Consider the following 144,179-nt stretch of genomic DNA (forward strand, 5'->3'; position numbering starts at 1 on the left):
TCACTTAGATGCACAACGCTCAGGATTTTCTCCGTATATGATCTAATAAAATTGACCACGAGCAAATAAGCACAAAAATAGAAATCCTATTGAAAGGTTCTAATCATCTATTCATCCATGTTTCTAAAGTGAAAAGGTAAATTTCTAACAATCCGAAATACAACAAATAAAAAAAATAAAAAATATATTCTAAAAACCTAAATGTGTAAAAGGCATCAAATATGAATTTCGCTTTTTGAAAGATTTGGGTTTTATGTATTTCATATCTTTTTCATGCATCTAATTGATTATTCATTTATTTACTAAATTTGGAATTGTTACAATTAAATACCCTCTCCAGTAACAATCCTAATGGATAAGTTGCACTTTTAAAAGAAGTTTCCTAATATTTGTCTTATTTGAGCATGTAAGTTTACAGACACAAGATATAAAAATAAATCTGATTGACAAGTCTATCAAGGCTACTGGAAACTAAACTGCACAAATTAAAGCCATTAATGTTCATTAAACTTCAATGAAAATACACACAACAAAAATATTCATAAGAACCAAGACATATATTTAGAAAATTGAGCCCAAAAGAGCCACCATAATTAGATACGTCTGGCAATATGAGGGGTTAAATGACTGCACAATAATTTAAGTTCAGTGGGTACGGAAAGTATTCAGACCCCTTTAAATTTTTCACTCTGTTTCATTGCAGCTATTTGGTAAATTCAAAAAAGTTCATTTTTTTCTCATTAATGTACACTCTGCACCCGATTTTGACTTAAAAAAAAACTTGATTGTTGAAAATGTATTAAAAAAGAAAAACTGAAATATCACATGGTCATAAGTATTCAGGCCCTTTGCTCAGACACTCATATTTAAGTCACATGCTGCCCATTTCCTTGTGATCTTCCTTGAGATGGTTCTAGTCCTTCATTGGAGTCCAGCTGTGTTTAATTAAACTGATATGACTTGATTTGGAAAGGTGCACACCTGTCTATATAAGATCTCACAGCTCACAGTGCATGGCAGACCAAAGGAGAAATAGAGGTCAAAGGAACTGGCCAAGGACTAAAAGAAGGAATTGTGGCAAGGCACAGATCTGGCCAAGGTTACATCAGAATATCTGCAGTACTCAAGGTTCCTAAGAGCACAGTGGCCTCCATAATCCTTAAATGAAAGAAGTTTGGACCACCAGAAGTCTTCCTAGACCTGGCCGTCCAGCCAAACCTAGCAATCATGGGAGAAGATCCTTGGTGAGAGAGGTAAAGAAGAACCCCAAGATCCCTGTGGATGAGCTCCAGAGATGCAGTAGGGAGATAGGAGAAAGTTCCACAAAGTCAGCTATCACTGCAGCCCTCCACCAGTCGGGCCTTTATGGCAGAGTGGCCTGACGGAAGCCTCTCCTCAGTGCGAGACATGTGATAGCCCGCATAGAGTTTGCTAAAAAACACATGAAGGACTCCCAGACTATGACAAATAAGATTGTCTGGCCTGATAAGATGAAGATAGACTTTTATGGCGACAATTCTAAGCAGTATGTGTGGAAAAAAACAGGCATTGCTCATTACCTGCCCAATACAGCCATCGACATACATCCATCTACGCACACACATTATAACAAGACAATACTAGCGCATGGCCGTGCGGTCATGCGCAGTTTATATAATTGCAGCACAGGAAGCAGCTACAGAACTTTTGCCCTTTCAGGACCTGCCAAGAGGACCAATGGGATCTGCTGCAGTGCCTGAGCATGTGACCCTCGATTTCCAACGGGAGATCTTGCCCTGGGCATGCTCAGTGTGTGCAAATAAGGACTTAGTCCCAGAGAAGCCCGCTCGCCGCAGATCAGTGCAGGGTACAACAGGAGAGCCAGAAAAGGCAGCAGTAACCCCCTGCACAGAATCAGTCCCAGCAAGACGCTGGGAGCGACGCCTCCGCTGAGCAGGCTCCACTGCGGCCGAAGCAGAATGGGAGACCACAGCAGACACAGATCGAGATTCCCCCTGTGCAGCAGTGGAAACTCGACTCCTAACACCCCATCTTTTAAGATATCCATAAGAATACGATCCTCATACAAGATGGGTAATCTTTTTTTTGATAATATTCCTAATTTGTCCAAACTGGGAACTATACTGAAGACACACATGAGGCTTATTATTATAATTATGTCTCGCAGAAAGGTTGTTTCTATTTGATGTCGGTAAATCATCTCTACATTTTTTATTCACTATTTCTGTGGCTCTATTTAGCGACCAATGTGGATATTTACGGGCACTAAACTTTTTCTTCAATTCCCTAAATTCCCTTAATCTATCTTCCTCCTTGCTGCAATTGCGTTTGAATCTAATAAATTCGCCAACCGGTATGGCTTTTATTGTGTGGGCTGGATGACTGCTAGCAGCATGTAAGATGGTGTTCCCACTTACCGGTTTAATATGCGTTTTACTTGCAATAAATTCATCCATTTTGTCGGGTTCCATTTCTCAGCCATATAGTGTTATGTAGTCTGTGTGTGCACAGTATAACGATTCAGAGTCCTGTACTGTTGATACTTTTGCTGAAGCAGAACCATCATTTTAACAGCCCTTGTCATGGCTAATCTTGTGCTTTGCCCTTTGTATCACATACATTCTCCATTAAGTATAGAGGCAGAGAGAGTCACAGGAGCAGGAAGAGTAACATAGTTATTAACCCCTTCATGACCTTGGGATTTTCCGTTTTTCCGTGTTCGTTTTTTGCTCCCCTTCTTCCCAAAGCCACAACTTTTTTATTTTTTCATCAATACGGCCATTTGAGGGCTTATTTTTTGAGAAACAAGTTGTACTTTTGTACATTGTACATTGGATTTAGCATGTCGTGTACTAGAAAACGGGAAAAAAATTCCAAGTGCGGTGAAATTGCAAAAAAAAGTGCAATCCCACACTGGTTTTTTGATTGGCTTTTTTACTAGGCTCACTAAATGCTACAACTGACCTGCAATTATGATTCTACAGGTCATTACGAGTTCATAGACACCAAACAAGGCTAGGTTCTCTTTTATCTAAGTGGTGAAAAAAAATTCCAAACTTTGCTAAAAAAAAAAAAATTGTGCCATATTCCGATACCCGTAGCGTCTCCATTTTTCATGATCTGGGGTTAGGTGAGGGCTTATTTTTTGTGTGCCGAGCTGGCGCTTTTAATGATAGCACTTTGGTGCAGATATATTCTTTTGATTGCCCGTTATTGCATTTTAATGCAATGTCGTGGCAACCAAAAAAACGTAATTCTGGCGTTTCGAATTTTTTTCTCGCTACGCCGTTTAGCGATCAGGATAATCCTTTTTTGTAATTGATAGATCGGGCAATTCTGAACACAGCGATACCAAATATGTGTAGGTTTGATTTTCTTTTATTGATTTATTTTGAATGGGGCGAAAGGGGGGTGATTTAAACTATTATATATCTATTATTTTTTTCATATTTCATATTTATTTTTTTTTTACTTTTTTTTTTACTTTTGCCATGCTTCAATAGCCTCCATAGGAGGCTAGAAGCTGGCACAACTCGATCGGCTCTGCTACATAGCAGTGATCATTTTTTTTCTCACAGGTAAGTATGAAATCATGTGAAATAAAAACCCTCAATTTTCAATCAATTGCTACATCACCCAAATATTTCAGGGAGAATTCAGCCCTTCCATGAATTTCCACATACATGTACATACTACAAATTCCAGACTATAAAGGTAGATGTAGGTGACTCGAGTTCTTGAACAGAGATGATTGTTCTGTCAACCTGATAGGGAAAGGTGAGCCGAGTTTCTTTTCTAAACTGATATAAGAGTTAAACTGAGTTCTTGAAGCGTGGAGTGTAAGCGAGATTAAAGCCGTAACAACCACATTAGCTATTCATAATATCACTATGACCGTGCATTGCACAAAAATAGCAACGGAATTGTTCCAAGATGTGTAACTTCTCTTTGTTTAGTAGATTTAGTGATAATCGAGCACAGATCGGGAGCAAATCATTGCTTGTTGTATCAAAAGAAAACATTTCTTGTAGGTCACTTAGATGCACAACGCTCAGGCTTTTCTCCATATGTGATCTAATAAAATAGACCAAGAGCAAATAAGCACAAAAATAGAAATCCTATTGAAAGGTTCTAATCATCTATTCATCCATGTTTCTAAAGTGAAAAGGTAAATTTCTAACAATCCGAAATACAACAAATAAAAAAATAAAAAAGATATTCTAAAAACCTAAATATGTAAAAGGCATCAAATGTGAATTTCACTTTTTGAAAGATTTGCGTTTTATGTATTTTATATCTTTTTCATGCATCTAATTTTTTTATTCATTTATTTACTAAATTTGGAATTGTTACAATTAAATACCCTCTCCATTAACAATCCTAATGGATAAGTTGCACTTTTAAAAGAAGTTTCCTAATATTTGTCTTATTTGAGCATGTAAAGGCCCCTTCACATTAAGCGACGCTGCAGCGATACCGACAACGATCCGGATCGCTGCAGCGTCGCTGTTTGGTCGCTGGAGAGCTGTCACACAGACAGCTCTCCAGCGACCAACGATGCCGGTAACCAGGGTAAACATCGGGTAACTAAGCGCAGGGCCGTGCTTAGTAACCCGATGTTTACCCTGGTTACCTTCCTAAAAGTAAAAAAAACAAACAGTACATACTTACCTAACGCTGTCTGTCCTCCAGCGCTGTGCTCTGCACTCCTCCTGTACTGTCTGTGTGAGCACAGCGGCCGGAAAGCAGAGCGGTGATGTCACCGCTCTGCTTTCTGGCTGACCGACGCTCACAGCCAGTACAGGAGGAGTGCAGAGCACAGCGCCGGGGACAGACAGCGTTAGGTAAGTATGTACTGTTTGTTTTTTTTACTTTTAGGAAGGTAACCAGGGTAAACATCGGGTTACTAAGCGCGGCCCTGCGCTTAGTTATCCGATGTTTACCCTGGTTACCAGTGAAGACATCGCTGGATCGGTGTCACACACGCCGATCCAGCGATGTCCACGGGAGATCCAGCGACGAAATAAAGTTCTGGACTTTGTTCAGCGACCAACGATGGCACAGCAGGGGCCTGATCGTTGGTCGCTGTCACACATAACGATTTTATTAACGATATCGTTGCTACGTCACAAAAAGCAACGATAATCCTTAAATGAAAGAAGTTTGGACCACCAGAAGTCTTCCTAGACCTGGCCGTCCAGCCAAACCTAGCAATCATGGGAGAAGATCCTTGGTGAGAGAGGTAAAGAAGAACCCCAATATCACTGTGGATGAGCTCCAGAGATGTAGTAGGGAGATGGGAGAAAGTTCCACAAAGTCAAATATCACTGCAGCCCTCCACCAGTCGGGCCTTTAATGCAGAGTGGCCTGACAGAAGCCTCTCCTCAGTGCAAGACATATGAAAGCCCGCATAGAGTTTGCAAATAATCACATGAAGGACTCCCAGACTATGATAAATAAGATTCTCTGGCCTGATAAGATGAAGATAGACTTTTTTGGTAACAATTCTAAGCGGAATGTGTGGAAAAAAACAGGCATTGCTCATCACCTGCCCAATACAATCCCTACAGTGAAACATGGTGATGACAGCATCATGCAATGGGGACGTTTTTCAGCTGCAGGGACAGGACGACTGGTTGCCATTGAAGGAAACATGAATATGACCAAGTAAAGAGATATCCTGGTGTAAATCTCTTCCAGAGTGCTTTATACCTCAGACTGTGCCAAAGGTTTACATTCCAACAAGTCAATGACCCTAAACACACAGCTAAAATAACAAAGGAGTGGCGTCAGAAAAACTCTGTGACCATTCTTGACTGGCCTAGCCGGTGCCCTGACCTCAACCCAACTGATCATCTCTGGAGAGACCTGAAAATGGCTGTCCACCAACGTTCACCATCCAACTTGATAGAACGGGAGAGGATCTGCAAGGAAGAATGGCAAAGGATAACCAAATCAAGGTGTGAAAAAAAAGGTGCGTCTACTCAATACTGAGTAGGGTTGAGCGACTTTTACTTTTTTAGGGTCGAGTCGGGTTTCGCGAAACCCGACTGTTAGGGCTAGCGGAACGCACCAAATAATAGGACAGATAGAGTATGGTGCGTTCGCAGCCCGGGGTCCACCGTGCAGAGATGGAACCTGCTGCCAAGTAATGACGGACTATATGGCGGTACTCATAAGTATACACACGTGGGTTAAACTTCACCCAGCGTGAAGGAAGTGATCCTGTTGCGTCACAGGATCGCGGTACCGCACATAGAGCGTGAGCAAGTAGTCAGCGAACTCAACCCCAACTAGGATTGAAGTCCGATTAGACCCTTGCTGGCGCAACACCGCAACTGGGTGTGTAAGGAAGCTGAATAACAATATTAGGGCACAAGAGTGCATGCGGTGCCGCACTGACGAACGCCACTAACCACCCAAACTTGGGTAAGGAAAGCACAGAGGAAGTGCACGGCGCCGTACTGGCGGTCACAGCAACTGGACGCTGTACTGTGTGATACGTGCTGTAGGATAAGTTTGGCGCTAGATAGCAACCATACACCTTCCGCGAACAGACATTCAATAGGGAAGGGGTATCCAAGGACAACTTGCACTCACAACAAACACACGTAAGCAAATGTACACTAGCGCATGGCCGTGCGGTCATGCGCAGTTTATATAGTTGCAGCACAGGAAGTGGCCACAGAAACTTTGCCCTTCCAAGACCTGCCAAGAGGACCAATGGAATGTGCTGCAGAGCCTGAGCACATGACCCTCGATCTCCAACGGGAGATCTTGCCCTGGGCATGCTCAGTGTGTGCAGACAAGGACTTAGTCCCAGAGAATTTCGCTCGCTGCTGACCAGCACTGGCTCTAATGGCAGAAGCTGAAGAAGCAGCAGTAACTCTCTGTACAGAGTGAGACTGAGCAAGACGCTGGGACCGACGTCCCTGCTGAGCAGACTCCACTGCGGCTGGATAAGGATGGGAGACCGCAGCGGAGATGGCTCGAGATTCCCCCTGTGCAGAAGCGGGAACTCGAGACCTAACACCCGACTATCTCAAAAGTCGAGTCGAGTGAAATCGGCTGATTATGGCAAAAAGTCGGGGATCGACCGAAACACGAAACCCAATGCAAAGTCAATGGGAAATCTATTTTTTTTTCTCTCTCTCTCTCTCTTTCTCTCTCTCTCTCTCTCCTCCGTCCCTGAACAGAAAAGCTGGTGTTACACATTGCAAATCGCTACAGCGCACAAGAGACAAGATGGCGATAGGCGTCCACTCCCCTAAGACCTATGCCATCACTCTCCCCACGCTCCTTCATTGGCTGAAAAAATGGCGCCAAACGCATCATACAAAACGTGACTTTGGCGCGAAGATCGCCGACCGGATGGCCGATCCCACACTAGGATCGGGTCGGGTTTCATGAAACCCAACTTTGCCAAAAGTCGGCGACTTTTGAATTTGTCCGATCCGTTTCGCTCAAGCCTAATACTGAGCAAAGGGTCTAAAGACTTATGACCATGTGATATTTCTCTTTTTCTTTTTTAATACATTTGCAAAAATTACTACATTTCTCTTTTTGTTTCAGTCAAGATGGGGTTCAGAGTGCACATTAATGAGAAAAAAAAATGAACTTTTTGGAATTTACCAAATGGCTGCAATGAAACAAAGAGTGAAAAAATTAAAGGGGTCTGAATAATTTTCATACCCACTGTATAATAAAGATCAGGATTATAAAGATAAATCACAACCAAAAAATCCTTCCGACTCGCATTAGCCCTATAGATGTATGTTCTGCTTGGCCACAAAGGTTGACACCCTATAATGACGACCATTTTCATGCTCAACTCAGCGACCAGGCAGGACATAACAGCTCTGGCAACAATTAAGAGACCACCACATCAAATCCCTGTCATGGGCAGCCCAATCTCCAGACCTGAACCCCATTTAAAACCTCTGGAATGTAATCAGGAGGACATCTTTTAGCATATTCAGGCTCTAGCCCTTGTTATTTAATATAAGGTATTGCAAACTTGCTGACTATTGTTTTCTAAGCTTGCTTTATATTCACAATCAACAGAATTGTGATTGCAGCTCTGTAGTATAAAACAAGCATTCTCTCAGGTTAAAAGCAAAAGTTCAATTCATCTTTTACTGGTGGTAGAGGAAGATATCCTGAAGTTGCACCAAGTAAGAAAAGGAGATTCCAAACAGCAGGGTCACTGATAGCGGTAATTTACGATCAGTGCAATATAACTAATGCAATGTCTGTTTAAATGCAACTTACTTGTGGATAGGGTTGAGCGAAACGGGTCGAAAATATTCAAAAGTCGCCGACTTTTGGCAAAGTCGGGTTTCATGAAACCCGACCCGACCCCTGTGTGGGGTCGGCCATGAAGTCGGCGATCTTTTGAATCTAGAATCGGAATTCCGATACCGATTCCCGATATGTTTAAGATATCGGGAATTGGTATCGGAATTCAGATTTAAGTGTAAAATAAAGAATTAAAATAAAAAATATCGCAATACTTACCCTCTGACGCGCCCTGGTACTAACCGGGAACCTTCCTTCCTTAGAATCAGCCGTCCAGGACCTTGCGGTGACGTCGCGGTGACGTCGCGGCTTGTGATTGGCCGCGCGGCCGTCCATGTGACCACTTGCGCGACCAATCACAAGCCGCGACGTCACGGCGACGTCACCGAAGGTCCTGGAAGGCTGATTCTAAGGAAGGAAGGTTCCCGGTTAATACCAGGGCGCGTCAGAGGGTAAGTATTGCGATATTTTTTATTTTAATTCTTTATTTTACACTAAAATATGGATTGCAGGGCCTGAAGGAGAGTTTCCACTCCTTCAGACCCTGGGAACCATGGAAACCCAATGCACTGCATTGGGTTTCGAGTTTCGGCCGACCCCGACCCCGACTTTTTTATAGGATCGGCCGATTTCACTCGACCCGACTTTTGAAAAAGTCGGGTTTCGTGAAACCCGATCCTATAAAAGTAAAGGTCGCTCAACCCTACTTGTGGACAATATCTCTATGTAAACTCCACATATAGAAAAAAACTCTCTAGAACTATAACTTTCAAAGCAATATGTCTGAATATCACGGATTTCACCATTATATTACGGCTCGTCTACAAGAAATTAATTAACAATGGGGAGATATGCAATGTTATTACTGGAGGAATTATTGAAAGGAAAAGTTTTGCAATATCTATAGATCTTCTTGAGTTACAATGCACCAGGTGACGTCAGTTCATGTTTTAAATATTTTCTCAGTATTTGCTGCTATATATAAGGCTCCGTGATAATATATTACAGACGGACTGAAGAGACAACAGGCATCCAGCTGTATTCTCTGAATTGCCTGGTAAGCAATTTAGTCTTTCAACTGGTTTCTATAACATTTAAAAATGACTTTAAATTGCTTTAAAAAATAAATATAAATTAATATAATATAAAAGTATAATTTCTTTAAAAAATTCACAAAGTAACTATGACAGAGTATCTAATGTAATCTAAAGTATGTAATATTCTCTGTTTATGTTATTCTTGCATTTAGCTACATTGTAAATGCATTTTCCTATTTATGGGAGAATATAAGCAGAGATGACTGATCATGTTCTTCATTAAAGCATCCCTGAAAATGTCGCATTTGATTCTGAATGGGAAGTTACAGATGTTGTCTGATTATCCCATATCTAGGAGCGCACTGCTCCTCTGCCTCCTGCTTGCTGCAGGGAAGGTCCGCTTCTCATGATTGACAGTTTAGACCAGAAGCATGGTGGCACCATTGGTCCAAACTGGGCACTTTCACAAGTTAGCTTTGCTTCTGCAACATCAGAGGAGAGCAGGGAAACAAAAATGGCCGAGTACAGCGATCCAGTTAGCTAAAGAACTACATGTGCAAGCTCCATAGCAAGGGTTTGTAAGTTTGTGCTCCTTAGCTAGTATACTGGCTGAGACCACACAGCAGCCATCTGGCTACTGGGATAGGGGTGGATTATTCTTAATTATACCAAAGGTATTATTCCTCTGTTTGTTAGGTCCAGGGACATGCACAATTCTTTCATACGAGCTTGTACATTGACTCTTGTTGCTTGTTAATTTGTGGAATGCCTGCTGATTACATACTGCAGAAGCTACCTGCACTTTACTAGTCCACACACCTTTGAGGACAAAAATGCAGGTTAAATGAACAATCGAACAGGAAGGGTTTACATCTCCCCACCTTTCCCAATCCTGTGGGAAAAAGACCCGAAAGGACGTTGTGGAATAGAAAAGGAATCTGCCTTTGTTTTCAGAGAGACTCTACAGGACATTACCCCAAGTGACCACTGCCCATCACTGAACCCACAAAGAAGTCTGGAGAACCCAGGTTAGGGCAATCAGGTCACCTTGCCACAACTCTCACTGTACTCGGTCAGCTTCCTAAGCTTGTCGCTACCTCCTCTCTGTGGGTGCCAGCCAAAATTGGGATGCTACTGGTTGGGGTAGTTGGCCCAGGATATGCAGAAGTCACTGAGGTTCTAAACCCCAGAAAGTCAGTGGTTCTAAGTGAAAGTCCTCAATGTTAGAAATATATATATATACATTTTTATGATGTTGGTTCTGCAGATTTACCACAAATGTCAGTTGAGTTCTTCCAATATACTGTATATGCCGAGACTAATGGAAATATAAATTAATAAGAGAACCCTAAAGTGTAATTATAGTTTTAATTTTTACTGAGGTTTTCACTGAGGTTCTAAACCCCAGAAAGCCAGTGGTTCTAAGTGAAAGTCCTCAATGTTAGAAAAAATTAGAGAAAATTACAAAAGAACAACCCAAATAAAATAAAGGCTATATATAAATCAGTATCACAATCATAAATATTGTGATATTAGCTCACCCGGGTGTCTTTTGAGTAAAAAGAAAGTGGAAACCACTTAAACCAAGAACCAAAACCAATCACCAAACCAATGGATGCACCAGGAAGACCAGACTGGATCGAAATATATTCCTTTATTAATTTATTATCAAGCAGCGATACAATATATAAAAAACTACAGTGCTGATAGAGACAAAGTGCTAAGTGCTGAACTATAACAGATTTCAGGGAAAAATAGTGGATATTAGTGGATATTACCTTAGGGCACCACGCCTTCCTGAGTACATGCACACACCCGACGCGCGTTTCGGAACTAAATTCCTTCGGCAGGGGGTTTGGTGATTGGTTTTGGTTTATGTTAGAAAAATATATATATATATATACGGTACATTATTATGATATTGGTTCTGCAGATTTACCACACATGTCAGGAAAGTTCTTCAATAAACTGTACATGCCGAGACTAATGGAAATAGAAATTGATAAGAGAACCCTAAAGTGTAATTATTGTTTTAATTTTTATTTAAATAATGAACAAACAAACAGTCCTGGTCGAGAAGAAAGCAGATTTTTTTATAAAATATATTTCACAGTTTCTTATCTTTCATGTGTATTATTGATTTATAAATAATAATTGAAATGACAGATACTCTTTATGGACAGCTTCGGAATAACTTTTTTTTAGCAACACTTACAGTAATTGTCCAATGTAAACAAGGCTTCATTCACAATGTTATCATTTCACACTTTAATAACTAGGAGGTAACTTATGTTCTTGATGTAAGTAAGTTGCATACATTGTACATCTTACATCTTACTTGTGGATTCAAGAGTCAGTTCTTCTAGGAGACAGTATCACACTCATAACAGTTGGCATTGGAAAACGTTTGGTCTGCCAAAATATCAATCATGAGTAGTTGTTTATCGAATGGGTTTAAATTACAGTAAAAATTAAATTATTACATTTTCTAAAAAAAAACGTGAGCATGGAATAATTAGAAAGTAATTATAGTATGCAACATTATGTTGATCTGCTCATGTTAAAGGGGTACTCTGGGGATATAAAAAAAATTGTACAGTAACTGCACTCATTGACTAATAAGATGAGACGTCCAGTGTATTATCTTTGTAACTCTTGTAATTCATTGTGACAACAGCTGCTCTTCATTGCTCACCCTTTTTTGGGACATTTCAGCAGGGTGCAGTTCCCTGCTGTTGCTATCAGTCAGTCTTCTGATAATAGCTGTTTCTCTGCAGAAAACAGGCGGTGTGGCCAGGCCACCATCTTTCCAGGCTGGCTATTCCTCACAGCAGGGAGCTGCACACTGGAGAGTGAGGTATTGCCCCTTACAGTGGGGGAGGTCAGTGAGGAGCAGCTCCTGTCACACTGAATTACAAGTGTTATAAAGATAATTTAACGGCTCTGGGTATCTCATAATTATAGTTTATAAGGCAGGGGCAGTAAAAATAATGTTTTATCTCCCCGGAGTTCCCCTTTAAGACACCAATTGTGTAAAGTGTGGATGAATGAAAGATTTAATTTGGTCTGCCAAAATGTTAAACATGAGTAGTTGCTTTTCAAATGGGTTCCATTTACTGAAAAACGTGAAATGATTACTAATCTTTCTAAAACATGTTGTAAGCATGGAATAGCTAGAAAGTAATTACAGTATGTAAAGTTAGGTTGACCTGCTCATGTTAAGTGACCAACTCTGTAGAATATGGTGGAATGAAAGATTTCTGAATCTCAATCCTACCAAATCCTGTGCTCATCAGTGGTTAGGAAGATGCATGTCATTAGCTATAAACATTACACTGCAATGAAGGACTCTTATTTCTCCACCACAGGTTCTTCTGAGGACATGTTGCCCCTCAATCCAGTCACAGTTCTCTTGTCCATTGTAACATGCATTTTCTTGGCAACTGTTATGTATAAACAGAAGGAACGTGTTCACCCAAATTATCCTCCTGGTCCAAAGCCATGGCCAATAATCGGAAATATTCTCAACTTGGATGTTCAGAAACCTTACTTATCATTTCAAGAGGTAAGATCTAGAGATCATTGACTTTTCATCATCTGTATATGCCTTCAAAGGCTGAGAATATCTTAAAACGGATGATAATACATACATTATAAAGCAATTGGTTGTCAATTGGTTGACATGGCTTAAGACAAATCACTTGATTGGCCATCTTGAAAGAACATAATGCTGGTCTGTCATCTTATACATATCTCCAGTGCCTCTTAGGACATCTTAAAGTTTAGTGGTGAATTATAAGGTAGACCTGTAAACAGAAACAGACCTATTTCTCATACTCATGTAGGGTTAAAATACCTACTTACTAGCATTACTCTATCACAGTGATACTACCCAAGGTAAGTAATTAGAGAAAGTAGCATTTGAGATCAGATACAGGCCAGATCACAAACTTACACCTATCTTCCACATACACAGACAGCAGAGTCATAAATAATCAAACAGGTATGTGACACACCCAGTAACAGAGTCTTAGCTTGAGAAGTGTTGGTTCCTCTGGAGCCCACCACTGAGCTCCTGCAGACGAATAGTAGACAGAGTGAAAGAACTGCATATCTATAGGTACTTGGAGATGCTTCAAGTAGGATTTATTGACAGTATTTAATATTCATTAGTTACACCGTGGTAAGTACAGTATTAAGTAACATTTTGGGTGAAAACCCTTCATGAGACATGTAGGCTATGTTCACTGCATATAGGTCAATGGAATTCAGGATGTGGCGTGGGATTTCCCCAAACAGGGACAACCAGGATCCAGCTGAATTAAGTCCCTCTCCCTTGATCCCCTTGACCTATATGCAGTGAACATAGCCTATACATCTGATTAAAGGTCTTCACTCGAAACAATATGTAATACTGTACTTACCGCAGTGTTTCACCAAAAAATGTGAATTGCTGGTCAATAAATATCTGAAGCATCACCAAGTACTTTTAGGTATGCAGTCCCTTTACTGTGTCTCTACTATCAGTCATAACTGGAACACGTTACTTAGGGTCCCTGCTGAAGGTTTTGCCAAGACTTTCAGTTATGCCTCTGATTATTAAAAATATTTTACACTGTTATTAATTAAGTCCAGCCCTTTTTCAAGTTAAAAATATAGTGATGGGATTGAGATTCTTGCGTATTAGAAGAAGCAGACTAATTCTTCAGTGTTGTAGTTTACAACTTAGCAACATATTTCAGGTGACAACTACTTGAGTATTTGCATACTTACAAACATTTTGAATTCCAAATCATTGAGTAACTGTAACCTTGCCTTCATTATGCCCTGAAAAATTAGAAAAGTAAAAAAAAAATGTTAGAAATACTCATTTTGAGTAAACTCCAACCTTCTGTGGTCCAGTTAAAACAGAACTGTTCGTTGTATGCACTTGCAGCTTGCAAAGACGTATGGTCCAGTCTACAGTATAAAGATTGGAGTTCAGGAGATGGTTGTATTGTCCGGATATGACGTTGTGAAAGAAGCTCTTGTGAACCAAGCAGAGATCTTCACCGACAGACCCAACATACCTGTTTTCATGGATTCTTCGAAAGGCAACGGTAACATTTATATGTTCTGCTATTATTCCTTTTTTATGCATCTGGTTGCAAAAATAAATATGTACAGATGGACAATCCATGGTTTTCAGCAATTTTTGCTTATTAAACGACTGCATTTTGGGTTGAATTCTGGCTCCTTATTTTGTGGGTGAGAAGCTATAACAAGCAAAAAATTTTCTTTCTGACAGTGTAGAAATGCATAGCAATGATTCATATGTACATGGTCGGCAATTTATATAGATACACCTGGGTGGGCCATGTATATGGATACACCTAAATAAAATGGGAATAGAGACTTCCGGTTCCGGCGCCGCCATGTGCAGACGTGTGTGAAGGAGCTCCTGTTACCTCCGCAGCAATCTTGCAATTACACAGAGCCCTGACACAAACCAGACATCGGGGGAGTCTCAGGACGGATCGTAAAGCTGTCACAACATGGACCGCTTTGTTATCAGAGGCACGGGGAAAGAGCAGGAGGATGAAGAGAACGGAGGAGACCTACAGAGCGGGAAAGAGACAATGGCGGCGGAGTCACAGACAGGTCAGATGCTGGGAGAGATAGAACAGGGGAAGGAGTCCCCAGCGATAGAAGAGAGCTATAGCCAACAAAATACTGCAGAGCTGGGAGACACATTAGAAAAGCAGCTACAGGCCCATAGCCCACTAAACTTTAAGCAGTTGGCAAAAGAAATGGCACTTTATCTGGCTGAGGACTTTAAACAGGCTGTAGCTGACATGATACAAGCTACCACTAAGGATCTGCAGAATAAGGTGATTCACCAGGAAAAGCAATTACAAGAGGCAGAGCAAAGGATATCTGAGGCTGAAGACAAAGTTAATCAGCTAGAGAAACAAGTTAATGATTTAAAGAAACAGTCCTCATACACTATGGATAAACTAGAGGATTTGGAAAACAGGTCCCGCAGAAATAACCTGAAATTAATAGGTCTCCCAGAGTCAATAAATACGCAGCAGCTAAATGACATCTTTGAGGTGGAATTGCCAAAGGAGTTGGGATTACCACATAAATGCAGAGTAGAGCGTGCTCACAGGATAGGCCCCCCAGAGAGTCTCCAGAACCTGGTGGAGGCAGAAATAAGCAAAACAACAAGGAAACACAGAGACCACGTCAGTCAGTGGCAAAGTACCTGAATTTCAAAGATAAGGAGGAAATACTCAGGGCTTATAAAGGAAGACGAGGACCACTGACAATCCAGGGACATAAAATTCTGTTGTTTGGAGACTTTTCGGCTGAGGTGACACGAAAAAGGAGGGCATTCAGCGAAATATGTACTCTGCTGTTCAGACGCAATATCAGATTCCAACTAAGTTACCCAGCAACTTTGCGATTTAAAACAAGAGAGGGCATGATGTGTTCATATACAGACCCCAAGGAGGCCATGGGATATATATCCCAGCAACGATCAGCATCTGGTCAACCCTCATCAGGCAATGGAAGTCCCCCGAGAGAGGTAGTGGGAGATGAAGCTGAAGAAGTGAGGGAGATGACCGGCCCTTATAGACTGCGATCGGAGATACTGACAGAGAGAGATAGTGGGAAAAATACAACGGCTAAAGAACAGAGAACCCCTGTGACAAGATCATTTAAAAAGAACCAGGCAAGACAAGTCGTCAAAGGAATAATCAACAATTGAGAGGCGGCTTTTATGATCAGCAAAAGTGTTCAGCTAAAGCTGGAATCTCTCACACGGCAATATGAATATGAAGATGGTGGTGGAGAGTGTCTCCGAAAACCTCCCCCTATTATTATATATTTTTTTTTTTTTTCTCTTCTCTCTCTCTCTCACTTTTTACAGGTACAACAAGACCGAATAGAGAATCTGGGGTGATGATCTCATCACGTGGCAGCTGGTAGAAAATCTGCGACTTCCGGTTTTACTGGTACTGAGTGATTTTCGCAAAAGAGAGACTTATGTGAAATTTGGACATTGATGAACAGTTTTGATTCACACATCGGGTGGATACATAATGTTCAAATTGAATATATTACTATGTTTCATACTAAAACCCCTTTTAGGGGAGATTTACCTCGTAAATGTTAATCTTGAATGAGGAGATTTTTGAGGGGGGGGGGGGGCGAGCCTCATATCCCTCTAGTTTCAACGTGGGAGAGGTGGAAGGAAACTGTTACTGCTATAGATATTGAAAACGCCAAAATGTCTATGAGAATTTAGGAAAAATATAAGGCGCTTTATGTTTTTGAAGTTTCAGGGTTGCAAGAAGTTCAGGGCTCAGGTATTAAATGTATATAACATTAGATGTTATTATTAAATTTAAAAAAAAAAAAAAAAAAGTAGGCGGACGGGAGACTGATCAGTTTGGTTTGGTTTAGTTAATGGCGGAAAAAAGAGAAGTCAATGAAGAGGTTAATGTGTGGGGAGGGGGAGGGGGGGGGAGGGAGAGAAAGAAGGGGAGGGAGGGAAGTAAATGTTCATGAGTCCACTTCTAATATACTAATAAGCTTACTACCAGCTGTGATGACATTGTTTGACAGATCATATCCGAACGGGAAGAACTCCACTAGATCTCGCAGAAGAAAATGCTTTGTAGTCAAAAATGGTTAGGTTAATAACTTGGAATATAAAAGGGCTGCGTTCACCGAACAAAAGGCTGATGATACTCCGTCACCTGAAAAGATTAAAAGTAGATATAGCCTTGCTTCAAGAGACACATCTGGATAAAGAAGATTTTTTTAGGATGAAGAAGTTATGGGTGGGTGAAGTCTATGGCTCTAGTTCATTAGATAGGAAAGCGGGGGTCTTAATACTTATACATAAAGCGCTGGCGCATAAAGTAACATCTGCAGAAATGGACCAGGAGGGCAGGTTGATTCATTTGAAACTCCAGATACACAATGACAGTATTAGTTTATATAACATATATGCTCCTAACGCAAACCAAAAGAAATTCTTTATGTCTCTACAGAATAAAGTGCTGACTGACAATAGTGACAACATAATTATAGGAGGAGACTGTAACGAAGTGCTTAGGGAGGAGGAAGACAGACAGGGGAGTTTAATGAGACTGAGTTTAGGTGGTGGAAGTAGACTTACAGGGAAAAAAGGCTATTTAGAAGACATGATAACGAATTGGCAGCTGAAAGACGCGTGGAGAACAACACATCCTATGGATCGGGAGTACACACATTACTCTCACGCACACAAGACATGGTCAAGATTAGACATGTTCTTTATTTCAGCCGCGCAACCTGCCCTACCCTCTCCTAGTGTATCCTCACCCACCCCCTGCAGACTGTGAGCCCTCGCGGGCAGGGTCCTCCCTCCTTATGTACTCGTGTGCCTTGTTATCTGCTCATGTTTAATGTATTTGTCTATATTTGCCCTGTATTCACATGTAAAGCGCCATGGAATAAATGGCGCTATAAAAATGTATAATAATAATAATAATAAATGTATAATAATAATATTTCAGACAAGGTATTACATAAAATGCTAGATACTAATATTGAGGACATGGTGATCTCGGATCATAGCCCTGTTACTCTAGATTTGGCTGACACACATCGGAAAGGGACAGACTATTTATGGCGTTTCCCAGAGACCATGACAAAAGATCATGATTTTGTGAAACGGATGAGGGAATGGTGGACGGAATTTGCATCTCATAACGGAGAACATAAATCAAATTCTAGATTATATTGGGAAACTGCAAAGGCGGTACTAAGGGGAAACATTATAGCTCACACACAGAGATTAAAGAAGCGCATAAAAGACCAGTTCTTAATGGCAAGCAGTGAAGTTAGGACCACGTATATAACGTATAAAAACTCACTGTTAGATGAGGATAAAAATAATTGGATACGAGCCAAAAAAAATTTTGAAGAGTGGGCGGAAAAAAGGGAACAATTATATAAAAGTAACTTGGAAATAGAGTTGAATAGATATGGGGATAAAGCAGGGAAAATATTGGCTAATCTAGCTAGGGGAAGATATGCTTATGCATCTATAATGGCAATTAGAGACTCAAGAGGGCAACGCCTGATGGACCCCAAAGATATAAATAAGGAATTGGGCAAATTTTACACTAAGTTGTACAAAGAGGAGGGACGACAGGACGTAGCAGGGGATGTATGGCTTGACAAAATTAAAATTCCCGGATTGACAGATGAGGAACTACAAGAATTGAATGGATGCATTACGGAAGAAGAAATTAGTATGGCAATAAAGCGGATGGGAGCCAATAAGGCACCTGGACCCGATGGATTTAATGGTTCTTTCTATAAAGCAATGAGTGAGCAAATAACTCCCACACTTAAAGATTTATATAATCGTATTTTACAAGGAGAAACTATGTCAGAAGTCATGAATACGGCTTACATAAAACTTCTCCCAAAGGGAGGGAAAGACTTAGAGGACCCCTCGGGTTATAGACCGATATCACTGATAAATCAAGATGTCAAACTCCTCTCAAAAATTATGGCAGATAGGTTGGCTAAAATACTGCCAAGATAAATATCGAAACATCAAACAGGCTTTGTAAAGGGAAGGTCAGCCGTTGCTAATATAAGAAAAGCCATGTTGTTGTTAGACATGGTTAGGAACAAACAATTGGAAAAGGGGGAGGATCCAGCAATGGTCACATTAGATGCAGAAAAAGCATTCGATAATGTGAGGTGGCCATGGCTGGGTCAAGTACTAGACAAAATAAACCTAGTAGGCCCATTTAGGCAATTTCTGGAGGTATTGTACCATAACCCCAAGGCAAAGGTATATACAACGGGGTTTCTTTCCGATGCCTTTGAGCTGAAGAAGGGAACAATGCAGGGATGCCCTTTATCTCCTTTGTTGTTTAATCTAGCAATCAAACCCTTGTCAAGGTACCTAACTGATCATAGCTCTTACAAGGGGATAAAGGTGGGAAAGGAGGTGGTCAAAACTGCTTTGTTTGCAGATGACATAATTTTGTTCATGAGAAATCCAGAAGAAGATCTCCCTAGGTTACTATTAGAGATTGAAAAATTTGGGGAATTCTCGGGCTTTCGATTAAACAAGACTAAATGTGAAATTCTGTTCATGAGAAATAATGTGAAACGTGGTCAGGGAAATAATATAATGGGCATCCCGAAAGCGACAGCATCTGTAAAATATTTGGGAATACATTTGGGAAGTTCGCCGAAACAAATATATGACCTAAATTATAAGCCTATTATTGACAAAATAGAGAAAGAATTGGAAAGATTGGGAAATCTACCCCTCTCACTACTAGGCCGCTGTCATCTAATTAAGATGACAAGCTTTGCGAGATTATTATATCCAATGCAGACTATTCCAATGCTAATCCGACACGTCGATGTTCTCAAATTGAAAAGGGCTTTCTCTAAATTTATTTGGAGGGGGAGAAAAGCGAGACTTGTTATGAGAACACTAATGCGTCCAAAAGAGGGAGGAGGAGTAGGGTTGCCGAATATTAGAGGGTATAATCTCTCGTGCTTAATGAGGAATGTAGTTGATTGGATTAAAAAGACAGGACACTATACAGATTATACACTAGAAACGGAATTTTGTGGCTCATGGGATTTGACAGCATTGCTTCACACGCCACTGTCATACTTACCACCAAATATTAAACACTCGGTTATTTGTAAAGACACTATTGCTACATGGAAAGCAGTAAGGAAAAAACTGAAAATGTCATGGAGAGTGTCAAAGCACCTGAATCCTTGGTCATTTCCAGCCTTTAAATTGGGAAGGGAAAATAAATTATTCATAGAATGGTCTAGAAAAGGAGTACAGACACTAGAAGATTTACTACATTTACAGGAAGGTCGGTGGCTGACGGGATCTGAGGTATTAGACAAATATGAGCTACCGGGATTCCATTTGATGCTATATAGTCAACTGAAGCATTATGTACTAGATCTCTTACAAGATGTAAGGAAGGAGGTTGACTCAGATGTGTGGGGAGACTTAGTCACTAAAGACATTAAGGAAATATCGATCTCCTCGATATATGGGTCGTTGAGAGATGTATTACGACCATCAGGGTCAGACAAAGTGTTTTGCAAATGGGAAAAATTCATGCAAGATGAAGAACTTGAGCATAAAATACTACATGGATGGAAATTGGTAAGGGAACATATCATAAATGAGCAATGGAGGGATAGCCAATTTAGAATAATGCATAAAATAATATGTGGCTTTAATATACCGCCAACTCCACAGAACCCTGATAGGCAGATGAGTTGCCCCAAATGTAGCGCATCAAGAACAGATATGGAGCATGGCATGTGGTCGTGTCCCAAGACACAAGAGCTTTGGACCATGGTTCAAGATATGTATCTACAGATGTGTGGGATTTGGGTAGACTCTAGCCCGATGTGCTGGTTGTTTCATTATACGACAGGCAAAACAAGAGGGGGACAGTTACATGATCTGTTCCATACTATTGCTTTGGTGACAAAACGTTTAATTTTGCAATATTGGTTGGCTAGTTTACTCCCAGGGATAAAAGAGATTAAAGCAGGACTAATGGCTGTCCTATATTTAGAAAAAAGAGAAGCAGAAAGGGATAAAGATAAGATGACGAAAAGATTTTTCAAAAAATGGAGAGTGTTCATAGAATCCCTATTGTCGACAGGGGAAATTCAAGAGATAATGAGGCCCTTTGTTAATTCAGATTGGTATTTGTTAGAAGATTTAAGTGGTAGTTTGGATAAATTAAAATTTGTCACATGATAAAGGCATCAGTTGGTGTATGTTCTAGATTTGATTGTCGGACTCCAATCATTGAAGTGGGTTAGATGTGGACATTAGGGGACATGTTAATATTATTTGTGTTATAAAGATTAACGAGTGTTTTATTTCTGTGTAATAATTTAAAGTAACACTTGCAATATGTATTGTACTTATTTGTTTAAAAAAAAAAAAAAAACAACCAATAAAAATGATGTTTAAAAAAAAAAAAATGGGAATAGTTGGTGATATCAACTTCTTGTTTGTGGCACATTAGTTTATGGGAGGGGGAAATCTTTTCAAGATGGGTGGTGACTATGGCGGCCGTTTTGAAGTTGGCCATTTTGGATCAACAGTTTATAAATGGCCCACCCAGGTGTATGCATATAAATGGCCCACCCTGTATTACATGGTAGGCTAAAGTTTACCAGAATTGGAGATCCTGAGTGAGGTTTTCACCCTGATGGAGTCCATATTTCCTAATAAGCATTTGGACTATGTATATTGTAATGGCACAAAACCAAGGAGAGCTGTCAAAAAGGGAAATCACAATGTAATGCCTTGCCCCAACTGGCCCCTATCTGGGCATATGTACTATAGTCATACATTTTTTCCCAGAGTTTTAATTTAAAAGAATCAAGGCTAAAATAAGCAAAAAACACAAAAGAAACAAAAAATGCAAATGTGAATGAGGGCTAAAATGCTTTGATATTTTGGGGGTTTTGATCAGTGATTACTGAATTTCACTGGCTGAGCCGATCGACTTTCCACATTGAATTCAATCTGTAGAGATTGGCTCAAGGTATGAACCGTAGACGTTTTTACGAGACCGAACGCAGGAGCCACGCAGGCTCAGCAGTCCACTGAGTTCTGCCCAGTTGTTCCAGCAGCCCTGGGACCCCCAAAATCAAGACCTCTACCAATCAATAACATGCAATAACTTATATGTCAAAAGTTTTTTTTAATATACATTTATAATAATTTTAATAATAATAATTTTATTTATATAGCGCCAACATATTCCGCAGCGCTTTACAAATTATAGAGGGGACTTGTACAGACAATAGACATTACAGCATAACAGAAATCACTGTTCAAAATAGATACCAAGATGAATGAGGGCCCTGCTCGCAAGCTTACAGACTATGAGGAAAAGGGGAGACACGAGAGGTGGATGGTAACAATTGCTTTAGTTATTCGGACCGGCCATAGTGTAAGGCTCGGGTGTTCATGTAAAGCTGCATGAACCAGTTACCTGCCTAAGTATGTAGCAGTACAGACACAGAGGGCTATTAACTGCATAAAGTGTATGAGAACATGATACGAGGAACCTGATTATGTTTTTTTTTGTTATGATAGGCCACACAGGGATAGTTTGGTTAATGTGTTTAGGCGGTAGGCCAATCTGAACAAATGAGTTTTTAGGGCATACTTAAAACTGTGGGGATTGGGGAATAATCGTATTAACCTAGGTAGTGTATTCCAAAGAATCGGCGCAGCACGTGTAAAGTCTTGGAGACGGGAGTGGGAGGTTCTGATTATTGAGGATGCTAACCTGAGGTCATTAGCGGAAAGGAGGGCACGGGTAGGGTGGTAGACAGAGACCAGGGAGGAGATGTAGGGTGGTGCTGAGCCATGGAGTGCTTTGTGGATGAGGGTAGTAGTTTTGTATTGGATTCTGGAGTGGATGGGTAGCCAGTGTAATGACTGGGACAAGGTAGAGGCACCGGTGTAACAGTTGGTGAGGAATATGATCCTGGCTGCAGCATTTGAGACATAGTAGGATGTTTAAACTATCAGGTTTAATTGGTCAATATTAGTTTAATAGAAGCCATTGGATTGCCCAAATTTAGTCAGTGGACTAAAGAGCAAAATTGAAAATCACTTACATTGTGAGGAAATGTTGTCTTACCCCTGTAAAAATGCCCTGGATTCTAAATATCTCCATCCTCTTTGTCCAATTTGTTGTGTACTTGCAGAGTAAATTTTCCTGTGACTGAACGTCTCTATCTATTTCACTGAGACCCATTTAATGCGATATTATTTTATACAAGGAAAGGATTTTGAGAAGATGTAAAATGGTTTATTATGTCTATTTCACAGGTATTGTCTTCTCTAATGGACATAACTGGAAAGCCATGCGACGGTTTACTCTTTCAACATTACGTGATTTTGGTATGGGGACAAGAGCCATAGAAGAGAAGATTAATGAGGAAACCAATTATCTAATGAAAATATTTAAATCCTATGAAGGTCAGAAAGAGTATCATTATACTGAAATGTATGTGTGTATGGCAGTGAGTGTTAAACGATTAATAATTCATGTCATGGCCATATCTGCTACACTGTACAAGAAAATACTAAACTAAAAATACAATAAAAAGCTCTATGAGCAAGAAAACAATAACTTTAATTCTTCTCCATACAAAAATATAACTTCTATAAAACTGCCCCTATGTACAAGAATATAACTGCTATAATACTGCCCCTATATACAAGAATATAACTACTGTAATACTGCCCCTATGTACAAGAATATAACTACTGTTATACTGCCCTTATGTACAAGAATATAACTGCTATAATACTGCCCCTATGTACAAAAATATAACTACTGTAATACTGCCCCCTATGTACAAGAATATAACTACTATAATACTGCCTTTACGTACAAGAATATAACTACTGTAATACTGCCCACTATGTACAAGAATATAGCTGCTATAATACTGCTCCTATGTACAAGAATATAACTGCTATAATATTGCCCCCTATGTACAAGAATATAACTACTATAACACTGCCCTTAAATACAAGACTATAACTACTATAATACTGCCCCATGTACAAGAATATAACTACTAAAATACTGCCCCCTATGTATAAGAATATAACTACTGTAATATTGACCCTAGGTACAAGAATATAACTACTATAATACTGCCTCTACGTACAAGAATATAACTACTATAATACTGCCCCTATGTACAAGAATATAACTACTATAATACTGCCCCTATGTACAAAAATATAACTACTGTAATACTGCCCCCTATGTACAAGAATATAACTACTATAATACTGCCCCATGTACAAGAATATAACTACTATAATACTGCCCCTATGTACAAGAATATAACTACTGTAATACTGCCCCCTATGTACAAGAATATAGCTGCTAAAATACTGCCCCTATGTACAAGAATATAACTACTATAATACTGCCCCCTATGTACAAGAATATAACTACTATAATACTGCCCCTATGTACAAGACTATAACTACTGTAATACTGCCCCCTATGTACAAGAATATAACTACCATAATACTGCCCCTATATACAAGACTATAACTACTATAATGCTGCCCCTATATACAAGACTATAACTACTATAATGCTGCCCCTATGTACAAGAATATAAGTACTATAATACTGCTCCTTTGTACAAGAATATAACTACTATTATACTGCTCCTATGTATAAGAATATAACTACTATAATACTGCTCCTATGTACAAAAATATAACTACTATAACACTGCCCCTGTGTACAAGAATATAACTACTATAATACTGCCCCTATGTACAAAAATATAACTACTGTTATATAGGGTTGAGCGAAACGGATCGGACAATTTCAAAAGTCGCTGACTCTTGGCAAAGTCGGGTTTCATGAAACCCGACCCGATCCTAGTGTGGGATCGGCCATGCGGTCGGCGATCTTTGCACCAAAGTCGGGTTTCGTATGACGCGTTCAGCGCCATTTTTATATATATATATATATATATATATATATATATATATATATGTCATTGAGACACATATATATATATTTATATTTACTTCAGCGCGATATAGCAGAAAAGCCGGCTATTCAATTGCGGGCTTTTCATTTCTCCTTCCTAAACCCGACATGATATGAGACATGGTTTACTGTTATGATCTTGTGGCCAGTTGTACTGTTATTATCTGGTGGCCTTGGAGCCGCATGGAACTTTCTCTGGAGTTGGTGGAAACTGTACTGACCGCAAATCCTGAACTTAACACCGCGACTAGAAGTAGCCGTGGGGTGTGCCTAAAAAATCCTAGACACCTCGACACAGCCGGAGGACTAAATACCCCTATAGATGGAAGTAGGAATTCTACCTTGCCTCAGAGCAGAACCCCAAAGGATAGGCAACCCCCCACAAATATTGACTGTGAGTAGTAGAGGAAAGACACACGCAGGCAGGAAACAGGATTTAGCAAAAGAGGCCACTTCTAGCTAAATAGGAAAGGATAGGACAGAATACTAAGCGGTCAGTATTAAAACCCTTCCAAAAAATATCCATAGCAGATGATACAAAAAATTCCACCATCTAACTAAAGATGTGGAGCGTATATCTGCAACTCCTGAGAATCCAACAAGACTGAGAAAACACTGACAGAATCTAAGCTGGACAAGAGAAAACAAATGAATAGCACAAAATTATTAAGCACACAGCATGTGTGCCACAGAAAAAACAAACAAACACTTATCTTTGCTGAATTGGCAGCAAGGCAGGAGGAACCAGACAAAGATCCAAAACCTCCCTGAACCATGGACAACTGGCAAGGACTAATGAATCCTGCACACCTAAATACCCCAGTCAGAACTGCAATCAGCAGATACACCTGACCATGACTGCAACTCAGGGACAACTGCATTACCACCTACAACCACTGGAGGGAACCCAAAAGCAGAATTCACAACAGTTTACATACAGTAAACCATGTCATATTCCCATTTTTTTGCATATTACACACTACTAATGTTAGTAGTGTGCATGTGCAAAATTTGGGCGCTGTAGCTATTAAATTTAAGGGTTAAATTGGGGGAAAAATTGGTGTGGGCTCCCGTGCAATTTTCTCCGCCAGAGTGGTAAAGCCAGTGACTGAGGGCAGATATTAATAGCCTGGAGAGGGTCCACGGTTATTGGCCCCCCTGGCTAAAAACATCTGCCCCCAGCCACCCCAGAAAAGGCACATCTGGAAGATGCGTCTATTCTGGCACTTGGCCAATCTCTTCCCACTCCCGTGTAGCGGTGGGTTATGGGGTAATGAAGGATTAATGTTACATTGCTATTGTAAGGTGACATTAAGCCAGATTAATAATGGAGAGGCGTCAATTATGACACCTATCCATTATTAATCCAATAGTATGCAATGGTTAAAAAAACACACACACAATATTGCAAAGTATTTTAATGAAATAAACACACAGGTTGTTGTTATATTTTATTCCACTCTCAATCCACCTGAAGACCCTCGACCTGTAACAAATTAAAAATAATAAACCAACAATATCCCATACCTTCTGATGATCTGTCACGTCCCACGATGTAAATCCATCTGAAGGGGTTAAATTATTTTACAGGCAGAAACTCTGCTAATGCAGCTGTGCTCATGCCAGTAAAACCCCAGCGAATGAATTGAAAGTAGGTCAATGACCTGTAGTTACCTTCATTCGCGGTGATGCGCCCTCTGCTGGATGTCCTCATATGACCTCGAGCGTGGGAACTTTTCTGACTGTTTTCCCAGCCTCGAGGTCATATGAGGACATAACACTGCTCCTATGTATAAGAATATAACTACTATAATACTGCTCCTGTGTACTAGAATATAACTACTATTATACTGCTCCTATGTACAAGAATATTACTACTATTATACTGCTCCTTATGAACAGGAATATAACTACTATAATTCTGCCCCTATGTACAAGAATATAACTACTATAATTCTGCCCCTATATACAAGAAAATAACTATTATAACACTGCTCCTATGTACAAGAGTATAACTACTATATTACTGCCCCTATGTACAGGAATATAACTACTATAATACTGCTCCTATATACAGGAATATAACTACTATATTACTGCTCCTATATACAAGAATATAAATACTATAATACTGCTCCTGTATACCAAATAATAATATTGCCACATAAACAGGAGAAAATCTAGCTCAACGAACTTGTGAGCAAACTTTCTTTTTTATTCATCAAAAGTGCTCAGAAGTTAGTACAGGATAAAACAGAATCAGTGATGCAAATTACATGATATGCACCATTGACGCGTTTCAGGTTACTACTCACCCTTAGTCATGAATATAACTATTATTATATTGCTTCCTTTGTACAGAAATATAACTATTAAAGTGAATATGTCACCTTCCAAAAATGTTATTTTCAAGTCTACAAATATACTGGTAATTTGCAGGTAAAGAGAGAAAAGTTACCCATTGATCCTCCCTGCAGCCACTCACTTCCAGACATTGGGGTGGTGCTGGCAGCTATAATAGTCACTACTCATTGCACGGTCTGCAGGTTGTTATCACTTTTGCGGCGCTTTGACTGACAGCCGACTCTGCTCACATACAATACACTGAAGCCACAGAGCCGACTGTCAGTCAATGCACAGGAAGAAGTGGTAACAGAGTGCTGACCGTGTAGTGATTGGTGACTTTTACAGCTCCCTGCACCGCCTCAGCAACTGGAAGTGAGCGTGTGAAGAGAGGATCAATGGGCAACATTTCTCATTGTGGAGAGTGACATACCGTCTCTGGCAGGCCAAGGTAAGGAGTCTTGTCCGCCGAGCAATGCTCCTCTGGGAAATTTAATATGCAAATTGCCTCTTCAGAGAGGAAGAGGACTTGAACTCTATAGCGCCACCTGTTGTAAGCAATAATACTACTAGTTGACCCTTCAGTCATATTACAAGTCTCGCTAACGGGTCAATAGTCACGTGTAGGATCTCTGCTTCCAATCGGTGATGCCATAGAGTTCCAGTCATCTTCCTCTCTGAAGAGGCAATTTGCAGGGAGGATGAAATTCCTTATTCTTCTTATAGCTGTGTTTCCTCTACGCCAGCCTACCATGATTTACAAGGTTACCAGTATATCTGCAGGTAAAGAGCATTTTTGTTAGTGACAGGTTCCCTTTATACTCTATTCTTTATTGCTTTTATACATTTTCTGTATTTAGTCTCGACAATAAATTCAGCCTAAACATTTTCTTACCGTATGTTTTTCTGTTCCTTTAGGTGAACCCTTCAACAACACCATGATAATGAACACTGCCGTCTGTAACATCATTGTATCGATATTATTCGGCCATCGCTTTGACTATGATGATCAAAAACTTCACAGACTTTTGAAATTAGTAATGGAAAATGCCAAGATTGTTGGTAGCCCCATGGCCTTGGTAGGTTTATTTTTCTCATAATGTTTTATGATAATGTAATACATTGTGCCGAGGTTGGCATGGATGCGGTGGGTGGTGAGGGGTCGGTGTCTTTGCAATATAGCACATAATAGGCTGCTATTGCGACATCATCACCCATTTTTATGATTCAAGTAAATTTTACTCTTCCTCACCATCAGCACTGAGCCCGTTACTTGGTGCAGTGGTCACATACTCTGTAGTCTTGATGAGACCACTGCAGCCTTGCAACTAAGACTGGTGGCAACGGCTCAGAGCCAGCAAAGGACCAGAGGTCGGTAGATACCGTAAATCTTTCTTTAATACTTTTGACAAGGGATAAGCCAGTGATTGCGAATGATAAAATGATTAATCCTGGAGAACGACTATTAAAATGGAACGCCATGACACCTGGATCTGTCCATTCCATTGCACCATAGTTGGTGGGGCCAAGTGCACAAGACATTACATACATGTTGGACTCTTCAGGCCTAGGGATTGACATTTTGAGAAAGACATTGACGTTACGGTCATAAGAACTCACAGACACAGGCAGAAATGTGTTGTGAATTCTGTGGCAGAGCTCCCTCCTGTGGTCACAAGTGGTACTTCGGCTGATTCTCTCTGTGAGCTTCCGTTGGTGGAGGAAAGTGGTACTGCGGCTTCTGAGTTTCCTTCCTCAGGTGATGTGGTGAAGTCGTTAGGTGCTGCTCTATTTAACTCCACCTAGTGCTTTGATCCTGGCCTCCAGTCAATGTTCTAGTATTGGACCTGTTTCCTCCTGGATCGTTCCTGTGGCCTGCTGCTCTGCATAGCTAAGTTCTGCTTTGCTATTTTGTTTGCTGTTTTTTTCTGTTCAGCTTGTCTATTTGTTTTTTCCTGCTTGCTGGAAGCTCTGGGACGCAGAGGGTGCACCTCCGTGCCGTTAGTTCGGTTCGGAGGATCTTTTTGCCCCCTTTGCGTGGTTTTTGTAGGGTTTTGTGTTGACCGCAAAGTTACCTTTCCTATCCTCGCTGTGTTCAGAAAGTCGGGCCTCACTTTGCTAAATCTATTTCATCTCTACGTTTGTCTTTTCATCTTAACTCACAGTCATTATATGTGCGGGCTGCCTTTTCCTTTGGGGTATTTCTCTGAGGCAAGGTAGGCTTATTTTCTATCTTCAGGCTAGCTAGTTTCTCAGGCTGTGCCGAGTTGCATAGGGAGCGTTAGGCGCAATCCACGGCTGCCTCTAGTGTGGTTGGAGAGGATTAGGGATTGCGGTCAGCAGAGTTCCCACGTCTCAGAGCTCGTTCTATGTTTTTGGGTTATTGTCAGGTCACTGTATGTGCTCTGACCTCTATGTCCATTGTGGTACTGAATTACCTTATCATAACAGTACTGGAGGCCCAAAGTACTAATGATTCTCAATAGAGGGAAAAAAGAAGTTCTGAGACCATTTTTTTTTCTCTGCACTGTGTTTTGCCTTTTTTTTCCCCTAGACATTTGGGTGGTTCAGGACACAGGTGTAGCGATGGACATTAAAGGTCTGTCTTTATGTGTGGATCAGCTCACGGCAAGAGTACAAAATATTCAAAACTTTGTGGTTCAGAATTCTATGTTAGAACCGAGAATTCCTATCCTGATTTGTTTTTTGGAGATAGAACTAAATTTCTGAGTTTCAAAAATAATTGTAAACTATTTCTGGCTTTGAAACCTCGCTCCTCTGGTGACCCAGTTCAACAAGTTAGGATCATTATTTCTTTTTTGCGTGGCGACCCTCAAGACTGGGCATTTTCTCTTGCGTCAGGAGATCCTGCATTAAGTAATATCGATGCGTTTTTCCTGGCGCTCGGATTGCTGTACGATGAACCTAATTCAGTGGATCAGGCAGAGAAAAACTTGCTGGCTCTGTGTCAGGGTCAGGATGAGATAGAGGTATATTGTCAGAAATTTAGAAAGTGGTCCGTACTCACTCAATGGAATGAAGGTGCGCTCGCAGCTATTTTCAGAAAAGGTCTCTCTGAAGCCCTTAAGGATGTCATGGTGGGATTTCCTATGCCTGCTGGTCTGAATGAGTCTATGTCTTTGGCCATTCAGATCGGTCGACGCTTGCGTGAGCGTAAATCTGTGCACCATTTGGCGGTATTACCTGAGCTTAAACCTGAGCCTGTGCAGTGCGATAGGACTTTGACCAGATTTGAACGGCAAGAACACAGACGTCTGAATGGGCTGTGTTTCTACTGTGGTGATTCCACTCATGCTATCTCTGATTGTCCTAAGCGCACTAAGCGGTTCGCTAGGTCTGCCACCATTGGTACAGTACAGTCAAAATTTCTTCTGTCCGTTACCTTGATCTGCTCTTTGTCATCATATTCTGTCATGGCATTTGTGGATTCAGGCGCTGCCCTGAATTTGATGGACTTGGAGTATGCTAGGCGTTGTGGGTTTTTCTTGGAGCCCTTGCAGTGTCCTATTCCATTGAGAGGAATTGATGCTACGCCTTTGGCCAAGAATAAGCCTCAGTACTGGACCCAGCTGACCATGTGCATGGCTCCTGCACATGAAGAGGTTATTCGCTTTCTGGTGTTGCATAATCTGCATGATGTGGTCATGTTGGGGTTGCCATGGCTACAAGTCCATAATCCAGTATTAGATTGGAAATCCATGTCTGTGTCCAGCTGGGGTTGTCAGGGGGTACATGGTGATGTCCCATTTCTGACTATTTCGTCATCCACCCCTTCGGAGGTTCCAGAGTTCTTGTCTGATTGCCGGGATGTATTTAATGAGCCCAAGTCCGATACCCTACCTCCGCATAGGGATTGTGATTGTGCTATCGATTTGATTCCTGGTAGTAAATTCCCAAAAGGTCGACTGTTTAATTTATCTGTGCCTGAGCACGCCGCTATGCGGAGTTATGTGAAGGAGTCCTTGGAAAAGGGGCATATTCGCCCGTCATCGTCGCCATTAGGAGCAGGGTTCTTTTTTGTAGCCAAGAAGGATGGTTCACTGAGACCTTGTATAGATTACCGCCTTCTAAATAAGATCACGGTTAAATTTCAGTACCCCTTGCCATTGTTATCTGATTTGTTTGCTCGGATTAAGGGGGCTAGTTGGTTCACCAAGATAGATCTTCGTGGTGCGTATAATCTTGTGCGTTTTAAGCGAGGCGATGAATGGAAAACTGCATTTAATACGCCTGAGGGCCATTTTGAGTATCTAGTAATGCCATTCGGACTTGCCAAATGCTCCATCAGTGTTTCAGTCCTTTATGCATGACATCTTCCGAGAGTACCTGGATAAATTCCTGATTGTGTACTTGGATGACATTTTGATCTTCTCGGATGATTGGGAGTCTCATGTGAAGCAGGTCAGAACGGTGTTTCAGGTCCTGCGTGCTAATTCTTTGTTTGTGAAGGGATCAAAGTGTCTCTTTGGTGTTCAGAAGGTTTCATTTTTGGGGTTCATCTTTTCCCCTTCTACTATCGAGATGGACCCTGTTAAGGTCCAAGCCATCCATGATTGGACTCAGCCGACATCTCTGAAAAGTCTGCAAAAGTTCCTGGGCTTTGCTAATTTTTATCGTCGCTTCATCTGCAATTTTTCTAGTATTGCTAAACCATTGACCGATTTGACCAAGAAGGGTGCTGATGTGGTCAATTGGTCTTCTGCTGCTGTGGAAGCTTTTCAAGAGTTGAAGCGTTGTTTTTCTTCTGCCCCTGTGTTGTGTCAACCAGATGTTTCGCTTCCGTTCCAGGTCGAGGTTGATGCTTCTGAGATTGGAGCAGGGGCTGTTTTGTCGCAGAGAGGTTCTGATTGCTCGGTGATGAAACCATGCGCCTTCTTTTCCAGGAGGTTTTCGCCTGCTGAGCGAAATTATGATGTGGGCAATCGAGAGTTGCTGGCCATGAAGTGGGCATTCGAGGAGTGGCATCATTGGCTTTAAGGAGCTAAGCATCGCATGGTGGTCTTGACTGATCATAAGAACTTGACTTATCTCGAGTCTGCCAAGCGGTTGAATCCTAGACAGGCTCGTTGGTCGCTGTTTTTTGCCCGTTTTGACTTTGCGATTTCGTACCTTCCGGGCTCTAAAAATGTGAAGGCGGATGCTCTGTCTAGGAGTTTTGTGCCCGACTCTCCGGGTTTATCTGAGCCGGCGGGTATCCTCAAAGAGGGAGTAATTGTGCCTGCCATCTCCCCTGATTTGCGGCGGGTGCTGCAAAAATTTCAGGCTAATAAACCTGATCGTTGCCCAGCGGAGAAACTGTTTGTCCCTGATAGGTGGACGAATAAAGTTATCTCTGAGGTTCATTGTTCGGTGTTGGCCGGTCATCCTGGAATCTTTGGTACCAGAGAGTTAGTGGCTAGATCTAGAGTTGAGCGACCTTGACCTTTTTAGAGTCGAGCCGGGTTTCGCGAAACCCGACTATCTCAAAAGTCGGGTCGAGTGAAATCGGCCGATTATGACGTAAAGTCGGGATCGACCGAAACACGAAACCCAATGCAAGTCAATGGGGCAGCATAGTCGGCAGTGAGTGGGGGCCAGGAAAACACCTAGAGTGCCCATTTTAATGTCAAAACCATCCATTCTTCTTAATGAAGCTTGTCAAGCGTAATTTACCTTATAATAATTGGAAGGCATTTGAAATTGGGGGTCATTTGGCTAAAGTTGTGGTGGGTAGGGCTGGTTCAAGTAATTAGTGGGCCCAGGAAATCTGGACCACGTCACGGCAGTGGAGCAGGGAGAGGTAAGTATTTCAACTTTGCAAGTGCTGTGAACCTGAGCAAGCAGGGGGGGCCCACTCGTTGGCATTGGCACTGGCACAGGGCCCCTCAAAGTACAGCGGTGTGTTTGCACGGCGGGGGCGCCTCCCACCGGCAGCAACACTTTTGCGTACTATGAGAGGCCCTGTGCCAGTGACGTCGCCAACTAGTATTCCTCCCCCCACCTGATGAAGGAACCTGCACTTTCATCTGCACCTTCCTCTTTGTCCCCGTGTAAGGTGGTATGGTATGCGGGAAGAGCAACCTGACTTTCAGCAGGGTCACAATGTTGTTGTGTAGCGTGCACGGGGAATGTTGCGTTATGGGTCAATGTACCAGCAGACTCATCTATCACTGGCTGGGCAATGGGCAGGATGAGGAGGAAACACAGATATAGGCCCAAAGAATAAAGTTGGCTAAATGCAGTTCAAAATTGCTAACACAGGAATAACCAGGGGGCATTGCAGTGGAGGACAACTGGAATGAGAGGCTGACACAGAGAGTAGGCCCAAATCAGTAAGTAGTCGAAATGCAGTTCAAAATTGGCAACCGTAGTAAACAGGCGGCACAGCTTTGTTCAGTGGAGGAGAACAGCAAGGAGTGGCAGACACCGATAGTAGGCCCCAACCCAACTAGTAGGCCAAATGCAGTCTAACATTAACAACTACTTAACGAGCGCCTGAAAACGGAATTTCAGGACAGGAAACCAGGAGAACAGCAAGGAGCGGCAGACACTGTTAGTAGGCCCCAAACCAACTAGTACGCCAAATGCAGTTGTTCCATTTAACCACAATTTAACGAGAGCCTGAAGATAGAAGCTCAGGAAAGGCAACCTGGAGAACACCTTGGAGTGGAACACACCATCTCTCTCCACCCCATACCCATTTTGTAGGCCTAATGCAGTGTAGTTTTCTACAACTACTAAACGAGAGTCGGAAGACCGAAGCAATGGCAAGGAAACCTGGGGAACACCTTGGAGTGTAACACACCATCTCTCTCCACCCGATACCCATTTTGTTGGCCTAATGCAGTGTAGTTTTCTACAACTACTAAACGAGAGTCTGAAGATCGAAGCAATGGCGAGGAAACCTGGAGAACACCTTGGAGTGTAACACACCATCTCTCTCCACCCCATAGCCAATTTGGAGGCCTAATGCACTGTAGTTTCCAACAACTACTAAACGAGAGCATTAAGATCGAAGCTCTGGAAAGGCAACCTGGAGAACACCTTGGAGTGGAACACACCATCTCTCTCCACCCTATACCCATGTTGTAGGCCTAATGCAGTGTAGTTTTCTACAACTACTAAACGAGAGTCGGAAGACCGAAGCAATGGCAAGGAAACCTGGGGAACACCTTGGAGTGTAACACACCATCTCTCTCCACCACGGAAGGGCTGATTCTTAGGAAGGAAGGCTGTCGGAAAGAAGCAGGGCGCGTCCGAGGGTGATTATATTCTTATTAGATATATACTCACCCTCGGACGCGCCCTGCTTCTTTATTTGTAATGAATGTTTATTTGCAATGTGGTTTTGACTTACTCTATTTTTTTGGTAAATAATGATTTTATTATTTTCATTGTTTTGCATCTTCTTGGCAATAATATAAAGAAGACGCGACAGGACAACACTCGGTGGATGCCATATCTGTGTGTTAAATTGAAAAAAACTTTCAGTTAACTACTTGCAGGAGAAAGTTATTGTAGCTGGTGGCCATTTTTAGTACTGTACCAGATTTTTGTTGTATGTGTTTGTTTTTAATGTTAAAATGTCTGCATTTGATATCTCTCCAGTATTTTCTTTTTTATAAGCAAAATACTTATTTTTATATTTTCTGATGTTGGTTCCAGGGGAACACGGGCAGCAGTAGACAGGTCAGTGGAGGCCTAGTGGAAGGAGGGACCGCAGACAGGCTTCGAAGCCCTAACATAATAAATTGGGCTGGCTGTAGGCAATTTAAAATTGGTTCCAGGGGAACACGGGCAGCAGTAGACAGGTCAGTGGAGGCCTAGTGGAAGGAGGGACCGCAGACAGGCTTCGAAGCCCTAACATAATAAATTGGGCTGGCTGTAGGCAATTTAAAATTGGTTCCAGGGGAACACGGGCAGCAGTAGACAGGTCAGTGGAAGCCTAGTGGAAGGAGGGACCGCAGACAGGCTTCGAAGCCCTAACATAATAAATTGGGCTGGCTGTAGGCAATTTAAAATTGGTTCCAGGGGAACACGGGCGGCAGTAGACAGGTCAGTGGAGGCCTAGTGGAAGGAGGGACCGCAGACAGGCTTCGAAGCCCTAACATAATAAATTGGGCTGGCTGTAGGCAATTTAAAATTGGTTCCAGGGGAACACGTGCAGCAGTAGACAGGTCAGTGGAGGCCTAGTGGAAGGAGGGACCGCAGACAGGCTTCGAAGCCCTAACATAATAAATTGGGCTGGCTGTAGGCAATTTAAAATTGGTTCCAGGGGAACACGGGCAGCAGTAGACAGATCAGTGGAGGCCTAGTGGAAGGAGGGACCGCAGACAGGCTTCGAAGCCCTAACATAATAAATTGGGCTGGCTGTAGGCAATTTAAAATTGGTTCCAGGGGAACACGGGCAGCAGTAGACAGGTCAGTGGAGGCCTAGTGGAAGGAGGGACCGCAGACAGGCTTCGAAGCCCTAACATAATAAATTGGGCTGGCTGTAGGCAATTTAAAATTGGTTCCAGGGGAACACGGGTGGCAGTAGACAGGTCAGTGGAGGCCTAGTGGAAGGAGGGACCGCAGACAGGCTTCGAAGCCCTAACATAATAAATTGGGCTGGCTGTAGGCAATTTAAAATTGGTTCCAGGGGAACACGGGCAGCAGTAGACAGGTCAGTGGAGGCCTAGTGGAAGGAGTGACCGCAGACAGGCTTCGAAGGCCTAACATAAGAAAAATGTCAATACAATGGTATTGACAGTGCCAGGCATTGAAGGATGTCAGCGCATAGACTAAACATTGGTGGAGCTGTGAGAGAAAATTTTGCAAGTGGTAGAGCACTGTTTGACCTGGGGGGGGGACTGTCTTGTGGCCGGCGGTACAGGCCCAGGGCCCCTCATATTACAACGGTGTGTCTGACGTTGGGTGCGCACCACCACCGCCAGACACTTTATTGTACTATGAGGGACCTAGTGGCAGTGCCGTCGACCAAAAGCGGGCACACCCACCTCTTCAGACAAACAGTACTCTCACGGGTGCTGGCGCCAAGTGGCGATACCACGGCCCCGTGTGGGGACTTTGGCCATTTAGGGAGGTGTTAACATGTCGGATGCTGGACAATCAGGTGCTGCAAATTACGAGATTGGAAAAGTCATTCAGAATAGTCCACAGGCAAGACCTTTACATAGGAAAGCTAGGTGTCAGCCGGGCAAGGTGGGGCAAAAGATTTCGAAATCCAGTTGTGGTTCATTTTAATGAAGGTTAGATCATCTACATTTTGGGTAGCCAGACGAGTCCTTTTTTCTGTTAGTATTGAACCTGCAGCACTGAATACTCTTTCTGATAGGACACTAGCTGCCGGGCAAGCAAGCTCCTGCAATGCATATTCTGCCAATTCTGGCCAGGTGTCTAATTTTGATGCCCAGTAATCAAATGGGAATGACGGTTGAGGGAGAACGTCGATAAGGGATGAAAAATAGTTAGTAACCATACTGGACAAATGTTGTCTCCTGTCACTTTGAATTGATGCTGCAGTACCTGTCCTGTCTGCGGTCATAGCAAAATCACTCCACAACCTGGTCAGAAAACCCCTCTGGCCAACGCCACTTCTGATTTCTGCCCCTCTAACACCTCTGGTCTGCTGGCCCCTGCAGCTCGTGTTAGAACGATCACGGGCGCTGTGTGCAGGGAATGCCAGAAGCAAACGGTCAATAAGAGTTGATTGTTTGGTTGCTAATATTAGTTCCAAGTTCTCATGTGGCATTATATTTTGCAATTTGCCTTTATAGCGAGGATCAAGGAGGCAGGCCAACCAGTAATCGTCATCGTTAGGGTTGAGCGAAACGGGTCGAACATTTTCAAAAGTCGCCGACTTTTGGCTAAGTCGGGGTTTCATGAAACCCGATCCGACCCCTGTGCGGGGTCGGCCATGCGGTACGCGACTTTCGCGCCAAAGTCGCGTTTCAATGACGCGAAAAGCGCCATTTCTCAGCCAATGAAGGTAAACGCAGAGTGTGGGCAGCGTGATGACATAGGTCCTGGTCCCCACCATCTTAGAGAAGGGCATTGCAGTGATTGGCTTGCTGTCTGCGACGTCACAGGGGCTATAAAGAGGCGTTCCCGCCGACCGCCATCTTACTGCTGCTGATCTGAGCTTAGGGAGAGGTTGCTGCCGCTTTGTCAGAAGCAGGGATAGCGTTAGGCAGGGTCCATTAACCACAAAACCGCTTGTGCTGCAGCGATTTGCACTGTCCAACACCACCCTCGGTGTGCAGGGACAGTGGAAGTTTTTTTTTTTTTTTTTTTCCCCTCAGCGCTGTAGCTCATTGGGCTGCCCTAGAAGGCTCCCTGATAGCTGCATTGCTGTGTGTACGCCGCTGTGCAAACCAACTGCTTTTTTCAAAGCACAAATCCTCTTGTTCCTTCCTTTCTGCACAGCTATCTTTTTTGTTTGTCCACACTTTTTATTTCATTTGTGCATCAGTCCACTCCTTATTGCTGCCTGCCATACCTGGCTGAGATTACTGCAGGCAGGGAGATAGTAGCTGCCTGCCATACCTGGCTGAGATTACTGCAGGCAGGGAGATAGTAATTGTAGGACATTCCCTGTTTTTTTTTTTTTTGGTGGGAGATTAAGATTGGCAATTTGGCATTTCTGCTAGAGTGCCATCCCTGTGTGTGCCATCTCTCTCACATAGTGGGCCATAGAAAGCCTTTTCATTTTTCTGTATTTTTTTTTGTGGGGTGTATAAATTCTCCCTGATAAAAATACAGTGGGAGATTAATATTGGCCTTTGGGCTTGTGTGCCAGTCCTGAGTGTGCCATCTCTCTCACAAATAGTGGGCCATAGAAAGCCTATTTATTTTTTTTTTTGGTTTTATAAATTCTCCCTGAAAAAAAGGGAGATTAATATTGGCCTCTGGGCTTGTGTGCCAGTCCTGAGCGTGCCATCTGTGCCAGCCCTGAGCGTGCCATCTCTCTCACAAATAGTGGGCCATAGAAAGCCTATTTAATTTTTTTTTTTGTTTTATAAATTTTCCCTGAAAAAAGGGAGATTAATATTGGCCTCTGGGCTTGTGTGCCAGTTGTGAGCGTGCCATCTGTGCCAGTCCTGAGCGTGCCATCTCTCTCACAAATAGTGGGCCATAGAAAGCCTATTTAAATATTTTTTTGGTTTTATAAATTCTCCCAGAAAAAAAGGGAGATTAATATTGGCCTCTGGGCTTGTGTGCCAGTCCTGAGCGTGCCATCTGTGCCAGCCAGCCCTGAGCGTGCCATCTCTCTCACAAATAGTGGGCCATAGAAAGCCTATTTAATTTTTTTTTTTGTTTTATCAATTTTCCCTGAAAAAAGGGAGATTAATATTGGCCTCTGGGCTTGTGTGCCAGTTGTGAGCGTGCCATCTGTGCCAGTCCTGAGCGTGCCATCTCTCTCACAAATAGTGGGCCATAGAAAGCCTATTTAAATATTTTTTTGGTTTTATAAATTCTCCCAGAAAAAAAGGGAGATTAATATTGGCCTCTGGGCTTGTGTGCCAGTCCTGAGCGTGCCATCTGTGCCAGCCAGCCCTGAGCGTGCCATCTCTCTCACAAATAGTGGGCCATAGAAAGCCTATTTAATTTTTTTTTTTGTTTTATCAATTTTCCCTGAAAAAAGGGAGATTAATATTGGCCTCTGGGCTTGTGTGCCAGTTGTGAGCGTGCCATCTGTGCCAGTCCTGAGCGTGCCATCTCTCTCACAAATAGTGGGCCATAGAAAGCCTATTTAAATATTTTTTTGGTTTTATAAATTCTCCCAGAAAAAAAGGGAGATTAATATTGGCCTCTGGGCTTCTGTGCCAGTCCTGAGCGTGCCATCTGTGCCAGTCCTGAGCGTCCCATCTCTCTCACAAATAGTGGGCCATAGAAAGCCTATTTTATTTTTTTTTTGGGTTTCAGAAATTCTCCCTGGAAAAAAAAAGGGAGATTAATATTGCCCTTTGGGCTTGTGTGCCAGTACTAAGCGTTCCATCTCTCTCTCTCTCTCAGTCAGTGGGCCATAGAACGCATATTTTTGGTTTTATTTGTTTTCTAAATTCTCCCTGAAAAAATCATTTTATTTTATTTGGTTTCTAAATTCTTCCTGATAAAATCATATTTTTTTTATTATTTTTATTTCTAAAGTCTCCCTGAAAAAAAAAAAAAAAAAACAACCAAAAAAACAGTGGGAGATTAATATTGGCCTTTCTGCTTGTGTGCCAGTCTTGACTCCTGGGTGTGCCATCTCTCTCTCTCTCTCTCTCTCTCTCTCTCTCTCTCCAATTGTGGTCCATAGAAAGCCTATATTTTTTTTCCTTGATTTGGGTTCTAAAATCTACCAGAGAAAATAACTACATCAATCATTGGTAGAAAAATATTGGCCTCTGGGTTTGTGTGCCACTCCTGACTCCTGTGTGCGTCATCTCTCAGTCAGTGGGCCATAGAACGCCTATTTTTGGTTTTATTTGTTTTCTAAATTCTCCCTGAAAAAATCATTTTATTTTATTTGGTTTCTAAATTCTTCCTGATAAAATCATATTTTTTTTATTATTTTTTTTTCTAAAGTCTCCCTGAAAAAAAAAAAAAAAAACAGTGGGAGATTAATATTGGCCTTTCTGCTTGTGTGCCAGTCTTGACTCCTGGGTGCGTCATCTCTCAGTCAGTGGGCCATAGAACGCCTATTTTTGGTTTTATTTGTTTTATAAATTCTCCCTGAAAAAATCATTTTATTTTATTTGGTTTCTAAATTCTTCCTGATAAAATCATATTTTTTTTATTATTTTTTTTTCTAAAGTCTCCCTGAAAAAAAAAAAAAAAAAACAACCAAAAAAAACAGTGGGAGATTAATATTGGCCTTTCTGCTTGTGTGCCAGTCTTGACTCCTGGGTGCGTCATCTCTCAGTCAGTGGGCCATAGAACGCCTATTTTTGGTTTTATTTGTTTTATAAATTCTCCCTGAAAAAATCATTTTATTTTATTTGGTTTCTAAATTCTTCCTGATAAAATCATATTTTTTTTATTATTTTTTTTTCTAAAGTCTCCCTGAAAAAAAAAAAAAAAAAACCAACCAAAAAAAACAGTGGGAGATTAATATTGGCCTTTCTGCTTGTGTGCCAGTCTTGACTCCTGGGTGTGCCATCTCTCTCTCTCTCTCTCTCTCTCTCTCTCTCTCTCTCTCTCTCTCTCTCTCTCCAATTGTGGTCCATAGAAAGCCTATATTTTTTTTCCTTGATTTGGGTTCTAAAATCTACCAGAGAAAATAACTACATCAATCATTGGTAGAAAAATATTGGCCTCTGGGTTTGTGTGCCACTCCTGACTCCTGTGTGCGTCATCTCTCAGTCAGTGGGCCATAGAACGCCTATTTTTGTTTTTATTTGTTTTATAAATTCTCCCTGAAAAAATCATTTTATTTTATTTGGTTTCTAAATTCTTCCTGATAAAATCATATTTTTTTTATTATTTTTTTTTCTAAAGTCTCCCTGAAAAAAAAAAAAAAAAAAAAAAAAAAAAAACAGTGGGAGATTAATATTGGCCTTTCTGCTTGTGTGCCAGTCTTGACTCCTGGGTGTGCCATCTCTCTCTCTCTCTCTCTCCAATTGTGGTCCATAGAAAGCCTACATTTTTTTTCCTTGATTTGGGTTCCAAAATCTACCAGAGAAAATAACTCCATCAATCATTGGTAGAAAAATATTGGCCTCTGGGCTTGTGTGCCACTCCTGATTCCTGTGTGCGTCATCTCTCACTCAGTGGCCCATAGAAAGCATATAGTTTGTTACATTTGTTTTCTAAATTCTCCCTGCAAAAATCTATTTTTTTTTTTTTGGGGGGTTTCTAAAGTGTTCCTGAAAAAAATAAAAATAAAAAAAAAATAATAGTGTGACATTAATATTAACATTTGTGCTTCAGTGACAGTCCTGCGTGTGGGGCATCTCTCTAATTTGCAGCCACCAAAAAAAGAGTGTGTAACATTGGGCCTGATTTTCGCTGTGGTCTCACCAACCTGTAAAGGGGTAGCTAAATCATACTGAAGTTATAGCTCACCGTGTAAGTTGTGTGACTGCAACAAATAACGTTAGTTTGGTTACGTTTTTAAAACAATGAGGAAGTCTAGTGGAAGAGGTCGTGGCCGGGGGCGTTCATTGTCAGCTGGTAATGAGGGTAGTGGTAGTGGTGGAGCATCAGGTGGTCGTGGGGGAAAAAATATTGCACCTAAGTCTGGAGCTGTGGAGCCAGGTTCGTCGTCCGGCTACACAAGGCCTCGAACGCTCCCTTTTCTGGGATTAGGAAAACCGCTTTTAAAGCCGGAGCAGCAAGAGCAAGTTTTGGCTTATCTTGCTGACTCAGCCTCTAGCTCTTTTGCCTCATCTCGTGAAACTGGTAAAAGTAAAAGCAGCGCGTCGTTAGTGGATGTTCACGGTCAGGGACAAGTCACTTCCTTGTCCTCTTCAGCAAAAACAACAACAGAGAAGAATGCAGCAGGCGACACAACGGGTTACTCCATGGAGCTCTTTACACATACCGTCCCTGGCTTAGAAAGTGAAGCAGTTAACAGTCCATGCCCATTACAAATTGAATCTGACATGGAGTGCACTGACGCACAGCCACAGCCAGACTACTATGCTGGTCCTTTGACTCAGACCACAACATTGCCCTCGCAGGGTGCTGATCAAGAATCAGACCCTGATGAGACTATGTTGCCCCATCACGAACGCTATACCACCGAACGACACGGTGACACAGACGAAGTTGCGCAGGAGGTACAAGAAGAGTTATTAGATGACCCAGTTCTTGACCCCGATTGGCAGCCATTGGGGGAACAGGGTGCAGGCGGCAGCAGTTCTGAAGCAGAGGAGGAGGAGGGGCCGCAGCAGGCATCAACATCGCCACAGGTTCCATCTGCCGGGCCCGTATCTTGCCCAAAACGCGTGGCAAAGCCAAAACCTGGTGGAGGACAGCGTGGCCATCCGGTTAAAGCTCAGTCTGCAATGCCTGAAAAGGTATCCGATGCTAGAAAGAGTGCAGTCTGGCATTTTTTTAAACAACATCCAATTGATCAGCGCAAAGTCATCTGTCAAAAATGTTCTACTTCCTTAAGCAGAGGTCAGAATCTGAAAAGTCTCAATACTAGTTGCATGCATAGACATTTAACCACCATGCATTTGAAAGCTTGGACTAACTACCAAACGTCCCTTAAGGTTGTTGCACCCTCGGCCAATGAAGCTAGTCATCAACGCAACATCCCTTCCGGCAGTGTAGGACCACCATTTAGCGCACCACCTGCTGTATCTGTGCAGGTATCTTTGCCAGGCCAAAGCAGTCAGGGTCAGGGAATCACCAGTTTCGTAGTAGGAAACACTGCATCTAGGGCACCGGCGGCAACAATACCATCTCCCACCGTCTCTCAGTCTGCCATGTCCACCGGCACCCCCGCTAGTTCCACGATCTCCAGCTCTCCAGTCCAGCTCACCCTACATGAGACTATGGTTAGAAAAAGGAAATACTTAGCCTCGCATCCGCGTACACAGGGTTTGAACGCCCACATAGCTAGACTAATCTCGTTAGAGATGATGCCCTACCGGTTAGTTGAAAGCGAAGCTTTCAAAGACCTGATGGACTACGCTGTACCACGCTACGAGCTACCCAGTCGACACTTTTTTTCCAGAAAAGCCATCCCAGCCCTCCACCAGCATGTTAAAGAGCGCATCGTCCATGCACTCAGGCAATCTGTGAGCACAAAGGTGCACCTGACAACAGATGCATGGACCAGTAGGCATGGCCAGGGACGTTACGTGTCCATCACGGCACACTGGGTAAATGTGGTGGATTCAGGGTCCACAGGGGACAGCAAGTTTGGGACAGTTCTGCCTAGCCCACGGTCTAGTAAACAGTTGTCTGTAGCCGTTCGCACCCCCTCCTCCTCCTCCTCCTCGTCCTCCTGCAGAAGCAAGAGCTCGTCCACAGACCGCAGTCGCACAAACACTCCATCCGCACCTGCCACTGTTGCACACCAGGTCTCCCATTATGGGGCAGCTACTGGCATACGTCAGCAGGCTGTATTGGCTATGAAGTGTTTGGGCGACAATAGACACACCGCGGAAGTTCTGTCCGAGTTCTTGCAGCAAGAAACGCAGTCGTGGCTGGGCACTGTAGATCTTGAGGCAGGCAAGGTAGTGAGTGATAACGGAAGGAATTTCATGGCTGCCATCTCCCTTTCCCAACTGAAACACATTCCTTGCCTGGCTCACACCTTAAACCTGGTGGTGCAGTGCTTCCTGAAAAGTTATCCGGGGTTATCCGACCTGCTCCTCAAAGTGCGTGGACTTTGCGCACATATCCGCCGTTCGCCTGTACACTCCAGCCGTATGCAGACCTATCAGCGTTCTTTGAACCTTCCCCAGCATCGCCTAATCATAGACGTTGCAACAAGGTGGAACTCAACACTGCACATGCTTCAGAGACTGTGCGAACAGAGGCGGGCTGTTATGTTTTTGTGGGAGGATACACATACACGGGCAGGCAGTAGGATGGCAGACATGGAGTTGTCAGGTGTGCAGTGGTCGAAGATTCAAGACATGTGTCAAGTCCTTCAGTGTTTTGAGGAATGCACACGGCTGGTTAGTGCAGACAACGCCATAATAAGCATGAGCATCCCCCTAATGCGTCTGCTGATGCAAAGTTTGACGCACATAAAGGATCAGGCGTCTGCACCAGAGGAAGAGGAAAGCCTTGATGACAGTCAGCGATTGTCTGGTCAGGGCAGTGTACATGACGAGGTACCGGGCGAAGAGGAGGTGGAGGATGAGGAGGATGATGGGGATGAGTATATTTTTAATGAGGAAGCTTTCCCGGGGGCACGGGAAATTGGTGGCGTGGCAAGGCCGGGTTCTGGTTTTTTGAGGGACACAAGTGACGTAGATTTGCCTGCAACTGCCCCTCAACCAAGCACAACCGCAGATTTGACAACGGGAACTTTGGCCCACATGGCGGATTATGCCTTGCGTATCCTCAAAAGGGACACACGCATTACAAAAATGATGAACGATGACGATTACTGGTTGGCCTGCCTCCTTGATCCTCGCTATAAAGGCAAATTGCAAAATATTATGCCACATGAGAACTTGGAACTAATATTAGCAACAAAACAATCAACTCTTGTTGACCGTTTGCTTCTGGCATTCCCTGCACACAGCGCCCGTGATCGTTCTCACACGAGCTCCAGGGGCCAGCAGACCAGAGGTGTTAGAGGGGCAGAAATCAGAAGTGGCGTTGGACAGAGGGGTTTTCTGACCAGGTTGTGGAGTGATTTTTCTATGACCGCAGACAGGACAGGTACTGCAGCATCAATTCAAAGTGACAGGAGACAACATTTGTCCAGTATGGTTACAAACTATTTTTCATCCCTTATCGACGTTCTCCCTCAACCGTCATTCCCATTTGATTACTGGGCATCCAAATTAGACACCTGGCCAGAATTGGCAGAATATGCATTGCAGGAGCTTGCTTGCCCGGCAGCTAGTGTCCTATCAGAAAGAGTATTCAGTGCTGCAGGTTCAATACTAACAGAAAAAAGGACTCGTCTGGCTACCCAAAATGTAGATGATCTAACCTTCATTAAAATGAACCACAACTGGATTTCAAAATCTTTTGCCCCACCCTGCCCGGCTGACACCTAGCTTTCCTATGAAAAGGTCTTGCCTGTGGACTATTCTGAATGACTTTTCCAATCTCTTAATTTTCTTCACCTGATTGTCCAGCATACGACATGTTTCCACCTCACGAAATGGCCAAACTCCCCACACGGGGCCGTGCTATCGCCACTTTGCGCTTGGACCCTTGAGAGTGCTGTTTGTCTGAAGAGGTGGGTGTGGCCGCTTTTGGTCGACGGCACTGCCACTGGGTCCCTCATAGTACAATAAAGTGTCTCTGGCGGTGGTGGTGCGCACCCAACGTCAGACACACCGTTGTAATATGAGGGGCCCTGTGCCTGTACCGCCGGCCACAAGACAGTTCCCCCCCCCAGCTCAAACAGTGCTCTACCACTAGCAAAATTATCTCTCACAGCTTCACCAATGTGTAGTCTAGCCGCTGACATCCTTCAATGCCTGGCACTGACAATACCATTGTTTTGACATTTTTGTTATGTTAGGCCTTCGAAGCCTGTCTGCGGTCCCTTCTTTCTACAACTACTACACTGACCAGGCCACTGCTGGCCGTGTTACCCTGGAACCAATTTAAAAGTGCCTACAGTCAGCCCAATTTTGTTATGTTAGGCCTTCGAAGACTGTCTGCCGTCACTCCTTCCACTAGACTTCCATTGACCATACACTGCTGCCCATGTACCCCTGGAACCAATTTAAAGTGCCTACAGCCAGCCCAATTTTGTTATGTTAGGCCTTGGAAGCCTGTCTGCGGTCACTCCTTCCACTAGACTTCCACTGACCAGACCACTGCTGCCCGTGTACCCCTGGAACCAATTTAAAAGTGCCTACAGCCAGCCCAAGTTTGTTATGTTAGGCCTTGGAAGCCTGTCTGCGGTCACTCCTTCCACTAGACTTCCACTGACCAGACCACTGCTGCCCGTGTACCCCTGGAACCAATTTAAAAGTGCCTACAGCCAGCCCAAGTTTGTTATGTTAGGCCTTGGAAGCCTGTCTGCGGTCACTCCTTCCACTAGACTTCCACTGACCAGACCACTGCTGCCCGTGTACCCCTGGAACCAATTTAAAAGTGCCTACAGCCAGCCCAAGTTTGTTATGTTAGGCCTTGGAAGCCTGTCTGCGGTCACTCCTTCCACTAGACTTCCACTGACCAGACCACTGCTGCCCGTGTACCCCTGGAACCAATTTAAAAGTGCCTACAGCCAGCCCAAGTTTGTTATGTTAGGCCTTCTAAGCCTGTCTGCGGTCCATTCTTTCAACTACTACTACACTGACCAGGTCACTGCTGCCCGTGTACCCCTGGAACCAATTTAAAATTGCCTACAGCCAGCCCAATTTTTTTATTTTAGGCCTTCGATGCCTGTCTGCGGTCCATTCTTTCAACTACTACTACACTGACCAGGTCACTGCTGTCCGTGTACCCCTGGAACCAATTTAAAATTGCCTACAGCCATGTGTTATTATTTTAGGCCTTCGATGCCTGTCTGCGGTCACTCCTTCCACTAGGCCTCCACTGACCACACCACTGCTGTCCGTGTACCCCTGGAACCAATTTAAAATTGCCTACAGCCAGCCCAATTTTTTTATTTTAGGCCTTCGATGCCTGTCTGCGGTCCATTCTTTCAACTACTACTACACTGACCAGGTCACTGCTGTCCGTGTACCCCTGGAACCAATTTAAAATTGCCTACAGCCATGTGTTATTATTTTAGGCCTTCGATGCCTGTCTGCGGTCACTCCTTCCACTAGGCCTCCACTGACCACACCACTGCTGTCCGTGTACCCCTGGAACCAATTTAAAATTGCCTACAGCCATGTGTTATTATTTTAGGCCTTCGATGCCTGTCTGCGGTCACTCCTTCCACTAGGCCTCCACTGACCACACCACTGCTGCCCGTGTACCCCTGGAACCAATTTAAAATTGCCTACAGCCAGCCCAATTTTTTTATTTTAGGCCTTCGATGCCTGTCTGCGGTCCATTCTTTCAACTACTACTACACTGACCAGGTCACTGCTGTCCGTGTACCCCTGGAACCAATTTAAAATTGCCTACAGCCATGTGTTATTATTTTAGGCCTTCGATGCCTGTCTGCGGTCACTCCTTCCACTAGGCCTCCACTGACCACACCACTGCTGTCCGTGTACCCCTGGAACCAATTTAAAATTGCCTACAGCCATGTGTTATTATTTTAGGCCTTCGATGCCTGTCTGCGGTCACTCCTTCCACTAGGCCTCCACTGACCACACCACTGCTGTCCGTGTACCCCTGGAACCAATTTAAAATTGCCTACAGCCAGCCCAATTTTTTTATTTTAGGCCTTCGATGCCTGTCTGCGGTCCATTCTTTCAACTACTACTACACTGACCAGGTCACTGCTGTCCGTGTACCCCTGTAACCAATTTAAAATTGCCTACAGCCATGTGTTATTATTTTAGGCATTCGATGCCTGTCTGCGGTCCATTTTTTCAACTACTACTACACTGACCAGGTCACTGCTGCCCGTGTACCCCTGGAACCAATTTAAAATTGCCTACAGCCATGTGTTATTATTTTAGGCCTTCGATGCCTGTCTGCGATCACTCCTTCCACTAGGCCTCCACTGACCACACCACTGCTGCCCGTGTACCCCTGGAACCAATTTAAAATTGCCTACAGCCAGCCCAATTTTTTTATTTTAGGCCTTCGATGCCTGTCTGCGGTCCATTCTTTCAACTACTACTACACTGACCAGGTCACTGCTGCCCGTGTACCCCTGGAACCAATTTAAAATTGCCTACAGCCATGTGTTATTATTTTAGGCCTTCGATGCCTGTCTGCGGTCACTCCTTCCACTAGGCCTCCACTGACCACACCACTGCTGTCCGTGTACCCCTGTAACCAATTTAAAATTGCCTACAGCCATGTGTTATTATTTTAGGCCTTCGATGCCTGTCTGCGGTCCATTCTTTCAACTACTACTACACTGACCAGGGCACTGCTGGCCGTGTACCCCTGGAACCAACATCAGAAAATATAAAAATAAGTATTTTGCTTATAAAAAAGAAAATACTGGTGAGATATCAAATGCAGACATTTTAACATTAAAAACAAACACACAACTCTAATCTGGTACAGTACTAAAAATGGCCACCAGCTACAATTACTTTCTCCTGCAAGTAGTTAACTGAAAGTTTTTTTAAATTGAAAACACACATATGGCATCCACCGAGTGTTGTCCTGTCGCGTCTTCTTTATATTATTGCCGAGAAGATGCAAAATAATGAAAATAATAAAATCATTAATTACCAAAATAATAGAGAAAGTCAACACCACATTGCAAATAAACATTCATTCCAAATAAAGAAGCAGGGCGCGTCCGAGGGTGAGTATATACCTAATAAGAATATAATCACCCTCGGACGCGCAATGCTTATTTCCAACAGCCTTCCTTCCTAAGAATCAGCCCTTCCGTCGTGTAGAGAGACGTTGTGTTACACTCCAAGGTGTTCCCCAGGTTGCCTTTCCTGAGCTTCGATCTTCCGGCTCTCGTTTAGTAGTTCTTGGAAACTACTCTGCATTAGGCCTTCAAATTGGGTATGGGGTGTAGAGAGATGGTGTGTTCCACTCCAAGGTGTTCCCCAGGTTGCCTTTCCTGAGCTTCGATCTTCCGGCTCTCGTTTAGTAGTTGTTGGAAACTACGCTGCATTAGGCCTTCAAATTGGGTATGGGGTGTAGCGAGAGGGTGTGTTACACTCCAAGGTGTTCCCCAGGTTGCCTTTCCTGAGCTTCGATCTTCCGGCTCTCGTTTAGTAGTTCTTGGAAACTACACTGCATTAGGCCTTCAAATTGGGTATGGGGTGTAGAGAGAGGGTGTGTTACACTCCAAGGTGTTCCCCAGGTTGCCTTTCCTGAGCTTCGATATTCCGGCTCTCGTTTAGTAGTTGTCGGAAACTACGCTGCATTAGGCCTACAAATTGGGTATGGGGCGTAGAGAGAGGGTGTGTTACACTCCAAGGTGTTCCCCAGGTTGCCTTTCCTGAGCTTCGATATTCCGGCTCTCGTTTAGTAGTTGTCGGAAACTACGCTGCATTAGGCCTACAAATTGGGTATGGGGTGTAGAGAGAGGGTGTGTTACACTCCAAGGTGTTCCCCAGGTTGCCTTTCCTGAGCTTCGATCTTCATGCTCTCGTTTAGTAGTTGTCGGAAACTACGCTGCATTAGGCCTACAAATTGGGTATGGGGTGTAGAGAGAGGGTTTGTTACACTCCAAGGTGTTCCCCAGGTTGCCTTTCCTGAGCTTCGATCTTCCGGCTCTCGTTTAGTAGTTGTTGGAAACTACGCTGCATTAGGCCTTCAAATTGGGTATGGGGTGTAGCGAGAGGGTGTGTTACACTCCAAGGTGTTCCCCAGGTTGCCTTTCCTGAGCTTCGATCTTCCGGCTCTCGTTTAGTAGTTCTTGGAAACTACACTGCATTAGGCCTTCAAATTGGGTATGGGGTGTAGAGAGAGGGTGTGTTACACTCTAAGGTGTTCCCCAGGTTTCCTTGCCATTGCTTCGGTCTTCCGACTCTCGTTTAGTAGTTGTAGAAAAGTACACTGCATTAGGCCATACAAAATGGGTATGGGGTGGAGAGAGATGGTGTGTTACACTCCAAGGTGTTCCCCAGGTTGCCTTTCCTGAGCTTCTATCTTCAGGCTCTCATTAAATTGTGGTTAAATGGAACAACTGCATTTGGCGTACTAGTTGGTTTGGGGCCTACTATCGGTGTCTGCCACTCCTTGCTGTTCTCCTCCACTGAACAAAGCTGTGCCGCCTGTTTACTACGGTTGCCAATTTTGAACTGCATTTCGACTACTTACTGATTTGGCCCTACTCTCTGTGTCAGCCTCTCATTCCAGTTGTCCTCCACTGCAATGCCCCCTGGTTATTCCTGTGTTACCAATTTTGAACTGCATTTAGCCCACTTTCTTCTTTGGGCCTATATCTGTGTTTCCACTTCATCGTGCCCATTGCCCAGCCAGTGATAGATGAGTCTGCTGGTACATTGACCCATAACGCAACATTCCCCGTGCACGCTACACAACAACATTGTGACCCTGCTGAAAGTCAGGTTGCTCTTCCCGCATACCATACCACCTTACACGGGGACAAAGAGGAAGGTGCAGATGAAAGTGCAGGTTCCTTCATCAGGTGGGGGGAGGAATACTAGTTGGCGACGTCACTGGCACAGGGCCTCTCATAGTACGCAAAAGTGTTGCTGCCGGTGGGAGGCGCCCCCGCCGTGCAAACACACCGCTGTACTTTGAGGGGCCCTGTGCCAGTGCCAATGCCAACGAGTGGGCCCCCCCTGCTTGCTCAGGTTCACAGCACTTGCAAAGTTGAAATACTTACCTCTCCCTGCTCCACTGCCGTGACGTGGTCCAGATTTCCTGGGCCCACTAATTACTTGAACCAGCCCTACCCCCCACAACTTTAGCCAAATGACCCCCAATTTCAAATGCCTTCCAATTATTATAAGGTAAATTACGCTTGACAAGCTTCATTAAGAAGAATGGATGGTTTTGACATTAAAATGGCCACTCTAGGTGTTTTCCTGGCCCCCACTCACTGCCGACTATGCTGCCCCATTGACTTGCATTGGGTTTCGTGTTTCGGTCGATCCCGACTTTACGTCATAATCGGCCGATTTCACTCGACCCGACTTTGGACATAGTCGGGTTTCGCAAAACCCGGCTCGACTCTAAAAAGGTCAAGGTCGCTCAACTCTAGTCATCGTTCATCATTTTTGTTATGCGTGTGTCCCTTTTGAGGATACGTAAGGCATAATCCGCCATGTGGCCCAAAGTTCCAGTTCTCAAATCTGTGGTTGTGCTTGGTTGAGGGGCAGTTTCAGGCAAATCCACGTCACTTGTGTCCCTCCAAAAACCAGAACCCGGCCTTGCCGCGCCAACAATTTCACAATTTCAACAGCCCGCCTCTGTTCACACAGTCTCTGAAGCATGTGCAGTGTTGAGTTCCACCTTGTTGCAACGTCTATGATTAGGCGATGCTTGGGAAGGTTCAAAGAACGCTGATAGGTCTGCATACGGCTGGAGTGTACGGGCGAACGGCGGATATGTGAGCAAAGTCCACGCACTTTGAGGAGCAGGTCGGATAACCCCGGATAACTTTTCAGGAAGCACTGCACCACCAGGTTTAAGGTGTGAGCCAGGCAAGGAATGTGTTTCAGTTGGGAAAGGGAGATGGCAGCCATGAAATTCCTTCCGTTATCACTCACTACCTTGCCTGCCTCAAGAGCTACAGTGCCCAGCCACGACTGCGTTTCTTTCTGCAAGAACTCGGACAGAACTTCATCGGTGTGTCTGTTGTCGCCCAAACACTTCATAGCCAATACAGCCTGCTGACGTTTGCCAGTAGCTGCCCCATAATGGGAGACCTGGTGTGCAACAGTGGCAGCTGCGGATGGAGTGGTTGTGCGACTGCGGTCTGTGGACGAGGTCTCGCTTCTGCAGGAGGACGAGGAGGAGGAGGAGGGGGTGCGAAAGGCTACAGCCAACTGTTTCCTAGACCGTGGGCTAGGCAGAACTGTCCCAAACTTGCTGTCCCCTGTGGACCCTGCATCCACCACATTTACCCAGTGTGCCGTGATGGACACGTAACGTCCCTGGCCATGCCTACTGGTCCATGCATCTGTTGTCAGGTGCACCTTTGTGCTCACAGATTGCCTGAGTGCATGGACGATGCGCTCTTTAACATGCTGGTGGAGGGCTGGGATGGCTTTTCTGGAAAAAAAGTGTCGACTGGGTAGCTCGTAGCGTGGTACAGCGTAGTCCATCAGGGCTTTGAAAGCTTCGCGTTCAACTAACCGGTAGGGCATCATCTCTAACGAGATTAGTCTAGCTATGTGGGCGTTCAAACCCTGTGTACGCGGATGCGAGGCTAAGTACTTCCTTTTTCTAACCATAGTCTCATGTAGGGTGAGCTGGACTGGAGAGCTGGAGATCGTGGAACTAGCGGGGGTGCCGGTGGACATGGCAGACTGAGAGACGGTGGGAGATGGTATTGTTGCCGCCGGTGCCCTAGATGCAGTGTTTCCTACTACGAAACTGGTGATTCCCTGACCCTGACTGCTTTGGCCTGGCAAAGAAACCTGCACAGATACTGCAGGTGGTGCAGAAAATGGTGGCCCTACACTGCCGGAAGGGATGTTGCGTTGATGACTAGCTTCATTGGCCGAGGGTGCTACAACCATAAGGGACGTTTGGGAGTTAGTCCAAGCTTGCAAATGCATGGTGGTTAAATGTCTATGCATGCAACTTGTATTGAGACTTTTCAGATTCTGCCCTCTGCTTAAGGTAGTTGAACATTTTTGACAGATGACTTTGCGCTGATCAATTGGATGTTGTTTAAAAAAATGCCAGACTGCACTCTTTCTAGCATCGGATACCTTTTCAGGCATTGCAGACTGAGCTTTAACCGGATGGCCACGCTGTCCTCCAACAGGTTTTGACTTTGCCACGCGTTTTGGGCAAGATACGGGCCCGGCAGATGGAACCTGTTTCGATGTTGATGCCTGCTGCGGCCCCTCCTCCTCCGCTTCAGAACTGCTGCCGCCTGCACCCTGTTCCCCCAATGGCTGCCAATCGGGGTCAAGAACTGGGTCATCTATTACCTCTTCTTGTAGCTCGTGTGCAACTTCGTCTGTGTCACCGTGTCGGTCGGTGGCATAGCGTTCGTGATGGGGCAACATAGTCTCATCAGGGTCTGATTCTTGATCAGCACCCTGCGAGGGCAATGTTGTGGTCTGAGTCAAAGGACCAGCATAGTAGTCTGGCTGTGGCTGTGCATCAGTGCACTCCATGTCAGATTCAACTTGTAATGGGCATGGACTGTTAACTGCTTCACTTTCTAAGCCAGGGACGGTATGTGTAAAGAGCTCCATGGAGTAACCCGTTGTGTCGCCTGCTGCATTCTTCTCTGTTGTTGTTTTTGCTGAAGAGGACAAGGAAGCGACTTGTCCCTGACCGTGAACATCCACTAACGACGCGCTGCTTTTACTTTTACCAGTTTCACGAGAGGAGGCAAAAGAGCTAGAGGCTGAGTCAGCAAGATAAGCCAAAACTTGCTCTTGCTGCTCCGGCTTTAAAAGCGGTTTTCCTACTCCCAGAAAAGGGAGCGTTCGAGGCCTTGTGTAGCCAGACGACGAACCTGGCTCCACAGCTCCAGACTTAGGTGCAATATTTTTTTCCCACGACCACCTGATGCTCCACCACTACCACTACCCTCATTACCAGCTGACAATGAACGCCCCCGGCCACGACCTCTTCCACCAGACTTCCTCATTGTTTTAAAAACGTTACCAAACTATTTGTTGCTGTCACACAACTTACACGGTGAGCTATAACTTCAGTGTGATTTAGCTACCCCTTTACAGGTGGGTGAGACCACAATGAAAATCAGGCACAATGTTACACACTCTGTTGTTGGTGGCAACAAATGAGAGAGATGCCACACACGCAGGACTGTCACTGAAGCGCAAATGTAAATATTAATCTCCCACTGATTTGTTTTTTTTTTTTTAAAAGGGAGACTTTAGAAAAAAAAAATAATAAAAAAAAATGATTTTTTAAGGAAGAATTTATAAACCAAATAAAATGAAATGATTGTTTCAGGGAGAATTTAGAAAACAAATAAAAAAAATAGGCTTTCTATGGCCCACTGAGTGAGAGAGGACGCACACAGGAGTCAGGAGTGGCACACAAGCCCAGAGGCCAATATTTTTCTCCCACTGATTGATTTAGTGATTTTTTCAGGTAGATTTTGGAACCCAAATCAAGCAAAAAAATTAATAGGCTTTCTATGGCCCACAATTGGAGAGAGAGAGATGGCACACCCAGGAGTCAAGACTGGCACACAAGCAGAAAGGGCAATATTAATCTCCCACTGATTTGATTTTTTTTTTTTTTTCAGGGAGACTTTAGAAAAAAAAAATACAAAAAAATGAATTTTTCAGGAAGAATTTAGAAACCAAATAAAATAAAATGATTGTTTCAGGGAGAATTTAGAAAACAAATTAAAAAAAAATAGGCTTTGTAGGGCCCACTGAGTGAGAGAGGACGCACACAGGAGTCAGGAGTGGCACACAAGCCCAGAGGCCAATATTTTTCTCCCACTGATTGATTTAGTGATTTTTTCAGGTAGATTTTGGAACCCAAATCAAGCAAAAAAATTTAGAGGCTTTCTATGGCCCACAATTGGAGAGAGAGAGATGGCACACCCAGGAGTCAAGACTGGCACACAAGCAGAAAGGGCAATATTAATCTCCCACTGATTTGATTTTTTTTTTTTTTTCAGGGAGACTTTAGAAAAAAAAAATACAAAAAAATGAATTTTTCAGGAAGAATTTAGAAACCAAATAAAATGAAATGATTGTTTCAGGGAGAATTTAGAAAACAAATAAAAAAAATAGGCTTTCTATGGCCCACTGAGTGAGAGAGGACGCACACAGGAGTCAGGAGTGGCACACAAGCCCAGAGGCCAATATTTTTCTCCCACTGATTGATTTAGTGATTTTTTCAGGTAGATTTTGGAACCCAAATCAAGCAAAAAAATTAATAGGCTTTCTATGGCCCACAATTGGAGAGAGAGAGATGGCACACCCAGGAGTCAAGACTGGCACACAAGCAGAAAGGGCAATATTAATCTCCCACTGATTTGATTTTTTTTTTTTTTTCAGGGAGACTTTAGAAAAAAAAAATACAAAAAAATGAATTTTTCAGGAAGAATTTAGAAACCAAATAAAATAAAATGATTGTTTCAGGGAGAATTTAGAAAACAAATTAAAAAAAATAGGCTTTGTAGGGCCCACTGAGTGAGAGAGGACGCACACAGGAGTCAGGAGTGGCACACAAGCCCAGAGGCCAATATTTTTCTCCCACTGATTGATTTAGTGATTTTTTCAGGTAGATTTTGGAACCCAAATCAAGCAAAAACATTTAGAGGCTTTCTATGGCCCACAATTGGAGAGAGAGAGATGGCACACCCAGGAGTCAAGACTGGCACACAAGCAGAAAGGGCAATATTAATCTCCCACTGATTTGATTTTTTTTTTTTTTTCAGGGAGACTTTAGAAAAAAAAAATACAAAAAAATGAATTTTTCAGGAAGAATTTAGAAACCAAATAAAATAAAATGATTGTTTCAGGGAGAATTTAGAAAACAAATAAAAAAAAAATAGGGTTTGTAGGGCCCACTGAGTGAGAGAGGACGCACACAGGAGTCAGGAGTGGCACACAAGCCCAGAGGCCAATATTTTTCTCCCACTGATTGATTTAGTGATTTTTTCAGGTAGATTTTGGAACCCAAATCAAGCAAAAAAATTAATAGGCTTTCTATGGCCCACAATTGGAGCGAGAGAGATGGCACACCCAGGAGTCAAGACTGGCACACAAGCAGAAAGGGCAATATTAATCTCCCACTGATTTGATTTTTTTTTTTTTTCAGGGAGACTTTAGAAAAAAAAAAATAAAAAAAAAATGATTTTTTCAGGAATAATTTAGAAACCAAATAAAATAAAATGATTTTTTCAGGGAGAATTTAGAAAACAAATAAAACAAAAAAAAGGCTTTCTAGGGCCCACTGAGTGAGAGAGGACGCACACAGGAGTCAGGAGTGGCACACAAGCCCAGAGGCCAATATTTATCTCCCACTGATTGATTTATTGATTTTTTCAGGTAGAATTTAGAACCCAAATCAACCAAAAAAATAAATAGGCTTTCTATGGCCTACTATTTGTGAGAGAGATGGCACGCTCAGGACTGGCACACAAGCCCAGAGGCCAATATTAATCTCCCACTTTTATTTTTTTTTTCCAGGGAAAATTTATAAACCCAATAAAAAAAAATAATAAATAGGCTTTCTATGGCCCACTATCTGAGAGAGAGAGATGGCACGCTTAGGACTGGCACACAAGCCCAAAGGCCAATATTAATCTCCCACTGATTGATTTATTGATTTTTTCAGGTAGAATTTAGAACCCAAATCAACCAAAAAAATAAATAGGCTTTCTATGGCCCACTATTTGTGAGAGAGATGGCACGCTCAGGACTGGCACACAAGCCCAGAGGCCAATATTAATCTCCCACTTTTTTTTTTTTTTTCCAGGGAAAATTTATAAACCCAATAAAAAAAATAATAAATAGGCTTTCTATGGCCCACTATCTGAGAGAGAGAGATGGCACGCTTAGGACTGGCACACAAGCCCAAAGGCCAATATTAATCTCCCACTGATTGATTTATTGATTTTTTCAGGTAGAATTTAGAACCCAAATCAAGCAAAAAAATTAATAGGCTTTCTATGGCCCACTGAGTGAGAGATGGCACACACAGGAGTCAGGAGTGGCACACAAGCCCTGAGGCCAATATTTTTCTCCCACTGATTGATGTTGTGATTTTTTCAGGTAGATTTTGGAACCCAAATCAAGCAAAAAAATAAATAGGCTTTCTATGGCCCACTGAGTGAGAGATGGCACACACAGGAGTAAGGAGTGGCACACAAGCCCTGAGGCCAATATTTTTCTCCCACTGATTGATGTAGTGATTTTTTCAGGTAGATTTTAGAACCCAAATCAAGCAAAAAAATAAATAGGCTTTCTATGGCCCACTGAGTGAGAGATGGCACACACAGGAGTAAGGAGTGGCACACAAGCCCTGAGGCCAATATTTTTCTCCCACTGATTGATGTAGTGATTTTTTCAGGTAGATTTTAGAACCCAAATCAAGCAAAAAAATAAATAGGCTTTCTATGGCCCACTGAGTGAGAGATGACACAGACAGGGATGGCACTCTAGCAGAAATGCCAATCTTAATCTCCCACAAAAAAAAAAAAAAAAAAAAGGAACTGTCCTTCAATTACTATCTCCCTGCAGTAATCTCAGCCAGGTATGGCAGGCAGCAATAAGGAGTGGACTGATGCACAAATTAAATAAAAAGTGTGGACAAACAAACAAGATAGCTGTGCAGAAAGGAAGGAACAAGAGGATTTGTGCTTTGAAAAAAGCAGTTGGTTTGCACAGCGGCGTACACACAGCAATGCAGCTATCAGGGAGCCTTCTAGGGCAGCCCAATGAGCTACAGCGCTGAGAAAAAAAAAAAATGTAGCTTCCACTATCCCTGCACACCGAAGGTGGTGTTGGACAGTGCAAATCGCTACAGCACAAGCGGTTTGGTGGTTAATGGACCCTGCCTAACGCTATCCCTGCTTCTGACGAAGCGGCAGCAACCTCTCCCTAAGCTCAGATCAGCAGCAGTAACATGGCGGTCGGCGGGAACGCCCCTTTATAGCCCCTGTGACGCCGCGGACAGCAAGCCAATCACTGCAATGCCCTTCTCTAAGATGGTGGGGACCAGGACCTATGTCATCACGCTGCCCACACTCTGCGTTTACCTTCATTGGCTGAGAAATGGCGCTTTTCGCGTCATTGAAACGCGACTTTGGCGCGAAAGTCGCGTACCGCATGGCCGACCCCGCACAGGGGTCGGATCGGGTTTCATGAAACCCGACTTTGTCAAAAGTCGGCGACTTTTGAAAATGTTCGACCCGTTTCGCTCACCCCTAGCTAGAGCCTTTTGGTGGCCATCTCTGTCGCGGGATGTGCGTTCTTTTGTGCAGTCCTGTGGGATTTGTGCTCGGGCTAAGCCCTGCTGTTCTCGTGCCAGTGGGTTGCTTTTGCCCTTGCCGGTACCGAAGAGGCCTTGGACACATATCTCTATGGATTTTATTTCAGATCTTCCCGTCTCTCAAAAGATGTCAGTCATTTGGGTGGTCTGTGATCGCTTCTCTAACATGGTCCATTTGGTACCCTTGTCTAAATTACCTTCCTCCTCTGATTTGGTGCCATTGTTCTTCCAGCATGTGGTTCGTTTACATGGCATTCCAGAGAATATCGTTTCTGACAGAGGTTCCCAGTTTGTTTTGAGGTTTTGGCGAGCCTTTTGTGGTAGGATGGGCATTGACTTGTCTTTTTCCTCGGCTTTCCATCCTCAGACTAATGGCCAGACCGAACGAACCAACCAGACCTTGGAAACATATCTGAGATGCTTTGTTTCTGCTGATCAGGATGACTGGGTGTCCTTTTTGCCTTTGGCTGAGTTCGCCCTTAATAATCGGGCCAGCTCGGCTACCTTGGTTTCGCCATTTTTCTGCAACTCTGGGTTCCGTCCTCGTTTCTCTTCAGGGCAGGTTGAGTCTTCGGACTGTCCTGGTGTGGATACTGTGGTGGACAGGTTGCAGCAGATTTGGACTCATGTAGTGGACAATTTGACCTTGTCCCAGGAGAAGGCTCAACGTTTCGCTAATCGCAGACGCTGTGTGGGTCCCCGACTTCGTGTTGGGGATTTGGTTTGGTTATCTTCTCGTCATATTCCTATGAAGGTTTCCTCTCCTAAGTTTAAACCTCGTTTCATTGATCCGTATAGGATTTCTGAGGTTCTTAATCCTGTGTCTTTTCGTCTGACCCTTCCAGATTCTTTTTCAATACATAACGTATTCCATAGGTCATTGTTGCAGAGATACGTGGCACCTATGGTTCCATCTGTTGATCCTCCTGCCCCGGTTTTGGTGGAGGGGGAGTTGGAGTATATTGTGGAGAAGATTTTGGATTCTGGTGTTTCAAGACGGAAACTCCAGTATCTGGTTAAGTGGAAGGGTTATGCTCAGGAAGATAATTCCTGGGTCTTTGCCTCTGATGTCCATGCTCCCGATCTTGTTCGTGCCTTTCATATGGCTCATCCTGGTCGTCCTGGGGGCTCTGGTGAGGGTTCGGTGACCCCTCCTCAAGGGGGGGGTACTGTTGTGAATTCTGTGGCAGAGCTCCCTCCTGTGGTCACAAGTGGTACTTCGGCTGATTCTCTCTGTGAGCTTCCGTTGGTGGAGGAAAGTGGTACTGCGGCTTCTGAGTTTCCTTCCTCAGGTGATGTGGTGAAGTCGTCAGGTGCTGCTCTATTTAACTCCACCTAGTGCTTTGATCCTGGCCTCCAGTCAATGTTCTAGTATTGGACCTGTTTCCTCCTGGATCGTTCCTGTGGCCTGCTGCTCTGCATAGCTAAGTTCTGCTTTGCTATTTTGTTTGCTGTTTTTTTCTGTCCAGCTTGTCTATTTGTTTTTTCCTGCTTGCTGGAAGCTCTGGGACGCAGAGGGTGCACCTCCGTGCCGTTAGTTCGGTACGGAGAGTCTTTTTGCCCCCTTTGCGTGGTTTTTGTAGGGTTTTGTGTTGACCGCAAAGTTACCTTTCCTATCCTCGCTCTGTTCAGAAAGTCGTGCCTCACTTTGCTAAATCTATTTCATCTCTACGTTTGTCTTTTCATCTTAACTCACAGTCATTATATGTGGGGGCTGCCTTTTCCTTTGGGGTATTTCTCTGAGGCAAGGTAGGCTTATTTTCTATCTTCAGGTTAGCTAGTTTCTCAGGCTGTGCTGAGTTGCATAGGGAGCGTTAGGCGCAATCCACGGCTGCCTCTAGTGTGGTTGGAGAGGATTAGGGATTGCGGTCAGCAGAGTTCCCACATCTCAGAGCTCGTTCTATGTTTTTGGGTTATTGTCAGGTCACTGTATGTGCTCTGACCTCTATGTCCATTGTGGTACTGAATTACCTTATCATAACAGAAATGTCACCACTTAGTGACTGGTACAAACCCATGCATAAAGCATAGATGGAATAGGTTGTGTTGGAAGATAACTTCCCAGACAGCCATAATCCTTGACTACTCTATCACTTTGATGAAGGCTACTAGGTGAGAACTACTGCAGAGATAAAGGCTTAACCCCTTCATTGCCTTGGAATATTCCATTTTTGCATTTTTGTTTTTTGTTCCCCTTCTTCGCTGAGCAATAACTTTTTTTATTTTTCCATCGATATGGCCATGTGAGGGCTTGTTTTTGTGGAACAAGTTGTACTTTTGAATGACATCATTGATTTTACCATTTACTGCACTAAAAAAACAGGAAAAACACATTCCAAGTGCAGTAAAATTGGAAAAAAAGTGAATTTCCACAATTGTTTTTTTAGTTTTTTTTTTACCATTGTGACAAAGTCACTTTTAATGTAACAGAGGGGAGATACAGTACAGAGCAAAAGTTTGGACACACCTTCTCATTTAAAGATTTTTCTGTATTTTCATGACTATGAAAATTGTAAATTCACACTGAAGGCATCAAAACTATGAATTAACACATATGGAATTATATACTTAACAAAAAAGTGTGAAACAACTGAAAATATGTCTTATATTCTAGGTTCTTCAAAGTAGCCACGCTCTGCTTTGATGACTGCTTTGCACACTCTTGGCATTCTCTTGATGAGCTTCACCGGAAATGGTTTTCACTTCACAGGTGTGCCCTGTCAGGTTTAATACGTTGGATTTCTTGCCTTATAAATGGGGTTGGGACCATCAGTTGTGTTGTGCAGAAGTCTGGTGGATGCACAGAAGATAGTCCTATTGAATAGAATTAGAATTTGTATTATTGCAAGAAAAAAGCAGCTAAGTAAAGAAAAACGAGTGGCCATCATTACTTTAAGAAATGAAGGTAAGTCAGTCCGAAAAATTGGCAAAACTTTGAAAGTGTCCCCAAGTGCAGTTGCAGAAACCATCATCCGCTACAAAGAAACTGGCTCACATGAGGACCGCCCCAGGAAAGGAAGACTAAGAATCACCTCTGCTTCTGGGGATAACTTTATCCGAGTCACCATCCTCAGAAATCGCAGGTTAACAGCAGCTCAGATTAGAGACCAGGTCAATGCCACACAGAGTTCTAGCAGCAGACACATCTCTACAACAACTGTTAAGAGGAGACTTTGTGCAGCAGGCCTTCATGGTAAAATAGCTGCTAGGAAACCACTGCTAAGGACAGGTAACAAGCAGAAGAGACTTGTTTGGGCTAAAGAACAAAAGGAATGGACATTAGACCAGTGGAAATCTGTGCTTTGGTCTGATAAGTCCAAATCTGAGATCTTTGGTTCCAACCACCGTGTCTTTGTGCGACACAGAAAAGGTGAACGGATGGACTCTACATGCCTGGTTCCCACCGTCAAGCATGGAGGAGGAGGTGTGATGTGTGGGGGTGCTTTGCTGGTGACACTGTTGGGGATTTATTCAAAATTAAAGGCATACTGAACCAGCATGGCTACCACAGCATCTTGCAGCGGCATGCTATTCCATCCGGTTTGCGTTTAGTTGGACCATCATTTATTTTTCAACAGGACAATGACCCGAAACACACCTCCAGGCTGTGTGAGGGCTATTTGACCAAGAAGGAGATTGTTGGGGTGCTATGCCAGATGACCTGGCCTCCACAGTCACCAGACCTGAACCCAATCGAGATGGTTTGGGGTGAGCTAAACTGCAAGAGTGAAGGCAAAAGGGCCAATAAGTGCTAAGCATCTCTGGGAATTCCTTCAAGATTGTTGGAAGACCATTTCCGGTGACTACCTCTTGAAGCTCATCAAAATAATGCCAAGAGTGTGCAAAGCAGTCATCAAAGCAAAAGGTGGCTGCTTTGAAGAACCTAGAATATAAGATATTTTTTCAGTTGTTTCACACTTTTTTGTTAAGTATAAAGCTCCACATGTGTTAATTCATAGTTTTGATGACTTCAGTGTGAATGTATAATTTTCATAGTCATGAAAATACAGAAAAATATTTAAATGAGAAGGTGTGTCCAAACTTTTGCTCTGTACTGTATGTTTCACTACGCTTAATGGCATCATTGTTATAAAATCCAGAGTTTTACTTCCTCCAACGCAGTAAGTGTTGCGAGGGTTAAGTTAACGTATGTTATGGGCTTGGTTTTAGGAGGACATTCATAAAGTGGGTGGGAGAGTGTCCTTCCATATCTCAACCTACCTGGCCGGCACCACTGTGTGCTGAAAGGACCTGGGTGGTGTCACAATCATGTGATCAATCATGTGGTTGAGGAGTCACATGGTCTGGGCTTAAATGGTAGAAAGAAAGACCTTTCAGTATTCAGTGTCTGGCCTGGAGAAAGAGCAGTCCAGGAAAGTGTTGCATGGACTTGTAAAGCTGAACAGTGTGTGTTCTGTCAGCCATGAGTGCAAAGAACTGTGCTTGTTGTACCACCATTTTGTTTTGTTTCCTTGTTTTGCCCAGAGGGCTGTATTTTCTTTACCGCACCTTGATTTATGCTGCCTGCATCAATCCAAAGGAAGTTCTTAAAGCTGCAGTGTACCCATGTCTACCTCCATCTGCAGCCGAGTGAACCGATCTACCACACCATGTTCACTAAATGCTAAAACTGACCTGCCATTAGGATTCTCCAGGTCATTATGAGTTTTCAGATGCCAAACATGTATTGGTTCTTTTTTTTATTTAAGTGGTGAGAAAAAAAATAAATTTTGTAAAAACAATTGCGACATTTTGAGAGACCCGTAGCTTTTCAATTTTTTGGGATCTAGTACTGATTGAGGACTTATTGTTTTCATGCCAAACTTATGTTTTTATTGATGCCACTTTTTGGTAGATAGAGTGTTTTGATCACGTGTTGTTGCAATGTTGTGGAGACCAAAACACCGTATTTCTGGCATTTTGATTTTTTTCTCATTGCGCTGTTTACTGATCGGATTAATTGTTTGCATATATTGATAGATCGGACATTTCTGAACACGGTGATTCCAAATATGTGTATTTTTTGTTGTTTTACTTTGAATTGGGCAAAAAGAGGGTTTGACCTTGTTTATTTTTCTTTTTTAATACTTTTAAAAACATTTTTTTCTTCTTTTTACTTCTTTCAATAATCTCCTAAGGAGATTTGAAGTTGCGATCATGTGATTGCTTGTGCTACACATAAAGGGGTTTCATCCCTGCTATGCATAGCCAAAATGTCATGGGGCGATTCTCATAGTAGATCGGCAATGACAACAACAGGGGTCTAATTCAGACCCTAGGTTGTCATGCCAATCCATTGGAGCTCCAGGATCATGTGACAGGGGCGCTGATGAGCAGAGCCAATGATATGCTTCTGGCGCGGCCATGTTAAAAGCGGCTGTCGTAGTTTGATAGCGGCATTTAACATGTTACCAGCCACAGGTGGATTGCGCTGTCATGTGCCCGAAAATAAGCAGGCTAAACACCAGAGTCAACATTAAAGAGTTGCAGACGACCCATGATGTACCTATACGTGATAGGTTGTAAAGGGGTTAGGAACCTCTTGCAAGGACGTTCCCCATGTATGTCAGCCTGAGTGCATTTCACCACTGACAGCTGGAAAAGCAGACATGGTCAGGGGCGTACTGTATTAAAATGAAGTTTGTGCCCCCTGATTGTAGCTGGGAAAAAAGATAGCTGTTGCATGAAGTATTAGGGCTCCTAGCAAAGAAGGCTTACATCACACTCTTAACCACCATGTCCTCGTTGAAACTTAAATTCAAAGCTGTAAATGCTGGCCCAGACTCTGATACCTCATTCATGGCTTATGGCTGACTTCTTCTGTGCCATTATAAAAGGTTCTACTGTGGGTCAATTGATCAGTCAACTACCTGTTTTACGTTCCTTACATTTTTTTAACATTAGTTCTTTCCTTACATTTTTTTAACAATAGTTCTGTAAGAAACTGATGTTTAGGCCATCTGAGTATGGGTGGAAAAAAATTGGAACTGTTGCATGAGGTATCAGCGCTCCCAGCAAATATAGGTTATACTGCTCCCTTAACCACCAGGCCTTCATTGAAACTACAATTCAAAGCTGTAAATGCTGGCCCAGACCCTGATACCTCATGCATTGGCTCAACTCTACTCAACACCATTTGCAGTGAGGGCTTTGAAGTGGATGCACTGTATGTAATACTGATGATTTTGTACAGACAAATATACTCCTATATACAATGACTTCATCTGTATTTCCTTCCAGTTGTACAATGCGTTTCCATCACTGATGCGCTGGATTCCTGGGACTCACAAATCTGTCGAACAGAACAATCAAGAATTACATTCCTTTATTAAAGAAATCTTCACAAAACAGAGGAAAAAACTGGATGTCAATGACCAGAGTTGTTTTATAAAGTCTTTTCTGGTCAAGCAAAAAGAGGTAAAGAAAAAAAAAAAGATATGAATTAATACTGGTCTTTTCAGATGTATGGAGAAAGGGTAGATAAAAGGCCCCGATTCATTAAGGCTGGTAGGTTGTACGTCAATGAAGGGCTTGCCGGAATAACATGAACTGAATTTATTAAAAGATGCTGAACACTTAATTTGGTGCATTTTATCATTGATGTGTGCCTCCATGCGCCATGCCAGATATGCTACGTTAGTCAGAGAGTAAAACACTGCACCACTTTTGGAGAATTGCCAGGAACATGTGGCTGGGACCTTCCTGCCCTGGCTCTTCCACAGCTCTCCTTATTTTGGTTGAGCAGCCTGAAAATGGCATGCAAATATCAAAATTGTTCTGCATTTTCACATTGAGCAAAAACGTTGTGATTTTTTGTGTGTTTTTCACTAGTTTTCTGGCATAAAAACTTTGATGAATTGGTGCCTAAGAGTGCTTTAAGCCCAGAGAAACCAACATTCAATTTATAGTACAATTAAATCAGTTTTTAAAATGCCTTTAAGGTCGAATTTACATTTTTGAGAAACATGGCATATATTCACTATGCAACACAAGGACAACTAGCAGGTTGCCTTTCCTGAGCATACTGACTTATGTATTTCAATGCGGCAGTTAGCCCAGGTCAGGAGATCCCGGCTCTGAGGTTGGCCATTGTGGTCCAAGCACCATCCATGTTTTAGAGATGTGTGAATTTAGTCTATGGAGCATTATTGTTAGGCACCAGTTCAGGTTCCTGTGTAATTTTCTCACTTTCTGATCCTCACCTTGCTGTCATAGATGAGCCCTAGTAACTGTTTTTTTAGAGCTGTGTTTCTGTACATCTTGATGCTATAGGTGGGTTCTATGATGCCACAAAGACTTGTTCGTACCCCCTTAGACATCATTTTTGTCATGATCAGCTGTATGATTCAGGCACAGGAGCAAAGCATGCTTCATACCATGCAGATGCTAGCTGAGTTACACAGTTGGCGTCAGCCTTTAACTGCATCATTTTGAGCTTTCTCCAGTCTATTCAATTTAAAAAATGTTAAACCTTCCACGTTACTGAACAGTGGCTGCAAAGTTGAGTAAAATTTATTTTTTACTTTTTCTCATCGCTCTTGGGGAGATGTTAATTTGTAATATTTAGGTTGTAATTTATGATAAGTCCAATGGGGTATTAGTAATGAATCTTCTCTGAGGGCTTGTACTTTTTTCTTAGCTTGCCATGCACCAATCATAAGCAGGAGGTGGAGGAACAAAGAACAGATCCCCAGAAATTCAGAAGTCAGAAGAACATGCTTTCTCCTGCAAGATTTGTGATAATAGACAACTCTGCTCTCAGCCCAGATTTCTGCATCCACTGTGTATCATAGAGCAGAGTTAAAACTCATTACAAATACTTCTATATTTCATCTCACGGCAGTCAGTGTGCGTGAAAGGTTATAAAGCTGAACTGACATCATTGTGAGAGGAGAGTTGCAGAGGTGTTTGGAATCACACAACACAGCACTACTTTTCTCCACATACAGAGAGATGAAAGCTGAATGAGTAATCATACTGACCTCTGATCTGGTAGATGCAGAGATTACAAAGGACAGCATGGCTGCCTGTCCTTACAGGAGAAAAGCATGTTATTCTGACCTTCTGACGCCTCCTGATTGGTTAATATCATGCAGGGGAAAAAGTCCACACACGGAGAGAAGAATATGTGGTAATGCCCTGTTGATCTTATGATAAATTATAATGGAAAATAAAAAATTCATTTTATTCAGCTATGCAGTGTTAGGGCTAGGGGAACGCACCGAGAAAATAGAGATGTTTTATTATAAATGATGCGGAGGAACCTGCTGCTAGCGAATGGCGGCACTGTTAGGCGGTATACGCTAGCTCTGTTACTCCACAGAGTAGACGTGAAAAGGAAGCACTGCGCCCTGTTAGCCACACAGGAGCACAAGCTTACTGCCAATCTGATAGTAGTCAGTGGTTAGGCAACATGCAATCTCCTCACCGGAGAAGCCGGTATTCTAGGGGCTTATTTCAGCCGGGTCCCTGAACACTCTCAAACAATCTCCTCACCGGAGGTGCCGGTATTCTAGGGGCTTATTTTAGCCGGGTCCCTGAACACACTCATACATAACCACACTGGCGCAAAGCACATATATGAATTGATACTAAAAAAATTCATTTTATTCAGCTATGCAGTGTTAGGGCTAGGGGAACGCACCGAGAAAATAGAGATGTTTTATTATAAATGATGCGGAGGAACCTGCTGCTAGCGAATGGCGGCACTGTTAGGCGGTATACGCTAGCTCTGTTACTCCACAGAGTAGCCGTGAAAAGGAAGCACTGCGCCCTGTTAGCCACACAGGAGCACAAGCTTACTGCCAATCTGATAGTAGTCAGTGGTTAGGCAACATGCAATCTCCTCACCGGAGAAGCCGGTATTCTAGGGGCTTATTTCAGCCGGGTCCCTGAACACTCTCAAACAATCTCCTCACCGGAGGTGCCGGTATTCTAGGGGCTTATTTTAGCCGGGTCCCTGAACACACTCATACATAACCACACTGGCGCAAAGCACATATATGAATTGATACTAGCGCATGGCCGTGCGGCCATGCGAGCCTTAAATAGTTGCAGCACGTTTAGGACCTTACAAAGAAGGACCAATGGAGTGCTGCAGCACCTGAGCATGTGACTCCAGACCTCCACTGAGAGATCTTGCCCTGGGCATGCTCAGAGTGCAAAGCAAGATTTAGTCCTAGCACCTACAAGGACCTTAGCTGCAGTATCTGATCATGTGACCCTCGATCTCCACTGAGAGATCTTACTCTGGGCATGCTCAAAATGTGAAAAGCAGGACTTAGCCCCAGAAGCGTCCGCTCGCCGCTGCCCAGCACTGACTTCAATGGCAGAAGCAGGAAATGCAGCAGTAACTCTTAGCACAGAGTCAGACTGAGCGAGACGCTGGGATCGACGTCTCCGCTGAGCAGGCTCCACTGCGGCTGAAGAAGAATGGGAGACCGCAGCGGAGATGGCACGAGATTCCCTCTGTGCAGAGGCAGGAACTCGACCCCTAACATTACCCCCCCCTCCTAGGGCCCCCTTCCTTGGGCCTCGCTATGTTTCGAAGACAGCAATGAGCTGCGGAGCCTGAATGTGCTCAGCAGGCTCCCAGGACCTGTCCTCAGGACCATAACCCTTCCAGTCCAGCAAAATAAATTTTTTTGCCACGTACCACCTTGCACCCCAAAATAGTGTTTACCTCGTAATCTTCCGTAGATGAACCCCATGTCCCAGCAGATGACTCGGAAAACCGGGACATATATACGGGTTTCAAGAGGGACACATGAAAGGTGTCGGTGATACCCAGGCGTGGCGGAAGGGCCAAACTATAGACCACAGGATTAACCTGTTCGAGGACCTTGAAGGGGCCCAAGTAGCGAGGAGCAAACTTAGTGGACTCAACTCGCAGCCTGATGTTACGGGCGGAGGGCCACACCAAGTCGCCAGGAGCAAAGGTCAGAGCGGGGCGCCGATGTGCATTGGCAGAGGACCTCATTCTCTCCTTAGAGGCCCGAATGGCATCCTGAGTGCGGTCCCAAATATCCCATGCCTCCACAGCCCAGTCTGCCACCCTGAAGTCGGCGGAAGACATGGGCATAGGCACAGGTACCCACGGATGCTGACCATAATTGAAGAGGCATGGAGTTTGTCCAGTGGAGTCGGCTACGGCGTTGTTCAGTGCAAACTCTGCCCATGATAGCAAGGATGCCCAGTCATCCTGCCTGGCTGAAACAAAATGTCGCAGGTATGTGATCAAGGTCTGGTTGGCCCTCTCTACCAACCCATTCGTCTCGGGATGATATGCAGAAGAGAGATTTAACTCAATGGTGAGAAAACGACAAAGCTCTCTCCAGAACCGAGATGCAAACTGGGGACCCCGGTCACTGACAATTTTGTCTGGCATACCATGTAGGTGGAAGATGTGTTTTATGAACAATGCTGCCAAGGCCCGTGCAGAAGGTAACCGTGGTAGCGGCACCAAATGCACCATTTTTGAGAAATGATTGGTGATGACCCAAATGATGGTACAGCCGCGAGACTTGGGTAAACCCACAACAAAGTCCATCCCGACCATCTCCCAGGGCCTGTATGCCACCGGCAAGGGATATAGTAACCCAGCTGGCCTTTGACGAGGAGATTTATTTTTTTGGCGCAGGAGACACACGCCTGAATATAATCTCTGACATCCTGGACCATATGTGGCCACCAGTACGTCCTCGCCAGTAGCTCAGATGTCCTCTTTGTCCCAAAGTGTCCACCCACCCTGGACAAATGAGCCCAAGAGAGAACCTCCGGTCGCAAATTAATGGGCACAAAAGTCTTGCCCGGAGGCACAGACTTTAGCGAAACCGGCACTACGGTTCTCAGGCTCTCTGAAGGGACAATAAGCTGAGGCTCCCCCTCCTCCTCCTCAGATGACACAACAGAGCGAGAGAGAGCATCAGCACGAATGTTCTTCTCCCCAGAGAGATGATGAAGGGTGAAGTGGAACCGGGAGAAGAATAAGGACCATCTGGCCTGGTGAGAATTTAGCCTCTGGGCTGTTTGCAGATATAACAAATTTTTGTGGTCCGTGAAGACTTGAAAGGGAAAACGAGCCCCCTCCAAGAGATGTCTCCATTCCGAGAAAGCCAGCTTCATCGCTAGCAACTCCCTGTCCCCAATGGAATAATTCCTCTCCGCAGGTGTGAAGGTCTTAGAGAAGAAGAAGCACGGATGCTTCCGACCTTGAGCATTTTTTGGAAGATGACTGCTCCTGCACCAACGGAAGAGGCATCCACCTCCATTATGAACGGCTTATCAACAACGGGACGATGTAGGATGGGAGCTCTAGCAAAATGGGACTTAATAGAATAAAAGGCCCTGGAGACCTCTTCAGACCACAATTTGGGATTTGCTCCCTTCTTGGTGAGGGCTACCAAGGGAGCTACCAAAGTTGAGAAGTGGGGAATGAACTGGCGGTGATAATTAATGAACCCCATAAAGCGCTGCACCGCTTTAAGAGAATGGGATTCTTGCCAGTCCATCACAGCCTGTAGTTTGGCAGGATCCATAGCCAATCCCTGGGCGGAGATGATATAGCCCAGGAAAGGTAAAGACTCCTGCTCAAACATACACTTCTCCAACTTTGCATAGAGAGAATTTGCCCGTAAGAGGTCGAAGACTCTGCCAACATCTCTCCGGTGGGAGTCAATATCTGGAGAAAAGATGAGAACATCATCCAGATAGACTATGACCGAGGTGGAAAGCATATCCCGGAAGATGTCGTTGACAAAGTCTTGGAAAACGGCTGGGGCATTACAGAGCCCGAAGGGCATCACCAGATACTCATAGTGCCCATCTCTGGTGTTAAACGCCGTCTTCCATTCGCCCCCTCCATGGATGCGAATCAGGTTATAAGCACCCCGCAAATCTAATTTAGTAAATACCTTAGCTCCCCTTAGCCTATCAAAAAGCTCAGAAATCAGGGGCAGTGGGTACTTAGTCTTAACGGTGATGGCGTTAAGACCCCTGTAATCTATGCAAAGACGTAATTCTCCGTTCTTCTTCTGCATGAAGAAGAACCCTGCCCCTGCTGGTGACACTGACTTCCTAATGAACCCTCTTGCCAAATTCTCCTGGATGTATTGGGACATGGCCTCCGTTTCCGGAAGAGAGAGGGGATAGACACGTCCCCGAGGAGGTTCTGCTCCAGGCAAGAGATCTATAGGACAGTCATAGGGGCGGTGAGGTGGAAGGGTCTCCACAGCCTTTTTGGAGAAGACGTCTGCATAGGACCAATAGTATTTGGAAGATAAGAGAGATCTGCGCGTATCTCAGTGGTGGAAACCTGAACACACTCTTTCACACATCTGCCCTTACAGGATTCACTCCAACCCAATATCCTCCCAGAGGACCACTCAATATGTGGGGAGTGGAAACGGAGCCAGGGTATTCCTAGCAGAATCTCATCCATTCCTTCGGGAAGGACAAGAAGGGAAATTATCTCCTGGTGGGATGGGGACATAGCTAACGTGAAAGGGACAGTCTGGTGTGTGATCTGAGATGGAAGTGTTGACCCGTTCACTACTCTAAGAGTCACCGGTTTGGCGAGCATCACCAGAGGTATTGCATGGCGTAGAGCAACAGCCGAGGACATGAAATTCCCCTCTGCTCCGGAGTCCACACAAAGCTCGACTGTTAGAGAATAAGAGCCTAATATGATTGTCCCCTTGAAGGATAGCTTGGAGGAAAATGTCGCTGTGTCTAGAGAACCTCCTCCAACGGTTACTAGACGCGATCGTTTACCCAACCGCCGTGGACATTTATTGGCATAATGTCCCTCTTGTTGACAATTTCTGCCAACCACGGGTACTCGAGCGGTCCGAGACTTAGGTCCCGCACGAGAAACCTCCATGGCCTCATGGGAGTCGGACGCCTGAACGGAAGATTCAAGAGGTCTGGCAAAGGTGGGAGCCAGCCGAAACCTCTGCCTACACTGGGCCCGCTCCAACCTCCGCTCGTTAAAATGGACGTCGATGCGGGTAGATAAAGAAATAAGCTCCTCCAGTGTGGCGGGAATCTCCCTGGTGGCCAAGGCGTCCTTCACATGGTCTGCCAGTCCTCTCCAGAACACCGGAATATGGACTTTATCCGGCCACTCCAGCTCTGAGACAAGAGTCCGGAATTGGACGTCGAACTGGCTGACCATGGACGAACCCTGGGCTGTTGCCAACAATTGGAGCATGGTATCGTGGGTGACACGAGGTCCCAAAAAGACCTGTTTCAGAGCGTCCAGGAAGAGAGGAGCACTCTGCACCACACGATCATTGCGCTCCCATAGCGGCGTTGCCCACTCCAACGCCCTGCCCGACAATAGGGATAAAATAAATCCCACTTTCGCCCGTTCCGTAGGAAAACGTGCAGCCAGAAGCTCAAGATGTACGGAGCACTGACTCACGAATCCCCGACATTGCTTACAGTCACCAGCAAACTTGTCTGGAAGCGGGAGACAAGATAAAGTCGGAGCAGGGGTGGCAGAGGACCAACTGGCTGCAGCTACACTTGCAGCCTGAACAGCGACTGCGGTAACATCCACAGCTGAGGTTGTGCGCTCGAGAGCCGCCAACCTACCCTCCAGCTGCTGGATGTACCGCTGTAAACGCTGATCGTTCGCCATTTACTAGCCAGACCCTGGCGCTAGTATACTGTTAGGGCTAGCGGAACGCACCGAGAAAATAGAGATGTTTTATTATAAATGGTGCGTTCGCTGCCCGAGGTCCACCGTGCAGGAGGAACCTGCTGCTAACGAATGGCGGCACTGTTAGGCGGTATAGGCTAGCTCTGTTACTCCACAGAGTAGCCGTGAAAGGGAAGCACTGCGCGCTGTTAGCCTCACAGGAGCACAAGCTTACTGCCAAGCTGATAGCAGTCAGTGGTTATGCAACATGCAATCTCCTCACCGGAGAAGCCGGTATTCTAGGGGCTTATTTCAGCCGGGTCCCTGAACACTCTCAAACAATCTCCTCACCAGAGGTGCCGGTATTCTAGGGGCTTATTTCAGCTGTGTCCCTGAACACACTCATACATAACCACACTGGCGCAAAGCACATATATGAATTGATAATAGCGCATGGCCTTGTGGCCATGCGAGCCTTAAATAGTTGCAGCACGTTTAGGACCTTACAAAGAAGGACCAATGGAGAGCTGCAGCACCTGAGCATGTGACCCCAGACCTCCACTGAGAGATCTTGCCCTGGGCATGCTCAGAGTGCAAAGCAAGATTTAGTCCTAGCACCTACAAGGACCTTAGCTGCAGTATCTGATCATGTGACCCTCGATCTCCACTGAGAGATCTTACTCTGGGCATGCTCAGAATGTGAAAAGCAGGACTTAGCCCCAGACGCGTCCGCTCGCCGCTGGCCAGCACTGACTTCAATGGCAGAAGCAGGAAATGCAGCAGTAACTCTTAGCATAGAGTCAGACTGAGCGAGACGCTGGGATCGACGTCTCCGCTGAGCAGGCTCCACTGCGGCTGGAGAAGAATTGGAGACCGCAGCGGACAAGGCCCGAGATTCCCCCTGTGCAGAGGCAGGAACTCGACCCCTAACATGCAGTCATTACATTAAGTAACTGGTTTAACATGCTCAAATTGGTGGAAGAGCCCCTATGTAAATTACACAATTATCAAAGATGAAGATTTATTTTGATCCAATATGCTTGTTGTTTTTCTATTTTTCTCTACTGCTCCCTAAAACATAAATGTAATGTTTTCTGTATTTCAGGAGAAACCAAACCCTGAGTTATATTTTCATGATGAAAACTTAACATCTCTTGTAGCTGACTTGTTCGGTGCTTGAATGTAGACTACTTCTACAACCCTGAAATGGGTTTTTCTACTTATGATGAAATATCCTGAAATTTAAAGTAAGGAGATATTACTATAATTTATTGCAATTACAATAGAAATATTCATGCAGTTGTGTCTAACCTTATATTTCCTTGCATTTACATAACATATACCTTTAATCGCAAATGACTGTTTTGCATGGTACAGACCCTTAGATGTGCTGTAGTACAGTGGGGTCCAAGTTTACAAACCCTCACAGATTGCTGAAAAGCCTGTTCAGCTCAGGATGCAGAAGCTGCTGCATGATTTGGGTACAGGAGTGCACAGATTTGTACAGCCGAGGCTAAAACTATTATAACTAACACAAATTTAGATTTCAGTTTGATTGTTCACTGTTCTTAGATCTTGTAGTGAGATGTTTCTATTGTTAATGAAGCACAACTATTAGTATTTCATATCCTTTTAAATTTCCATTGACAAATATATCAAGTTCTTGCAAAGACTCAATATTTACCTTGTTGACCCATATTTTACTAAACTGGGCCAAATCTTGACTCTTGGCTACTAGAGATGAGAGAATCTTTTGAAATTTGAATTCGCTGGGTTCACATGAATTTGAACATTTTAAGGTTTCTTAGCTTGCCATGCACCAATCATAAGCAGGAGGTGGAGGAACAAAGAACAGATCCCCAGAAATTCAGAAGTCAGAAGAACATGCTTTCTCCTGCAAGATTTGTGATAATAGACAACTCTGCTCTCAGCCCAGATTTCTGCATCCACTGTGTATCATAGAGCAGAGTTAAAACTCATTACAAATACTTCTATATTTCATCTCACGGCAGTCAGTGTGCGTGAAAGGTTATAAAGCTGAACTGACATCATTGTGAGAGGAGAGTTGCAGAGGTGTTTGGAATCACACAACACAGCACTACTTTTCTCCACATACAGAGAGATGAAAGCTGAATGAGTAATCATACTGACCTCTGATCTGGTAGATGCAGAGATTACAAAGGACAGCATGGCTGCCTGTCCTTACAGGAGAAAGCATGTTATTCTGACCTTCTGACGCCTCCTGATTGGTTAATATCATGCAGGGGAAAAAGTCCACACACGGAGAGAAGAATTAGTGGTAATGCCCTGTTGATCTTATGATAAATTATAATGGAAAATAAAAAATTCATTTTATTCAGCTATGCAGTGTTAGGGCTAGGGGAACGCACCGAGAAAATAGAGATGTTTTATTATAAATGATGCGGAGGAACCTGCTGCTAGCAAATGGCGGCACTGTTAGGCGGTATACGCTAGCTCTGTTACTCCACAGAGTAGCCGTGAAAAGGAAGCACTGCGCCCTGTTAGCCACACAGGAGCACAAGCTTACTGCCAATCTGATAGTAGTCAGTGGTTAGGCAACATGCAATCTCCTCACCGGAGAAGCCGGTATTCTAGGGGCTTATTTCAGCCGGGTCCCTGAACACTCTCAAACAATCTCCTCACCGGAGGTGCCGGTATTCTAGGGGCTTATTTTAGCCGGGTCCCTGAACACACTCATACATAACCACACTGGCGCAAAGCACATATATGAATTGATACTAGCGCATGGCCGTGCGGCCATGCGAGCCTTAAATAGTTGCAGCACGTTTAGGACCTTACAAAGAAGGACCAATGGAGTGCTGCAGCACCTGAGCATGTGACTCCAGACCTCCACTGAGAGATCTTGCCCTGGGCATGCTCAGAGTGCAAAGCAAGATTTAGTCCTAGCACCTACAAGGACCTTAGCTGCAGTATCTGATCATGTGACCCTCGATCTCCACTGAGAGATCTTACTCTGGGCATGCTCAAAATGTGAAAAGCAGGACTTAGCCCCAGAAGCGTCCGCTCGCCGCTGCCCAGCACTGACTTCAATGGCAGAAGCAGGAAATGCAGCAGTAACTCTTAGCACAGAGTCAGACTGAGCGAGACGCTGGGATCGACGTCTCCGCTGAGCAGGCTCCACTGCGGCTGAAGAAGAATGGGAGACCGCAGCGGAGATGGCACGAGATTCCCTCTGTGCGGAGGCAGGAACTCGACCCCTAACATTACCCCCCCCCCTCCTAGGGCCCCCTTCCTTGGGCCTCGCTATGTTTCGAAGACAGCAATGAGCTGCGGAGCCTGAATGTGCTCAGCAGGCTCCCAGGACCTGTCCTCAGGACCATAACCCTTCCAGTCCAGCAAAATAAAATTTTTTGCCACGTACCACCTTGCACCCCAAAATAGTGTTTACCTCGTAATCTTCCGTAGATGAACCCCATGTCCCAGCAGATGACTCGGAAAACCGGGACATATATACGGGTTTCAAGAGGGACACATGAAAGGTGTCGGTGATACCCAGGCGTGGCGGAAGGGCCAAACTATAGACCACAGGATTAACCTGTTCGAGGACCTTGAAGGGGCCCAAGTAGCGAGGAGCAAACTTAGTGGACTCAACTCGCAGCCTGATGTTACGGGCGGAGGGCACACCAAGTCGCCAGGAGCAAAGGTCAGAGCGGGGCGCCGATGTGCATTGGCAGAGGACCTCATTCTCTTCTTAGAGGCCCGAATGGCATCCTGAGTGCGGTCCCAAATATCCCATGCGTCCACAGCCCAGTCTGCCACCCTGAAGTCGGCGGAAGACATGGGCATAGGCACAGGTACCCACGGATGCTGACCATAATTGAAGAGGAATGGAGTTTGTCCAGTGGAGTCGGCTACGGCGTTGTTCAGTGCAAACTCTGCCCATGATAGCAAGGATGCCCAGTCATCCTGCCTGGCTGAAACAAAATGTCGCAGGTATGTGATCAAGGTCTGGTTGGCCCTCTCTACCAACCCATTCGTCTCGGGATGATATGCGGAAGAGAGATTTAACTCAATGGTGAGAAAACGACAAAGCTCTCTCCAGAACCGAGATGCAAACTGGGGACCCCGGTCACTGACAATTTTGTCTGGCATACCATGTAGGTGGAAGATGTGTTTTATGAACAATGCTGCCAAGGCCCGTGCAGAAGGTAACCGTGGTAGCGGCACCAAATGCACCATTTTTGAGAAATGATTGGTGATGACCCAAATGATGGTACAGCCGCGAGACTTGGGTAAACCCACAACAAAGTCCATCCCGACCATCTCCCAGGGCCTGTATGCCACCGGCAAGTGATATAGTAACCCAGCTGGCCTTTGACGAGGAGATTTATTTTTGGCGCAGGAGACACACGCCTGAATATAATCTCTGACATCCTGGACCATATGTGGCCACCAGTACGTCCTCGCCAGTAGCTCAGATGTCCTCTTTGTCCCAAAGTGTCCACCCACCCTGGACAAATGAGCCCAAGAGAGAACCTCCGGTCGCAAATTAATGGGCACAAAAGTCTTGCCCGGAGGCACAGACTCTAGCGAAACCGGCACTACGGTTCTCAGGCTCTCTGAAGGGACAATAAGCTGAGGCTCCCCCTCCTCCTCCTCAGATGACACAACAGAGCGAGAGAGAGCGTCAGCACGAATGTTCTTTTCCCCAGAGAGATGATGAAGGGTGAAGTGGAACCGGGAGAAGAATAAGGACCATCTGGCCTGGTGAGAATTTAGCCTCTGGGCTGTTTGCAGATATAACAAATTTTTGTGGTCCGTGAAGACTTGAAAGGGAAAACGAGCCCCCTCCAAGAGATGTCTCCATTCCGAGAAAGCCAGCTTCATCGCTAGCAACTCCCTGTCCCCAATGGAATAATTCCTCTCCGCAGGTGTGAAGGTCTTAGAGAAGAAGAAGCACGGATGCTTCCGACCTTGAGCATTTTTTGGAAGATGACTGCTCCTGCACCAACGGAAGAGGCATCCACCTCCATTATGAACGGCTTATCAACAACGGGACGATGTAGGATGGGAGCTCTAGCAAAATGGGACTTAATAGAATAAAAGGCCCTGGAGACCTCTTCAGACCACAATTTGGGATTTGCTCCCTTCTTGGTGAGGGCTACCAAGGGAGCTACCAAAGTTGAGAAGTGGGGAATGAACTGGCGGTGATAATTAATGAACCCCATAAAGCGCTGCACCGCTTTAAGAGAATGGGATTCTTGCCAGTCCATCACAGCCTGTAGTTTGGCAGGATCCATAGCCAATCCCTGGGCGGAGATGATATAGCCCAGGAAAGGTAAAGACTCCTGCTCAAACATACACTTCTCCAACTTTGCATAGAGAGAATTTGCCCGTAAGAGGTCGAAGACTCTGCCAACATCTCTCCGGTGGGAGTCAATATCTGGAGAAAAGATGAGAACATCATCAAGATAGACTATGACCGAGGTGGAAAGCATATCCCGGAAGATGTCGTTGACAAAGTCTTGGAAAACGGCTGGGGCATTACAGAGCCCGAAGGGCATCACCAGATACTCATAGTGCCCATCTCTGGTGTTAAACGCCGTCTTCCATTCGCCCCCTCCACGGATGCGAATCAGGTTATAAGCACCCCGCAAATCTAATTTAGTAAATACCTTAGCTCCCCTTAGCCTATCAAAAAGCTCAGAAATCAGGGGCAGTGGGTACTTAGTCTTAACGGTGATGGCGTTAAGACCCCTGTAATCTATGCAAAGACGTAATTCTCCGTTCTTCTTCTGCATGAAGAAGAACCCTGCCCCTGCTGGTGACACTGACTTCCTAATGAACCCTCTTGCCAAATTCTCCTGGATGTATTGGGACATGGCCTCCGTTTCCGGAAGAGAGAGGGGATAGACACGTCCCCGAGGAGGTTCTGCTCCAGGCAAGAGATCTATAGGACAGTCATAGGGGCGGTGAGGTGGAAGGGTCTCCACAGCCTTTTTGGAGAAGACGTCTGCATAGGACCAATAGTATTTGGAAGATAAGAGAGATCTGCGCGTATCTCAGTGGTGGAAACCTGAACACACTCTTTCACACATCTGCCCTTACAGGATTCACTCCAACCCAATATCCTCCCAGAGGACCACTCAATATGTGGGGAGTGTAAACGGAGCCAGGGTATTCCTAGCAGAATCTCATCCATTCCTTCGGGAAGGACAAGAAGGGAAATTATCTCCTGGTGGGATGGGGACATAGCTAACGTGAAAGGGACAGTCTGGTGTGTGATCTGAGATGGAAGTGTTGACCCGTTCACTACTCTAAGAGTCACCGGTTTGGCGAGCATCACCAGAGGTATTGCATGGCGTAGAGCAACAGCCGAGGACATGAAATTCCCCTCTGCTCCGGAGTCCACACAAAGCTCGACTGTTAGAGAATAAGAGCCTAATATGATTGTCCCCTTGAAGGATAGCTTGGAGGAAAATGTCGCTGTGTCTAGAGAACCTCCTCCAACGGTTACTAGACGCGATCGTTTACCCAACCGCCGTGGACATTTATTGGCATAATGTCCCTCTTGTTGACAATTTCTGCCAACCACGGGTACTCGAGCGGTCCGAGACTTAGGTCCCGCACGAGAAACCTCCATGGCCTCATGGGAGTCGGACGCCTGAACGGAAGATTCAAGAGGTCTGGCAAAGGTGGGAGCCAGCCGAAACCTCTGCCTACACTGGGCCCGCTCCAACCTCCGCTCGTTAAAATGGACGTCGATGCGGGTAGATAAAGAAATAAGCTCCTCCAGTGTGGCGGGAATCTCCCTGGTGGCCAAGGCGTCCTTCACATGGTCTGCCAGTCCTCTCCAGAACACCGGAATATGGACTTTATCCGGCCACTCCAGCTCTGAGACAAGAGTCCGGAATTGGACGTCGAACTGGCTGACCATGGACGAACCCTGGGCTGTTGCCAACAATTGGAGCATGGTATCGTGGGTGACACGAGGTCCCAAAAAGACCTGTTTCAGAGCGTCCAGGAAGAGAGGAGCACTCTGCACCACACGATCATTGCGCTCCCATAGCGGCGTTGCCCACTCCAACGCCCTGCCCGACAATAGGGATAAAATAAATCCCACTTTCGCCCGTTCCGTAGGAAAACGTGCAGCCAGAAGCTCAAGATGTACGGAGCACTGACTCACGAATCCCCGACATTGCTTACAGTCACCAGCAAACTTGTCTGGAAGCGGGAGACAAGATAAAGTCGGAGCAGGGGTGGCAGAGGACCAACTGGCTGCAGCTACACTTGCAGCCTGAACAGCGACTGCGGTAACATCCACAGCTGAGGTTGTGCGCTCGAGAGCCGCCAACCTACCCTCCAGCTGCTGGATGTACCGCTGTAAACGCTGATCGTTCGCCATTTACTAGCCAGACCCTGGCGCTAGTATACTGTTAGGGCTAGCGGAACGCACCGAGAAAATAGAGATGTTTTATTATAAATGGTGCGTTCGCTGCCCGAGGTCCACCGTGCAGGAGGAACCTGCTGCTAACGAATGGCGGCACTGTTAGGCGGTATAGGCTAGCTCTGTTACTCCACAGAGTAGCCGTGAAAGGGAAGCACTGCGCGCTGTTAGCCTCACAGGAGCACAAGCTTACTGCCAAGCTGATAGCAGTCAGTGGTTATGCAACATGCAATCTCCTCACCGGAGAAGCCGGTATTCTAGGGGCTTATTTCAGTCGGGTCCCTGAACACTCTCAAACAATCTCCTCACCAGAGGTGCCGGTATTCTAGGGGCTTATTTCAGCTGTGTCCCTGAACACACTCATACATAACCACACTGGCGCAAAGCACATATATGAATTGATAATAGCGCATGGCCTTGTGGCCATGCGAGCCTTAAATAGTTGCAGCACGTTTAGGACCTTACAAAGAAGGACCAATGGAGAGCTGCAGCACCTGAGCATGTGACCCCAGACCTCCACTGAGAGATCTTGCCCTGGGCATGCTCAGAGTGCAAAGCAAGATTTAGTCCTAGCACCTACAAGGACCTTAGCTGCAGTATCTGATCATGTGACCCTCGATCTCCACTGAGAGATCTTACTCTGGGCATGCTCAGAATGTGAAAAGCAGGACTTAGCCCCAGACGCGTCCGCTCGCCGCTGGCCAGCACTGACTTCAATGGCAGAAGCAGGAAATGCAGCAGTAACTCTTAGCATAGAGTCAGACTGAGCGAGACGCTGGGATCGACGTCTCCGCTGAGCAGGCTCCACTGCGGCTGGAGAAGAATTGGAGACCGCAGCGGACAAGGCCCGAGATTCCCCCTGTGCAGAGGCAGGAACTCGACCCCTAACATGCAGTCATTACATTAAGTAACTGGTTTAACATGCTCAAATTGATGGAAGAGCCCCTATGTAAATTACACAATTATCAAAGATGAAGATTTATTTTGATCCAATATGCTTGTTGTTTTTCTATTTTTCTCTACTGCTCCCTAAAACATAAATGTAATGTTTTCTGTATTTCAGGAGAAACCAAACCCTGAGTTATATTTTCATGATGAAAACTTAACATCTCTTGTAGCTGACTTGTTCGGTGCTTGAATGTAGACTACTTCTACAACCCTGAAATGGGTTTTTCTACTTATGATGAAATATCCTGAAATTCAAAGTAAGGAGATATTACTATAATTTATTGCAATTACAATAGAAATATTCATGCAGTTGTGTCTAACCTTATATTTCCTTATATTTCCTTGCATTTACATAACATATACCTTTAATCGCAAATGACTGTTTTGCATGGTACAGACCCTTAGATGTGCTGTAGTACAGTGGGGTCCAAGTTTACAAACCCTCACAGATTGCTGAAAAGCCTGTTCAGCTCAGGATGCAGAAGCTGCTGCATGATTTGGGTACAGGAGTGCACAGATTTGTACAGCCGAGGCTAAAACTATTATAACTAACACAAATTTAGATTTCAGTTTGATTGTTCACTGTTCTTAGATCTTGTAGTGAGATGTTTCTATTGTTAATGAAGCACAACTATTAGTATTTCATATCCTTTTAAATTTCCATTGACAAATATATCAAGTTCTTGCAAAGACTCAATATTTACCTTGTTGACCCATATTTTACTAAACTGGGCCAAATCTTGACTCTTGGCTATTAGAGATGAGCGAATCTTTTGAAATTTGAATTCACTGGGTTCACGTGAATTTGAACATTTTAAGGTTCGATTAGCGGTTTCCAAAAAAAAACCTTGGCCAACACAATTTCCCACACTGCTTAAATGTCACAGAGCAGGCTAACATCATTTTGACTTGCTATGGGGCCTCCCCATAATATTCTGCTGCTTTGACATCCAGCGGATTATCATACATTGTACAGTGGTGGTCAGTACTGGGGTCATAACAAATCAGAGGTTAACAGTGGATCACAGATTGTAGAGTCATTTTCCATTTCCAGAGTTGCTGGGTAACTCGTTCTCTTCTGTAGAATGTAAGCTCTTATAATCAGTGGGGTCTTCTGTCTCTTTCTTTCCTATAGAGTGTAAGGTCTTATGGTCAGTGGGATCCTCTCTCTCCTGTAGAGTGTAAGCTCTTATTGTCAGTGGAATCCTCTCTCTCCTGTAGAGTGTAAGCTCTTATGGTCAGTGGGATCCTCTCTCTCCTGTAGAATGTAAGCTCTTATGGTCACGGGGGTCCTCTCTCTCTCCTGTAGAGTGCATGCTCTTATGATCAGCAGGGACCTCTCTCTCCTGTAGAATGTAAGCTCTTATTGTCAGTGGGATCCTCTCTCTCCTGTAGAGTGTAAGCTCTTATGGTCAGTGGGATCCTCTCTCTCCTGTAGAGTGTAAGCTCTTATGGTCAGTGTAGTCCTCTCTCTCCTGTAGAGTGTAAACTCTTATGGTCAGCAGGGTCCTCTCTCTCCTGTAGAGTGTAAACTCTTATGATCAGTGGGATCCTCTCTCTCCTGTAGAGTGTAAGCTCTTATGGTCAGTGTGGGCCTCTCTCTCCTGTAGAATGTAAGCTCTTATGGTCATGGGGGTCCTCTCTCTCTCCTGTAGAGTGTAAACTCTTATGGTCAGCAGGGTCCTCTCTCTCCTGTAGAGTGTAAACTCTTATGATCAGTGGGATCCTCTCTCTCCTGTAGAGTGTAAGCTCTTATGGTCAGTGTGGGCCTCTCTCTCCTGTAGAATGTAAGCTCTTATGGTCATGGGGGTCCTCTCTCTCTCCTGTAGAGTGTAAGTTCTTATAGTCAGTGGGGTCCTCTCTCTCCTGTAGAGTGTGTTAGGTGTCGAGTTCCCACTTCTGCACAAGGGGAATCTCAAGCCATCTCCGCTGCGGTCTCCCATTCTTATCCAGACGCAGTGGAGTCTGCTCAGCAGAGACGTCGGTCCCAGCGTCTTGCTCAGTCTCACTCTGTACAAAGAGTTACTGCTGCTTTTCCTGCTACTGCCATTGAAGTCAGTGTTGGGCAGCGGCGAGCAGATGCTTTTGGGGTTAAGTCCTGCTTTTCTCTTTCTGAGCATGCCCAGGGCAAGATCTCCCATTGGAGATCGAGGGTCACATGCTCAGGTACTGCAGCACATCCCATTGGTCCTCCAGGAAGGTCCTGAAAGGGCAAAACTTTGGTAGCAGCTTCCCATTGGTCCTTTATTGGAAGGTCCTGAACGTGCTGCAACTATATAAGCTGCGCATGACCGCACGGCCATGCGCTAGTGTACATTTGTAAATGTGTGTGTGTTGTGAGTGAAAGTCGCTCTTTAAATAACCCTCCCTATTGGATGACTGTTCGCGAAAGGTGTATGTTTGCTATCTAGCGCCCGACTTAGCCATCAGCACGTAAACACACAATACAGCGTCTTATTGCTGTGACCGCCAGTGCGGCGCCTTGTGCTTTCACAGCGCTTTCCTGACCCAAGCCTGGGTAGTTAGTGGCGTTCGCCAGTGCGGCACTGCATGCACTCTTGTGCTTCTATTGCTGTCACTCTGACACCTCAGTAGCGGTGTCGAGCGCATGAAGTCTATGTACTCAAATCCTGTGTCTTGGGATTGAGTTCTGAGACTCGTTGCTTGCGCTCTTGGTGCGGTACCACGGCCCTGTGACGTAACAGGGTTCGCTTCCTTCACACAGGGTGAGGTTAGCCCATGTGTGTATTCACTTTGTACCGCCATATAGTCCGTCATTACTTGGCAGCAGGTTCCATCTCTGCACGGTGGACCCCGGGCTGCGAACGCACCATACTCTATCTGTCTTATTATTTGGTGCGTTCCGCTAGCCCTAACATTACACTAGCGCCAGGGTCTGGCTAGTAATGACGGACAAACAGCAATCCTTGCGGTATATCCAGCAGCTGGAGGGTAGGTTGGCGGCTCTCGAGAGCTCAACCTCAGCTGTGGATGTTACCGCAGTTGCTGTACAGGCTGCTAGCGTGGCTGCAGCAACCTTGTCCATTGCCACCCCTGTTCCAACATTATCTCGCCTCCCGCTGCCAGAAAAATTTTCTGGTGATAGCAAATTTTGTAGGGGATTCGTGAGTCAGTGCTCTATTCACCTCGAGCTCCTGGCTGCACGTTTTCCCACAGAGCGGGCTAAGGTGGGATTTATAGTGTCTCTCTTGTCGGACAGGGCGTTGGAATGGGCTACGCCGCTGTGGGAGCGTGGCGATCATGTGGTGCAGAGTGCTCCGCTGTTCCTGAGCACTCTGAAACAGGTCTTTTTAGGACCTCAAGTCACCCATGATACTGCGCTCCAACTGCTGGCATTAACTCAGAGTGAGTCCTTGGTCAGTCATTTTGCCGTCCAATTCCGCACTTTAGCTTCTGAGCTGGACTGGTCGGATAAAGCCCTTATCCCCATATTTTGGAGGGGCCTGGCTGATCACGTTAAGGATGCTCTGGCCACTAGAGAGATTCCTGCCACACTGGAGGAGTTAATAACTGTCTCCACTTGAATTGACCTCCGTTTTAACGAGCGGAGGTTAGAGCGAGCCCAGTGTAGGCAGAGGTTTCGGCTGGCTCCTAACTTCGCCAAACCTCTGGAATCTCCAGTCCTGGTTCCTGAGTCACATGAGGCCATGGAAGTGTCACAAGCGGGATCTAAGTCCCGGACCGCTTGTGCACTCAAGGTCTGTCAAGTTTGCCAGCAGTCAGGACATCTAGCCACCAGATGTCCTCAGCGGTCGAGGAAACATCAGCGTCTAGTGGTAGTAGGTGGAGGTACACTAGACACGGCGACGTTTGCCTCTAAATTGTCCTTTAAGGGGACAATTATTATAGGCTCATTCTCCCACTTGGTAATGCTCGGCGTGGATTCTGGGGCGGAGGGCAATTTTATGTCTTCTGCCTTCGCCTAACGTCACGCAATACCCCTGGTTATGCTAGCTCAACCAGTAACGGTACGAGTGGTGAATGGGTCGACACTGCCCTCACAGATAACACACCAGACCATCCCTTTTACTCTGTCCATGTCACCATCTCACCAGGATATTATATCTCTGCTCGTCATTCCTGAGGGAATTGATGAGGTCCTGTTGGGAATACCTTGGCTACGGTACCACTCTCCTCATATCGAGTGGTCCTCAGGCAGAATTCTGGGATGGGGTGAATCTTGTGGGGGTAGGTGTCAGAGGGAATGCGTTCAGGTTGCTACTACAGAGGTACCCGCAGATCTATCCTCTCTCCCCAAGCAGTATTGGTCTTATGCAGACGTGTTCTCCAAAAAGGCGGCGCAGATCCTTCCGCCCCATCGCCCCTATGACTGTCCTATTGATCTCTTGCCTGGTGCTGAGCCTCCCCGGGGTCGAGTCTATCCGTCATCTCTCCCGGAGACGGAGGCAATGTCACAGTACATCCAGGAAAATCTGGCAAGAGGATTCATTAGGAAGTCAGTGTCACCTACTGGGGCAGGGTTCTTCTTCGTGCAGAAGAAGAATGAGGAATTGCGTCCATGCATAGACTACAGGGGTCTTAACGCCATCACCGTTAAGAATAAGTATCCTTTGCCCTTGATATCTGAGCTCTTCGATAGGCTTCGGGGAGCAAGGGTATTTACTAAATTAGATCTGCGGGGTGCTTACAACCTGATTCGCATCCGTGAGGGGGACGAATGGAAGATGGCTTTTAACACCAGGGATGGGCACTATCAATATCTGGTGATGCCCTTCGGGCTCTGTAATGCCCCAGCCGTTTTCCAAGACTTTGTGAATGACATCTTCCGGGATATGCTTTCCACCTCGGTCGTAGTCTATCTGGATGATATTCTCATCTACTCTCCAGATATTGACTCCCACCGGAGAGATGTTTGCAAAGTCTTCGACCTCCTACGGGCAAACTCCCTCTATGCCAAGTTGGAGAAGTGTATGTTCGAGCAGGAGTCCTTACCTTTCCTAGGCTACATCATCTCTGCCCAGGGATTGGCTATGGATCCTGCCAAACTACAGGCTGTGATGGACTGGCAGAAACCCCATTCTCTTAAAGCGGTGCAGCGCTTTATGGGGTTCATTAATTATTATCGCCAGTTCATTCCGCACTTCTCAACTTTGGTAGCTCCCTTGGTTGCCCTCACCAAGAAGGGGGCAAATCCCAAATTGTGGTCTGAGGAGGTCTCGAAGGCCTTTAACTCCATAAAGTCACACTTCGCTAGCGCTCCCATCCTACATCGCCCCTATGTTGATAAGCCATTTATCATGGAGGTGGATGCCTCTTCTGTTGGTGCTGAAACAGTCCTCTTCCAAAAGGATGCTCAAGGTCGGAAGCATCCTTGCTTCTTCTTTTCTAAGACCTTCTCACCAGCAGAGAGGAATTATTCCATCGGGGACAGGGAGTTGCTAGCCATGAAGTTGGCTTTCTCGGAGTGGAGACATCTCTTGGAGGGAGCACGTTTTCCCTTCCAAGTCTTCACAGACCATAAAAATTTGGTGTACCTGCAGACAGCCCAGCGGTTGAATTCTCGCCAGGCCAGATGGTCCTTATTCTTCTCCTGGTTTCATTTCACCCTCCATTTTCTTTCTGGGGAGAAGAACATTTGGGCCGACGCTCTCTCTCGCTCCGTTGTGTCATCTGCGGAGGAGGAAGAGGAGCCTCGGCTTATTGTCCCCACCGAGAGCTTGAGAACTGTGGCCCCGGTTTCGCTAGAGTCTGTGCCTCCGGGCAAGACTTTTGTACCATCCAGTTTGCGACCGGAGGTTCTCTCTTGGGCACACTCGTCCAGGGTGGGTGGACATTTTGGTTCCAAAAGGACATCTGAGTTACTGGCGAGGACATACTGGTGGCCGCATATGGCTCGAGATGTCGCAGAATATGTTCGGGCGTGTGTCTCTTGCGCCAAGAACAAGTCCCCTCGGCAACGGCCAGCTGGTTTGCTTTACCCTCTGCCTGTGGCGAACAGGCCCTGGGAGATGGTCGGGATGGACTTTGTGGTGGGCTTACCCAAGTCTCGTAACTGCACCATTATCTGGGTGATCACCGACCATTTTTCCAAAATGGTGCACTTGGTGCCTCTTCCACGGCTACCTTCTGCACGGGCGTTGGCTGTCTTGTTCATCAAACATATCTTTTGCCTACACGGTATGCCAGACAAAATTGTTAGTGACCGGGGTCCCCAGTTTGCGTCTCGATTCTGGAGAGAGCTTTGTCGTCTACTCAGCATTGAGTTGAATCTCTCTTCGGCATATCATCCCGAGACGAATGGGTTGGTAGAGAGGGCCAACCAGACCTTGGTCACATGTTTACGACATTTTGTTTCTGCCAGGCAGGATGACTGGGCATCCTTGCTACCGTGGGCAGAGTTTGCGCTTAACAACGCCGTAGCTGACTCCACCGGTCAGACTCCATTCCTCCTAAATTACGGCCAGCATCCGCTTGTTCCTGTGCTCATGCCTGTGTCTTCTGCTGACTCCAGGGTGGCAGACTGGGCTGTGGAGGCACGGGACATTTGGGACCGCACTCAGGATGCCATTCGGGCCTCCAAGGAGAGAATGAGGTCCTCCGCCGATGCTCATCGGCATCCCGCTCTGACCTTTGCTCCTGGCGACTTAGTGTGGCTCTCCGCCCGTAACATCAGGCTGCGTGTTAAGTCCACTAAGTTTGCACCTCGCTACTTGGGTCCCTTCAAGGTCCTTGAACAGGTTAACGCTGTGGTCTACCGTCTGGCCCTTCCTCCATGCTTGGGTATCACCGACACCTTTCATGTGTCCTTCTTGAAACCCGGTTTTCCGAGTCATCTGCCGGGACATCGGGTTCGTCTACGGACGATTACGAGGTGAACGCTATTTTGGGGTGCAAGGTGGTACGTGGCAAAAAGTTCTATCTGGTGGATTGGAAGGGTTATGGCCCAGAGGACAGGTCCTGGGAGCCTGCTGAAAACATTTGGGCCCCACAGCTCATTGCTGCCTTCGAGCGTAGCGAGGCCAAAGGAGGGGGGTCCTAGGAGGGGGGGTAATGTTAGGTGTCGAGTTCCCACTTCTGCACAAGGGGAATCTCGAGCCATCTCCGCTGGGGTCTCCCATTCTTATCCAGACGCAGTGGAGTCTGCTCAGCAGAGACGTCGGTCCCAGCGTCTTGCTCAGTCTCACTCTGTACAAAGAGTTACTGCTGCTTTTCCTGCTACTGCCATTGAAGTCAGTGTTGGGCAGCGGCGAGCAGATGCTTTTGGGGCTAAGTCCTGCTTTTCTCTTTCTGAGCATGCCCAGGGCAAGATCTCCCATTGGAGATCGAGGGTCACATGCTCAGGTACTGCAGCACATCCCATTGGTCCTCCAGGAAGGTCCTGAAAGGGCAAAACTTTGGTAGCAGCTTCCCATTGGTCCTTTATTGGAAGATCCTGAACGTGCTGCAACTATATAAGCTGCGCATGACCGCACGGCCATGCGCTAGTGTACATTTGTAAATGTGTGTGTGTTGTGAGTGAAAGTCGCTCTTTAAATAACCCTCCCTATTGGATGACTGTTCGCGGAAGGTGTATGTTTGCTATCTAGCGCCCGACTTAGCCATCAGCACGTAAACACACAATACAGCGTCTTATTGCTGTGACCGCCAGTACGGCGCCTTGTGCTTTCACAGCGCTTTCCTGACCCAAGCCTGGGTGGTTAGTGGCGTTCGCCAGTGCGGCACTGCATGCACTCTCGTGCTTCTATTGCTGTCACTCTGACACCTCAGTAGCGGTGTCGAGCGCATGAGGTCTATGTACTCAAATTCTGTGTCTTGGGATTGAGTTCTGAGACTCGTTGCTTGCGCTCTTGGTGCGGTACCACGGCCCTGTGATATAACAAGGTTCGCTTCCTTCACACAGGGTGAGGTTAGCCCTTGTGTGTATTCACTTTGTACCGCCATATAGTCCGTCATTACTTGGCAGCAGGTTCCATCTCTGCATGGTGGACCCCGGGCTGCGAACGCACCATACTCTATCTGTCTTATTATTTGGTGCGTTCCGCTAGCCCTAACATTGTGTAAGCTCTTATGGTCAGTGTGGGCCTCTCTCTCCTGTAGAATGTAAGCTCTTATGGTCATGGGGGTCCTCTCTCTCTCCTGTAGAGTGTAAGTTCTTATGGTCAGTGGGGTCCTCTCTCTCCTGTAGAGTGTAAGCTCTTATGGTCAGTGTGGTTCTCTCTCTCCTGTAGAGTGTAAGTTCTTATGGTCAGTGGGGTCCTCTCTCTCCTGTAGAGTGTAAGGTCTTATGGTCACCACAGTCCTCTCTGTCTTGTAGAGTGTGAGCTCTTACGGTCAGCGGGGACTTCTCTCCTCTTCCCAAAGTATACTTCACGAGCAATTGCAAGCATTTCAGTATTGAAATCAATAAAAATGTATTCACCTCAAATCAATTTTTGGGGGAAGAATTTGGCAAAGTCGGCAAATTCAAATTTGAAAAGATTTACTCATCTCTAGTGATCACAAAATAATTAATTGTATATAAAGCATGTGCCCAATATTAACACTAAATCCTCTTTTGTTTTTGCAAATTAACCAAATTTTTTAATCCACTAAACTAACAAAAAAAAGCTCTATTGGTTTGGTATTGCTGTAATTGTACCGAGCTGCAGTATCATTTTGCCAAGTCTGGTTTACCAGACATTGAACACCAGTGATGTGAAAAAGAAAAATATTTCTAAAATTAGATTCTTTTTTTTTCACTATTTCATTGCGTTTAGATTTTTTTCTTGTTTTTATTTGTACGTTATATGGAAGAGCAAATGTTGTTGTTAAAAAGTACAACATGTCCCATAAAAAATATGGCTTTGCTGAGAGGAAAAAAAGTGTAAAACCTAAAATTGGCTGCATCTTTAAGGGGTTATACCCCCTTCTGAGATTCAGAAATGAATCCATATGCAGTGAGCTAGTAAGCTCCCATTGTAGTGCCTGCAAACAGAGAGAATTTTATCATTTATCTTTATGATTTTATGAAGAGAAGTTGGGAATCTGGAGCTTTATATGACAGGCTAAGACCATTTTGTGGCCAAAGTTTGCTAGGTGTTGCTGCTACATCACACCACATACAAGTCAGAACCCCGGGGTACTATGACTACACCAAGCAAGTCACAGAAAATCTGATGAGGTTGGACTTTTTACGACTTGTTGTGCTTGCAGGATTCTAGTGGTCGCAATGCGACTCTATTCACTTGTTTTGCACCGCAATGTTGTAGCGACACTGAGTAAACTTTGGTAACGCAACAGGTGTCCCTGCTGAAGTCGCTGTTTAGCCTCAGCCTAAAATAGTGCTAGCTAAGACTTGGAGATATTAAGCATAATTCTTACTTTAATAACAGGAAATGTCCAAAAAGAAATTGAAACAGTCATTGGTTCAGCTGAACCTCAGATCTATAAGGGGTTATACCCCCTTCTGAGATTCAGAAATGAATCCATATGCAGTGAGCTAGTAAGCTCCCATTGTAGTGCCTGCAAACAGACAGAATTTTATCATTTATCTTTATGATTTTGAACATCGATGATGATTTATTTATGATTTATGAACATCGCAAACAAATGCCATACACAGGCGCTGTAATCCATGAGATTCAGAGATTTGCCAATCTTGTGCCAACCAATGTGCGACATCAGACCACTCAAGATGTCACCATGAAGGGCTTCTTCCTGCCAAAAGTAAGTAGTTAAAAAAATAATTTTTACTTGTAGCATCTTTATTCATGAAACTTTATGTTCTTCTATGGTCCATAGGACCTTTTCATGTATTTAAAAATATCAAAAGACGTAATCTATATAGAGCTTAATGCATAAATATGGGCACAAAATAGAGATACATAATGGCAAAACCATAGCTTTATCTCCATGTTCTTCTGGTGCCTCGAATAGTTGACTATCCCGTACTTACTGTTTGACTCCTTAAAGAGCCTTAACCCCTTAGCGACCGCCGATACGCCTTTTAACGGCGGCCGCTAAGGGTACTTAAACCACAGCGCCGTTAATTAACGGCGCTGTGGAAAAAGTGTATAGCGCCCCCCACAGGCCGATTTTCTCCGGGGTCTCGGCTGCCGAGGGTAGCCGAGACCCCAGAGAACATGATTCGGGGGGTTTTTAACCCTCCCCGCATTTGCGATCGCCGGCAATTAACCGTTTACCGGCGATCGCAAAAAAAAAAAAAAAAAAAAAAAAAAGCGATCTCTTTTTAATTTCTCTGTCCTCCGATGTGATCGCACATCGGAGGACAGAGAAAAGGGGTCCCAGGTGGCCCCCCAATACTCACCTAGCTCCCCCGATGCTCCTCGTGTCTCCCGGTGGGCGCCGCCATCTTCAAAATGGCGGGCGCATGCGCAGTGCGCCCGCCGGCCGGCACCGGGAGAATCTTTGGGGTCTCGGCTGCCTGGGGTAGCCGAGACCCCAAAGAGCATGATCGGGGGTCGGTTTTAGCGACCCCTGTTTTGCGATCGCGGTAATTAACTGTTTACCGGCGACCGCAAAAAAAAAAAAAAAAAAGTAAAGTGTAATTCTCTGTCCTCTGATGTGATCGCACATCAGAGGACAGAGAAATACGGGGATTCGGGGACCCTAGCATACTCACCTAGGTCCCTGGATCCTCTTGCTGCTCCTCCTGGCCGCCGGCAGAAGAACATGGCGGACGCATGCCCAGTGCGCCCGCCATCTGTCTCCATCTGCCGGCCGGCAGGAGAACAGCGGTTAGGGCTAAAATTAGGGTTAGGGTTAGGGGTAGGGTTAGGGGTAGGGTTAGGGGTAGGGGTAGGGGTAGGGTAGGGGTAGGGTTAGGGTTAGGGCTAGGGTTAGGTTAGGGGTAGGGTTAGGGGTAGGGTTAGGGGTAGGGGTAGGGTTAGGGGTAGGGTTAGGGTTAGGGTAGGGGTAGGGTTAGGGCTAGGGGTAGGGTTACGGCTAGGGTTAGGTTAGGGGTAGGGTTAGGTTAGGGTTAGGGGTAGGGTTACGGCTAGGGTTAGGTTAGGGGTAGGGTTAGGTTAGGGTTAGGGGTAGGGTTAGGTTAGGGTTAGGGGTAGGGTTAGGGTTAGGGGTAGGGTTAGGTTAGGGGTAGGGTTAGGTTAGGGGTAGGGCTAGGGTTAGGGGTAGGGTTAGGGCTAGGGTTAGGGCTAGGGTTGGGGCTAAATTTAGGGTTAGGGTTGGGGCTAAATTTAGGGTTAGGGTTGGGGCTAAATTTAGGGTTAGGCTTCTTTCACACTTACGTCGGTACGGGGCCGTCGCAATGCGTCGGCCCAACATACCGACGCACGTTGTGAAAATTGTGCACAACGTGGGCAGCAGCTGTAGTTTTTCAACACATCCGCTGCCCAATCTATGTCCTGGGGAGGAGGGGGCGGAGTTACGGCCACGCATGCGCGGTCAGAAATGGCGGATGCGACGTACAAAAAAACGTTTCATTGAATGTTTTTTTGTGCCGACGCTCCGCCAAAACACAACTGATCCAGTGCACGACGGACGCGACGTGTGGCCATCCGTCACGATCCGTCGGCAATACTATGGGCAAAAAACGCATCTTGCGGGCACATTTGCAGGATCCGTTTCTTGTCCAAAACGACGGATTGCGACGGAATGCCAAACAACGCAAGTGTGAAAGTAGCCTTAGGGCTAGGGTTAGGGTTGGGGCTAAAGTTAGGGCTAGGGTTGGGGCTAAAGTTAGGGTTAGAGCTGGGATTAGGTTTAGGGTTTGGATTAGGGTTGGTATTAGGGTTAGGGTTGGCATTAGGGTTACGCTTGGGATTAGGGTTAGGTTTGGGATTAGGGTTAAGGTTAGGGTTGTGATTAGGGGTGTATTGGGATTAGGGTTAGGTTTGAGGTTAGGGTTGAGATTAGGATTAGGGGTGTGTTGGATTTAGGGTTTTGATTAGGGTTATGGTTAGGGTTGACATTAGGGTTGTTTTGGGGTAAGGGTTGTGATTATGGTTAGGGTTAGTGATTAGGATTATGGATCAGGTTGGGATTAGGGTTAGGGGTTGGAGCTAGAATTGGGGGGTTTCCACTGTTTAGGTACATCAGGGGGTCTCCAAACACGACAGCCAATTTTGCGCTCAAAAAGTCAAATGGTGCTCCCTCCCTTCTGAGCTCTGCCGTGCGCCCAAACAGTGGGTTACCCCCACATATGGGGCATCAGCGTACTCGGGATAAATTGGACAACAACTTCTGGGGTCCAATTTCTCTTGTTACCCTTGTGAAAATAAAAACTTGGGGGCTACAAAATCTTTTTTGTGAAAAAAAAAATATTTTTTATTTTCACGACTCTGCATTCTAAACTTCTGTGAAGCACTTGGGCATTCAAAGTTCTCACCACACATCTAGATAAGTTCCTTGGGGGGTCTAGTTTCCAAAATGGGGTCACTTGTGGGGGGTTACTACAGTTTAGGTATATCAGGGGCTCTGCAATCGCAACATAATGCCCACAGACCATTCTATCAAAGTCTGCATTCCAAAAAGGCGCTCCTTCCCTTCCGAGCTCTGCCGTGCGCCCAAACAGTGGTTTACCCCCACATATGGCACATCAGCGTACTCGGGATAAATTGGACAACAACTATTGCAGTCCAATTTCTCCTGTTACCCTTGTGAAAATAAAAACTTGGAGGCTACAAAATCTTTTTTGTGAAAAAAAAAATATTTTTTATTTTCACGACTCTGCATTCTAAACTTCTGTGAAGCACTTGGGCATTCAAAGTTCTCACCACACATCTAGATAAGTTCCTTGGGGGTCTAGTTTCCAAAATGGGGTCACTTGTGGAGGGTTTCTACTGGTTAGGTACATCAGGGGCTCTGCAAATGCAACATAATACCCGCAGACCATTCTATCAAAGTCTGCATTCCAAAACGGCGCTCCTTCCTTCCGAGCTCTGCCGTGCGCCCAAACAGTGGTTTACCCCCACATATGGGGTACCAGCATACTCAAGACAAATTGGACAACAACTTTTGGGGTCCAATTTCTCTTGTTACCCTTGTAAAAATAAAAACTTGGGGGCTACAATATCTTTTTTGTGGAAAAAAAAAATATTTTTTATTTTCACGGCTCTGCATTATAAACTTCTGTGAAGCACTTGGGCATTCAAGGTTCTCACCACACATCTAGATAAGTTCCATGGGGGGTCTAGTTTCCAAAATGGGGTCACTTGTGGGGGATTTCTACTGTTTAGGCACATCAGGGGCTCTCCAAACGCGACATGGCGTCCGATCTCAATTCCAGCCAATTCTACATTGAAAAAGTAAAACGGCACTCCTTCTCTTCCAAGCTCTGCGGTGCGCCCTAACAGTGGTTTACCCCCACATATTGGGTATCAGCGTACTCAGGAGAAATTGCACAACAACTTTTGTGGTCTAATTTCTCCTGTTACCCTTGTGAAAATAAAAATTTGTGGGCAAAAAGATCATTTTTGTAGAAAAAATGCGATTTTTTTTTTCACGGCTCTACGTTATAAACTTCTGTGAAGCACATGGGGGTTCAAAGTGCTCGCCACACATCTAGATAAGTTCCTTAAGGGGTCTAGTTTCCAAAATGGTGTCACTTGTGGGGGGTTTCCACTGTTTAGGCACATCAGGGGCTCTCCAAACGCGACATGGCGTCCAATCTCAATTCCAGCCAATTCTACATTGAAAAAGTAAAACGGCGCTCCTTCACTTCCAAGCTCTGCGGTGCGCCCAAACAGTGGTTTACCCTCACATATGGGGTATCGACGTATTCAGGAGAAATCGCACAACAACTTTTGTGGTCTAATTTCTCCTGTTACCCTTGTGAAAATAAGAATTTGTGGGCAAAAAGATAATTTTTGTGTAAACAAAAGCGATTTTTTTATTTTCACGGCTCTACGTTATAAACTTCTGTGAAGCACTTGGGGGTTCAAAGTGCTCACCACACATCTAGATAAGTTCCTTAAGGGGTCTAGTTTCCAAAATGGTGTCACTTGTGGGGGGTTTCCACTGTTTAGGCACATCAGGGGCTCTCCAAACGCGACATGGCATCCAATCTCAATTCCAGCCAATTCAACATTGAAAAAGTAAAACGGCGCTCCTTCACTTCTAAGTTCTGCGGTGCGCCCTAACAGTGGTTTACCCCCACATATGGGGTATTGGAGTATTCAGGAGAAATTGCATAACAAAATTTATGGTTACATTTCTGTTTTTACACTTGTGAAAATAAAAAAAATGGTTCTGAATTAAGATGTTTGCAAAAAAAAGTTAAATGTTCATTTTTTCCTTCCACATTGTTTCAGTTCCTGTGAAGCACGTAAAGGGTTAATAAACTTCTTGAATGTGGTTTTGAGAACCTTGAGGGGTGTAGTTTTTAGAATGGTGTCACACTTCATTATTTTCTATCATATAGACCCCTCAAAATGACTTCAAATGTGATGTGGTCCCTAAAAAAAAATGGTGTTGTAAAAATGAGAAATTGCTGGTCAACTTTTAACCCTTATAACTCCCTAACAAAAAAAAATTTTGTTTCCAAAATTGTGCTGATGTAAAGTAGACATGTGGGAAATGTTATTTATTAACTATTTTTCGTGACATATCTCTCTGATTTAAGGGCATAAAAATACAAAATTTGAAAATTTCAAAATTTTAAAACTTTTCGCCATATTTCCGTTTTTTTCATAAATAATCGCAAGTAATATCGAAGAAATGTTACCACTAACATGAAGTACAATATGTCACGAAAAAACAATCTCAGAATCAGAGGGATCCGTTGAAGCGTTCCAGAGTTATAACCTCATAAAGTGACAGTGGTCAGAATTGCAAAAATTGGCTCGGTCATTAAGTACCAAATTGGCTCTGTCACTAAGGGGTTAAAACATGTCTCGAAGTAACCAGCTAAAAGAGGCACAAGAGAAAAAGGTTACTTCCTTCTGAAGGAGATACAGTTGTGTGAAAAAATGTTTGCCCCTCCCTGATTTCCTATTCTTTTGCATGTTTGTCACACTTACATGTTTCCGATCACAAAACACCTTTAAGTATTAGACAAAGATAACACAAATAAACACATTAAGGGATAAAGAAATCCAAACCTACAAGACCCTGGGTAAAAAAGTGATTGCCCCCTAAACCTAATAACTGATTGGGCGACCATTAGCAGCAACAACTGCAATCAAGCATTTGAGATAACTGGCTATGACTCTTTTACTTAGCTCTGGAGGCATTTTGGCCCACTCACCTTTGAAGTATTGTTGTAATTCAGCCACAATGGAGAGTTGTAGAACTTGAACAACCTTTTTAAGATTATGCCACAGAATCTCAATTGGATTATGGTCAGGATTTTGACTAGGCCAGTCCAAAGTCTTAATTTTGATTTTCTTAAGCCATTCAGAGGAGGAATTGCTGATGTGTTTTAGATCATTGTCCTGCTGCATAACCCATGTGCGTTTCTGCTGGACTTCACGGATGGCTGGACATTTTGCTTCAGGATTTTATGGTAGACAGCAGAATTTGTGGTTCCCTTGACCACACGTCTTCCAGGTCCTGAAGCAGCAAAACAGCTTCAGACTATTACACTACCACCACCATATTTTATTGATGCTTTAATTTTCCTTTTCTGAAATGCTGTGTTACTACTAAGCCAGATGTAATGGGACATACGCCTTCCAAAAGTTCAACTTTTTTCTAGCATGTCCACAGGGTATTTTTCCAAAAGTCTTCGGAATCATCTAAATGTTTTCTGGCAAAACTGAGATGACCCTTTATGTTTTTATTGCTCACCAGTGGTTTTCATCTTGAAACTCTACCATGCAGGACATGTTTGCCCAGTTTATTTCTTATGGTGAAGTCATGAACACTGACCTTAACTGAGGCAATTAATGCTGCAGCTCATTGGTTGTTGTTGTGGAGTCCTTTGTGACCTCATGGATGAGTCGTTGCTCTTGGGGTAATTTTGGTCGGTCAGTCACTCCTGGGAAGGTTTATCATTGTGCCATGTTTTTTCCATATGTGGAACATGGCTCTAAAGGTACCGTCACATTAAGCAACGCTGCAGCGATCTAGACAACGATCCCGATCGCTGCAGCGTCACTGTGTGGTCGCTGGAGAGCTGTCACACAGACAGCTCTCCAGCGACCAACGATGCCGAAGTCCCCTGGTAACCAGGGTAAACATCGGGTTGCTAAGCGCAGGGCCGCGCTTAGTAACCCGATGTTTACCCTGGTTACCAGCGTAAACGTAAAAAAAACCAAACACTACATACTTACATTCCGGCGTCTGTCCTCTCCGCCGCTCTGCTTCTCTGCACTAAGCGCCGGCCGGAAAGCAGAGCACAGCGGTGACGTCACCGCTGTGCTGAGAAGCAGAGCGCCGGAGAGGACAGACGCCGGAATTTAAGTATGTAGTGTGCTGGTAACCAGGGTAAACATCGGGTTACTAAGCGCGGCCCTGTGCTTAGTAACCCGATGTTTACCCTGGTTACCAGTGAAGACATCGCTGAATCAGCGTCACACATGCCGATTCAGCGATGTCTGCGGGAGGTCCAGCGACGAAATAAAGTTCTGGACTTTCTGCGCCGACCAACGATGGCACAGCAGGATCCTGATCGCTGCTGCCTGTCAAACTGAACAATATTGCTAGCCAGGACGCTGCAACGTCACGGATTGCTAGCGATATCGTTCAGTGTGAAGGTACCTTTACTGTGGTTTGCTTGAGTCCCAAATCTTAAATAATGGCTTTATAACCTTTTCCAGACTGATAGATCTCAATTACTTTTTCTCTCGTTTGTTCTAGAATTTCTTTGGAGATTGGTGTGATGTCCAGCTTTTGGGTATCTTTTAGTCTACTTCACTTTCTCAGGCAGGTCCCATTTAAATAATTTCTTGATTGGGAGCAGTTGTAGCAGTAATCAGGCTGGGTCTTGCAAGGGAATTTGAACTCAGCTTCCAAAAGATGTGATAAATCACACTTAATTTATGCTTTACAGGGGGGCAATAATTTTTTTTCATGCAGGGCCCTGTAGGTTTATAATTTTTTCCCTTAAAGGGACACTGTCACCTGAATTTGGAGGGAACAATCTTCAGCCATGGAGGCGGGGTTTTGGGGTTTTTGATTCACCCTTTCCTTACCCGCTAGCTGCATGCTGGCTGCAATATTGGATTGAAGTTCATTCTCTGTCCTCCATAGTAAGACAGAGAATGAACTTCAATCCAATATTTGCAGCCAATATGCTGCATGCAGCCAGCGGGTAAGGAAAGGGTGAATCAAACCCCAAAACCCCGCCTCCATGGCTGAAGATTGTTCCCTCCAAATTCAGGTGAAAGTGTCCCTTTAATAATATAGACGTTAATTTATAAAACGGCATCTTGTGTTTACTTGTGCTATCTTTGTCTAATATTTAAATTTGTTTGGTGATCTGAAACATTTAAGTGTGTCAAACATGCAAAAGAATAGTAAATTAGGAAGGGGGCAAACACTTTTTCACACTGTATATTGTACACACCTTTCTTAGATAATGTTGCATCAAACCCATTAAAGCAGTTTAAAGTGAATGAGTCCACAGGTTTTTGTAATCTGACAGCAGCAAAATGTAGGGACAAAACCGTGATTCCAGCAATGTATCTTTTACCTTACTGGGCACTGCAGTTATGGTAGAGTCACAGTTTTCTCTACTGCAGATCTATGAGGTTCAGATATTATTGATGGGGGTTATGCCCTACTGTATGTTAAGTGAAACTCGGCACGGAGAATAATTCATGAGTTCATGAATGAATATTCACAGTGAACTCACGTAATACCATCACTGACATCTGTCCTACGAGATGACAAGTACTTCAAGAAACCTGATGACTTTTACCCTCAACATTTTCTGGATTCGGATGGAAATTTTGCCAAAAACGAGGCCTTCTTACCATTCTCTGCAGGTAAGTCTTCTTAAACAAAAGTATGGTGCACATTTCAACACCACCAGGGCTTTGACTTTAAAAAACAAGGACTCACCATGGCTTATATTTAATCTCTGCTCATTTATTTTTGTAGGGAAGAGAAGTTGTGCAGGAGAGAACTTGGCTAAAATGGAACTTTTCCTCTTCTTTACAAAGCTGCTTCAGAACTTCACATTTAAGGCTCCTCCCGGAGCAAAGCTGGATCTCACTGCTGAGGTTGGCTTCACCTTACGTCCACAGGAACATGATATCTGTGCTATTCCTCGCTACTAATGGACAGCCTACCCTTTGGATGCCCAATCTATGCTTAGAAGATTGCATTTACACATCACAATGGCCCTTTTCTACTGTTTATTGTTAGTAGAGAAATGGGGTTGAATCGCTGGGCGCCAAAAACTACAACATTTTGTTCCTTCCTTTTCAGAAACAACAATACTTTTAAGGAAGATAGGTCATAAACTCTAAAGTACAAATGAGCCTTTACTTTTTTCAGAGTCAGGACTTGATATTCATTTTAGATGCTGATAGTCTAAAGTGTCTATATTCTTGGGTGGCTATATGTAAAAGGTAATAACACTTGCGGTTTAGTGTGTCTTAGTAGCTAAAACATTGCAACACGATCTTTATTAACTTTCAAAATTAGTAATCTTGCAATTTTCGCACTGGTCAATGAGACTTTTTAAGACTTTAAATAACTATTGTTTCAATTTTACAGCAGTTTCCGTATCAGAAGAGGCAAAATTAAAATATTAGGTAAACCCACCCCCATAGATTGTGATATGGAGAAATGACAAAAAAAATACTTTTAACACAAAACCCGTTTTAACAATACTTAATTTTTGTACTTGGAAAGCATAAAATATTAAGTCATTGACAATTCTCGATTACTGTAGTGGATTATGTGCTGTATATATGTATGTTTTCTACGTATTTTACATTGCTATTAGTTTTACTTGTGGATTTTATATGTAACCCAATAAACATATAATAATAAAGTAACTCTTTGTCAGCTCCAGGTTGGAGGTCACAGGTCCATGAAAAAGGGTTAGCTTCTGCTGATAGACTGATATCTTACTCTGCTTATTATTCTGAAGATGTTTCTCAAAGTAGGACCTTGAATGTCCATAGGTCATTTTATTAAAACTTTAAAATCATCTGCAACCATGCTAAATAAATGGGAAACCCCACTAACATAGAGAAGAGTGGCTCTGTGTACCCTTTCTGCAGTGGAGAGATGTTCTTAAATCTTTCTAACTCTAAAGGTCTACAGTGGGTACGGAAAGTATTCAGATCCCTTCAAATTTTTCACTCTTTGTTTCATTGCAGCCATTTGGTAAATTAAAAAAAGTTCATTTTTAACATTAATGTACATTCTGCACTCCATCTTGACTGAAATAACAAAGACATGTACTAATTTTTGAAAACTTATTAAAAAAGAAAAACTGAAATATCACATGGTCATAAGTATTCAGACCCTTTGCTCAGTATTGAGTAGAAGCACCTTTTGAGCTAGTACAGCCATGAGTCTTCTTGGGAATGATGCCACAAGTTTTTCACACTTGGATTTTCTGGATCCTCGGCCATTCTTCCTTGCAGATCCTCTCCAGTTCCATCAGGTTGGATGGTGAACGTTGGTGGACAGCCATTTTCAGGTCTCTCCAAGGGTGCTCAATTGGGTTTAGGTCAGGGCTCTGGCTGGGCCAGTCAAGAATGGTCACAGAGTTGTTCTGAAGCCATTCCTTTGTTATTTTAGCTGTGTGCTTAGGGTCATTGTCTTGTTGGAAGGTGAACCTTTGGCCAAGTCTGAGGTCCAGAGCACTCTGGAACATGTTTTCATCCAGGATATCTCTGTACTTGGCCGCATTCATGTTTCCTTCAATGAACAACCAGTCGTCCTGTCCCTGAAGCTGAAAAACACCCTCATAGCATGATGCTGCCACCACCATGTTTCACTGTTGCGATTGTATTGTGCAGGTGATGAGCAGTGCCTGGTTTTCTCCACACATACCGCTTAGAATTGTCACCAAAAAGGTCTATATTCGTCTCATCAGACCAGAGAATCTTATTTCTCATAGTCTGGGAGTCTTTCATGTGTTTTTTTAGCAAACTCTATGCGGCTTTCATATATTTTGCGCTGAAGAGAGGCTTCCGTTGGGCCACTCTGCCATAAAGGCCCGACTGGTGGAGGGCTACAGTGATAGTTGACTTTGTGGAACATTCTCCTATCTCCCTACTGCATCTCTGGAGCTCAGCCACAGTGATCTTGGGGTTCTTCTTTACCTCTCTCACCAAGGCTCTTCTCCAATGATTGCTCAGTTTGGCTGGACAGCCAGGTCTAGGAAGACTTCTGGTGGTCCCAAACTTCTCCCATTTAAGGAATATAGAGGCTACTGTGCACTTAGGAACCTTGAGAAGAGTAGAAATTCTGTTGTAACCTTGGCCAGATCTGTGCCTTGCCACAATTCTGTCTTTGAGCTCCTTGGCCAGTTCCTTTGACCTCATGATTCTCATTTGGTCTGCCATGCACTGTGAGCTGTGAGGTCTTATATAGACAGGTGTGCGCCTTTCCAAATCAAGTCCTATCAGTTTAATTAAACACAGCTAGACTCCAATGAAGGAGTAGAACCATCTCAAGGAGGATCGCAAGGAAATGGACAGAATGTGACTTAAATATGAGTGTCTGAGCAAAGGGTCTGAAGACTTATGACCATGTGATATTCTGGCTTTTCTTTTATAATAAATTTAATTTTTTTTCCGCATTTCTGTTTTTTTTTCAGTCAAGATGGAGTTCAGCGTGTACAGTCATGTGAAAAAAAAAATTCTTATGAATTTACCAAATGGCTGCAATGAAGCAAAGAAAATATAAAGGGGTCAGAATACTTTCCGTACCCACTGTATACTAAGGGCAAGGGATTAAAGGGAATCACACATAATGACTATTCAAACCAAGTATATTTGCTCGGTGCATTATGGCCTGGCCCAGCAGTTTATTGCACCTTCCCACCTACTTACTTTCCCTCTATTTCCACCATCTCCTCTATTTTTATTCACAGCTCTTGCTTTATAAAACCAGAGAAGGGCGAGAATAGAGGAAAACAAGAAGATGGAAAGGTGCACTTAAATGTTTGACTTTACCAAGGATGCACCAAGCATCTGTACATGGTTTGAACAGTAATTTAATGCTGTCTTTAGAACCTTTAATGTTTAAAGAGTAACTGTTGTTGACATCACCATTCTTTGTTTTAATAGGGATAGTCCCAACACAGTCTGACACTGTCACCAATGATGAGGCTTGCTGATGATATGTCTCTGTTGGACTCTCACAATCTAAATTCCCTGTTAATATGTCTTGAGAGTACCCAGATAAAACATACACAAATATGTGAAAAACATTTAAACTCCATGCGCATGTTGACCTTGGTGGAATTTGAGCACCAGACGTCAGTCCTGAAAAGCAATATAAGGCCTGGAAGAAAAAATGTCTTAAGATTTTAAGGGGGAATGAAAATGGCAGAGAACAGCAGCGTTATGATGTGGAAGACACCAATACTGAGGTCCATAATGGTACCCAAAGTATGAGAGGCGATCCTGTTCCCAAGGAGATTTTTCAAGTGATGACCTTTTTGTGCCCGATAAGATGTTGACTTTTTGGTAGACTTTTATGCAGACCCCACCTCTAAACATGGTCCAGCGATTCTACATTTGGCACAGTAGGCAGATCTGGCGACCCTCGGTCAATCCATAAATGAAGATAAAACATTAATGCTATAAGCATTGCAGTAGTACCAAGAGAAAAGGAGTAGAGTGTGCCCAGAGTAATGGACACTGCTTCTTTAAGTAGAATTAAAATGGAAAACGCAATAGGGTCTTATCCAAGTAGATAGAAGAAAGGCAACACTGCTCAACTTATAGGGTTGTGTGATACACAGTGCCTAAAAATCCAGTAATCCAAATACTACAGCTTCCTGAGAAATGCCAGGAAATAATCCTGTGTAAATGGAAGTTATTCTGCGCTTACTAGAAAAATGATAATCCCCTAATGTTAATGAGATGCAGATTTATTGTCAACACGCTTTGGAGTCAAACCAACACCTTCCTCAGGATATTCAAAAATAAAAATTGAATATGATATGGATACAGCAAAAAACCTCATTAGTACATTAATACAACAAAATAATCAGCACATGAGTACATCACCAGAACCACCATCAATACATGAATACATCACCAGAACCACCATCAATACATGAATACAACACTAGAGTCTCTATTAGAACATAAAGACATCGCAAAGACCATTATCAGTGCAGAAATACAGCAACAGAATTATCAGAAATTAAATACAGTACCAAACTTAGCATAGCAGTGAATTAGCATGTCAGGTCATCACCTGCTAGATATATTTATAAAACTTTAAAAAAGGCAGCGCCAAGTATGATTTTTAACAATTGTAAGGAGCTGATAGGAGGGGTAGTTTTGCCAGCCATCATTAGACTGCTGACCATACAGGAGCTACAGTATTGACAAGATACAGGTACTAACAATATAAAACAATTAAAGATTAACTTACGTCTAGGAAATATTTTACTTTTTTTAGGTACTTTAATTCTGAGCAGATTGCTCAAAATACCTAAGAAAAGTGCATAGCTCAAGAGTCACAAGCCTATAACTTTCTGGTTTGTCCATAGTCCTTCATGTGTCATCTGAGCTGCACAGTTCTAAGGTATTTTTTGAGAAAATAGTGGGACTCTCAGGACCTAGATTCTCACTGATCTGTTCAGAATTATAGCGCTTAAAACATAAAAAATCTTCCGAAAGTTTAGTTACTCCTTAAGGTTCCTTTAGACGATAATTTGATAATCAAGAACTAAATTTCGGCCTATCTAAGCACACTGGCAATCACCCGATACCTAAGTAAAACATTTATGTACAGAAAAGTGATGATCGAGCAGTAAACTGCTCAAATGCTCAGTACTCGAAATGAGCAGGTTGAACGCTCGGTTCTGTTCGACTCAAACACCAAGCATACTGTAGGTCAATGAAGGACTCAAGCATTTTTCTGGGACACCTGTACTTGATGGCTGGGTGGTGGGAAGGGACAGAGGGAGAGAAATAAGCTATTTTGAATCATCTGAGCTACATGATGCACTGAAGCCAGCGATTCTCCTGCTAGGAGTGCAGGAACTACTCTGTCAGCTGGACTGTTTTTGAGCTGAAGGACTCCGGTGACGTGTTCATGTTCTCTCACTGTAAGAAGCTCATTTGCATCATCTGAGCTGCATGCCGCAGCAAAAATTAGTCTATCAATCTATCTATCTATCTATCTATCTATCTATCTATCTATCTATCTATCTATCTATCTATCTATCAATCTATCTATCTATCTATCTATCTATCTATCTATCTATCTATCTATCTAGAAAGGGAATTCGAACAGCACACTATAAATATAAATATATATATATATATATATATATACATATATATATATATATATATATATACACAGCGGCTCCCTGGAACTTTTCAACCTTTTCCCACAACTTCCACTTGTTGTGGATTCTTCAGCAAAAATTTACATTTGGTATCTTTACGTTTGAAGCACGATATGTGGGAAAAGGTTGAAAAGTTCCAGGCAGCCGAATACTTTATATATATATATATATATATATATATATATATATATATATATATATATTGGGTGTAGGGGCTCCAGTGCAAAACATCCACTTTTTCTTTTTGCTAAAATATATTAAAAACAGAAAAAGCAGGCAGCACTCCAATGTTTACCAATATCAGGTGGACTTGTTTTTGGTAAATATTGGAATACTGCCTGCTTTTCCTATTTTTTATCTATCTATTTATTAGGAATCAGTGAACATGATCGGTGATACTCAGTTATCACTCTAGTATCACAATGCTCGGATGTAATTGTTACTTGGCGAGAGATGGGCGGTGCTTCAATTGAAACTCGAATCCCCGCCCTGCATCATTGGCACCTGTTACCAGTGGCGTATTTGGGGGGGCAGCCGGGGCATGTGCCCCGGGTGCAGCTCGCAGGGGGCGCAGTCGTGCCGCCTAATGCGGTGGTCCGCAGTGCCTCCCCTGGCAGCTGCATTCTGCCGCCCCCCGGACTCTGAGTCAGCTGTTCTCTGTGCCGACTGTCAAGCTGACAACCGGCACAGAGAAGCTGCAGCGCGCCGGCTCCCACTATTCAATTGTACTCGTATATTACAGACACGAGTACAATTGAAGATCTCACTGCAGGGCAGCGCCTAAATTGGAGTTGATTACTTGAGGGGGAGGAGTCCATTGCAGGAAGCTGCTGGTGGAGAAAAGAAGCCAGAAATGAAAGGCCGTGCGAGGAGAGGACCGAGAAGCTGCAGCATGGAGCCATGTGAGGAGAGGAGCTGCACCATGGACCCAGGGTATAAGGGTACAAGGGAAAGAGGACGCTGAACTCGGTGTGAGGCTCTCAGGATGAAATTTGAAAAGGGGCTGATGAGGAGCTGTGTGGAGAATGGAGAGATGATGGGACACTGTGTAGGGAATAGGGGGATGTTGAGGAGCTGTGTGGGGATGATGAGGAGCTGTGTTGGGAATGGGGAGATGATGAGACGCTGGGTGGGGAATGGGGAGATGATGAGATGCTGTATGGGGAATAGGGGTATGATGAGGAGCTGTGTGGGGATGATGAGGAGCTGTGTGGGGAATGGGGAATGATGAGACGCTATATGGGGAATGGGGGGATGATGAGACACTGTGTGGGGAAGAGGGGATGATGAGCTGTGTGGGGAATGGGGGGATGATGAGACGCAGTATGGGGAATGAGGGGAATGATGAGGAGCTGTGTGGGGAATGGGGGATATATTGTGTGGGGAGATTTGGAGAGGAGATGGTGGTTTTAAGGACACAAAATTAAGAGGAAAGGGGGAGATGGGGGGTATATATGAGGAAACAGCACAGGGGAATGAGTTGGCATGTATGAGGGAACAGTACGAGGGAATGAGAGCATGTATGAGGAAATATGTATGAGGGTAATGGGATGTGTGCAGACACAGTATGGGGAGTCAGGTGAGCAGGCAGTATAGAAAGTGAGGGGGTAAATTTTTATGAACTGGTGGTTTAGGAGCAACATGGGACGAGCTCTGAAGGGGGTGGCACCTGTACTGACCGCAGTTCCTAAGCTTAACACAACACTAGAAGTAGCCGTGGAATGTTCCTGTCACTCCCTAGACATCTCGTCACAGCCGGAGAACTAACTACCCCTAAAGATAGAAACAGGAAAGCTATCTTGCCTCAGAGAAAATCCCCAAAGGATAGACAGCCCCCCACAAATAATGACTGTGAGTGGAGAGGGAAATGACATACGTAGAATGAAACCAAGATGTAGCAAAAGGAGGCCAGTCTAGCTAGATAGATAGAACAGGACAGAATACTGTGCGGTCAGTATTAAAAAAACTAGAAAAATCCACCACAGAGTTTACAAAAATCTCCACACCTGACTAAAGGTGTGGAGGGTAAATCTGCTTCCCAGAGCTTCCAGCTTAACTGAATAAATCCATACTGACAAGCTGGACAAAAAAAAACATAGAATGCACAGAACAATTAAGTCCACAGTATGTGGACAGGAAAGAGCAAAGCAAGGACTTATCTTTGCTGAACTGGTCAGGATATCAGGGAAATCCAAGCAGAGATGTGAATCCAACCAGGAACCATTGACAAGTGGCACTGGCTGAAGGAAAGAGCCAGGCATAAATAGCCAAGCCGAAAGACAATCACTGGAAGCAGCTGCAGACTGCTAAATCCAAGGAGCAGCCATTCCACTTAAAACCACCAGAGGGAGCCCAAAAGCAGAACTCACAAAAGTGCCACTTAGAACCACTGGAGGGAGCCCAAGAGCGGAATTCACAATAGTAAATATATGAGGAGACAATATGGTGAACAGGAGGGACGTGAGAGGATACAGTATGAGGAGGGAAGGGAATAGTGTGAGGAGACAGTATGGGGGAGAAAAATGAGTGGGTACAGAGTAGAAACTGAGTAGTGGGGGCATAGCATGGGGGACAGTGTAAGGGCAAAGCCAGGAGGGGACAGTATACCAATTTGGGTGGAGTGTGAGGAGAGTACAGTATAAATACTGAGCCCTATAGGGGGACACAGTATGAGAGGACAGTGTGAAGAGGAGGCCGGTATGGAAAGGAGAGGTCAGTGTGAAGAGCATGTACCATAAGAGGGACAGTGTGAGGGTCATATTTTGTACAGACAATATAGTGAGGGCAATTTTTTAATTCAAGATCATTATAATGACACTTATATCTGTAAGTGCATCATGTGGAGATTTGCTGCAGAAGAGCGGAGAAGATGGAAGTTTGCAGAGACGGCTGTGTATGAGAAAACTCATCATGGGATCTGGACAAGATGAAGAAAAGAAGGAAAACGACTCCAGAGACAATGTCATCTATAAGGTACCTGGATGTAAATGTTATTTGTGATACTAACTAACTCATGTTATTATTTATGTTAGGAGCATTAAAGGGGATGTCCAGGTTTGTAATGAGTCTGCAGTCATTCTTCGTGACTGCAGACTTCTGAATTCTCACAGTGTGCTTTGCATGCTGTCAGGATTCTCTGGTGCTGGTGATTTACATACGTGCGGTCACGTGCTGACTAGACATGTGTGGCCTCACTTAATGAAAATGAACTGAACGAGGCTGGGCACGTCTAGTCGGAATGTGGTCAGAAGTATACAAATCACATGCTTGTGCTGACATGACCGTCCACCGGCAAAGGAGAATCCTAAAAGTGTGCAGTGCATTAGTTGTGAGAATTCAGAAGCCTGTGATGTCAGGATTCAGCTCTGCAGGTTCCAGTAGTCATCACTTGGACACATCACTCATATGTGACTTTCATACTTATGGTCCTGTAACACTGAGCTTCTCTTCTCCTTCTCTGTTTTTCACTGAACTTTGAGAGCATTCGGGAGAGGAGCTCGTGAGTACATGACTAAGTGTGAAAATCGCACATGTCCTGGGGGGCGTTAAAATGAATTCTTGCCCCGGGTGACAGAAACCCTAGATACACCTTTGCCTATTACACAGTCAATAAGTATGGGAGATTGCCTGTGTGTCACTGTAATACTATTGCCATCTTGCTAGTGACAGCACTTTGATTGGCTGGCCGTTTGACAGCATCAGAGATTATATAAGGACAGGCAGTGCCAGACTTGGCACAGTAACGCCATTGCATAGCTCTGTGACAGTTTGTATTGGAAGGAGAGAGTGCTTGTACAGGCATCTGTGCACAGTACAGTATAGCAATTCAGAGTTCTGTTTGTTGATACTGATGCTAAAGCAGAACCATCATTCTAACAGCCCATGTCATGGCTAATCATGTACTTTGCTGTTTGTTTCACATGCATTTTGCATTTAGTGTAGATTGCGAGAGAGAGTCGCAGGAGCAGGAAGAGTGACAGAATCCAGTTTGTAGACAGGGTTTAAGGCTGTGCAGTTCGCTGGCAAATGTATAGCTGCACTTTTTTTGTGGATCTGAAAAATGTAATATATTTTCATCTATCAAGAATTACGTGCTTTTTGAGTTATATAACACTCCCAAAAATCATTGAAACATTTTCCTGGTTTACATTTATAACCCATACACTATTACATACTGTAGTGTGGGAATATTTCTTTGATCCCTAAAACCAAAAAAAAAAAGCTTTTAAAAATGTAGTATGATTCTATTTCTCAGCCATATAGTGTTTTGTGGTATTAGGGTTGGCGTATTTCACTAAATAGATTTAATGAGGAAGTGCAATCGCAAATCGGGGTCCACCATGCAGAGATGGAAAAATTGCAGCTAATGTGAGCAATGGCAGAGAATGCAGTGAGCGATTTCTAGCTTGCACAGAGTTTCTCGTAACTCAGGGAGCAACACACAAGGTAGTGTCACTCGCACACAGTAATGAAGCTGGTGCTCTGCAGTGGAGCTGTGTCAATTACACACAGTAATGAAGCAGATTCTCAGCAAAAGAATTGTGTCACTCGCACACAGTAAGGAAAGATATGACGCTAGACACGATCTCTGTTAACTTCACAGAGGATCGAAGCCCACTAACAGCAGGTAGCAACAGTGGTCATACAGTTAGAAACAGCACTCAAACAACTCCTCTCCGGAGGTGCCAGAATTCTAGTGGCATTACACCAGCACGCAATCCACACAAACTCCTCTCCGGAGGTGCCAGAATTCTAACGGCTAACAGCCAACCATTAGCACATGCTGACACTGACCACAAAGCTGCAAAGTACATGCACACATAAAATTAGATTGATACTAGTGCACCGGCGTGCTCCTCTGAGAAGCTTTTATACGTGCAGCTCAAGTCCAGTCAGACAGGACCTTGCCCATGGACCAATGTGGGCCTGCCATATCACCTGACGACCGATCACCAATGAGACATCGCCACATCACGAGCATGTTCAGTTGAGTAATTTCTGGACTTAGTGTTCGCTCTTTGCTGACTACCGCTGGTTAGCATAGGCTTGGCTGAAGAGCCAACAGCAATCAGAAGAATAGCACGAGTCTGAGCAAGACGCTGGGACAGATGTTGATGCTCAACATCACCTGCAGTGGTCAAAGCAGAAGGGGAGACTGCAGATGCAGGCAAGGCTTGGGATCTTCTCTGTGCAGCGGGAGAACTGGTGCCTAACACATGGTCTGTGAACATTTCTGTGATCTCTAAAACTGAAAAACAGCTTTTAAAACCTTTGTAGGGTTCTATTTCTCAGCCATAGATTGTTATGTGGTCTGTGAACATTTCTGTGATCTCTAACACTGAAAAAAGCGGTAAAATTTTTCTAGGGTTTCTTTTCTCAACCATACAGTGTTACGTGGTCTGTGAATATTTGATCATTTCTGTCATCTCTAGAACTGAAAAAAGCATGTAAACATTTTGCAGGGTTCCATTTCTCAGCCATACAGTGTTATGTAGTCTGTGTGTGCACAGTATAACAATTCAGAGTCCTGTACTGTTGATACTAGTGCTGAAGCAGAACCATCATTTTAACAGCCCTTGTCGTGGCTAATCTTGTGCTTTGCCGTTTGTAATACATACATTCTCCATTTAGTATAGAGGGAGAGAGAGTCACAGGAGCAGAAAGAGTAACATAGTAACATAGTTATTAAGGTTGAAGGAAGAGTTTAAGTCCATCTAGTTCAGCCCATAGCCTAACCTAACATGCCTTAAAATGTTGATCCAGAGGAAGAGTTTGCAGTCCATTGGCAAATATATATATACATATATATATATATATATATATATATATATATATATATATATATATACTAGACTGTGGCCCGATTCTAACGCATCGGGTATTCTAGAATATGCATGTCCCCGTAGTATATGGACAATGATGATTCCAGAATTCGCGGCAGACTGTGCCCGTCGCTGATTGGTCGAGGCAACCTTTATGACATCATCGTCGCCGTGGCAACCATTATGACATCTACGTCGATACTGTGCCCGTCGCTGAATCAGAAACGTGAGATGTCTACATCCTTTATGACATCATCGTCGCTGTGCCCGTTGCTGATTGGTCGAGGCCTGGCGGCCTCGACCAATCAGAGAGGCGGGATTTCCAGGACAGACAGACAGACAGACAGAAAGACAGACAGACAGACAGAAAGACAGACAGATGGAAAAACCCTTAGACAATTATATATATAGATATATATAGTTGCACTTTTTTTATAGGGGTTGAAAAACTAAAATATTAAAATAAAAAATAAAAAAAATATATATACAGTATATACGAGAATATTTATATATATATATATATATATATATATATATATATATATATATATATATATATATATATAAATATAATAAAATATTTTTTGATCCATCAAGTATTATGTGCTTTAAGGGTTCCATTTCTCAGCCACAGAGTGTTACGTGGTCTGTGAACAATTATGTGATCTGAGAAACTGAAAAAAAGAAACATTTTTATGGATTGAATTTGATTGTCATCCATACACTTTTGAACTCTGTTGAGTAAACGCTCAAACACAGCTTTGATTGCTGCGGGCGACCAATTTTTTTCCTTTATTAAAAATAAACGTGGTTTCAAGAGACCAAGCAATTACAAAATGCATAAATATCCAAAAAAGAAGAAGATGTGGCACTCACCCAAGCGGATTGTAGATCAGAGTCCTTTATTCATCGTAACAATAAAACGGACATGACAAGGAGAGGCGGCTGGGAGAGAACGGCGGTGCGGGGAGTGAGAAAAGGACGACGGCCGTTTCGCGCTTGTGCGCTTCCACAGGTCCATCAGCAAAGCAGGAGCAGGCTGCGCTGAAGCTGATATGTCTAGGATTCAAACCGCACACCGCAGCAGTTGCTTAAAGGAATAACAGACTGGACAGGTATGAGTTTTTTGCCGCTGATACTCAAACCAGGCATGGTCGTGTGAGATAATGGGTGTAACCTGATGGTGGCTGTGAAGCTTGTCAAGTTCACACATATGCTTGGCATATGTTCTCAACTTGGTAGTTTAGTGGTTTCTGAAAACTAACTCAGATTTGTCAGAGCCTCTGGTCAAGGTACAATGAGTCAGCACTCATTTCTGCATGTCAACTACAGCTGCCATCGCTCTAGTAGTGCTGCAGCAGCACACACATGTGCCAGCTCACATGTGCCAGCTCACTGATAAGAGCTGTTGACTAGCATCAACTTCTCTCAGACATGGATGGGCTAAGGATGAGAATGAGGAGGAAGAGATGGAGAAGATGGAGAGCTGTGATTATGATGGAGACAGGGAGGTGTTGGCTGTAGGGAGCTTGGCACATACTGTTGACTTTACGTACTGCTGTCTTTTTCAGTGACCTTCACATTAAATTCATTTTTGCCAAAAAGAGTAATGGTTGTTCACGCTGCTAGTTACACCCTACAGGAAGAACTTTGCATTTCTTCATCCTGAGGTGAAGAAGTCTTCTTAAATGATACTATACCAGAAGGCCATTGAGGAAATGAAAAAAGTAACATCAGACAACACTACTGGCAGGGGGCAAGCATTCTTGCCCCACCAAGGAGGCGGGGCCAGGGAGTCACGCAGTAGAGTCAGGCATACACTGTCAGAGGCATGGGCAATTTATTGACACCAGCCCAGGCCCTGATGACCTGATATTTTGGACAAAGAGGGAAAAAATTTTAAAGATGGTCAAGCAATATAGCAAACCAAACCAGCGTACTCCCTAATTCCTCTACAAATTTCTGCTCACTCATAAAAATGAACAAAGCCTGGATTAGCCAACTGTTGTGAATTCTGCTCCTGGGCTCCCTCCGGTGGTTGTAAGTGGCACTTTTGTGAGTTCTGCTCTTGGGCTCCCTCTTGTGGTTTCAAGTGGTATGGCTGCTCCTTGGAGTTAGCTGTATTCAGCTGCCGCCACTTATCGTCTCCTCTCTCGCCTATTTAAGCTTGGCTGTTCCTTCAGCTAGTGCCACTTGTAAATGGTTCCTGGTTGGATTCACATCTCTTTGGAGTTCCCTGTTTTCCTGACCAGTTCAGCAAAGCTAAGTTTTTGCTTACTTTTTCTGTCCATGGTTTGTGGACTTATCCATTCTGTGCTTTCTTTGTTTGTCCAGCATTATCAGTTTGAATTATTTTCTGTTTTGCTGGAAGCTCTGGGAAGCAGAGTGACCCTCCACACCTTTAGTCAGGTGTGGAGATTTTTTGTTTACTCTGCGTGGATTTTTGTAGTGTTTTATACTGACTGCACAGTGTTCCACCCTGTCTTATCTATCAAGCTAGACTGGCCTCCTGTGCTCATCCTGGTTTCATTCTGTGTATGTCTTTTTCCTCTCCACTCACAGTCATTATTTGTGGGGGGCTAATCTATCCTTTGGGGATTTTCTCTGAGGCAAGATAGTTTTCCTGCTTCTGTCTTCAGGGGTTGATAGCTCTTAGGCTGTGACAAGATGCCTAGGGAGTGTTAGGAGCATTCCACGGCTGCTTCTAGTGTTGTGTTGAGCTTAGGGTCTGCGGTCAGTACAGTACCACTTCCCTCAGAGCTCGTTCCATGTTGCTCCTAGACCACCACATCATAACAGTACAAGTGGCCAAAAATGAATTAATTGCATCTCAAAAGAAGGAAAAGAAAGTTCTGAACCATTTTTTTTTCTGTGCTCTAGTTTGTCGTTTTTTTTTCCTCTTGATATCTGGGTGGTTCAGGATATATGCTCTGGCATGGATGTTCAAGGTTTGTTTTCTCGTGTGGATCAACTTGCTGCAAGAGTACAGAGCATCCAGGACTATGTTGTCCAGACTCGGGCTTTAGAGCCTATAATTCCTACTCCTGATTTGTTCTTTGGGGACAGATCCAAGTTTTTGGACTTTAAAAATAACTGCAGATTGTTTTTTGCTTTGAAACCCCGTTCTTCTGGTGATCCCATTCAACAGGTAAAAATCATCATATCCTTGCTGCGGGTGACCCTTAAGACTGGGCTTTTTCTCTTGAAGCAGGGGATCCGGCATTATTGAATGTTGATGCATTTTTTCAAGCGCTCGGATTATTGTACGACAAACCTAATTCTGTGGATCATGCAGAAAAAACCCTGTTAGCCCTGTGTCAAGGTCAGGAAGAGGCAGAGTTATACTGCCAGAAATTTAGAAAATGGTCTGTGCTCACTAAATGGAATGAAGAGGCTCTGGCTGCTATTTTCAGAAAGGGTCTTTCTGAAGCCCTTAAAGATGTTATGGTGGGCTTTCCTACGCCTGCCGGTTTGAGCGAATCTATGTCTCTAGCCATTCAGACCGATCGGCATCTGCACGAGCGCAAAGCTGTGCACCATATGGCAGTATCCTCTGAGCAAAGTCCTGACCCTATGCAATGTGATAGGATTTTGACTAGAATGGAACGGCAGGAATTCAGACGTCAGAATAGGCTGTGTTTCTACTGTGGTGATTCTGCTCATGTTATCTCTGATTGCCCTAAGCGTACTAAGAGAGTCGCTAGGTCTGTTACCATTAGTACTATACAGCCTAAATTTCTCTTATCTGTAACCCTGATTTGCTCATTGTCGTCCTTTTACATAGTAACATAGTAACATAGTTAGTAAGGCCGAAAAAAGACATTTGTCCATCCAGTTCAGCCTATATTCCATCATAATAAATACCCAGATCTACGTCCTTCTACAGAACCTAATAATTGTATGATACAATATTGTTCTGCTCCAGGAAGACATCCAGGCCTCTCTTGAACCCCTCGACTGAGTTCGCCATCACCACCTCCTCAGGCAAGCAATTCCAGATTCTCACTGCCCTAACAGTAAAGAATCCTCTTCTATGTTGGTGGAAAAACCTTCTCTCCTCCAGACGCAAAGAATGCCCCCTTGTGCCCGTCACCTTCCTTGGTATAAACAGATCCTCAGCGAGATATTTGTATTGTCCCCTTATATACTTATACATGGTTATTAGATCGCCCCTCAGTCGTCTTTTTTCTAGACTAAATAATCCTAATTTCGCTAATCTATCTGGGTATTGTAGTTCTCCCATCCCCTTTATTAATTTTGTTGCCCTCCTTTGTACTCTCTCTAGTTCCATTATATCCTTCCTGAGCACCGGTGCCCAAAACTGGACACAGTACTCCACGTGCGGTCTAACTAGGGATTTGTACAGAGGCAGTATAATGCTCTCATCATGTGTATCCAGACCTCTTTTAATGCACCCCATGATCCTGTTTGCCTTGGCAGCTGCTGCCTGGCACTGGCTGCTCCAGGTAAGTTTATCATTAACTAGGATCCCCAAGTCCTTCTCCCTGTCAGATTTACCCAGTGGTTTCCCGTTCAGTGTGTAATGGTGATATTGATTCCCTCTTCCCATGTGTATAACCTTACATTTATCATTGTTAAACCTCATCTGCCACCTTTCAGCCCAAGTTTCCAACTTATCCAGATCCATCTGTAGCAGAATACTATCTTCTCTTGTATTAACTGCTTTACATAGTTTTGTATCATCTGCAAATATCGATATTTTACTGTGTAAACCTTTTACCAGATCATTAATGAATATGTTGAAGAGAACAGGTCCCAATACTGACCCCTGCGGTACCCCACTGGTCACAGCGACCCAGTTAGAGACTATACCATTTATAACCACCCTCTGCTTTCTATCACTAAGCCAGTTACTAACCCATTTACACACATGTTCCCCCAGACCAAGCATTCTCATTTTGTGTACCAACCTCTTGTGCGGCACGGGATCAAACGCTTTGGAAAAATCGAGATATACCACGTCCAATGACTCACCGTGGTCCAGCCTATAGCTTACCTCTTCATAAAAACTGATTAGATTGGTTTGACAGGAGCGATTTCTCATAAACCCATGCTGATATGGAGTTAAACAGTTATTCTCATTGAGATAATCCAGAATAACATCCCTCAGAAACCCTTCAAATATTTTACCAACAATAGAGGTTAGACTTACTGGCCTATAATTTCCAGGTTCACTTTTAGAGCCCTTTTTGAATATTGGCACCACATTTGCTATGCGCCAATCCTGCGGAACAGACCCTGTCGCTATAGAGTCACTAAAAATAAGAAATAATGGTTTATCTATTACATTACTTAGTTCTCTTAGTACTCGTGGGTGTATGCCATCCGGACCCGGAGATTTATCTATTTTAATCTTATTTAGCCGGTTTCGCACCTCTTCTTGGGTTAGATTGGTGACCCTTAATATAGGGTTTTCATTGTTTCTTGGGATTTCACCTAGCATTTCATTTTCCACCGTGAATACCGTGGAGAAGAAGGTGTTTAATATGTTAGCTTTTTCCTCGTCATCTACAACCATTCTTTCCTCACTATTTTTTAAGGGGCCTACATTTTCAGTTTTTATTCTTTTACTATTGATATAGTTGAAGAACAGTTTGGGATTAGTTTTACTCTCCTTAGCAATGTGCTTCTCTGTTTCCTTTTTGGCAGCTTTAATTAGTTTTTTAGATAAAGTATTTTTCTCCCTATAGTTTTTTAGAGCTTCAATGGTGCCATCCTGCTTTAGTAGTGAAAATGCTTTCTTTTTACTGTTAATTGCCTGTCTTACTTCTTTGTTTAGCCACATTGGGTTTTTCCTATTTCTAGTCCTTTTATTCCCACAAGGTATAAACCGCTTACACTGCCTATTTAGGATGTTCTTAAACATTTCCCATTTATTATCTGTATTCTTATTTCTGAGGATATTGTCCCAGTCTACCAGATTAAGGGCATCTCTAAGCTGTTCAAACTTTGCCTTCCTAAAGTTCAATGTTTTTGTGACTCCCTGACAAGTCCCCCTAGTGAAAGACAGGTGAAACTGTACAATATTGTGGTCGCTATTTCCTAGATGCCCAACCACCTGCAGATTTGTTATTCTGTCAGGTCTATTAGATAGTATTAGGTCTAAAAGTGCTGCTCCTCTGGTTGGATTCTGCACCAATTGTGAAAGATAATTTTTCTTGGTTATTAGCAGAAACCTGTTGCCTTTATGGGTTTCACAGGTTTCTGTTTCCCAGTTAATATCCGGGTAGTTAAAGTCCCCCATAACCAGGACCTCATTATGGGTTGCAGCTTCATCTATCTGCTTTAGAAGTAGACTTTCCATGCTTTCTGTTATATTTGGGGGTTTGTAACAGACCCCAATGAGAATTTTGTTACCATTTTTCCCTCCATGAATTTCAACCCATATGGACTCGACATCCTCATTCCCTTCGCTAATATCCTCCCTTAAAGTGGACTTTAGACAAGACTTTACATAGAGACAAACCCCTCCTCCTCTCCGATTTTTACGATCCTTTCTAAACAGACTGTAACCCTGTAAGTTGACTGCCCAGTCATAGCTTTCATCTAACCATGTCTCGGTTATTCCCACTATGTCAAAGTTACCTGTAGATATTTCTGCTTCTAGTTCTTCCATCTTGTTTGTCAGGCTTCTGGCGTTTGCGAGCATGCAGTTTAGAGGATTTTGTTTTGTTCCAATCTCCTCACTGTGGATTGTTTTAGAAATGTTCTTACCTCCCTTCTGAGTATGTTTTCCTGGGTCGTCTTTGTTCGAGTCTAATGTTTTTCTTCCCGTCCCCTCTTCTTCTAGTTTAACGCCCTCCTGATGAGTGTAGCGAGTCTTCTGGCGAATGTGTGTTTCCCAGGTTTGTTGAGGTGTAGTCCGTCTCTGGCGAGGAGTCCATCATACCAGTAATTCACACCGTGGTCCAGGAATCCAAATCCTTGTTGTCTGCACCATCGTCTTAGCCAGTTGTTTGCATCAAGGATCCTGTTCCATCTCCTGGTGCCATGCCCGTCTACTGGAAGGATAGAAGAAAAAACTACCTGTGCATCCAGTTCCTTTACTTTCTTCCCCAACTCTTCAAAGTCCTTGCAGATTGTCGGTAGGTCCTTCCTTGCCGTGTCATTGGTGCCAACATGTATCAGAAGAAATGGGTGGACGTCCTTGGAGCTGAAGAGCTTTGGTATCCTATCGGTCACATCCTTGATCATCGCACCTGGAAGGCAGCATACTTCTCTTGCAGTTATGTCAGGTCTGCAGATGGCTGCTTCGGTGCCTCTCAGTAGTGAGTCTCCCACCACCACCACTCTTCGTTGCTTCTTGGCTGTACTTTTTGCTGTCACTTGTTGCTGTGTGCCCTTTTCTTTTTTGCTTGCTGGTATTGCTTCAATCTTAGGTGTGCCATCTTCATCCTCTACAAAGATTTGATATCGGTTCTTCAGTTGTGTGGTTGGTGATTTCTCCATGGTCTTCTTGCTTCTTTTGGTCACATGCTTCCACTCATCTGCTTTTGGAGGTTCTCTGACACTTTTTGCACCTTCTGTGACCAGTAGAGATGCTTCTGTTCTGTCTAGAAAGTCTTCATTCTCTTTGATGAGTTTCAAAGTTGCTATTCTTTCTTCCAGACCCCGCACCTTTTCTTCTAAAAGGGCCACTAGTCTACACTTCTGACAGGTGAAATTGGATTCTTCTTCTGGTCGATCTGTGAACATGTAGCACATGCTGCAGCTCACCATGTAGGTTGTCACATCTGCCATGTTGCTCCTAGATCCTGCTGACTTGCTGTGTGTTTTCCTTCTTGTGTAATCTACTCAGCCAAGCTCTCTTGCAATAATGTCCTACAGGCAAAAATTCGCGCGCCGTAAGGCGCGCGGTTTGGTGATGCTTTCGAAGCAGCTGGTCCCGGCTGTACCCAACGATCTTCTAGCTTAGGGAGACTTCGCTTCTCCCAGAAGGCACCTGGAATATGCAAATTAGCCTCCTGAAGCTTGAATCCCTGGTTTGGTGATGCTTTCGAAGCAGCTGGTCCCGGCTGTACCCAACGATTTTCTAGCTTAGGGAGACTTCGCTTCTCCCAGAAGGCACCTGGAATATGCAAATTAGCCTCCTGAAGCTTGAATCCCTGGTTTGGTGATGCTTTCGAAGCAGCTGGTCCCGGCTGTACCCAACGATTTTCTAGCTTAGGGAGACTTCGCTTCTCCCAGAAGGCACCTGGAATATGCAAATTAGCCTCCTGAAGCTTGAATCCCTGGTTTGGTGATGCTTTCGAAGCAGCTGGTCCCGGCTGTACCCAACGATCTTCTAGCTTAGGGAGACTTCGCTTCTCCCAGAAGGCACCTGGAATATGCAAATTAGCCTCCTGAAGCTTGAATCCCTGGTTTGGTGATGCTTTCGAAGCAGCTGGTCCCGGCTGTACCCAACGATCTTCTAGCTTAGGGAGACTTCGCTTCTCCCAGAAGGCACCTGGAATATGCAAATTAGCCTCCTGAAGCTTGAATCCCTGGTTTGGTGATGCTTTCGAAGCAGCTGGTCCCGGCTGTACCCAACGATCTTCTAGCTTAGGGAGACTTCGCTTCTCCCAGAAGGCACCTGGAATATGCAAATTAGCCTCCTGAAGCTTGAATCCCTGGTTTGGTGATGCTTTCGAAGCAGCTGGTCCCGGCTGTACCCAACGATCTTCTAGCTTAGGGAGACTTCGCTTCTCCCAGAAGGCACCTGGAATATGCAAATTAGCCTCCTGAAGCTTGAATCCCTGGTTTGGTGATGCTTTCGAAGCAGCTGGTCCCGGCTGTACCCAACGATCTTCTAGCTTAGGGAGACTTCGCTTCTCCCAGAAGGCACCTGGAATATGCAAATTAGCCTCCTGAAGCTTGAATCCCTGGTTTGGTGATGCTTTCGAAGCAGCTGGTCCCGGCTGTACCCAACGATTTTCTAGCTTAGGGAGACTTCGCTTCTCCCAGAAGGCACCTGGAATATGCAAATTAGCCTCCTGAAGCTTGAATCCCTGGTTTGGTGATGCTTTCGAAGCAGCTGGTCCCGGCTGTACCCAACGATTTTCTAGCTTAGGGAGACTTCGCTTCTCCCAGAAGGCACCTGGAATATGCAAATTAGCCTCCTGAAGCTTGAATCCCTGGTTTGGTGATGCTTTCGAAGCAGCTGGTCCCGGCTGTACCCAACGATCTTCTAGCTTAGGGAGACTTCGCTTCTCCCAGAAGGCACCTGGAATATGCAAATTAGCCTCCTGAAGCTTGAATCCCTGGTTTGGTGATGCTTTCGAAGCAGCTGGTCCCGGCTGTACCCAACGATCTTCTAGCTTAGGGAGACTTCGCTTCTCCCAGAAGGCACCTGGAATATGCAAATTAGCCTCCTGAAGCTTGAATCCCTGGTTTGGTGATGCTTTCGAAGCAGCTGGTCCCGGCTGTACCCAACGATCTTCTAGCTTAGGGAGACTTCGCTTCTCCCAGAAGGCACCTGGAATATGCAAATTAGCCTCCTGAAGCTTGAATCCCTGGTTTGGTGATGCTTTCGAAGCAGCTGGTCCCGGCTGTACCCAACGATTTTCTAGCTTAGGGAGACTTCGCTTCTCCCAGAAGGCACCTGGAATATGCAAATTAGCCTCCTGAAGCTTGAATCCCTGGTTTGGTGATGCTTTCGAAGCAGCTGGTCCCGGCTGTACCCAACGATTTTCTAGCTTAGGGAGACTTCGCTTCTCCCAGAAGGCACCTGGAATATGCAAATTAGCCTCCTGAAGCTTGAATCCCTGGTTTGGTGATGCTTTCGAAGCAGCTGGTCCCGGCTGTACCCAACGATCTTCTAGCTTAGGGAGACTTCGCTTCTCCCAGAAGGCACCTGGAATATGCAAATTAGCCTCCTGAAGCTTGAATCCCTGGTTTGGTGATGCTTTCGAAGCAGCTGGTCCCGGCTGTACCCAACGATCTTCTAGCTTAGGGAGACTTCGCTTCTCCCAGAAGGCACCTGGAATATGCAAATTAGCCTCCTGAAGCTTGAATCCCTGGTTTGGTGATGCTTTCGAAGCAGCTGGTCCCGGCTGTACCCAACGATCTTCTAGCTTAGGGAGACTTCGCTTCTCCCAGAAGGCACCTGGAATATGCAAATTAGCCTCCTGAAGCTTGAATCCCTGGTTTGGTGATGCTTTCGAAGCAGCTGGTCCCGGCTGTACCCAACGATCTTCTAGCTTAGGGAGACTTCGCTTCTCCCAGAAGGCACCTGGAATATGCAAATTAGCCTCCTGAAGCTTGAATCCCTGGTTTGGTGATGCTTTCGAAGCAGCTGGTCCCGGCTGTACCCAACGATCTTCTAGCTTAGGGAGACTTCGCTTCTCCCAGAAGGCACCTGGAATATGCAAATTAGCCTCCTGAAGCTTGAATCCCTGGTTTGGTGATGCTTTCGAAGCAGCTGGTCCCGGCTGTACCCAACGATCTTCTAGCTTAGGGAGACTTCGCTTCTCCCAGAAGGCACCTGGAATATGCAAATTAGCCTCCTGAAGCTTGAATCCCTGGTTTGGTGATGCTTTCGAAGCAGCTGGTCCCGGCTGTACCCAACGATCTTCTAGCTTAGGGAGACTTCGCTTCTCCCAGAAGGCACCTGGAATATGCAAATTAGCCTCCTGAAGCTTGAATCCCTGGTTTGGTGATGCTTTCGAAGCAGCTGGTCCCGGCTGTACCCAACGATCTTCTAGCTTAGGGAGACTTCGCTTCTCCCAGAAGGCACCTGGAATATGCAAATTAGCCTCCTGAAGCTTGAATCCCTGGTTTGGTGATGCTTTCGAAGCAGCTGGTCCCGGCTGTACCCAACGATCTTCTAGCTTAGGGAGACTTCGCTTCTCCCAGAAGGCACCTGGAATATGCAAATTAGCCTCCTGAAGCTTGAATCCCTGGTTTGGTGATGCTTTCGAAGCAGCTGGTCCCGGCTGTACCCAACGATTTTCTAGCTTAGGGAGACTTCGCTTCTCCCAGAAGGCACCTGGAATATGCAAATTAGCCTCCTGAAGCTTGAATCCCTGGTTTGGTGATGCTTTCGAAGCAGCTGGTCCCGGCTGTACCCAACGATTTTCTAGCTTAGGGAGACTTCGCTTCTCCCAGAAGGCACCTGGAATATGCAAATTAGCCTCCTGAAGCTTGAATCCCTGGTTTGGTGATGCTTTCGAAGCAGCTGGTCCCGGCTGTACCCAACGATCTTCTAGCTTAGGGAGACTTCGCTTCTCCCAGAAGGCACCTGGAATATGCAAATTAGCCTCCTGAAGCTTGAATCCCTGGTTTGGTGATGCTTTCGAAGCAGCTGGTCCCGGCTGTACCCAACGATCTTCTAGCTTAGGGAGACTTCGCTTCTCCCAGAAGGCACCTGGAATATGCAAATTAGCCTCCTGAAGCTTGAATCCCTGGTTTGGTGATGCTTTCGAAGCAGCTGGTCCCGGCTGTACCCAACGATCTTCTAGCTTAGGGAGACTTCGCTTCTCCCAGAAGGCACCTGGAATATGCAAATTAGCCTCCTGAAGCTTGAATCCCTGGTTTGGTGATGCTTTCGAAGCAGCTGGTCCCGGCTGTACCCAACGATTTTCTAGCTTAGGGAGACTTCGCTTCTCCCAGAAGGCACCTGGAATATGCAAATTAGCCTCCTGAAGCTTGAATCCCTGGTTTGGTGATGCTTTCGAAGCAGCTGGTCCCGGCTGTACCCAACGATTTTCTAGCTTAGGGAGACTTCGCTTCTCCCAGAAGGCACCTGGAATATGCAAATTAGCCTCCTGAAGCTTGAATCCCTGGTTTGGTGATGCTTTCGAAGCAGCTGGTCCCGGCTGTACCCAACGATCTTCTAGCTTAGGGAGACTTCGCTTCTCCCAGAAGGCACCTGGAATATGCAAATTAGCCTCCTGAAGCTTGAATCCCTGGTTTGGTGATGCTTTCGAAGCAGCTGGTCCCGGCTGTACCCAACGATCTTCTAGCTTAGGGAGACTTCGCTTCTCCCAGAAGGCACCTGGAATATGCAAATTAGCCTCCTGAAGCTTGAATCCCTGGTTTGGTGATGCTTTCGAAGCAGCTGGTCCCGGCTGTACCCAACGATCTTCTAGCTTAGGGAGACTTCGCTTCTCCCAGAAGGCACCTGGAATATGCAAATTAGCCTCCTGAAGCTTGAATCCCTGGTTTGGTGATGCTTTCGAAGCAGCTGGTCCCGGCTGTACCCAACGATCTTCTAGCTTAGGGAGACTTCGCTTCTCCCAGAAGGCACCTGGAATATGCAAATTAGCCTCCTGAAGCTTGAATCCCTGGTTTGGTGATGCTTTCGAAGCAGCTGGTCCCGGCTGTACCCAACGATCTTCTAGCTTAGGGAGACTTCGCTTCTCCCAGAAGGCACCTGGAATATGCAAATTAGCCTCCTGAAGCTTGAATCCCTGGTTTGGTGATGCTTTCGAAGCAGCTGGTCCCGGCTGTACCCAACGATCTTCTAGCTTAGGGAGACTTCGCTTCTCCCAGAAGGCACCTGGAATATGCAAATTAGCCTCCTGAAGCTTGAATCCCTGGTTTGGTGATGCTTTCGAAGCAGCTGGTCCCGGCTGTACCCAACGATCTTCTAGCTTAGGGAGACTTCGCTTCTCCCAGAAGGCACCTGGAATATGCAAATTAGCCTCCTGAAGCTTGAATCCCTGGTTTGGTGATGCTTTCGAAGCAGCTGGTCCCGGCTGTACCCAACGATCTTCTAGCTTAGGGAGACTTCGCTTCTCCCAGAAGGCACCTGGAATATGCAAATTAGCCTCCTGAAGCTTGAATCCCTGGTTTGGTGATGCTTTCGAAGCAGCTGGTCCCGGCTGTACCCAACGATCTTCTAGCTTAGGGAGACTTCGCTTCTCCCAGAAGGCACCTGGAATATGCAAATTAGCCTCCTGAAGCTTGAATCCCTGGTTTGGTGATGCTTTCGAAGCAGCTGGTCCCGGCTGTACCCAACGATCTTCTAGCTTAGGGAGACTTCGCTTCTCCCAGAAGGCACCTGGAATATGCAAATTAGCCTCCTGAAGCTTGAATCCCTGGTTTGGTGATGCTTTCGAAGCAGCTGGTCCCGGCTGTACCCAACGATCTTCTAGCTTAGGGAGACTTTGCTTCTCCCAGAAGGCACCTGGAATATGCAAATTAGCCTCCTGAAGCTTGAATCCCTGGTTTGGTGATGCTTTCGAAGCAGCTGGTCCCGGCTGTACCCAACGATCTTCTAGCTTAGGGAGACTTCGCTTCTCCCAGAAGGCACCTGGAATATGCAAATTAGCCTCCTGAAGCTTGAATCCCTGGTTTGGTGATGCTTTCGAAGCAGCTGGTCCCGGCTGTACCCAACGATCTTCTAGCTTAGGGAGACTTCGCTTCTCCCAGAAGGCACCTGGAATATGCAAATTAGCCTCCTGAAGCTTGAATCCCTGGTTTGGTGATGCTTTCGAAGCAGCTGGTCCCGGCTGTACCCAACGATCTTCTAGCTTAGGGAGACTTCGCTTCTCCCAGAAGGCACCTGGAATATGCAAATTAGCCTCCTGAAGCTTGAATCCCTGGTTTTCTGTCATGGCATTTGTGGATTCAGGCGCTGCCCTGAACTTAATGAACTTAGAATTTGCCAGGCGCTCTGGTTTTTCCTTACAGCCTTTGCAAAGCCCTATTCCTTTGAGGGGTATTGATGCTACACCCCTGGCCAAGAATAAACCCCAGTACTGGACACAGATGACTATGTACATGGCTCCAGCACATCAGGAAGATTGCTGTTTTCTGGTGTTGCATAACCTGCATGATGTTGTTGTACTAGGTTTCCCATGGTTACAGGAACATAATCCGGTGCTGGATTGGAAAACTATGTCGGTGACTAGTTGGGGTTGTCAAGGGGTACATAGTGACGTTCCTTTGATGTCAATTTCCTCTTCCCCCTCTCCTGAGGTTCCTGAGTTTTTGTCAGATTTCCTGGATGTATTTGATGAGCCCAAGTCCAGTTCCCTTCCTCCGCACAGGGACTGTGATTGTGCTATTAACTTGATTCCTGGTTGCAAGTTCCCTAAGGGCCGACTTTTCAATCTGTCTGTGCCGGAGCATGCCGCCATGCGGAGTTATGTTAAGGAGTCTTTGGAGAAAGGGCATATTCGGCCCTCTTTGTCACCTTTGGGAGCGGGTTTCTTTTTTGTTGCTAAGAAGGATGGCTCCTTGAGACCCTGTATTGATTATCATCTTCTTAATAAAATCACGGTCAAATTCCAATACCCCTTGCCCTTGCTTACGGATTTGTTTGCTCAGATTAAGGGAGCTAGGTGGTTTACTAAGATTGACCTCCGAGGGGCATATAATCTTGTTCGTATTAAACAGGGTGACGAATGGAAAACTGCATTTAATACGCCCGAAGGCCATTTTGAATATCTTGTGATGCCATTTGGGCTTTCTAATGCTCCATCTGTGTTCCAGTCATTCATGCATGAAATTTTCCGCAATTATCTTGATAAATTCATGGTCGTATATTTGGATGATATTTTGATTTTTTCCGACGATTGGGAGTCTCATGTGAAGCAGGTCAGGATGGTGTTCCAGATCCTTCGTGATAATGCTTTATTTGTGAAGGGGTCTAAGTGCCTATTCGGAGTTCAGAAGGTCTCTTTTTTGGGTTTTATTTTTTCTCCCTCGTCTATAGAAATGGATCCTGTTAAGGTCCAAGCTATTCATGACTGGATCAAACCCACATCTGTGAAGGGCCTTCAAAAATTTTTGGGCTTTGCAAATTTCTATCGCCGTTTCATTGCCAACTTTTCCAGTGTGGTTAAGCCCCTTACTGATTTGACGAAGAAAGGCGCTGATGTAACAAATTGGTCCTCAGAGGCTGTTGAGGCCTTTCAGGAGCTTAAATGCCGATTTACTTCTGCCCCTGTGTTGCGTCAGCCGGATGTTTCTCTTCCTTTTCAGGTTGAGGTCGACGCTTCTGAGATTGGGGCAGGGGCTGTTTTGTCTCAGAGGGAATCTGATGGTTCTTTTTATGAAACCGTGTGCTTTTTTTTCCAGAAAGTTTTCGCCTGCGGAACGCAATTATGATGTCGGCAATCGGGAGTTGTTGGCTATGAAGTGGGCGTTTGAGGAGTGGAGACATTGGCTTGAGGGTGCTAAACACCGCGTTGTGGTCCTGACCGATCATAAGAATCTGATTTACCTCGAGTTGGCCAAGTGGCTGAATCCTAGACAGGCTTGATGGTCCCTGTTTTTCTCCCGTTTTGATTTTGTGGTCTCGTATCTTCCGGGATCTAAGAATGTTAAGGCTGATGCCCTCTCTAGGAGTTTTTCGCCTGATTCTCCTGGAGTCCTTGAGCCGGTTGACATTCTTAAGGAGGGGGTGATTCTTTCTGCTATCTCCCCTGATTTGCGGCGGGTGCTTCAGGAATTTCAGGCTGATAGGCCTGACCGCTGTCCAGTGGGGAAGCTGTTCGTTCCTGATAGATGGACAAGTAAGGTTATTTCTGAGGTTCATTGTTCAGTGTTGGCTGGTCATCCTGGGATTTTTGGTACCAGAGATTTGGTTGCTAGGTCCTTTTGGTGGCCTTCCTTGTCGCGCGATGTGCATGCTTTTGTACAGTCCTGTGGGACTTGCGCCCGGGCCAAGCCTTGCTGTTCCCGCGCTAGTGGGTTGCTTTTGCCTTTGCCGGTCCCTGAGAGGCCCTGGACGCATATTTCCATGGATTTTGTTTTGGATCTTCCTGTTTCCCAGAAGATGTCTGTTATCTGGGATGTTTGTGACAGGTTCTCTAAAATGGTCCATCTGGTACCTTGGCCTAAGTTGCCTTCCTCCTCAGATCTGGTTCCATTATTTTTTCAGCATGTGGTTCGTTTGCATGGCATTCCGGAGAATATTGTCTCTGACAGAGGTTCTCAGTTTGTCTCTAGATTTTGGCGGGCCTTTTGTGCTAGGATGGGCATTGATTTGTCTTTTTCTTTGGCCTTTCATCCTCAGACTAATGGCCAAACTGAGCGAACTAATCAGACCTTGGAGACCTATTTGAGATGCTTTGTGTCTGCTGATCAGGATGATTGGGTGGCTTTCTTGCCGTTGGCCGAGTTTGCCCTTAATAATCGGGCTAGTTCGGCTACTTTGGTTTCACCTTTCTTTTGTAATTTTGGTTTTCATCCTCGTTTTTCTTCTGGGCAGGTTGAGCCTTCTGATTGTCCTGGTGTTGATTCTGTGGTGGACAGGCTGCAGCAGATTTGGACTCATGTGGTAGACAATTTGACGTTGTCTCAGGAAAGGGCTCAATGTTTTGCTAACCGCTGTCGGTGTGTTGGTCCCCGGCTTTGTGTGGGGGATTTGATTTGGTTCTCGTCATGTTCCTATGAAGGTTTCCTCCCCTAAGTTTAAGCCTCGGTTTATTGGTCCTTATAAAATTTCTGAAATTATTAATCCGGTGTCTTTTCGTTTGGCTCTTCCAGCCTCTTTTGCCATTCATAAAGTTTTCCATAGATCTTTGTTACGGAGATATGTGGTGCCCGTTGTTCCCTCGGTTGACCCTCCTGCCCCGGTGTTGGTTGAGGGGGAGTTGGAATATGAGGTTGAGAAGATTTTGGATTCTCGTTTTTCGAGGCGGAGGCTTCAGTATCTTGTCAAGTGGAAGGGGTATGGCCAGGAGGATAATTCTTGGGTTGTTGCCTCCGATGTCCATGCCACCGATTTGGTTCGTTCTTTTCATTTGGCTCGTCCTGATCGGCCTGGGGGATCTGGTGAGGGTTCGGTGACCCCTCCTCAAGGGGGGGTACTATTGTGAATTCTGCTCCTGGGCTACCTCCGGTGGTTGTAAGTGGCACTTTTGTGAGTTCTGCTCTTGGGCTCCCTCTTGTGGTTTCAAGTGGTATGGCTGCTCCTTGGAGTTAGCTGTATTCAGCTGCCTCCACTTATCGTCTCCTCTCTCGCCTATTTAAGCCTGGCTGTTCCTTCAGCTAGTGCCACTTGTAAATGGTTCCTGGTTGGATTCACATCTCTTTGGAGTTCCCTGTTTTCCTGACCAGTTCAGCAAAGCTAAGTTTTTGCTTACTTTTTCTGTCCATAGTTTGTGGACTTATCCATTCTGTGCTTTCTTTGTTTGTCCAGCATTATCAGTTTGAATTATTTTCTGTCTTGCTGGAAGCTCTGGGAAGCAGAGTGACCCTCCACACCTTTAGTCAGGTGTGGAGATTTTTTGTTTACTCTGCGTGGATTTTTGTAGTGTTTTATACTGACCGCACAGTGTTCCATCCTGTCCTATCTATCAAGCTAGACTGGCCTCCTGTGCTCATCCTGGTTTCATTCTGTGTATGTCTTTTTCCTCTCCACTCACAGTCATTATTTGTGGGGGGCTAATCTATTCTTTGGGGATTTTCTCTGAGGCAAGATAGTTTTCCTGCTTCTGTCTTCAGGGGTAGTTAGCTCTTAGGCTGTGACGAGATGCCTAGGGAGAGTTAGGAGCATTCCACGGCTGCTTCTAGTGTTGTGTTGAGCTTAGGGTCTGCGGTCAGTACAGTTACCACTTCCCTCAGAGCTCGTTCCATGTTGCTCCTAGACCACCGCATCATAACAGCCAACACTTTTCCACACCACCAGATGACAGCAGCACATAAAGTGTTTTTAATATTCAATAATTTAATGAGGCCTACCAGTTGTTGCCTTTCAGGGGTCTGTGGATGACCCTCTTTCTCATACACTATTCTGCTCTGAGGTTCAATTATATGATCTATAAAACTGAAAAAGCATTCCAAAGTTTTTCAGAATTGACTGAAAAAAGATAAAACTAAACTTTATTCAATCCAATTAAAACTATACACACAGTCTACCCCTTGAATGTTAGTCAGAATACGACTAATAGAAAACATAAACTCCATGTCCATTCTTCATTCATCCTTCCACCAGCCCAAAAATACACTTGCATATGTGGGAGCCCAAGGGCTCCCTATAGCTGTGCCACTGAGCTGGTGAAAGACATGCCCATGGAACAAGAAATAATTGTGTCTCAACACAAACTCTAATAATTCCTGCACCAGATCATTATGTGGTCTTAGATGTACACCTTGTTTTTAATGCTTTTGCACCTGCATGTCAGCCTTTATCATGAGGGATGGAGCAATGTAGTGCTTCAACATAAAGGCTTGCCAGAAATGTTTCTGAAGGAACCAGAATGAATATGAAAATTATTTTTTGAGAAGTTAAGTGTTCCTTGAGTGGTATAACGTGGATTGTCTGAAAAGTGAGTTTACTAAAGGACAGTTGATCTGCATTAATAATTCACAGCAGCTATAATACTAAAGGGAACCTGTCACTAGGTTAGGCTGCCACGACTTATGGCCATCACCTTTCAGGGATAATTTACAGCATTATAAAAAGCTGTAGATAAGCCCTGAACCCGACCTGAAAGAGAAGAAAAATAACTTTTATTATAATGACCTGCAGGGTGGTTCGGTCCGAGGGGTGCTGCTCTTCTTGGTCCGGCACCTCCCATCTTCTTACGATGCCATCCTCCATCTGTGCTTTGTGTGAGTGACGTGTCCACTCCCCGGCATTGCTCTCTTAAGCAGGTGTCCTTTTCTGCCCTGTTAAGAGCCGAATAAAGTCCAGCAGAGCGCATTCATTGGGCCTCTCTGACCCTTTTTCTGCACTTGCGCATCACAGTACTTTGCTTTGCCCTCAACAATGCAGAGAAATACGCTTGCGCAGGAGCACGATGCTGAGCAGACTTTGTGGATGACGCAGGGATGCATTATCCACACGAAGCAAGAGGGGGATGGCATCGCAATAAAATGGGAGGAGCTGGATGAAAAAGAACAACACCTCTCCTCTCGGACCGAATCGCCCCACAGGTGAGTATAATAAAAGTTATTTTTCAGTTCTTCCATGTCGGATTGGGGGCAGATATACACCAATATAGAATGTTGTATATCAGCCCTGAAAGGTGTGGTCGCATCTCATATCGGCCTAACCTGGCGACAGGTTCTCTTTAAATAAAGTCAGGCCTTACACGAAAACCAATAACAGCACTGTATTTTTACATGCTGTGAATCGCTGACTGACCACCCAGATGTGACTTATGAGCCTATGGAGTATAGAGCTTGAAGTTTGGGGTCAGCCCATATATACAAAATCTGCAAGGAGTTTGTATGTTCTCCCCGTGTTTGCGTGGGTTTCATCTGGGTACCCCGGTTTCCTCCCACACTCCAGAGACATTCTGATAGGGAATGTAGATTGTGAGCCTCATTGGGGACGGTGATGATCATGTATGTAAAGCACAGCATAATATGATAACGCAATATAAGATAAGCTTAATAAATAAATAAATATATTTTGCTGACTGTTTTTGAATAACATAGAGATTATATGGTTTAAGGTTTTTTGTCTACTCTGTTTTGAATATAGACTAATCGCAAATAGCAAATGGGGCCTCCTGGCTGAATCTCAATAGTTTGATTAGCAAATAGGGTCTTCTGAGTCCTGACTGGAACATAGTATTAGCACAAACGATTTTAAGTAGGAAATGTGGACGTCGGCCTGCACAACACTACTAGTCCTAAAAATTTTGATTAGCAAATGGGGCCTTCTTGCTGAGCTTCAATATTAACCCTAACAATTTTGAGTAGCAAATGGGGCCTCCTGAGTCCTAATTGCACAACAGTATTAGCCCTAACGATTTTGATTAGCAAATGGGGCCTCCTGGCTGCACCCGAATATTACCTCTAACAATAATTTTGATTAGCAAATGGGGGCCTCCTGAGTCCTGACTGCAACACAGAATTAGCGCAAACGATTTTGAGTACGAATCACAAACTTCGGCCTGCACAACACTATTAGCACAAACTAATTAGATGCTGGAAGGTCAATTTCACACAAGATAGGATCCTACCTATATGACAACTTGAAACAGCAGCAGGAATGGCCTCTATGAGCTGTTAAGCTGAAAAAATGGCACCAGAAAAACAACATATCCGCTATTTATTTGGAGAGGGACTTGTGACTTCGGCAGCCCATGACAGAAGTTCTTGTGTCATGACATTGTGGACGGTTTCTGCACCCTGATTGGCTGCCGGAATGTACACACAATAAGTTATTTAAAAAAAATAAATTACACTCCACCGCTCATCTGACCTATATACACACCCTCCCCTCATAAAACACGTTCCCCACGCTCATCACACAGAACAACTAAACTAGCCAAAGTCCTAATTACAGCATTAGTGGAAATGCAATCATTTGCCAAACTGTGACCAAATTTTGACGACTGAAGAAAAATTCTCAGGAATCCAAACATTAATCCGAATGGGCTGCGTCCTTCCCAAATTTAAGATTGGCAAATGTTTTCTCAGCAAGTTTTCTCATCTCTATTTTATACCCTATTTCTATGGCCCAACTCTGAGCAGTTTTGTAATGTCCCTCTTCAGATTCACCACTAAAAAGCTCCTGCATTTACTGCCTCTGCTATTATACTGGCTATAATTGTTCTTCCTGATTGTCTGTGCAATACCGTGTGATGTGATAGTTACAATTCATTTTGGGTAAGCCAATATGACCATGTCTAAGGTCATGTGACCCTACTCTTGCTGATTCATTCTTCTGAAATTTGTAACATAGTTGCTGACGTTCTAGGTGACTTAGGCAAATTGTAAAAATGTGCCGAGTTCATTAATTTCCTAAAAAATCAACATGAAATAAACTATTATTATTTTATTGTTATTTACTTATACAGCGCCATTCATTCCATGGTGCTGTACATGAGGAGTACTTCCATGCAAATTACAGTACACAAACTTTTGGAGGCAATTAAGCGAGCAACTAATAATGTGGAAGAGAGAAGGAGGTTTTGGGAGGACCAGAGATTACATGAAAGAAGAGAATGGGAGATTAGTTCAGAGAAATACGGAGGAGACAGGTTCTGGATGGCTTTGTAGGTCAGTATTAACCCCTTCACAACCTCTGCACTACTAGTATGGAGGAGGTCAGATCCCCTGCTTTGATGTGGGCTCCGGCAGTGAGCCTGCATCAAAGCCAGGACATGTCAGCTGTTTTGAACTGCTGGCATGTGCCTGCAATAGTGGCGGGTGAAATTGCGATTCACCCACCGCTATTAACTAGTTAAATGCCTCTGACAGCGTCACTTAACTACCTCTTCCGGCCATCGGGCAAGAAATGAGTGCAACGCCGACCCCGTCACATGATCGGGGGTCAGCAATGCATCGGCATGACAACCTGAGATCTCCTTGAGACATCTATGGTTTTTGATGCCGAATTGCTATGAGCGCCACCCTGTGGTCAGCGCTCATAGCAATGCAGTAAATCTACTACATAGGGGCGATCTGACGATCTCTCCTATGTAGCAGAGCCGATCCAGTTGTGCTAGCTTCTAGCCTCCCATGGAGACTATTAAACCATGGCAAAAGTAAAAAAAAAGTTTTAAAAGATATGAAAAAAATAAAAAAAAATTAAAGTTTAAATCACCCCCCTTTCGCCCCATTCAAAATAAAACAATAAAAAAAAATTAAACCTACACTTGTTTGGTATCGCCTCATTCAGAATCGCCCGATCAATCAACAAAAATTAAAGGATCAACTTGATCGCTAAACGGAGCAGTGAGAAAAAAAATCCAAAACGCCAGAATTACGTTTTTTTGGTCGCCATAACATATCATTAAAATGTATTAACGGGTGATCAAAAGAATGTATCTGCACCAAAATGCTATCTTGAAAAATGTCAGCTCGGCACACAAAAAATAAGCCCTCACCTGACCCAAGATCACGAAAAATGGAGACGCTAAGGGTATCGGAAAATTGCGCAATTTTTTTTTTAACAAAAGTTTGGAATTTATTTTTACCACTGCGATAAAATATGACCTATACATTTGTGGTGTCTATGAACTCGTCATGACGTGGAGAATCATAATGGTAGGTCAGTTTTAGCATTTAGTGCACCTAGCAAAAAAGCCAAACAAAAAACAAGTGTGGGATTGCACTTGTTTTTGCAATTTCATCGTACTTGGAATTTTTTTCCTGGTTTCTAGTACATGACATGGTAAAAACAATGATGTCGTTCAAAAGTACAACTTGTGCTTGAATTCAGCCCTTCCATGAATTTCCACATACATGTACATTCTGCAAATTCCAGATTATAAAGGTAGATGTAGGTGACTCGAATTCTTGAACTGAGATGAATGTTCTGTCAGCCTGATAGGGAAAGGTGAGCCGAGATTCTTTTCTAAACTGATATAAGAGTTAAACTGAGTTCTTGAAATGTGGAGTGTAAGCGAGTTTAAAGCCGTAACAACCACATTAGCTATTCATAATATCACTATTTTGATCGTGCATTGCACAAAAATAGCAAGGGAACTGTTCCAAGATGTGTAACTTTTCTTTGTTTAGTAGATTTACTGATAATGGAGCACAGATCAGGAGTAGAGTTGAGCGACCTTGACCTTTTTAGAGTCGAGCCGGGTTTCGCGAAACCCGACTATCTCAAAAGTCGGGTCGAGTGAAATCGGCCGATTATGACGTAAAGTCGGGATCGACCGAAACACGAAACCCAATGCAAGTCAATGGGGCAGCATAGTCGGCAGTGAGTGGGGGCCAGGAAAACACCTAGAGTGCCCATTTTAATGTCAAAACCATCCATTCTTCTTAATGAAGCTTGTCAAGCGTAATTTACCTTATAATAATTGGAAGGCATTTGAAATTGGGGTTCATTTGGCTAAAGTTGTGGTGGGTAGGGCTGGTTCAAGTAATTAGTGGGCCCAGGAAATCTGGACCACGTCACGGCAGTGGAGCAGGGAGAGGTAAGTATTTCAACTTTGCAAGTGCTGTGAACCTGAGCAAGCAGGGGGGGACCACTCGTTGGCATTGGCAATGGCACAGGGCCCCTCAAAGTACAGCGGTGTGTTTGCACGGCGGGGGCGCCTCCCACCGGCAGCAACACTTTTGCGTACTATGAGAGGCCCTGTGCCAGTGACGTCGCCAACTGGTATTCCTCCCCCCACCTGATGAAGGAACCTGCACTTTCATCTGCACCTTCCTGTTTGTCCCCGTGTAAGGTGGTATGGTATGCGGGAAGGGGGACCTGACTTTCAGCAGGGTCACAATCTTGCAGTGTAGCGTGCACGGGAAATGTTGCGTTATGGGTCAATGTACCAGCAGACTCATCTATCACTGGCTGGGCAATGGGCAGGATGAGGAGGAAACACAGATATAGGCCCAAAGAATAAAGTGGGCTAAATGCAGTTCAAAATTGGTAACACAGGACTAATCAGGGGGCATTGCAGTGGAGGACAACTGGAATGAGAGGCTGACACAGAGAGTAGGCCCAAATCAGTAAGTAGTCGAAATGCAGTTCAAAATTGGCAACAGTAGTAAACAGGCGGCACAGCTTTGTTCAGTGGAGGAGAACAGCAAGGAGTGGCAGACACCGATAGTAGGCCCCAACCCAACTAGTAGGCCAAATGCAGTCTAACATTAACAACTACTTAACGAGCGCCTGAAAATGGAATTTCAGGACAGGAAACCAGCAGAACAGCAAGGAGTGGCAGACACCGATAGTAGGCCCCAAACCAACTAGTACGCCAAATGCAGTTGTTCCGTTTAACCACAATTTAATGAGAGCCTGAAGATAGAAGTTCAGGAAAGGCAACCTGGAGAACACCTTGGAGTGGAACACACCATCTCTCTACACCCCATACCCAATTTGTAGGTCTAATGCAGCGTAGTTTCCAACAACTACTAAACGAGAGCATGATGATCGAAGCATTGGCGAGGAAACCTGGGGAACACCTTGGAGTGGAACACACCATCTCTCTACACCCCATACCCAATTTGTAGGCCTAATGCAGCGCAGTTTCCAACAACTACTAAACGAGAGCCGGAAGATCGAAGCTCAGGAAAGGCAACCTGGAGAACACCTTGGAGTGGAACACACCATCTCTCTACACCCCATACCCAATTTGTAGGCCTAATGCAGTGTAGTTTCCAAGAACTACTAAACGAGAGCCGGAAGATCGAAGCTCAGGAAAGGCAACCTGGAGAACACCTTGGAGTGGAACACACCATCTCTCTACACCCCATACGCAATTTGTAGGCCCAATGCAGCGTAGTTTCCAACAACTACTAAACGAGAGCATGATGATCGAAGCATTGGCGAGGAAACCTGGGGAACACCTTGGAGTGGAACACACCATCTCTCTACACCCCATACCCAATTTGTAGGCCTAATGCAGCGTAGTTTCCAACAACTACTAAACGAGAGCATGATGATTGAAGCATTGGCGAGGAAACCTGGGGAACACCTTGGAGTGGAACACACCATCTCTCTACAGTGGAACACACCATCTCTCTACACCCCATACCCAATTTGTAGGCCTAATGCAGCGTAGTTTCCAACAACTACTAAATGAGAGCCGGAAGATCGAAGCTCAGGAAAGGCAACCTGGAGAACACCTTGGAGTGGAACACACCATCTCTCTACACCCCATACCCAATTTGTAGGCCTAATGCAGCGTAGTTTCCAACAACTACTAAACGAGAGCCGGAAGATCGAAGCTCAGGAAAGGCAACCTGGGGAACACCTTGGAGTGTAACAAACCCTCTCTCTACACCACGGAAGGGCTGATCCTTAGGAAGGAAGGCTGTCGGAAAGAAGCAGGGCGCGTCCGAGGGTGATTATATTCTTATTAGGTATATACTCACCCTCGGACGCGCCCTGCTTCTTTATTTGTAATGAATGTTTATTTGCAATGTGGTTTTGACTTACTCTATTTTTTTGGTAAATAATGATTTTATTATTTTCATTGTTTTGCATCTTCTTGGCAATAATATAAAGAAGACGCGACAGGACAACACTTGGTGGATGCCATATCTGTGTTTAAAATTGAAAAAACCTTTCAGTTAACTACTTGCAGGAGAAAGTTATTGTAGCTGGTGGCCATTTTTAGTACTGTACCAGATTTTTGTTGTATGTGTTTGTTTTTAATGTTAAAATGTCTGCATTTGATATCTCTCCAGTATTTTCTTTTTTATAAGCAAAATACTTATTTTTATATTTTCTGATGTTGGTTCCAGGGGTACACGGGCAGCAGTGGTGTGGTCAGTGGAGGCCTAGTGGAAGGAGTGACCGCAGACAGGCATCGAAGGCCTAAAATAATAACACATGGCTGTAGGCAATTTTAAATTGGTTCCAGGGGTACACGGGCAGCAGTGGTGTGGTCAGTGGAGGCCTAGTGGAAGGAGTGACCGCAGACAGGCATCGAAGGCCTAAAATAATAACACATGGCTGTAGGCAATTTTAAATTGGTTACAGGGGTACACGGGCAGCAGTGGTGTGGTCAGTGGAGGCCTAGCGGAAGGAGTCACCGCAGACAGGCATCGAAGGCCTAACATAACAAAAATGTCAATACAATGGTATTGTCAGTGGCAGGCATTGAAGGATGTCAGCGCATAGACTAAACATTGGTGGAGCTGTGAGATAATTTTGCAAGTGGTAGAGCACTGTTTGAGCTGGGGGGGGGAACTGTCTTGTGGCCGGCGGTACAGGCCCAGGGCCCCTCATATTACAACGGTGTGTCTGACGTTGGGTGCGCACCACCACCGCCAGAGACACTTTATTGTACTAGGAGGGACCCAGTGGCAGTGCCATCGACCAAAAGCGGGCACACCCACCTCTTCAGACAAACTGCACTCTCACGGGTGCTGTCGCCAAGTGTCGATACCACGGCCCCGTGTGGGGAGTTTGGCCATTTAGTGAGGTGTAAACATGTCGTATGCTGGACAATCAGGTGCAGAAAATTACGAGATTGGAAAAGGCATTCAGAATAGTCCACAGGCAAGACCTTTTCATAGGAAAGCTAGGTGTCAGCCGGGCAAGGTGGGGCAAAAGATTTCGAAATCCAGATGTGGTTCATTTTAATGAAGGTTAGATCATCTACATTTTGGGTAGCCAGATGAGTCCTTTTTTCTGTTAGTATTGAAACTGCAGCACTGAATACTCTTTCTGATAGGACACTAGCTGCCGGGCAAGCAAGCTCCTGCAATGCATATTCTGCCAATTCTGGCCAAGTGTCTAATTTTGATGACCAGTAATCAAATGGGAATGACGGTTGAGGGAGAACATCGATAAGGGATGAAAAATAGTTTGTAACCATACTGGACAAATGTTGTCTCCTGTCACTTTGAATTGATGCTGCAGTACCTGTCCTGTCTGCGGTCATAGCAAAATCACTCCACAACCTGGTCAGAAAACCCCTCTGGCCAATGCCACTTCTGATTTCTGCCCCTCTAACTCCTCTGGTCTGCTGGCCCCTGCAGCTCGTGTGAGAACGATCACGGGCGCTGTGTGCAGGGAATGCCAGAAGCAAACGGTCAACAAGAGTTGATTGTTTGGTTGCTAATATTAGTTCCAAGTTCTCATGTGGCATTATATTTTGCAATTTGCCTTTATAGCGAGGATCAAGGAGGCAGGCCAACCAGTAATCGTCATCATTCATCATTTTAGTTATGCGTGTGTCCCTTTTGAGGAAACGTAAGGCATAATCCGCCATGTGGGCCAAAGTTCCAGTTCTCAAATCTGCGGTTGTGCTTGGTTGAGGGGCAGTTTCAGGCAAATCCACGTCACTTGTGTCCCTCCAAAAACCAGAACCCGGCCTTGCCGCGCCACCAATTTCCAGTGGCCCCGGAAAAGCTTCCTCATTAAAAATATAATCATCCCCATCATCCTCCTCGTCCTCCACCTCCTCTTCGCCCGCTAACTCGTCCTGTACACTGCCCTGGCCAGACAATGGCTGACTGTCATCAAGGCATTCCTCTTCCTCAGCTGCAGACGCCTGATCCTTTATGTGCGTCAAACTTTGCATCAGCAGACGCATTAGGGGGATGCTCATGCTTATTATGGCGTTGTCTGCACTAACCAGCCGTGTGCATTCCTCAAAACACTGAAGGACTTGACACATGTCTTGAATCTTCGACCACTGCACACCTGACAACTCCATGTCTGCCATCCTACTGCCTGCCCGTGTATGTGTATCCTCCCACAAAAACATAACAGCCCGCCTCTGTTCGCACAGTCTCTGAAGCATGTGCAGTGTTGAGTTCCACCTTGTTGCAACGTCTATGATTAGGCGATGCTGGGGAAGGTTCAAAGAACGCTGATAGGTCTGCATACGGCTGGAGCGTACGGGCGAACGGCGGATATGTGAGCAAAGTCCACGCACTTTGAGGAGCAGGTCGGATAACCCCGGATAACTTTTCAGGAAGCACTGCACCACCAGGTTTAAGGTGTGAGCCAGGCAAGGAATGTGTTTCAGTTGGGAAAGGGAAATGGCAGCCATGAAATTCCTTCCGTTATCACTCACTACCTTGCCTGCCTCAAGATCTACAGTGCCCAGCCACGACTGCGTTTCTTTCTGCAAGAACTCGGACAGAACTTCCGCGGTGTGTCTGTTGTCGCCCAAACACTTCATAGCCAATACAGCCTGCTGACGTTTGCCAGTAGCTGCCCCATAATGGGAGACCTGGTGTGCAACAGTGGCAGCTGCGGATGGAGTGGTTGTGCGACTGCGGTCTGTGGACGAGCTCTCGCTTCTGCAGGAGGACGAAGAGGAGGAGGAGGGGGTGCGAACGGCTACAGCCAATTGTTTCCTAGACCGTGGGCTAGGCAGAACTGTCCCAAACTTGCTGTCCCCTGTGGACCCTGCATCCACCACATTTACCCAGTGTGCCGTGATGGACACGTAACGTCCCTGGCCATGCCTACTGGTCCATGCATCTGTTGTCAGGTGCACCTTTGTGCTCACAGATTGCCTGAGTGCATGGACGATGCGCTCTTTAACATGCTGGTGGAGGGCTGGGATGGCTTTTCTGGAAAAAAAGTGTCGACTGGGTAGCTCATAGCGTGGTACAGCGTAGTCCATCAGGGCTTTGAAAGCTTCGCTTTCAACTAACCGGTAGGGCATCATCTCTAATGAGATTAGTCTAGCTATGTGTGCGTTCAAACCCTGTGTACGCGGGTGCAAGGCTAAGTACTTCCTTTTTCTAACCATAGTCTCATGTAGGGTGAGCTGGACTGGAGAGCTGGAGATCGTGGAACTAGCGGGGGGTGCCGGTGGACATGGCAGACTGAGAGACGATGGGAGATGGTATTGTTGCCGCTGGTGATTCCCTGACCCTGACTGCTTTGGCCTGGCAAAGAAACCTGCACAGATACTGCAGGTGGTGCGGAAAATGGTGGCCCTACACTGCCGGAAGGGATGTTGCGTTGCTGACTAGCTTCATTGGCCGAGGGTGCTACAACCTTAAGGGACGTTTGGTAGTTAGTCCAGGCTTGCAAATGCATGGTGGTTAAATGTCTATGCATGCAACTTGTATTGAGACTTTTCAGATTCTGTCCTCTGCTTAAGGTAGTTGAACATTTTTGACAGATGACTTTGCGCTGATCAATTGGATGTTGTTTAAAAAAATGCCAGACTGCACTCTTTCTAGCATCGGATACCTTTTCAGGCATTGCAGACTGAGCTTTAACCGGATGGCCACGCTGTCCTCCAACAGGTTTTGGCTTTGCCACGCGTTTTGGGCAAGATACGGGCCCGGCAGACGGAACCTGTTGCGATGTTGATGCCTGCTGCGGCCCCTCCTCCTCCGCTTCAGAACTGCTGCCGCCTGCACCCTGTTCCCCCAATGGCTGCCAATCGGGGTCAAGAACTGGGTCATCTATTACCTCTTCTTGTAGCTCGTGTGCAACTTCGTCTGTGTCACCGTGTCGGTCGGTGGTATAGCGTTCGTGATGGGGCAACATAGTCTCATCAGGGTCTGATTCTTGATCATTACCCTGCGAGGGCAATGTTGTGGTCTGAGTCAAAGGACCAGCATAGTAGTCTGGCTGTGGCTGTGCATCAGTGCACTCCATGTCAGATTCAACTTGTAATGGGCATGGACTGTTAACTGCTTCACTTTCTAAGCCAGGGACGGTATGTGTAAAGAGCTCCATGGAGTAACCCGTTGTGTCGCCTGCTGCATTCTTCTCTGTTGTTGTTTTTGCTGAAGAGGACAAGGAAGCGACTTATCCCTGACCGTGAACATCCACTAACGACGCGCTGCTTTGACATTTACCAGTTTCACGAGAGGAGGCAAAAGAGCTAGAGGCTGAGTCAGCAAGATAAGCCAAAACTTGCTCTTGCTGCTCCGGCTTTAAAAGCGGTTTTCCTACTCCCAGAAAAGGGAGCGTTCGAGGCCTTGTGTAACCTGACGACGAACCTGGCTCCACAGCTCTAGACTTAGGTGCAATATTTTTTTTACTGGCTTTTTATGGCCCACTGAGTGAGAGATGACGCACACAGGAGTCAGGAGTGGCACACAAGCCCAGAGGCCAATATTTATCTCCCACTGATTGATGTAGTGATTTTTTCAGGTAGATTTTGGAACCCAAATCAAGCTAAAAAAATTATAGGCTTTCTATGGCCCACAATTGGAGAGAGAGAGAGAGATGGCACACCCAGGAGTCAAGACTGGCACACAAGCAGAAAGGGCAATATTAATCTCCCACTGATTTGTTTTGTTTTGTTTTTTTTCAGGGAGACTTTAGGAAAAAAAGAAATAGAATAAAATGATTTTTTCAGGAAGAATTTAGAAACCAAATAAAATAAAATGATTTTTTCAGGGAGAATTTAGAAAACAAATAAAACAAAAAAAAGGCTTTCTATGGCCCACTGAGTGAGAGATGACGCACACAGGAGTCAGGAGTGGCACACAAGCCCAGAGGCCAATATTTATCTCCCACTGATTGATGTAGTGATTTTTTCAGGTAGATTTTGGAACCCAAATCAAGCTAAAAAAATTATAGGCTTTCTATGGCCCACAATTGGAGAGAGAGTGAGAGATGGCACACCCAGGAGTCAAGACTGGCACACAAGCAGAAAGGGCAATATTAATCTCCCACTGATTTGTTTTTTTTTGTTTGTTTTTTTCAGGGAGACTTTAGGAAAAAAAAAATAGAATAAAATGATTTTTTCAGGAAGAATTTAGAAACCAAATAAAATAAAATGATTTTTTCAGGGAGAATTTAGAAAACAAATAAAACAAAAAAAGGCTTTCTATGGCCCACTGAGTGAGAGATGACGCACACAGGAGTCAGGAGTGGCACACAAGCCCAGAGGCCAATATTTATCTCCCACTGATTGATGTAGTGATTTTTTCAGGTAGATTTTGGAACCCAAATCAAGCTAAAAAAATTATAGGCTTTCTATGGCCCACAATTGGAGAGAGAGAGATGGCACACCCAGGAGTCAAGACTGGCACACAAGCAGAAAGGGCAATATTAATCTCCCACTGATTTGGTTTTTTTTTTTTTTCAGGGAGACTTTAGGAAAAAAAGAAATAGAATAAAATGATTTTTTCAGGAAGAATTTAGAAACCAAATAAAATAAAATGATTTTTTCAGGGAGAATTTAGAAAACAAATAAAACAAAAAAAGGCTTTCTATGGCCCACTGAGTGAGAGATGACGCACACAGGAGTCAGGAGTGGCACACAAGCCCAGAGGCCAATATTTATCTCCCACTGATTGATGTAGTGATTTTTTCAGGTAGATTTTGGAACCCAAATCAAGCTAAAAAAATAATAGGCTTTCTATGGCCCACAATTGGAGAGAGAGAGAGAGATGGCACACCCAGGAGTCAAGACTGGCACACAAGCAGAAAGGGCAATATTAATCTCCCACTGATTTGTTTTTGTTTTTTTGTTTTTCAGGGAGACTTTAGGAAAAAAAAATAGAATAAAATGATTTTTTCAGGAAGAATTTAGAAACCAAATAAAATAAAATGATTTTTTCAGGGAGAATTTAGAAAACAAATAAAACAAAAAAAGGCTTTCTATGGCCCACTGAGTGAGAGATGACGCACACAGGAGTCAGGAGTGGCACACAAGCCCAGAGGCCAATATTTATCTCCCACTGATTGATGTAGTGATTTTTTCAGGTAGATTTTGGAACCCAAATCAAGCTAAAAAAATAATAGGCTTTCTATGGCCCACAATTGGAGAGAGAGAGAGAGATGGCACACCCAGGAGTCAAGACTGGCACACAAGCAGAAAGGGCAATATTAATCTCCCACTGATTTGGTTTTTTTTTTTTTTTCAGGGAGACTTTAGGAAAAAAAAATAATAGAATAAAATGATTTTTTCAGGAAGAATTTAGAAACCAAATAAAATAAAATGATTTTTTCAGGGAGAATTTAGAAAACAAATAAAACAAAAAAAGGCTTTCTATGGCCCACTGAGTGAGAGATGACGCACACAGGAGTCAGGAGTGGCACACAAGCCCAGAGGCCAATATTTGTCTCCCACTGATTGATGTAGTGATTTTTTCAGGTAGATTTTGGAACCCAAATCAAGCTAAAAAAATAATAGGCTTTCTATGGCCCACAATTGGAGAGAGAGATGGCACACCCAGGAGTCAAGACTGGCACACAAGCAGAAAGGGCAATATTAATCTCCCACTGATTTGTTTTTTTTTTTTTTCAGGGAAACTTTAGGAAAAAAAAATAGAATAAAATGATTTTTCAGGAAGAATTTAGAAACCAAATAAAATAAAATGATTTTTTCAGGGAGGGAGAATTTAGAAAACAAATAAAACAAAAAAAGGCTTTCTATGGCCCACTGAGTGAGAGATGACGCACACAGGAGTCAGGAGTGGCACACAAGCCCAGAGGCCAATATTTATCTCCCACTGATTGATGTAGTGATTTTTTCAGGTAGATTTTGGAACCCAAATCAAGCTAAAAAAATAATAGGCTTTCTATGGCCCACAATTGGAGAGAGAGAGAGAAATGGCACACCCAGGAGTCAAGACTGGCACACAAGCAGAAAGGGCAATATTAATCTCCCACTGATTTGTTTTGTTTTGTTTATTTTCAGGGAGACTTTAGGAAAAAAAGAAATAGAATAAAATGATTTTTTTCAGGAAGAATTTAGAAACCAAATAAAATAAAATGATTTTTTCAGGGAGAATTTAGAAAACAAATAAAACAAAAAAAGGCTTTCTATGGCCCACTGAGTGAGAGATGACGCACACAGGAGTCAGGAGTGGCACACAAGCCCAGAGGCCAATATTTATCTCCCACTGATTGATGTAGTGATTTTTTCAGGTAGATTTTGGAACCCAAATCAAGCTAAAAAAATAATAGGCTTTCTATGGCCCACAATTGGAGAGAGAGAGAGAGGTGGCACACCCAGGAGTCAAGACTGGCACACAAGCAGAAAGGGCAATATTAATCTCCCACTGATTTGTTTGTTTTGTTTTTTTTTTTCAGGGAGACTTTAGGAAAAAAAAAATAGAATAAAATGATTTTTTCAGGAAGAATTTAGAAACCAAATAAAATAAAATGATCTTTTCAGGGAGAATTTAGAAAACAAATAAAACAAAAAAAGGCTTTCTATGGCCCACTGAGTGAGAGATGACGCACACAGGAGTCAGGAGTGGCACACAAGCCCAGAGGCCAATATTTGTCTCCCACTGATTGATGTAGTGATTTTTTCAGGTAGATTTTGGAACCCAAATCAAGCTAAAAAAAATAATAGGCTTTCTATGGCCCACAATTGAAGAGAGAGAGAGATGGCACACCCAGGAGTCAAGACTGGCACACAAGCAGAAAGGGCAATATTAATCTCCCACTGATTTGTTTTTGTCTTTTTTTTCAGGGAGACTTTAGGAAAAAAAAATAGAATAAAATGATTTTTCAGGAAGAATTTAGAAACCAAATAAAATAAAATGATTTTTTCAGGGAGAATTTAGAAAACAAATAAAACAAAAAAAGGCTTTCTATGGCCCACTGAGTGAGAGATGACGCACACAGGAGTCAGGAGTGGCACACAAGCCCAGAGGCCAATATTTATCTCCCACTGATTGATGTAGTGATTTTTTCAGGTAGATTTTGGAACCCAAATCAAGCTAAAAAAATTATAGGCTTTCTATGGCCCACAATTGGAGAGAGAGAGATGGCACACCCAGGAGTCAAGACTGGCACACAAGCAGAAAGGGCAATATTAATCTCCCACTGATTTGGTTTTTTTTTTTTTTTTCAGGGAGACTTTAGGAAAAAAAGAAATAGAATAAAATGATTTTTTCAGGAAGAATTTAGAAACCAAATAAAATAAAATGATTTTTTCAGGGAGAATTTAGAAAACAAATAAAACAAAAAAAGGCTTTCTATGGCCCACTGAGTGAGAGATGACGCACACAGGAGTCAGGAGTGGCACACAAGCCCAGAGGCCAATATTTATCTCCCACTGATTGATGTAGTGATTTTTTCAGGTAGATTTTGGAACCCAAATCAAGCTAAAAAAATTATAGGCTTTCTATGGCCCACAATTGGAGAGAGAGAGAGAGATGGCACACCCAGGAGTCAAGACTGGCACACAAGCAGAAAGGGCAATATTAATCTCCCACTGATTTGTTTTTGCTTGTTTTTTTTTCAGGGAGACTTTAGGAAAAAAAAATAGAATAAAATGATTTTTTCAGGAAGAATTTAGAAACCAAATAAAATAAAATGATTTTTTCAGGGAGAATTTAGAAAACAAATAAAACAAAAAAAGGCTTTCTATGGCCCACTGAGTGAGAGATGACGCACACAGGAGTCAGGAGTGGCACACAAGCCCAGAGGCCAATATTTATCTCCCACTGATTGATGTAGTGATTTTTTCAGGTAGATTTTGGAACCCAAATCAAGCTAAAAAAATAATAGGCTTTCTATGGCCCACAATTGGAGAGAGAGAGAGAGATGGCACACCCAGGAGTCAAGACTGGCACACAAGCAGAAAGGGCAATATTAATCTCCCACTGATTTGGTTTTTTTTTTTTTTTTTCAGGGAGACTTTAGGAAAAAAAAATAATAGAATAAAATGATTTTTTCAGGAAGAATTTAGAAACCAAATAAAATAAAATGATTTTTTCAGGGAGAATTTAGAAAACAAATAAAACAAAAAAAGGCTTTCTATGGCCCACTGAGTGAGAGATGACGCACACAGGAGTCAGGAGTGGCACACAAGCCCAGAGGCCAATATTTGTCTCCCACTGATTGATGTAGTGATTTTTTCAGGTAGATTTTGGAACCCAAATCAAGCTAAAAAAATAATAGGCTTTCTATGGCCCACAATTGGAGAGAGAGATGGCACACCCAGGAGTAAAGACTGGCACACAAGCAGAAAAGGGCAATATTAATCTCCCACTGATTTGTTTTTGTTTTTTTTTTCAGGGAAACTTTAGGAAAAAAAAAATCAAATAAAATGATTTTTCAGGAAGAATTTAGAAACCAAATAAAATAAAATGATTTTTTCAGGGAGAATTTAGAAAACAAATAAAACAAAAAAAGGCTTTCTATGGCCCACTGAGTGAGAGATGACGCACACAGGAGTCAGGAGTGGCACACAAGCCCAGAGGCCAATATTTATCTCCCACTGATTGATGTAGTGATTTTTTCAGGTAGATTTTGGAACCCAAATCAAGCTAAAAAAATAATAGGCTTTCTATGGCCCACAATTGGAGAGAGAGAGAGAGATGGCACACCCAGGAGTCAAGACTGGCACACAAGCAGAAAGGGCAATATTAATCTCCCACTGATTTGTTTTTGTCTTTTTTTTCAGGGAGACTTTAGGAAAAAAAAATAGAATAAAATGATTTTTCAGGAAGAATTTAGAAACCAAATAAAATAAAATGATTTTTTCAGGGAGAATTTAGAAAACAAATAAAACAAAAAAAGGCTTTCTATGGCCCACTGAGTGAGAGATGACGCACACAGGAGTCAGGAGTGGCACACAAGCCCAGAGGCCAATATTTATCTCCCACTGATTGATGTAGTGATTTTTTCAGGTAGATTTTGGAACCCAAATCAAGCTAAAAAAATAATAGGCTTTCTATGGCCCACAATTGGAGAGAGAGAGAGAGATGGCACACCCAGGAGTCAAGACTGGCACACAAGCAGAAAGGGCAATATTAATCTCCCACTGATTTGTTTTTGTTTTTTTGTTTTTCAGGGAGACTTTAGGAAAAAAAAATAGAATAAAATGATTTTTTCAGGAAGAATTTAGAAACCAAATAAAATAAAATGATTTTTTCAGGGAGAATTTAGAAAACAAATAAAACAAAAAAAGGCTTTCTATGGCCCACTGAGTGAGAGATGACGCACACAGGAGTCAGGAGTGGCACACAAGCCCAGAGGCCAATATTTATCTCCCACTGATTGATGTAGTGATTTTTTCAGGTAGATTTTGGAACCCAAATCAAGCTAAAAAAATAATAGGCTTTCTATGGCCCACAATTGGAGAGAGAGAGAGAGGTGGCACACCCAGGAGTCA

The 144,179-nt window shown here is 44.4% G+C and overlaps 1 pseudogene; it reads left to right on the forward strand.

The window, feature by feature from the left end:
• Window positions 1-9,285: 9,285 nt before the first annotated feature.
• LOC138638761 (cytochrome P450 2K6-like) lies at window positions 9,286-98,616 on the forward strand (annotated as a pseudogene).
• The last annotated feature ends 45,563 nt before the right edge of the window (window positions 98,617-144,179 follow it).

The sequence above is a fragment of the Ranitomeya imitator genome, chromosome 5, assembly GCF_032444005.1.
Source record: "Ranitomeya imitator isolate aRanImi1 chromosome 5, aRanImi1.pri, whole genome shotgun sequence".
In the NCBI taxonomy this organism is placed as follows: Eukaryota; Metazoa; Chordata; class Amphibia; order Anura; family Dendrobatidae; genus Ranitomeya; species Ranitomeya imitator.